The sequence below is a fragment of the Trichosurus vulpecula genome, chromosome 4, assembly GCF_011100635.1.
Source record: "Trichosurus vulpecula isolate mTriVul1 chromosome 4, mTriVul1.pri, whole genome shotgun sequence".
NCBI lineage: Eukaryota > Metazoa > Chordata > Mammalia > Diprotodontia > Phalangeridae > Trichosurus > Trichosurus vulpecula.
In genome coordinates this window covers 117679412-117801307 of record NC_050576.1, presented here as the reverse complement: position 1 = coordinate 117801307, position 121896 = coordinate 117679412, and the positions used below count along the sequence as shown (strand labels likewise).

Genomic DNA, 121896 nt, shown 5'->3' with positions numbered 1-121896 from the left:
CAAAAAGCGATATAGTCATTTGGACAAATCACCTCCCCTGTCCAGGCTCAGTTTACTCATTTGTTAATTAAGAGAATTGGCCTAGAATGATTTCTAAGATCTCTTCCAGCTCTAAATTCTATAATTTAGGCTATCCCTCTAGAAGGCAGAGGAGAGAGACTTACAAATTAGGTTACAAATCCCTCACAGGATCCTCCATACCCCATAATCTCACAAACCAACCGTACAAGTTTCCCTAGAAAATAAATAAAAAACAGACGAAAAGGGTTTTAATTATTCCTTTTATTACCTTACATCACTCAGATTTATTCTGAACATTAAAACAGGCAAAGAGGAAGGAAAAAAAATATGGAATTTTTTTTTCTCTTCCAACTTGATCTGTCAAAAGTATATTGTACGAAACCATGGCATTATCTCTTAGAAAAAGCATTCAAAAATTAATTTCATAGGAAGGATTAAGAAGTTTAAAATAAACCTCTGAGTAAGCAGTAGGTAGGTAAGGTTTTAAGTGCATCAAATGTTTCTCATTCCAGTTCTATTAGAGAAATGCCAGAGGGCCATGCTTCCAAAGGACCCTCATGCACTCAGTTCTCTGAGGTTTCCACAAAGAATCTAAATAAAAGCTGAAGGGATCGCATAGGTTCAGTGGTCTTCGATTTCCTTTTTAATCTCAGAAATGTAGGGATGATCTTTGCCATGAGCCACTTCCATAATAGCAATAGCCTAGAGGAGGAAAAAATGGTAAATGAGAAAACTGACCGTTCTCCTTCCAGCCCTCCTGAAGATCCCTTTGCACGCCCTCCCTTACAGCGTAAATGAAAAGACAGTAGGGGGAGGTTTCTTCATGCCTACCCTGTGGCCCAGGTTGAGAAATGGGATTCTTTTTTTTTTTTATTGAAAGCAGGTAAAATAATCAAATGATTCAGGCTCATGGCTATCATGGGTTAGGGTTAAGGAACCTCAGGGGTCACCCAGACCCACTCCCTCATTTACTGATCAGAAAAATGAGGGCCAGACAGTCACCGCTGCAAGGCCACACAGATTTTTTAAAATAGGAAACTGAACAAAAGACTCTGAAACAAACCTTAACCATTTGTGTGTATGTCATGAACCATTCTGGCTGTCTGGCAAAGCCTAACGACATTTCAGAATGTTTTTTAAATGAATAAAATGTGAAGATTGCAAAGGAAATCAATTATATTGACATATAATTATGAAAATGTTCAAGTTTTTAATCCTAGGTAAAAGCCCCTGTTCTAAAGCTAGTCTACACAGGTCAAATAAAGTAAAACAATCAGGAAAACATTATCTGGATTGTTAAGCTTTAAAAAACAAACATCCCCACATCTCCTGGAGTGTTTCTCAAGGGAGTTTCTGTGGTGAAGACTCTTTGGCCTCACTCTTCTGGATATTTTAGGAGAAAGAGGTTCTCCACATGGTCTGGCCACAGGTTTTCCACTCCGTTGGTTGTGCTCAGCCAGGACTAGATGCACTGACCCGAGGGATCTCCAATGTGTTAAATAAGTGTTTCCCCAGGAAAGGGGAAACTTAACAGTAGGGAATAGGAACTGAAGGGTGGATCTGATTTAAATCTAATCAACTGAAATTACAATTTAAATAATTAGACAGGAAGAGCTGATTTAATCTTCTTTTCCACCAAGTTCGTCCTTCCCTAGCAAAACCGTATGAGAATTCTACTCTGATGCCTCACTATGGCAGTGTTAAATGAGCTCTGGCAGTCCCTACTGAAGTGTAAAGGCTTCCGGTATGTGTTGTTTTTCAGTTGTGTTCAACTCTTTGTGACCTCAGTTGGGGTTTTCTTGACAAAGATACTGGAGTGGTTTGCCATTCCCTTCTTCAGTTCATTCAAATGAGGACTGAGGCAAGAAGGGTTGATTTGCCCAGGGTCACACAGCTAATAAGTGTCTGAGGCTGGATTTGAACTCAAGAAGATGAGTTTTCCTGACTCTAGCCCCAGCAGTCTAACCACCGCACCACCTAGCTGCCCTAATGCATGTGCTGTCTAAATTCATAGAGTCACATCTGGCTATTCCACAACCATGGAAATTACAGTTCTGTGAGTCTCAGGGAGCAGAAAAAAATTTATGTATATAAATTTTGGTAGTCCACAGGGAAAAGCAGAGTAAGAGTTTGAATATATCTAAAGGTATGTATGTGGGGGCAGCCAGGTGGCACAGTGGATAGAGTGCTAGGCCTGGAATTTGGAAGACTCACCTTCATGACCTTAAATCTGGCTCTGTGTGACTCTGGGCAAGTTACTCAACTCCTCAGCAAGTCAAGTTCATTGTTTAGGAACTTCTTAATTAAAAACAAATTATCTTCCCCAGGGCTGATGACCTTGCCCACACAGATGGTTTCCAGGGGCCTGTCTACCTCAGTTCTTCGTTTATAAAATGAGCTGGGGAAGGAAATGGCAAACCAGTACCTTTGCCAAGAAAATCCCAAATGGGGTCATGAAGAGTCAGACATGACTGAAAAATGACCAAATAAAGGTATTCAATGCAATTCCACAAACATTTCCTAAGTGACCATTATGTGCTAGGCTCTAGCATATAAAGATAAGACAAAGGGCTTGCCTTCAAGGAGCTTCCATTCTACTAGGGGATATAATATGTCCACAGATACTAAATATGAGATAATTTGAGGAAAGAAAACACCAACCACTAGAGGAATCAGGAAAGACTTCCTATAGGAGGTGGCATATAAGCTGAAATTTGAAGAAAAGTAGGGGGTCAAGATGGAGATGTGAGGAAAGGGTACATTTAAGGCATGGGACCCAGCCCAGTCAAAGGTGTAGAGGTGGGATACATAGAATGTCACATGCAAGGAACAAAAACTAGGTCAGTTATACTGGAATAATGTAAATAGTCACAAGGAATGTCTGGAAGGTCTGCCGGGAGCCAGAGCCAGATTACAAAGGGCCATAAGTGCCAGGAAGAAGAGTTTTCACTTTACCCTGGGGGCAATAGGAAGACACTGGAGATCTGTGTAGTAAAGCTTCATGGTCAGACCTTTTTTAGGAATATTAATCTGGCTGTTTTGTGGAGGATGGGCTGGAGAAGAGGGATATTTGAAGCAGGAAGCTCTTAAAGTATTCTGGGTGGGAGGTGATGAAGGCCTGCCAGAACTAGAGTCGTTGGTGATCATGTGAAAAGTGTGGATGTGAAAGATATAGTGCCCGTAGAATTCTATGACTTGGTGGCTGATTAAACAGGAGAAGGGGGTAAGAGACAAAAGAATCAAGAATGACTCAGTGGTTACAAACCTGGGGAGCTGGAATGATTGGTGATATTCTCCATAGAAATAAGGAGGTTTTGAAGAAGGGTAGGAGGGAAGGTAAAACATTTTATTTTCGATGTCAAATTTGAGATGCCCATGGGACATATTGGGTAGAGATATCCTATAGGTAGTTGGTGATGTAGGACAGGAGTTCAGGAAAGAAATGAGAGCTGGATATATCGATAGGAGGACCATTTGCACAGAGATAATAGAACCCAAGAAAGCTGATGAGATCACCAATGGATAGCATAGAGAGAAGAGTAGAAGGCCCAATAAAGAACTTTGGGGGACACTCATGATTGGTCGGCAGGAGATGGATGATGTGCTAGGAAAAGATTGAGGAGTAGTCACAGATGTTGAAAGAGAACCAAGAAAAAACAGTGTCACAAAAGCCAAAGGGGGAGAGAGTGTAGGAGTGTGCTAAGCTTCAAAAGCTTTAGAGACAAATTAAACAGAATGAGAACAAAAGATTAATCACTGGCAACCTTGGAGCAAATAGTTTCAGTGCAATGATAGAAATTAGAAGCCAGATTGAAAGGAACTAAGAAATTAATGGGGAATAAGGAAATGAAGGTAACAAAGATAAGACTGCTCTTCCTAGTAGTCAGGCTGTCAGAAGGAAAAGAGACTGAAGAAAATAGATTTAAGGCTAGTTACAGCCAAATGAAGGTTTTGTGAATCGGGAGACCCGGTCATCCTTGTAGGAGTCACAGAAGAAACCAGCGAGTGAGAAGCTGAAGGTGAGAAAAAGTTAGAATGACTAATGAAGCAAGTCAGCATGAGACAGGATAGGGTGGGATCCTCAGTAGAGGGGTGGATCTTGGCGAGGAGATTAGAACAAAGGAAGAGAGGAGAAGAGATGACATAGAGAGGTGACATGCAGAGTAAGGGAGAATCAACCTATCTACAATCAACAAGCATTTATCTGAATGAGTGAGAGTACACAGGGGATGGCCTCTACTTTCTTAGCAAAGCAAGGTGAGGTCCTCTCTTCAAAGGGCTCAGGGAGGGAGTTGTGTAAAATGCCAAGAAGAGAAAGGTTGGGATTAGCTATTGTGGGGCTACAAAGATCTAATATGAGGATAGCCGTGCCGAAGTGGGTCCCCCAATACTCTTCACTGCATTGTAGGAGACAATGTGGAGGGCCCGTCTCCATGCCCTCCAAATGACAGTATAGAAGACTTAGCTGTGATTATGGCATGAGACCAATGTGGCTAATGTTATGGGCTGGATCACAGTGCGGGCCTGTTACTTTCACATAGAGAAAAACTCTGGCCAGATGTGTGCCAGTGTTCATCGCTAAGTCTCTGTGAGAAGAGTGAAAACTCATCTCCACAAATGTCCAGCTGGTGGCTCAAGAGGGTCATTTTTATATAAGAAGTGAATTACCCAAGTGGTCATATTAGGAAAAAACTTTATATAACATTATTCCACTTTATACTGTCTGAGGTCCAGACAAAACTAGCCTTCTCAGATACAACACTCCATCTGTTGTCCCACATTCTCCTCACCTTCACCTCCTAATGGCCAGCATTTATATGGGGCATCAAGGTTTGCAAGTGCATTACATGTGCTATCTCCTTTGGTCCTTCCAACAACCCTTGTAAGGTCAGTGTTATTCATATCTCTATTTTATGGAAGAGGAAACTGAGACTAAGAGATCAAGTGACTTGCTGAGGACTACACAGTGAGTAAGTATCAGAGGAAAAATTTCAACTCTGGTCTTCAGGACTCCAAATCTACACTCTCTCCACTGTGCCAAAGCTCAGCTCAAGCATTTCCTTCTATATGAGGCCTTTCCTGGTGCCTCCCGGCCCATCCCCCAGCTGCTAGTGCCTCTTCTCCTCCCCTAGATTACCTTCTATTTGTTTTTTATATACATGCTCTTCTGCCCAATATAAACTCCTTAAGGACAGGTACTGCTATACTTTTATCTTTGTTCCCCCAACTTTGGGCACAGTGGTCCTCATATTGAAGATACATTAAATAAAATGGCTTTTAATCAATTATATTAGCGAAGCACTCCAAGAAAAAATAACTTAAATATTTTTTTTAAAAACCACTTTGGGGCAGCCAGGTGGCGCAGTGAGTAGAGCACCAGCCCTGGAGTCAGGAGGACCTGAGTTCAAATCCGGCCTTAGACACTCGACAGACTAGCTGTGTGACCTTGGGCAAGTCACTTAACCGCAATTGCTCCGCCTTCCCCCTTACCAAAAAAACAACATTTCAAGATTTGCCAAGTACTACAGCCCCATATGACCCTGCGAGAGAGGCGGCAATGCCAGCAGTTTATTTTTACAGGCTGGGAGATGGTCCCATCCCCAACTTCCACAAGAGTCAGCAGAGAAGTCAGTTACTGGGGAAGAGTCCAATTACCTTTTTCAGGGCTTTTACTCCTGAAGCTTTGTGTTCTAGTCCCATATACAGCCTTCCCAGCTTGAGCCACATGGAAGCCACGTTGAGGGAATACAGTGGATAATGTTTGCTAAAGGACAACAAAGAAAGAAGATAAGCCATCTTATTATTAGATCTTCCGCACTGGCATCTGTGTGTCCTACCTGGAGAAACAAGAAGCTTGAACATGCACCTTTTAATTCAATGCATCTGCAGTGGGTTGAAATCTGTAAGAAACAAATGGCTTTCCTCTATTCTGTGGCCACAGTCTTCCAGCCCCATCTCAGAAATGTTTACCAATAGACAACAGGGAATCCAGTTGGGAGTCTTGGTGGATCGGCATGACCCAGCCCAACAAGTACTTACCACTTCAAGCAAACAAATGTGCTTCAAGGGTTGTGTGCAAAATGATTTAAAGTACACCTCGAGAGGATGCTCTCTGGGAAAATCCTACGGCAAACTATTTTTAAAATAATGGCCCCCTTACTTGTTATGGAAATTTACATTGATATTTTGAGTTTCCTTAAGGCCAGGCATATCTGTATTAGAGAAACGACCCAAAGAAAATGGCCTACTGACAGTGGCTTAAGGATGCCATTTTTACATATGAAGGACAGCACATTATCACAGTGAACCTGGGCTAACAGTCCTCTGGAACTCAGTCCTTCTATCTGTGTGCCAAAATGGAAGAAGCATTTATACTTAAGCTCCATGAAGCCAAAGACTACACTCCCCATTTCTTTTCTCTCCCCAGTGCAGAGCAGAGAAATATACTGTATCTATTATATATAGTGTAGTAGATGCTCAGTGGAATTTATCGAGCAATGTATGAACTAGTGGGGCATTCCCACATATTGGGCAGTTGTGTTATACAGGGTTGGGGAACCTGCAGCCTCCAGGCCACATGTGGCCTTCTAGGTCCTCAGGTGCAGCCTTTTGACTGAGTCCAAGTTTTACAGAACAAATCCTTTTATTAAGGGGATTTGCTCCGTGAAGTGTGGATTCAAAGGGCTACACTTGAGGACCTGGAGGGCCACATGTGACCTTGAGGCCACAGGCTCCCCATCCCTGTGGGAATCCATGTCTCCCATGGTAGCATTAACCAAAGGGGGAGATTCTACCTTGCTCTTCGGAGAGGTAGAAACGAGTGAGGTGTGGGGGGTTGGGACTCTGGAGAAGGGTTAGGGCGATGATGTGAGGGAGGTCTCTATAGGAATAGACCCAACTCCATAGGATTTGGGGGCTAAAGAGGACACTGAGTGACCCTGGAAGCCAACTGGGAACTAGGCCAAGAGCTGGGTCTTCCTTTCCAAGAAGAGTGGCTGGGTATTTCTGAGCAAAGTGTGGGGAGGATCAGAGAAAGCTCCAAGCTTGCACATTCCTGGCCTCACCCACTGCAGGGTGCTGGGAGGTGGGGGTGAGGCATTTATCTAGAATTTGAACTACAAACTCCATCTCTGGGCAGTTTTCGAGAGCTTACTTCCCCTCTCGCTCCCTCTGCTGGCCAGTTGAAGCAGTGCTACCTAAGGACTGAACCTTCAGGGTAAAGCCACTTCACTAAGAGTGGGTGAAATCAGGCTCTAAGTCTCAGGGCTGGAAGAGTCACTGAGGACTTTATCTTATCCATCCTCTATATGGTTAACTTTCTGTTCCAACCAGTGAAGCCCTTTCCTGCTTCCAGAAATATTTCGGGGAAAAAAGCCTTGGTCTATCCTTCCTGGAGCTTTTCTGCATCTGACCTTCAGATGGCATCCAGCAGATTAAATTCCAACTCCTACTCTGTTCTTGGCAGAGATGGAGGGCAGGTATGGATGAGTAACTGCTCTCTGAAAGAGGGTTCTTTGGGAATGACCACATGGTGAGTCGCTTCTCAGGAGAACTGACAAAAATGCCCAAAAGGGGACAAAAGATTTTTAATGGCAAGAGAACAGATGGGAGAAAATATGCAGGAAAGCATAACTCTGTGCCTCTTTGTGATTTACAATGGGCTTTCCTGTTGAGGAGAGGCAGTCATGTCATAGTGGATAGAAAACTAGCTTTGAAGCCAGGAAGACCTGGATTCAAGTCCCACCCCTGACACATACTGACTGTATGATCCTAGTCAAGTGACTTCACTTTTTAAATGAAAGCAATTCTTTAAGACTATAAATTGCAGAGAAGGTACTTGAATTGGGAGAAAAAGTTTTCTCCCCTGGGAGTTGCCTATACCAATGAAATCACTTGTCCAGCCCTTAACTCTGTCTTTCCTCAAGATAATCCAGTGAGGTAGAATACTAGAGGGTAGTTATCTATCCTGCCTGTAGGTCACATGACTTGCCTAAGGTCTCTCACACACAGAAAGTTAAGTACTGGAGGTGGGGTGGGCCTTGGGCCTGAGACCTTTCCCTCTATACCTCTCTAAAAGGGATCTGAAATCTTTAGCCAGAGTCTACTGTTATTCCCACTGGGCATGTGTGTGTCAAATTCAAATTCTCTTTGCCTAGCTTTGAGATAATGGGAGGGGTGAAGAGTCATTAGACCTCCATGGATATGGGCTTACACAAAAAAAAAAAAAAACAAGGCTATCCAAGCCTCACTGAAGGGTAGCAGCTCAATCCCTACTAACATAGGGGTCACCATGGCTGGTGGAGGACTTTCCCCAATACCCAACTGCATTAGTGATAGCTACTTTCCTATGGGATGCCCAGCTGCCCCTGAAAGCAGAGCCCTAAAGAGACAGAACAGCTCTTAAAGAATGAACATAGACCTTGTAATTCTGTCCTAAGATGTGCAGAGAATCAAAAGGCTGCCCTGCTAGGCACATTCCAGGAAGAAAAATCAATCAGCTTGGATTGTGATTACAGCAAAAATTCTAAAACAATAATTACATTTCGGCACTTTGTGACCTGAATAACCACCCCAAGTTACCTGTAGGGCTTAATGATTTTCTGTCCATAGCGCAAGGCACCTTCCCAGTCCTGCATGTATAGGCAGACGCCCATGGCCTGGTACATCATATGTAACATATACACGTTGCTATCTTCAAACAAGGAGCCCATCTTCTCCTGGCTGAGCTCACATATCTCCAGCAGCTCGCTGGGGGTTGCATGGGAGTCAAGAAAAATGAGCAATATGGCTGGCTACCTAAAATTAGGGGGCACAGACAACACTATCTATGATCATAAGGTTTGGTAAAGTGTTTGAAGAGCACATGCCTTACCTCCCCAAATTCTACATTCAAACCATCCCAGAAAGAGAATGATCTTAAATATTTCCTAAACACAAAATAATTCTAATTAAATTGCTTATTTTCTTTAATTAAAAAAAATACTGAAGGCACCAAATTACAATAGAAAATAAAGATTTTAGCCACATAGAAACTGACTTTTTAAATTAAAGGATAATCTGAATCACGTCTTAGAGCTGCAAGGGAAATCAGAAGTTGCTAGGCTCCGAGGTACACAGCTAGAAGGGACTAGAAAGTCATTGAAGCATCTCATTTACAGATGCGGACACTAAAGGACAGAGGGGATGGGTGATTTCCCCAAAGTCACAAAGGCAGTAAAGAGCAAAGTCAAAATTGGAAATCAGATACTGGGACTCCACGTTCAGTATTTTTTTTCTTCTTTTTAAAATAAAAAAAAAAATCCTTATTCTGAACTGAAACATCAAATAAAACAAGCATTTCCACTAACAAAGTAGAACAGAAAAAAAGATTGTCTATGAAACTGAACAGCTATTAGGTACAGCTTGTTTTTCCTCTAAGTATATAAGAAATTCAACATACAACTTTCAAAGCTGTCCTCTTCTGTGCTTCCTTTTGGCCTTTTTTCTGTTCATTAAAACAAAACAAAACCTTAATGACCTTTTCAGGGCTATTTTCAATGTACCATTCTCTAACTTCCAACTCAATGAAGGAATAGCCTTTAAAATGCCTCTGTCAGGTGATCATTCAACCTCCCTTTAAGTAATCCCAGTAATGGTGGTGGCCCAGCCTCAAAAGGCAGCGCATTCCATCTTGAAATAAATCTAACTGCTAGGAAATATTACCTTAAATTGAACCCAAATTTGCCTTCCCTCAATTTCTACCCATGGATCTTGGGTTCTGTCCCTTGAAGCTACATAAAGTAAATTAAATCCTTTCCCACAAAGTAACTCCTAGGAGAGACTGCTATTATATGAAATTATATTATTATTCAAGGCACGTAGCTGAGAAAACATTCTCGGCAGGGTTTTGGTAAAAGGGGAAATTTTAGAGACTTTTGGGCAGGTTTTCAAGTTCTGAGCATTAGCCACAGGAAAAGCTGGCTCACTTAAATGCAACAACTAAAGGAAGCAAGGGGGCAGATAACGCAAAAACCACGGATAACACCCTCCTTCCTATTTCCTTTCCCACCTCAAGCCCTTGAACACTTCGATCTGCCTCTAAAAAACAGCCAAGGACACATGTGGACATACATTCAACCACACGAGTCCCGTGGTGCCCAGTCCTGACTTTTCCCATTGCTCATCCCCTTTATCTATATATTGCTTTGCACACAGTAAGTGTATAATGCATGCTTTTTCATTATCTAATTAATTACTTGACTCATGCGGATAACTCCAGACTGGCTGCCCAATTACTGAATGTCTACTATGATATAGGAGTATGATATAGGGCTCTCTAAAGGTGCCTTCAAGGAACTAAGGTGAACTTGCAAAGAACTCCTTCAGACCCTCTGAAAGGAAGCAAATGATCCTACCTGAAAGCCAAGTTCTGTCCAAACTAGTCAAATAAGAAATGGGGGAAGTTGCTTTCTATAAAATCTACCAATTGAAGAGGATCTCTTTGTACAAGATTCAGACCCTATGCCCCCCACCTCTCCCTCCTCATCTCCTGTAGGGAGAGTGAGAAAAGGATATATTTATAATGCTTGGCCCTCCTAAATTCCTCGATGACATTCCGTGCATATTTCACCATGTCTCGGATGCTTTCGGACTTTGGGGGCTCGCTCAGTTTTCGGATTTCCACCTTGGCTTTATCCTGAAAGAAACATTTATGAAAGCTATGAAGGGAATTATATTGGTAGAGAAATCTTACAAACACGAAGAACTCACATATCTTTGTATCTGGATTTGTAAGACGCTCACAGACACTAATGGAAAAAAGGAGCAGGGGACAGTGGAAAGGATGCTGAATGAGAAGCTGGAAGGCCTGGATTTGAATCTCAGCTCTGCTGCGTGTTACGTTGGCTGAATCTCTTTATTTCTCTGGGCCTAAGTTTTCTTACCTGTAACGTGGGGGTCGATCTTATAAGTTGTGGATTTTTTTAAGAATAAAATGGGTTGCTGCCGGCTGGAAGAATGGATGAACAAATTGTGTTATATGAATGCAATGGAGTGTTATCACCTCATAAGAAAAGACTAACACGAAAAATTAACAGAAACCTGGGAATACTCATGTGAACCAATGCATAATAAAATAAGGAGAACCAGGAGAATGATTTGCACGATGACCACAACAACATAAGGGAGAACAATACTGAAGACATCAGAACTCTGATGCGGCAGGATCGAATGTAACTTGGCAAAGAGATGAAGTAGGTACTCTAGGAATGGAATGACCTTTAGATGTGGCTGATGTGTTGATTTTGCTTAATTCTATTTTGTTTGTTATGGGAGAGGAGATTATTGCAGGGAGCAGGGTAGGAAACTGGGTAGTATTGGGCAATGCAAAAGAAAAAAAGGCATCAATAAAACATTTATAAAATTTCTAAATTTTATAAATTTAAGTATAGAAAGGTGCTTTCTAGTTCGAATATTGTGTTTCAATGATTCTGAATCAAGTTGGGATGAACAGAAATTAGGCAGCAGACCTGAAAGAAACTTAATACTTTCTACAATATCTGTTTAAAAAATTGGATTTCATGGGAACCTTTGCCTAGGGCAGGGTGCTCAGTAGGCATCTGTGGCCACACAGGGAAGAAAACAGGGCAGGGTTGGCATTAGTCAACATCAGGTTTGATGTGGGTGGTGCTATGGTAAACTCAATCTTTCTGGTCTCATGGCCTAAAAACTTCTCTAAACTGGTTTGTGAAGTTGCTGGAATTCTTCATTTGTGGTTTTGCTCCCCTCCCCTTCTCCCATTTTTTCTCTCCCACTTCCAAAGGTACATTCCATTTTGAGAGATGGTAACTTGGTAATTCCTTCCCATGCCCAAATTCTTGTAGAAACCTCCCCCTACACCCAGTACTGAGCTGTCAGAAATAGGTCTGAGTAGAAGGAAAGCAGACTAGCAACTGAGGTTCCTAGGAATGTCTTGGCAAAGTTGGGGCCGTCTGTAAACTGAGGAGGTTCAACCTGATGCCTGTTAAGGCCTTGCCTAAGCCCTCAGATTGGCTGAAATATCAGACAAATCAGAAAGGCCACTCTGGATCAGCTCACTGGTCTCTCTTCAAATTTTAGAGTATTTAGCATATACAAAAGAAACAAAATAAAGGGGTTAGTTTTTCATAAAGAAAAATTACCCCCTTGACAAACTTCTCATACTTTCGTGGGGCATATGTGTGTGTCACACACATACACACGCCCCCTGAATACATATGTACCAAATACACATGTGTACACACACACATGCCCACTGAATACATACGTACCAAATACACATATGTATACGCACACACACACACACACACACACACGACTCTGTGCCCCAGCTCTTAAAACTCATAACTCTCTTATCTTGGAGATGAATAAACAGGCCTAGGGATATTTTCAGGGACTTGTCCAAGATCACAAAGTTGTCTGGAGGCAGAAGGAAAAGAAGAGAACCTGCCCCTCCTAAGAGTATGTGCTTTCCCCTCCACAGTGCTGCCATGGTAACAGACCTCTAAGAAGTCATCATCTGAAAAGGGAGAAGGGAATAAGCATTTCTATGGCACCTGGTATGTGCCAGGCACTGTGCTCTGTGCTGTTTACAAGTATTATCTCACTGGATCCTCACGACCACCCTGGGAGGTACTGACTTTTCTATTATTACCATTTTACAGATGAGGAAACTGAGGCAGACAGGTTCTGTATAAGTGTCTTGACTCCAGGTCCAGTACTCTATGCATTGTGACAACACCTGCCTCTCAAAGCTTTTTCCTGAAAAGGGATGGAAAGGAGCACCTTCCCCTGAGATGAACATTACTGGGGATCTGGGGAGTCAAATGTCAGTTTGGAAGGAGAGAGAAGAAGCTGATCCTGGAAATGGATCTTGGGAAGTCCAGAGATGTCAGGGTGACCAGACTGTCCATGTTACAGAGGCATTACCTTTGCTTTCGTAGTACATTCTCTGCATTCACATGTAAAGAAATAGGAGTCTTTTAATCGGTCATTCCGATCCTCTGTAGGATACAACAGGTCAATATAGCTAGTAAAAACCTAAGGAGCAAAAAAAAAAAAAAGAAAAAAAAAGAAAAAAAAAAGGATGATTATAATGTTCAGATTTAGTGTGGTATAGTGGATCAAGCACTGGATTTGGTGCCCACAAGATCTGGGTTCAAATCCTCCCACAGATACCAACTCTGGGAACCTGGGCAAGTACCTTTACTTTTCTGGACCTCGGTTTTCTCATCTGTAAAATGAGGGGGTTGAATTCAATTACAGCCCAACTCCCTTCTTACTCTAAATCTACGATCCTGTCCCCTAAGATTTTAATGATGGTCTAGGAATTTCTTCATAAACAGGCCCTAAGTCAATGACTTCTAGAATGAACTGAGTTGTAGTAGGCTACAGTGGGTGGCCCAAGGAATGCACAAAAGTTGAATAATTTGGGTTCATCATTCCCTTATATTCTCTGCTTCTTGTGTTGGGAAAATCCCCTGCTACCAAGTAAAGTGTCCCAATTCTGAAGGGGTTATTGGTTCTCTTCTCGGGTCTCCTTAAAAAAGGCTCCCCAAAGGGTCTTTGCCTCTCTCTCCTCACTCTAGAGAACCAACTGTGGATTTCCCCCAGCAGGAGTCCACCTCTGACTCCCATAGAGAAGAAAGGACCCTTTGGTTTGGCAACTGCATGCTATCCTTGCCCACACTTTCTAGCTTTTTGCACTTTTGTTGCATCAAATTGGATTTTTTGCATGTTTTTATCGTAGCCACTCTGGCATGGTGAAGAAACTGGTGGTGAGACATTTCCCCTTCACTCCTAAGTCACAGTGCAGTGGAGAAAGAACCTCAAAGTTGCAACTTTTACTGCCAACAGTTCTGTGTCCAAGCCTTAGGGAAGCACCAAGAATGGGAGGCATGGGAGATACAGAACTGTCGTCCCATACAGCTGGCTGCTTTCAATTTTGCCAGCTGTGCCCAGGAACTTTGGAAACTCTTACCTTTGGTGGCCATCAGGTCTGCTCTTGAGTTTTCTAGCATGTTCCTGTCACTAAGCCTCTGAGCATATGGAAGAGGCCAACATTTAAATATCCATTATCTATTCACTGGGACCAACATTTGCTGATCATCCCACATAATCAGGCAAATGTCTGACTGAACAGATGGATCTCAAATAGCCTTTTAAGTGCCAATAACCAGATAACCAACACACAGATATGGGAAACAAACTTGGAGGGAGCACCCCTGGTCTTAATTCTAAACCCCAAACTCAAGGACCTAAAAAAAGCAAAACACCAGCTATTTATGACACACTACTCAATGGACCCCTTCCCTTTCCAGAACTGGAATTAGGGGAAAAAAATGCCTTTCTACTTTACTGGGATCACTACATAATTTTTCAAAAACTGGAGGAGTAAGGGAAAAGAAAGCAGAAAGAGGCACAGAACAAGTCTCGCAAACATTCTTCCTCTGTACCCGCGCCCCCACCCCAAACATCTTTTTCTCTGCAAGGGTTAATGGACAAGCCTGTGCAATACTCACACTAACCCAGAAGATGGCGACAAAGTCCAGCAGACTGTCCCTGCTCATGTCAGCTGGTCACTGCAATGAACTGCTCATCTTTTCAGTTCGTCCCCAAATGAGCATTCCTGTCTTAAATGACTTAATTATTCTGACTAATTGGGATTTTTTTTTTAAACAAAGAGGCACTAGGGTGGATTTTACGAGACAGATATTCAGGAACCTAGACAGTTCTGCCAAGGATAGGGCACATTTCTCGTACAGTAAGAAGCTACAAAGCCCTATCTAGGTAATAGCTGCGTTTTTCAGAGAAATCTGTGTATTTCAAGGCCCTGATAGCTATGTCTAAAATACTTAAATTGAAATTTACATTAGCAATTATCAAACTGATATTTGATTTAAACTACAGAATTATATCAACTGATGTTCCCCCTGGTAACTCCAGTGTAGCTATAATTTATTTTTAACCCACATCGTACCAGTAAATTTAAACTACTCCACAATGAAGCCACTTGCAGGTGACCAGAATCTAATAGTACAGGACCATCCATGTAACTAATCAATACTGTACGGTGATAGAAGGTATGTAAGTATAGCCATACAGGTACAACTGAAGGTATAAGTATAGAAGGAGAATGATGGGAGGAAAATAGCACGTCTAGATCATGACAACTCTAAGAGAATGTAAGCCCCTTCGGGGCAGCAATTGTTTCATTTTTGCCTGCTATCCTCATCTAGCTATGTCTGGCACACAGTAAGTGCTCAATAGATGCTTGCTGATTCAGTGACTAACTGACCCATGCAATCCTTTGAGTGAAGCCAGATTTTTTTCTGTCTAAAATGCTCATTCTGTTCATTCCTTAAAAGAGCCAAAAATTTGACTGTCCATCTTAGTCAGATGTGTTAAAAAACAAAAAAGCAACCACAATCTTTGAAGTATCAAAATAATTTCTATTGACCACCAAGGGCAAGTTAGTGGAGAGTATGAGCCACAGCACATTACCAATGAAAATTTCCACATAAAAAGTAAATAAGGAATCTCAGCCAGGACATGTGTGATTTGAAAAGGGGGCAGGCTGGTCACTTACGCATGCTCTTGTAAGTAAGGAATGACAAATGAATGGTCTGAGTGCTGCCACCTAACATCAAGAGACCTATGGGGAGGCACACAAGGAAGCTCTAAAACAGGAATTACAAAAAGACATGGGAAAGAATCACATGATGAAAAGGCAGGAGGGTTTGAGGGTCTGTACTGAACGAACATGGATGCACTGAAGTAGGATACCAAAAAAAAAAAGACAAACAACAAAAACCACCCTTAAGTACAGAGGGATACGGAAGAGAGATGGCATAAATACTGATGTGGCTATTTCATGCAAGAAACAAATAGGAGACAGTATGAAGATATAAGCCTGGATAACCCACAAACCAGATAAATGGTCCCATGAAGAAACTGAGAAATGACTGTAACATTTAATGGGTGGAATTGATGGCCTAATATTTCCAGTTCTATTCACTTTACTCTTCCTGCTGACCCTGCACTGATTTTCCCCCATGGGTTAACCGATAAGAAAGGCTGGCTGACATTCCTACCACGGTCCACACTGGCCCACGCTCACACTTACCTCATCTCCAGGGTTTATTTCCTGCACAGCTCTCACTTCGGCCAGGGTCCCCTTATAGGTGACGATCACATTGGGACAACAACTGTGGTTCATCAGCGCAACGCTATCGTCAATGGAGGAAAAACAAACCATTTATCTCAAGGTAATTGGCAGGAAGTTAAGCACCGCTCAGCTGGACAGAAACTTTTAAAGAAAGACTGTCACTTCACTACACTAATCTTTTAAACTAATAATTAACAATTTCACTCCCTCTAAAGGAAGTATAATCCTATCCAGGGATTACAACCTTTAACGGCCCTGGAAACAGAATTGTTTTGTAGTAAATATGAAAATAAAGTGAAAAATGCCAAGCCAGAAGAAAGGCGTAGACACTAACAAAATAACATGAGGAGAAGTGGACGAGTATAAATGTACCAAGGATCCCAACTGGGGGCTTCAAAAGAGGGACTAAAAAAGTTTTATGATACTTTATGTCCTGAAATTATTTTAAATAACATTGTTCCTAAGCAAGTTTAGTTATTTCTATTGGTGCTTAATATTGATTTCTAATAAAATTAATTTTAAATGTGGGTCCCCCCAAAATGTAAATTTCCTCCCCACTAAGATGCGTGATTTAAATCATATATCTAAGCATGTACTCCATAATAAACTGTTATAAATAAGCAAAGGCCACTTATTGATAATTTTCCAAACCACTTTTTATATTAATGGATCAATTCCAAAGCCTGCCGTCTTCAGGCTCTGAAAAATCCTCATTCTCTGCAATGCCTGGTTTCCTACGTCGCTCCACTTAGGACTTCTTGGCTGATCTTGACTGAGCAAATTCATTTGAGCCTCTCTGCACCTCAATTTCCTCATCTGGAAAATTGGGACAGGGCTGCCCCTGCTGTTCTCATTCTACTTCTCAGGACTGGTGGGAAGGATAGACAGGTTCATGTATGTGAGGGGCTTTGAGCTTCTTCTGATTGTATCAAGGTCAAAGTTCTAAGAACAAAAATTTCTAAACTACAGGGGAAAAAATGCTTGATCTCTGAAAATGCTACCTTTGAAATCCCAAGGCCGACAGGAATTTCAACCCAGTAGACTTTTCCCCCCAATTAAAACTGTCTGAAAACTGGGGCTTATCCTCAGACAAGCTCTCACATCTAGAAATGTTATTGTTACAGTGCCTGATATTATAAATTCCTTACCTTTTGATTACTAAAAGAAAAAAAAAAACCTTTCTTCCGTTTGCACCAAGAATATCGAATGACAGCACTGACTCAGTAGGTCAGTTTGCTCCTTGAGGTCTAGGGGAGAGCCCACAATGTCCACTCCTGGGCACAGAGGAGAGACCAACTATTTTCCTCTTGCTTTCCTAAGCTCACTGCTACCAGAGACTTGGGGAAAGGGTGAAACTAGCTCTGTGGCATCCTGCTGAGCTCAGCTTCACTGGAATGGGGTGAGGAAGGGTTCAGAGCCCCCCATTCCAAACTCAAGACCAAGAGACCAGTGGCTTGACTTATTATACATGAAACAAAATCAAACTCTTAAATATAAGGAACTTCCAAGGGTTAACAGATTTTTCATGACATCAACAATGTCAAAATACATTACTGTAGCTCTCTTACAGGAATATAGTACCTTTTAGTTTTCTTTTGGGGGGGGTTTACAACTGTGATTTTATTAATTTAGGGAGTTCCTCTGAGGCACCTCCTCTAATAATGCTGAATGGTACTTGCAATATTAGATACCTGACAGGGGCCCCAAGAAATTAAGTGATTTTCCCAGGGTCACACAGCCTGTATGTATCAAAGGTGGGACTCAGGACTCTGATGCCAAGTATTTCTCTATACCATCTACCCCACTACAGTGCCTCATACCTAGTTCATTCGAAAATAAAAAAAAAAAATTTAGGCATCTACAACTTCAGAAACATAAACCTTTTAAAATTAAAAACAAAAACAAAAAACTAAACCTTAAAAGTAATAAAAAGAACCTGAAATTGTTTGTTTTTGTGATGCCACAATTATTTTTGAGCTATTAAAAAGTACTGAAAAAACTCCCTTGCTCAAAATGGTTCCCTATTGTCTTTCAGGTCAAATACTCCATTTAACATTCAAGGTCCTTTCCAGTCTGGCCTCAGCTTTCCTTTCTAGGACTCTCACACCTAACTCAAGAGGCAGTGTGACACAGAAGACAGGGCACTGGACCTGAAATCGGAAAAACCTGGGTTCAAATCCTACCTCAAATACTAGCTGTGTGACCCTGACCAACTCATCTGATCTTTCTGCACCTCAGTGTCCTACCAGTAACATGAAGGAGCTGGTCTTCATTGGTCTCTAAGGTCCCCTGCCGGCTCTCAATTTATAATTATAGCTCCGTTCCTTCCAGGACTCTACTAAGTAATCCACCTAACTTGCATTTCTAGCCCAACTGACCCACTTGCTGTTCCTAGTACATTAACATTTAACCTCTCCTCTCATTTCTTTGTACAGGATGGGCACGGACTTCTCACTCACCTCTGCCTCTCAGAATCCTTGCTCACTTCAAAGCTCAGATCGAATGTTACCTTTCAGGAGATAACATTAGGTACCTACACGAGACTTTCTGTGATCCTTCCAGCTGTTGGTCCCCCCTCCCTCCCAAATTAACTTTGGATCAACCAATCAATCACCAAATATTTATTAAGCTCCTATAATGTTCCAGGCATTGTGCTAAGGGCTAGGGATACAAAGACAGAAACAAATCAGCTCTTGTAACCAAGGTGCTTACATTCAATATTGGAAGATCATACTCACAAATATAAGTATATACAAAATAAATATTTTGTAGATATGTATATATATAATACGGATATATATGTGTGTATATGTATGCATATATATGTATATACAACACACACACACACACACACACAGATATTCTATTTCTTTATGTCTGCATGTGTGTCCTCCACCCATCCCACCCCCAATGTAAGATGGTTGAGGGCAAGGCCTTTTTCAGTTTTGTCTCTGAGTTGCCAGTAACTAGGCACAATGACTAGGTATTTAATATATGAATGCTGATTGATAAATGTCTACTTTGGTCCCTAAGATACTGGCCTCAAAAGAATTCCCTTCAGAGCTAGATTTGTCTTCAATGAGACCTCTAGAGGGAAACTCTCCAATGTCCTCCCTCTCCCCTAGGGAAAAGGTCATGAAGTCACTTCCGCGTGGCTATCAGAATTCAGACCGTGGCTAAGGATTCCATGTGATCCTCCAGTGCTATTATTAATGAATAAACCTTCTAGTTATTCTAGAGGAAGCACAGTGACTGCTGTTCTCCCAGCTCAAAGCAACATATTAATTTGTTGGTGACTTCTTGTCACGTTATCATGAGTGGGTTAAGCAGCAAATTGGCAAAGTCACAAAAACACAAGAAACAAACAAACATAGGAGATGAGAGCCTGAACTGTGTGACCAAAGAAAGGAGCACATGCATGCATGCATCCATTCAAATATGGAGCACTTTGTTTCTTTTGTAGGTAAATCTTATTAAATTCATATGACACTAACTTGTATTTTGAGATAATTTGGATATGGGCTATGTTACAGATTGTTTCTTTGTACTATCTCTGAAAAAGGGGTCATTAAAGAGGCACTTAATGTTTGTCCAAACACAAATACTGGGAAGAACATATAAACTATTTATGAAAACAAACTGTTTCAACATTTTTAAAGCATCCATTTTCACCAAATAAGCTTGCTAGTAACAAACCATTATAACGTCTAGTAATTTCAAGCGATTAAATGAAATAACATACATGAAGCATTTTGTAAACCTCAACACACTCTATAAACACTAGCTATGTAGCTATATGTACGTTGTAGCAGGTTCTCTAAGGATGATATTTGTAAAGTGTTTAGTATAGTTGGGGGCACATAGTAGGTACTTAATAAAATACCTATTCTTCCCCCTTTCCTTTCCTACTCAGAAATATCTTGCTAACCTCACCTGAAACACTATCTCTTCAAAAGTGAGGGATGGGGGGGTGGGGTTTTCAGGAAACTATATTTCTTTAATAAGTTTCTCTAATTCACTACTTCAGCTGGGCCTCCCCCCCAATTCAGTCTGAATTAGTGAGGTTTTTCTGCATCTCATGCTGTGCTTTTCCCATATTCACAATGATCAAAAGTTGAGATGAGGCGAGAGCCAATATTTCTTCTAAGCAAAGCTATAGAAATATCTTGGGTGGCAATTAATCGTTAAAACTGAAGATAACTTGAACTGAAGATAATGCAGAAAGCAAATTTCTCAGCAGGGCATAGGACTATTCCTCCTATGAACACTATAAAGAGTTCTTTAATAACAGTTCTCTAACTGGCAAGACTTAACAAGCAACTGCTCTGATAACTACTACTTTCAAATCCTTAAGTACAGGGGAAATATTTTGAAACCTAGCAGAATTAAAAAGGTGCCTTAATTTACTTAGAGTTTTATGTCTGCCACATGCAGACACTAGGTATATTATTTAAAAATCAAAAAATTCAAATTCATGTTAAGCTAGAGAAAAGGAAAGAAATGAAGGAAAACCCAGCCTACTCTGGAAATATTGCTGATCCCAAATGTGAAAGTTCTTCATCTTCAATTGTGAAGCCATTGCAATTAACCTACAAAAAGAAAAAGGGAGAAAGAAACAAATGAACCAAATAAGAGGCAAAAGTTCCTTGGGGTACAAACCATTTTTTCTTTTTCACCCCTGTCTGCCACTAGAACGTCTAATGAGAATCTTTCCAGTCCTGTCCAATGCTCCTTCCATAACATGAATGCACAACCTTTCTTTAAATATGACAGTTTTGCTGCTGACCCTCATCAACTGGACATGTGCTTAGAGTTCTTTTACCAATGAAGAGGAGAAGAGGAGAAGCACTTTTCTACCTTTGTCTAAATTCTTTATTATCCTGGAACTTTGTTACGTTAAAAAAAAATTGTTTAAAAACAGTGGGCCACTAGCTAAGGCTTGGAAATATTTCGGTTCTACAGACATAGAGATCAGTGTTTTGATGGGACTTCTTGACCTTACAGCTCAACATAGGGTGGTATGGGCTATTAAAGAGATAAAGAGATTTGTCTGACTATTTTGACCTTGCCCCATTCCCCAATGACTGTGGTCTACCGGACTGGAACATCTGTAGGCTGAAATTTAAAAAAAATTTAAAAGAAACATGAAATTTACAATAGGATGACTTGCTTCTGAAATCCCATACTACAATTCGTGATGCCCACGGCTTAGCACCACCACTGTTAACTTCCAAAGCAGCAAGAACTTGAAGAGGTTCATTCGTTCACCCACTCGAGTCCTCTCCCCAGCACTTTACATCCCTTCACAATCTGACTCTGACATATCTTTGCAAGCTGATTAGACACTACTCCCCTTCTTGTGCTCCACGCTCCAGTCAAACTGGCTGTTTGCTGTTTCCCGTACCTGACGTCCTCTCCCTCATTTGGGACTTTGCACAGGTTACCCCCCAATTCTGAATGCCATCCTCACTTATCCTTGCCTCTTGGTATCCTCTAATCCTTCTTGGCTCAGTTCTGGTGCCATCTCTCTCAAGGGTCCTCTCCTAATTTCCACTAATGTTGCCACTGTCCCTCCCTTCTCCCTCTCCTGCCCTGCCTCCAAAATCACTTCCTCTTTGTTTTGTATACTGCACATCCTGTACTTATCTGTGAATATACTGCATGCGCAAGTAGAATGTGAGCTCTCTGAGAGCAGAGAAGGTCTCATATTTGTATGCATATACACAGAGCCTCAAACAGCTGTCTAATAAATGCTTGCAGATTAATTAAATCATCTCCTATATGCATAGTACATTTTTTCTTAGATAACTGTAAATATAAATTAGCTGTGGCTGTCTATGGATACCACACGTTTTGCCACCACTGTCAAGATAATTAGCTTTACTTAGTCTGGGCACAAGTAACTATTAGGTTTTACCTGGGTACAACTTGGGTAGCTATGTTGTGATGAAAAAAAATAAGCACTATGGTAAGCTATGAGGCCTGGATGTTAGTGCCCTTAAGGAATTCATTTGTTTATTCGATAAACATTTATTAACCGCCTACTCTTAAGGCAGCTGGGTAGTACAGTGGATAAAGCGTAGGCCTGGAGTCAGGAAGACATGAGTTCAAATCCAGTCTCAGTCACTTATTAGCTGTGTGACCCTAGGCAAGTCACTTACTCTGGTGGCCTCAGTTTCCTCATCGGTCAAATGAAAATAACAACAGAATCTACCTCCCCAGGCTGTTGTGAGGACCAAGTGAGATAATAATTGTAAAGTGATCAGCACAGTGCCTGGCACATAGAAGACACTACATAAACATTAGCTGTTATTTATTATTATTATTATTATTATTATTATTACTCTACCAGCATACTTTCTATCCTACAGCCTGTGCCTTGCCTGCGGTGGACATTCAATATCGGGACTACATTGAGGCAGCTAGGTGGTGCAGTACCAGGAGGACCTGTGTTCAAATACGACGTCAGACAGTAGCTATGTGACCCTGGGCAAGTCACTTGATCCCCATTGCTTAAAAAAAAAATCATAAAATCATAGCTTTGGGGCTGGGAAGGACCTCAAAGGCCATCTAGTTCAAACCCATCCCTTTTTGGATGAGCCCAGGCAGGTTAGATTACTTGCCCAATGTCATAAATCTAAGTAACCAAGCTAGGGTTTGAATTCAGGTGCTCTGATTCCAAATCTGGCACTCTTATAATACACCATACCGCCCTTTAGATAACTAAATGAGTAAACCAATGAAATAGCTATCTGACCTTAGGCCACTCATCTAACTTCTCTGCCTCCCAACTTCCCTATTTGTACAAGGAGGGATCAGACTTAAGATGACCTTGGAGATCATTCCCAGCTTTAACATTCTATGAACTTATCATTCTATAATTCTACCTCTAGTCCTTCTCTTTTCCCATTGTAGGGGATGCAGAAGGCCAGTATTTTTTCATGATGGCAAGAATATCTAGGTTGCTTTCTGGGAGGTCGTGATGGGTTTTCAAGCTCCAATTCTACAGCAATTTGCTTGGCAAGTTCCCCTCCCTTATTCAAATACCCAGGCAGAAGGAAAAGTAAATTTCACATATCAAATAAGAAGCATCGGCCACAGTTTCTTTTTTTCCCACCTAAGTCAAATCAGGCACGCACGCCTTTGCTAAAGTTATTCTCATAATTAGGATTTAGACTAGATGTAGGCTGTGTACCAAAAATGTATTTCCCAACGATGCGTATATTTGTGGTGATTAAAACACACCTCAATCCCAAGGAGGGAGTGTGGACATGTTCCACTGCAGTTCTGCTAGCAGCAAGTTCACTCACCAACACCCTCTTCACACACTTATAGAAAGGAAAGAATAGAGAAGTTGGGATAGAACAAAAATGGGTCACTCAGAGGCAGCAGCAGAGACAGATGGCATTTACCTTTCTTCTTTTTTTAAAGGATTTTCTTTTGAGATTTTTGAAGGTTCCCTCCTCTTTTTCTTTCCTTTAAATCACAGGCAGGAAGAGTATACTAAGCCCTATATTGGCAGTAGCAAAATTTGTTTTTATCAGTACACAATACAAATTTTGTATCATGAAAATGGTTTTTCTTTTTTCATTTAAAAATGGCCCTAAAATTGTACTTCACCTGCCTCCCCTGCTTGAGGGTAGGACTGCATTTTTCAACCACTTCTAAAAGAATCATGTAACTTGTTATTTAAACAAGAGATTGGAGACTTGGGTCCTGACCTGCCATTCACTCTGCCCTAACCTCTTCCCTGAGTTTGCACATCTACTACTACTTATTACCTATTAGACTCAGCCTTGGTGTCCTACCAGGATCTCCGTCTCCTAGTCTGTAAAACAAAGGGACTTAGAAGACTTTCGAGGTCCCTTCGTAGCTCTAAATCCATGATTCTATGCTCTTCGGTCCTAAAATTCAACACAGACCCATACGACTACAGATTCAGAGCTGGAAGGGACCCCAGAGGTCCTCTACTCCAATTTCACAGATTAGAGAATGAGCTCCAAAGAAATTAACTGACTCGCCCAAGGTCACACAGGATAATAAGGTGCAGAGGCAAGATTCAAACCCAAGTCCTGTCTAAGACTGAAATCCTTCTCCGCTCTACCCCCAACATCCTTCTGTTGAGGGCATCACCACCCTTAGACACTCGGGCTCAGAACCTTGGAGTCTCACTGTCCACATCCAATCAGCTGCCAACTCCCTTTGATTCTACTCTGCATCTCTCACACCCATCACTTTCTCTCCATTCAAAAAACTCTTATAACCATTTGCCTGGACTATGGTAGTAACCCCTTTTATTATTTTTTGATATTTTAAAGATAAATTTTATTGATCTCTTTTGTTTTCTTACATTGTCTAAATTTCCCCTAGTATCACTCTTCTTCTCCCTCCCAGAGAATCATTCCATATAATAAAGAATATTTTCAAAGGAAAAAGAGAGAAATAGAAAAAACTAATCAAGACAACTAAAAATTCTGAAGATATATGCAACGTTTCACCCCCAGGGACCTCTGACCTCTGCAAAGGAGCAGAGGGAGCTGTCTCCTCATCTCTCTTCTTTAGGGCCCAGCTTGGACTGGGGTTTTTCTTTTCTTTTCTTTTCTTTTTTTGGAATTCTGCAAAGTTCCCTTTCAAATGTTCTGAGCTAGTAGCTCTTCCTATCCACATGGCTGGAGCCACTGTGTATATTATTTTCTTGGCTTTGCCAGCTGGGGGCACAGTGGATACGCTGACAGAACTGTAGTCAGGAAGACCCAAGTTCAAACGTGGCCTTGGACACTCAGTAGCTGCACGACCCTAGGTAAGTCACCCAACCTCCCTGTGTCTCAGTTTCCTCACGTGTAAAATGTGAAAATAACAGCATCTACCTCTGAGGGCTACTGTGAGGATTAAATGAGATAATATTTATAAAGTAATTCATATAGCTTTAAGTGGACATAAATGCTATTAAGTCTTTCCATACTCCTCTGTATTTCATGGCCATCATCTCTCATAGAACTATAATATTCCATTATATTCATGTACCTCAATTTGTTCAGCTATTCCCCAATTGATGGACGTTTCCTTTGTTTCCAATTCTTTGTTACCACAGAAAGTGTTACTATAAGTATTCTGGTGTACAAGGCTCTTTCTTCTTATTAATTACCTCCTTAGGGTACATGCCTAGCAGCTGATTCCCGGGGTTAAAGGCTACGGTCATTTTAATCACTTTATTTGCATAATTCAAACTGCTTTCCAGAATGGTTATACCAATTTACAGCTGTACCAACAATGCACTAATGTTCCTCTCTTTCCATAACCCCTCAAACACTGCCTATCCCAATCTTTAGTCATCTTTGCCAATTTGCTGGGTGTGAGGTAAAACCTCAGGGTTGTTTTCATTTGCGTATTTCTTATTATCAGTTATTTGGAGCATTCTTTCATATGGTTAACAGTCTTGCAATTCTTCTTTTGAGAACTGCCTATTTCCTTTGACCATTTATCTACTGGGAAAAGTAATAGCTTCTTAACTGGTCTCTTTGCATCCACTCTTTTCCTGCGGTCAAAATAATCTTCCTAATGATTCTGACCATGTCACCCTCATGCTCAAAAACCTTCTATGACTCCCGGCTGCTCCTAGGCTCAGGCTTAGTCAGCCCAACAAGACCCTCCTCGATGTCCTTTTCCCGTCTTATTTCACTTTCCTCCCTTTCATACACTTTGTTTCCAGCCAAACCGGACCGTTTGCTGTTCCCCAAACTTGGCACATCATCTTCACCTTCATGCAGTCTCACTGGCCATTTGCCATGCTGGAATGCACTAACCTTCATCCATCGAAATTTTTCTCCTCCTTTGAGGTTTGGTCCAGGTGCTCCTTCTTCAAGAAGCCTTCCCCTGATCCCTTTAGATGAGAGTATTCTCATTCTCAAATTTTCCAAAATATTTTGTCTGTATCTCTCCTTTGTCTCTACGTGCATATAGTTTCCTGTCTAGTAGAATGTAAGTTACTTGAGGGGAGGGACTTTATACTTTTTTAACTGTATCCCAGCATCTAGCAAAGTGCCTTCATAGGGGAGCAAAAGTTTAGTTCCATAAACATTTATTTGTTATCTAGCTGCGTAGCCTTGGCCAAGTGACTTTCCCCTCCCTGGACTTCAGTTTTCTTCTCTGTAAAACTGAAGAAATGGACTAGAGGATCTAGTCCCTTTCAGCTCTAACAGGCTATAATTCCACAAATTCCTATTGTAACTCAACCACTCTCTCATGAGCCTCAGAAAGATCTGATATATGAATTCAAAGTGTAATACCACAAGGGCTTTTTGTTATGGGCGCTCTAACACTATTTTATCATACCTTGGGCCTATCTTCTCCCTATTCTCTGGAAACCCAAACTTGACCCTCATTAGCATTTGTACCATCTCCCTTTATAGAACTGAAGACCGAGGATGAATTCCCTTCACTTTCCTTCCCTTGTCTAGAAGGGCTCAATTCTTTAGTCTTCCTTCCACATACTTATTTTCCAACCCTCTTTTAATTCTAGTCTTTGTTCCTTTTATTTTTAATTTTGATGGTCTAGGACCCTTTCCCCCCCAACCCAAGAGAAGTAGGAAATCATTCCCACAGCTCATCATCCTCATCTCCTTGACATGTATTTTCTATGATAAATAAAGCAACTTTTAGGTAATCAGGGTAGGCTTCACTCTTTAATCCTAGCTCTTCTTTTAAAATATCTGGACAATTATCAAGTGTTTATTAGGCACCTACTATATACCAGGTGCTGGGCAAGGCACTGGAGAGACAGAAATAAATGAACCATTCCTATACTCAGTATCAATAGGAAGAAAGGGGAGAAATGTTTCCACAAAATAAAAGTTTAAAATAGGAATTTTAAATTGTCTTTGAATTGCATTCACCACTCCCATACCCCCCAAGCCCACAAGAAACGGGCTGTCACTATTTAGTTTTTTGTGTAAAATGTCTCCTCTTTCCTATTAGATAAGGCCTTTGAGGGCAGGGGTCATGTCTTACTTTATAGCACAGATCACAGAGTCTGTGCACCTGGCTGGTGCTTAATGCTTGTTGAGGTGAATGACAAAAAAGAATTTTATACAAAATGTTTTAGAATTTATACAAGTTGGTCAAAGCATGCCCAGATGATATATCTCCATATTTCTCTTCACTGGATTCACTGGAGGCAGAACCTGCCCAGTGTCACACGAAGAGGTAGTGACAAAATGAAGATAAGCTTCCAGGCTACTGTCTAAGAGATTACATCCTGTCTACACTATCCTCATTTGCAAAAGAACTGTGCATGATAGTGGTGGAGGGACAGAGGAAGTAGGAGGAGAAAAAAGGCATGAATAAGACTATTTAAACCTTCTTACCTGTGCAAAAAGTGTAACCAGACTAGCATTGTCTGGGTATTCTATGTGCTTGGAATAGAAGTGATGAAGAGCAGCAATGTCACTCTGGATCAATTCTCTCTTCTCATTGTCCAACTTATCCAGATCTATGGGTAAAAAAATCCGTATGTCACCTGATTTGATAGGTTGAAGACCTTGAGCCTTCTCTTATTACTGTCAATGGCAAACAGAAGAGAACTCAAGAACGCGGATCTCAGGAAATATCCCTCCTGACCAGTCACTGTTCTCCCTTCTTGCTCACTTTCAGGTTCCCTTTAGGCCAAAAGGACAATTGTCTTTTAGAAAAAGAAAGAGGCTTACTTCGCCTCCTCTCCTAACTTGAAGCTACCTGTGTCCTATTTCAAAATGACCACAGCAACAAGGGATTTGGGTGTGAGTGGCAGGAAGGGCTATCATTCAATAAGCATTTATCAATCACCCACTATGTACCAGGTACTGCTGGGCCTGCAGAGCAAGGTGAAAGGCATCTCCTGCCCTGGAGGAGGAGTCTAATGGGGGAGACAACATGTGGACAACTATGTACAAACTCTCAGAGACATGATGAAACTGGAGATAATCATCACAGGGAAGGCACTAAGATTACGAGAACCCACACACATTAAGGAAGGTCTCCCCAAAGACTCCCAGTCATACAATCACAGGCTCTTAACAAGGCCATTAAATCCAACCTCCTCATTTTGTAGGTGAGGGAACTATGGCTGAGAGAGGTTAGGTGATTTGCCCAGGGTCACAGAGCTAATAAGTGTCTGGGGACATACTCAAACCTAGGCCTTCCTGACTGTCAGTCTAGCGTTTGATCCATTGTAACACCATGGCTATCGTCAATCTGGCCAACATTGAGAAACTACACAGTTACTCCCTGACGAAACCTTCTTTGCACATCTGCTAACAACTTAATTTTGCAGCACTAGTACTCCGGTGAAGTCCAAAAACTATTCTGCCTGCCGGGAAAGCTGAGATGTGACAGAATCAGTGCCGTATCATCAATTTTACGGGCTACCACTCCTCCTTTTCTACTTCTTAATATCCTGTTTACTATGGAGAACGGCTAGCTAGAAATTATTAAAAGCATGCAAGGAAAACCAGGTCCCTCTCCCATTTGTCTGCCATTACATTTATGGATACCGTGGTTTCTGAATTGGAAAAACTTTAAGGTGTTGGGACTTACGTGACTCAAACTCCTTTACAGCCAATAATTTCTCTGATGGTGTTCGTTCATGGTGTGTTTTCTAGTTAAATGGGAAAGAAAGTATACAGGTTTAGCTTTTGCCCTGGGCACAAGATCACTGTTTTAACTTTAAAATCAACACTCAAGACTTATGCTTCGATATCATCCCCCCTCCCCGCCTTGCATGCTTTCAAATGAGATGGCTGTACTGTTAATTTTGCATAACTGTTTCACATATTGTTGCAAGAGACTTCTCAAGCAGTGGGGGGTAACATGTGTTTGTAATGTTAAAAAACAAACACAAAACAAAAGTAAAAACCACATCAATAAAACTTTTCAAAAAGAGGTTTATATATAAAAAAAAGAGAGTTTTATCAAATGAGACCAACACTAACCTGGAACATACTATTTTAAAAAATGATCCGGTCTAGCCCAGAGGTAAGACTCTGCTTTCCCCCTCTTTTGTCCCATCCCCATGGTGCTCACTAGTGTGCTGACATCAAGGAAGCCTGACTGAAGGAGGGAATGATGAAATAGGAACACACATCACCTTACTTTCTGAGGGCCAGTGAGAAACCAGTGCTTAGCACAGCACCTGGATTGTTAAGTATTTAATAATACCTCCCCTGATGCTAACTGGATTGGACTTTTGGCCACCCAATCAACCATCAAAAGATCACAGATTTAGAAGGACCCTTAAAAGCCAAGGTCCAACTTTTTGGGGTCATACAGTTACTAACTGTGTGGGGCAGGATTTGAACCCAGGTTTTCCAGACTCCAAGTCTAATAACACTGTATCCACTCATACCTCTCTAGACACTTATTTTTTCCATTGCCCTGACGCAAACCTAGCCCAGTTCCATTGGTCCCCGATCATCTTAGAGCCCTGCCTAAAGTCAATTCAGATTTCATATTCAAACAGAAATTCTTCTTATATGCAAAATAAAGACAGCTAATAATGACTAGCATTTATGCAATGCTTTCAGGTTTGCAAAACTCTTTATAATCAGTATCTCATTTGATCTGCAGAACAACTTCAGAAAATAGGTGCTATTATTGAATGAGATAGTATTTATAAGTCTTTAGAGCAGGATTCAGTATACAGTAGGTGTAACATAAATGCTTATTCCCTTCTTTCCTTCTCCTGTTGTAACCCTCACTTTACAGCTGGGGTCATTGAAGCAAACAGAGGTTAAGTGACTTTGAGTGTCTGAGTCCGCATTTGAATTCACAACCTCTTAACTCCATGTTCTCTCCCCAGCACCACCCAGGTGCCTAATGCATCCATAAGCCCAGTCTGTGCCTTCTACCTCTTCTATCTCATGCCCAGGGTGCCTGCTACAGCGCCAGGTGAGGCTTCAAGTGTATCACTGACCTTCTAAACACTTGGAGAGGACTGACAATGCTAAGTGGGTTAGGAGGCGGGAACAAGAACAAACGTTTGCAAGAATTCAAAGGTAGAGTTCGACAGCTTCAGGCTGAAGCTGCTCCTTCTTGGCCATCCTGGCTATTTATCCAATTCGGGGCTGAAGGTGGTTCAACAGAAAGGTAAGCAGAGATGCAGCTTAAACATTTAGCTTCGACCTCACCTCACCTCCATCCCCCCATGTGCAACCGGAATACTGAAAGCCAGCACACAGTTTGTGATCCACAGGCTGAACACTTGGGTCAGATTTTTAAGCTGCGTCACTTTTATTTGAAATATGTGTTATTATTATTACCACTGCAAATACATCTGGCACAAACACCTCAGATGGCACGGTAACTACTGGCTAAGTACTACGCAGCAGTTTTTCATTGTAATGAATTGTTCGTTTGTGCAAACCTTCTAGAAGACTCTTCTTATCAGACGCACCTCAGTTTAAGAAGAATAATGACAATAAAATCAGCGGGCTGGCCCATTAAGAGAGCAAAGAGACTGATCCGCTTTCCCTGAAAGGACCCGACCACAACCGTCCCAGAAGGCAAAGTCTGATTTCCTTCTTTCTTTTATTATACAATACAATCTTATAATACAATATAATCTTAAATATCTGTATGGATTGTATTACATAGAATTATTATATTTAAGATATAATATATAAATACAGGTAATATGGATCATATAGATCTATGTATATATACACGTGTGTATACACACACACACACACACACACACACACACACACACACACACACACACAAACACTTTTTTTAAAGGACCTTCAGGGAATGCAATTCCATTACTTCCTTTTCCCTTGAAGTTCTCCAGCTGTCAGAAAGTTCTTCCTCTTAGCTAACTTCTTATTACTAGAGTGTAAGCTCATTTTCTCCTTCTCCTATCCTTGTGAAAAAATAAATTCTACCTTTCAACAGGATCTCTGCACATTCTTAAACACTGTTATTAAGCCTTCCTCCCTAGCGCCCATTAGTCTCCTCTTTTCCCAGCATAAAAAAAACCCCCAAAACAAAACTAATTCCATTTTTCAAACCTAACCCTGTTATTTCCCATAAGCTGGTGGAGCCTAGAAGAGGATAGGGCGCTCCGGTGAGTCTCTGGCCATACTGAACAGAGGAGAACTCACAGAAAGATAATCTCAGAGTTCCAAAATGCTATACTCCTATTTACACCCTTCGTATCATATTTGAGCTGCGGACATGTGCTAATCCTTGTGAAAAATTTGGCTTGGTTGAAAAATAGAAAAATGAGGTGGGGAAAGGGGGAGAAGAGGGGCTGGCAAAAGGGCGGATGAAATTTCACCTTTAAAAAGATTTACAGTAGAGTGTCCTGGCCAACAACCTCACCCTAACTAGAAGAGCCTTGAAAGTATTTGTGGCATGCTCCACCCATCCCACTCCATTGCAATATAAGGACAAGTCATTTGGCCCTTTCCTAACCAGGACTTCTTTTGTCCTTCTGAGATCAGATGCTCATAACTGACCTAACAAAGGGGGATGGGGGTGGGGGTGGGCACAGCAATGGGAGCTGCTTCAGTCACCATGCAGGGGGGTCAACTTCAGGTACACTGGGAATCCTGAAACGACTGGCAGCCTTCCACTGTACCCCACCAGAAGCACACACTGCCTTTACCTCCTCACTCTATTTTCTTCTCTTTCCTCCCTCGTGGAGCACCAGGACTGAAGTCAGGAGGACCCAAGTTCAAATGTGACCCTGGGCAAGCCTCTTTGCCTCTGCTTGCCTACGTTTCCTCAACTGTAAAATGGGGATAACAACAGCACATACCCCAGGGCTGGTGTGAGTATCAAATAATATTTGTAAAGCTCTTAGTCCAGTGCCTGGCACCCTGCAGGAGTTCTGTAAATGTTTATTCCCTTCTTCTTCACCAACTCTTACTTCTTCCTAACACTTGCACTGTATTTCCTAGCTATACCTCGGGCTTGCCAACATAGACACAGTTTGGAACCACTGGGAGTGGGGACACGCAAGGTTAGACAAGTGCAGAGTATATCTCTTAAAACTGTAATATTCATGCTGTCAGGAACAAGAATACTGAAATGATTTAGGAAAAAATACTCCCCAGCCTCCTGCATCCTCTAAATCACTAATAATAAGACAAATGCAAATCAAAATAATCCCTGGGAACCTGTGGCCTCAAGGCCACATATGGTCCTCTGGGTCCTCAAGTACGGCCCTGGGTGCAGTCAAAGGGCCACACCTGAGGACTTAGAGGGCCACATGTGGCCTCGAGGCTGCAGGTTCCACACCCCTGCCTTACATCCAACAAAGTGGCAAAGATATCAAAAGACAGGAATCATCAGTGACAGATTAGTTGCAGAAAGACAGATAAACTAGTGCAGCTGTGAACTGGTACAATCATTCTGGGAAGCAAAGTGAAACTGTGCAAATAAAGTGCCTAGAAGAATGTCCACACCATTTGGTCCAGAGATTTCAGTGCCAGGCAAACAAACTAAGGAGATTACTGACAAAAAGAAAGTCTTCATGCATACCAAAATATTTATAGTTGTACTTTCTTTAGTAGGAAAGAACTGGAAATAAAGTAGATTCCCATTGATTAGAAAATAGCTAAACAAAGTGTGACACAAAGATATAACGAAATGTTAATATGATTAAAAAAAATGAACATCATGAATACAGAGAAGCATGGAAAAACTTTCATGAACTGATGCAAAGAAAAGTAAGCAGAGCCAAGAAGACAATTATATAATGACTACAATATATGAATACATGTATATATATATGCACAGACAACATATGTATATAACACATATGTACATTCAGTCAATATTATTTATGTTATATATGTGTTGTGTATATATGTCTACGTATACAAATATACCTACATGTTATATGTGTGGATAGATGGATAGATTGATAGAAGATTGATGTTACACATACAGTCACCACAAAATAATGGAAATGAATGTTGGGTAAATTATAAAGATGAAACTTGGCTACAATGAAGACAGATGAGAAGAATATCATGCTTTGCTCCTTTGCAGTGACTGGGATCCACAGATGTGGAGCACTGCTTATAACATCAGATATTATGTTGATAGGTTTTACTGACTTTTTTCCCCTCTTTTTCATCTTTTTAAAAAGAAATTCTTTGTAATAAGAGATGGCTTTCTGGGAGGGAGGGGGAAGAAAGATATGAGGGAAATCTAAGTAATGTAAAAACAAAAGATTATCAATAAAAATTTATTTTAAAGCCTAGTGCAGGCTTCAAGAATGGCCAGGTGAGCTCTCTTTTTTGAAGTCCCAGGTCCACTCCATTTGCTTCTACCATTTTCTTTGTCTGACTACATACACTATAAGAAGGAAGTGGCAAGACCCTGGGGGAGGTGGAGGGAAGAGATAGAAGCTTTTCTTCCAAGAGATTCTACATTAGGAAAGGGAAACTTGGGATGTCTCAAGATTACCAGAAAACTCTGGCACCCCAGGATTATTACATAATGAGCCAGGTTCTTTAATGTACTTGGAGGGTCACTAGATTCCACTGAAGTCTTTCAAATGGTGCTCAGAACAGGGCACTGTCGCTGTAATCTTGGTCAGGTTTTAGCCGTGCACTGATACCCACAGAGATGCTCCCACAGGACAAACAAAATTCCATACTTAAGCTTTAGTTGTTTTTCGCCGTCAACGGCCTACTACAGATATGAATAGGAAACTGAGTCAAACAAGTTTTTACAAGAGCTGGCCACAACAGGTCAGCCCCCCTTCTTCCTGACTTGTAACAAAGAAAGATAGAACAAAATGGCTCCAGAATGTGGTCCTTCCCCTCACCTGTTTGGCCAGGATCCTTGCAGTCAGCCTCACAGTCTCAGAGGGATTCCAGTTTTCCCCAAACACACACATAGCAGAACACTCCAGCTTGTGCATGGGCCAGTCTTCTTTCTGAAAGGTTAAAGATAGCAATAATCATCAAAAAACAAAGACCACAAAACACTGAAATAAAGTGAAGAAAGAGAGGATGCAGTCAGTTCCCCCAGTTAAGGTCAAGTGAAATGTGTTTCCTTTTGGAAACCATGAGGACACTCACCAATGCCGAAGATAAAAACATCTTTTTAAGATAGAAAGAACTCTAACCTTGAGCTGGTCCTGACAGATGTTTCTGAAATGAGGAAATTTACTTTGTGCTGTTTACATTCACATCTTGTATATTTCTATGGCAACTTCCCTTAGGAATCCAGTTTACTGCTCTGAACAATATACAATCCACTCTCACTTATTCATTTGTTCAGTCATTTCAGTCACGTCCTACTCTTCATGACCCCATTTGGGGTTATCTTGGCAAAGATACTGCAGTGGTTTGCCATTTCTTTCTCTAGCTCATTTTACAGATGAGGAAACTGAGGCAAACAGGGTTAAGTGACTTGTCCAGGGCCACACAGCTAGTAAGCATCTGAGGTCAAATTTGAACTCAGGTCTTTCTGACTCTAGGCCTGGTGTTCATCCACTGTGCCCCAAGCCACACCAATTATTCATGCCTGTGGATTATTCAATTTACTAAGATTATCCATGAAAAATGTATAGTCCCAAAATATCTTTTCTTTGCTAGCCAGGCAACCTCTTAGATCAGCTTCCCTTACGGTCAATATTCAGATTGTGGCAACTAATTTTAAATCCCCATGGAGGCAAAATGTAATTAGGAAAGACCCAGCTGAAAAGAAAACAATTCCCTAACTTATACTTAAGTCCATACACTAGAATTCCTTTGTGGTTTGGAAACAGCCCTGGATTGTAGAATGCTATGCCAGCACAGCACAAACTCGAGAAGCCCTTTCCAAAATGGACAGTGACAGACAGAATGTCTGTCATCCGAGCAGCAGCCTAGCTAAGCCTGGACAGGCTTCTCGCCAGCTGGCCCCAGGAAGATGAATTTTTGAGCCACTGAGTTCTCAAAGATACCCATTAAGGTAAACAGAGGTAGCAATCTGTATTGACAGAAGTATCTGCACTATAAAACCACCAACCTGAAGTACTGGAGTACGCATTCTTAAGTCTGAGGGAAATGATTTTTGTATCATTTTTAAAATATTTAATATCACCGGACCACTGCTCTGGGTCAGCTACGTCCCTGTTCTTATCACAATTAGAAATCAATTGGAAAAGACTTCCTAGAGATTTCTACCATTCTGTAAGGGAATAAAGGGGAAAGGAACAAGTATTTATTAAGCGCCTACTATGTACCAGGCACAGTGCTAAGTGCTTAACAAATATCATCTCATTGAATAAATAATGCATGAAAGAACTTCCTCAAGATTCCATAGAGAGTCAGAGACAAATAGGAGGGGGAGGAGGGAAGGGGATCAGAACGCATGTTAAGACAGCTCCCCTGATTTTCTGTGAAGTTATGCTTCATTTGCGCTATCATATGCATATATCATAACCAGTGTCTTGGGGAAGCCAAATTCAGGAGCTATGTTCTTTTTGTATTTCTTTCCCCCACTATTATTTAAATGAGAAAAATTCATGGCCTGATTCCTGCTATGAATAAGTAAGTTCATCAGGTTTCTCCTCCTCCTCCTATTCCTTTTTTAAAAGCCATGTTCCAGAACCCTAGTGCACAGTAGGTGCTTGATAAATGTTTACTGCTTGACTGAAAGATCACTCTGGAATTCACACGATGGAAGTACCTTCTACACTCAGGTTGGATGGCTCCTCCCAGAACTTTGATCGAAGGAGAGCACCCAAACCTGCCTATCTTCATCTGCGCTCTGGACTGCTCTACCATGTCCCACGCATTAGGTATCTTCATCCCTCCCACTGTCTTTCAGCTCTCTTTCAGGGGTTGTGTTCCCCCATTAGAATGTAAGCTCCCTGGGGGCAGGGACTTTCTATTTATTTTTGTATTGCCAGTTCGCAAGAGAGTGTCTGGCACATAGTAAGAGCTTAGTAAATGCTTGTTGACTGACTGAGTGTGCTAACGCTTGTAATCAAGGCAGAGGAACTTCAAGCAAGTATTAATCTTGGGGGGAAATTTGTGCAGGGATGTGTGTGTGTGTGTGTGTGTGTGTGTGTGTTTAAAGCACGGTCAGTGGATTTGCTAATTGTTTTTCTCTGCTATGAACTTTATCCATCTAGCTATAGCACACACAAATACAAAGACCAGCTCTAAATGTCAGCGGGCAGAGACAATTCCTGTGGTTATGCTTAGAAATGCCATCTAATCACTGATGAGGCAATACGGTGTTATGGGGGAAAAGAAAATCTCTAGACAAGGTCAAAAGACCGTACTTTCCTGGGTGTGTGACCTAGGGCTTCTGATCCTCAGTGTTCTCATCTGTAAAATACAGATAATAAATTGCACTACAGTAAGTAGTGTTGTGAGCAGCAGGGAGAGGAGAGAGGGAGAAAGGGAATAAGTATTTCAGTGCCAGGCACTGTCCATACAGAGCTTTAAAAGCTTTTAAGAGTTTTATAAATTTAAAAGCTTTATAAATATCATCTTATTCAATCCTCACAACAATCCTGGGAGGCAGGTGCTAATATGATACCCATTTTACAGTTGAAGAAACTGACACACACAGAAGTTAAGTGATTTGTCCAGGGTCACACAGCTAGTAAGTGTTTGGGGCTGAATCTGAACTCAGGTCTTCCTGACTCTAGGCCCAGAACTTTATTCACTGTGGCACCTAGCAGCAGGGAAAAAAAAAAAAAAACTTAGGTAAAGCACTAAATCACTATGAGTTATAATTCATTTTTATCACTCATATAAATATAGTTGGTTCTAAGACCTCTGAACACCCTGGTCATGAAAGAAGGCAGCTACAATCCATTTCTGTCCCATTATCAAGGGATTAAGGAATACTCAGTTATCCAGGATGTATCTAAAATGACAGTCACTTTTAGGATACTTGGATGGGAAAGGGGATAGGCAAGAACACAGGGAACCTCAGGCTTGGATCATGGATATGAGTGGAATGGGACGGCACGATTTTAAATGTGAAAGCTTGGGATCCAATCCAGGCTCTGCCATTTTCTACCAGTGTGATGTCAGGGAAGTTATTCAGTATTTTTGGGTTTCCCTTTTCTCATCTGTAAAACAAAAGGGATGTATCCAACAACCTTTTTAAGTCTCTTCCAACTCTAAATCTACATTCCTATGGATGGATCCAGACTTTTGCCTTTTAAAGTGCGTATTAGGATACGGCAACTTGGGTGTCTGCCACAGGTATTTTATTTAGTCTATACTGTCTTCATTGTCTGCTCTTTGGGAATCACGATTACCTCTTTATGACTTAAAATCAGAGGGACTATTAGTGGTAGCAACAGCTAAATGGAAATTGGGTTCCCACAAAAGAAAACCTAAATTATGGAATCAGTTCCAGATTTCCAAAAAAATCATATTGACTATATGTAGAAACTTCAAGCTCTCCAAAGAAACCCAGACACTGTCAAGTTCTCCCTGGTATTCAAGTTATTAATAGGGTAATATTTATGTACAAGATTCATAACTGGAAGAACCTTAAGGATATTCTAGCTGAATTAACAGATAACAGAACAGAAGCCCAGGGAGAAAAAAATATCTTCTGACTCTAAGAGCAGTATTTTTCCCCATGGATCACCGCTGCTTCCTAGTCCCATTTGGTGCCAGTCAATTTTTTTTTGGCCCAGAACTTGTGATTTCACTAATATGGGGAACCTCCAACATGGAAACTCCCTCTACCAGTACATAGTCTCTTATCTTCATATGCCTATTGGATATCTCAGGTTGGATGTTTCACAAACATCTGAAACTCAACATGTCCAACACTGAACTCATTTCCTTTCCTTCTATGCCCTCTCCTCTTCCTAATTTTCCTATTACTACCATCCTTTTAGTTACTCAGGCTTGTATCAGCCTTAACTCCTCAGTGTCTCATCCCTCACATCCAATCTGTTACCCAGTTCTGTTGATTCTATCTTCATAACATCTCCCATATTCAGACATTGCTGCCAACCTGGTGGAGGTCCTCATCACCTCAAATCTAAATTACTGCAATAGCCTGTTGGCCGGTCTCCCTCAATCACTCTAGGTGAGCCTTCACTCAGCTGTCAAATCGGTCTTCCCATGTCAACCCTGCTCCCCAGCCCCTTCAATAAGCCCCACTAGCTCTCCATCACCTTCAGGATCCAATATAAAATTCTCTATTGGGCAAAGTCCTTCATAACCCAGCCCCCTCCTCCCTTTCTCGTCTTCTTACACCTTCTTTGTATCCACAGCACTTAGCACAGGGCCCAGCTTAATCATTACCTGGCCAGCTAGGTAGTACGATGGATACAGAACCAGGCCCAAAGTCAAGAAGACTCATCTTCAAATAAAGCCTCAGCTTTGCTAGCTGTGTGACCCAGGGCAAGTCACTTCACCCTGTTTGCCTCAGTTTCCTCATCTGTCAAATGAGCTGAAGAAGGAAAGGCAAACCCTTTCAGTATCTTTGCCAAGAAAACGCCAAATGGGGTCACGAGGAGTTGGATATGTCTAAATGACAATACAACTGAACAATTGTTACTTGTTGACCGACAATGAAGATCAATAATTTGTCTGTAATTTCTATTATAAGAGAGCTGCCTGGGACACTGAGGATTGAAGTAAGTTGCCCCTAAACCCACAGTCACAAAACCACAGAATTTGGGAGTTGGAAGGGACCTCAATGGTCAGCTACTCCTGACCCATTTACTGAAGGAAGAGTCACTATGATATGCCTGACAAGTGGTCATCTAGCCTCTGCTTGAAGACATTCAGTGAGGGGAAACTCACCACCTCTAGAAGCAGGCCATTCCACTTTAGAACAGCTTTATTTGTGGGAAAGTTTTTGTTGACATCTAACTTAAACCTGCCTCTTTGAAACTTTTACCTGCTGCTCTTGGTTCTGCCCTTTAGGGCCAAATGAACAAGTCTAGTCCATTCTTCATTTGTGGCTCTTTAAACATTTGAAGACAGCCATAACCTTCCCCATTCCCCAAGTCGCCTTTTCCTCAGGCTAAAGATGCCCAGTAACTTCAACCAATCCTCATAAGACAAGCATTCAAGATCTTTCACTGTTCTGGTTGCCCTCCTCCAGACACTCCTATCTATTGATGTCCTTCTTAAACCATGGTGCCCAGAACTGAATGAGAAAATCCAAATGAAATCTGACAAGGACAGACAAAACCGGACCATTAACAACTACTCTTTGAGTCTGACCATTCGACCAATATTGAGTTCATCTGTTTGTATCACTGTCTAATTCTATCTTTCTTTCCATCTTCTCCACTAAAAAAGAACGAGATAATTTTATCAAAAGATTTCCTATAACCTAGATATCCACAGCATTCCCTTCATCTACTACTTTAATAATCCTGTCAACAAAGGAAATGAAGTTAGTCTGGTACAATCTGCCCTTGATGAAGCCAGGCTGGCTCTATGTGATTATGTTTCCCTTCTTAGATGTTCACCAATGATCTCTTTAGTGCGCTAGTCTAGAAATTTCCCTAAGAATCAGTCAATCTGACTGGCCTAGAGTTTGTTCTTTCTTTTTTTGGCGGGGGGTGGGGGAACAGAACAATATTTGCTCTTTTCCAAACCTGTTGTATATTTCTCATTTTTCTATGACCCTTCAATAAAACAATTCCTCAACATTTACATCTCCTAGGACATAGTTCATCTGGACAAGGCGACCTGAATTCATCAAGGGCAGCAAAGTGCTCTCTTGATCTCTCTTTACTTATTGTGGATATCAAGTCCCTATTAGTGATTTTTGTGTTCTATCATGTCTGGGATAAATGTCCCTCTCCTTTGCGGAGAAAACAGACCCCAAAATATGTACAGAAAAGCTCTGCTTTCTCTCTGTTGTCATCCCTAAGCAAAGATGCTATCACTTCTTTGATCTACAGTGCTAAACAAACAAAATCCACACCCTTTTGGTTGTTTTGGTTTCCCTCATCAGCCTCAGCTCATTCTAAGCTCTAGAATTTCTGACATCATTTTTACAGGATTATGCCACAGTCTTATACATCTTCATCTAGCCTCTTCTTGTTCACATCTTCAGTTTCATTTTAAAAAGATCTAAGTTGTTTGATGAGTTCCCTATGAATCCACACCAGCCTCTTTAGACAAATTCCTCTTTTCTTCCCCAATGAAGTTACTTCCCTTTATGTCTTTAGAATTTCATTCTTGAGTATGTCCCATCCATGCCTCCTGGACTAACTTCCCCTGCAGCATTTTACTCCATAGGTTCCCAGGTATCTCTCCTCTGAACTCTTTGAAATCTGCTTCACCCAGATTCCAGGCGCATGCCAGCCTCTACCCAGAATTTCTCTCCTCTATTACAAAGTCTAGGATGGATATGTCTGAGGTGAGACTTGAACCTATGTCAATATGAGACCAAGGCCACCTCTCCTTCCATTATACCACATCGCCTATGTCAATCATGTGGTATTTAAAAAAAAAAAAGAATAGCAAATGATTTTCACAGAGCTTAATTTGTCTATTTGGTTATTAAGTTAGGGTGATTCTTTGAAAGGCAAACCCCAATTCTGAGGCATGTCCTAAAATAAATATTCTTATGCAGAGACTATTCTAGCTTAGCCATCCATATGCTATCTATGGGTAAATTTGGTTACCTTCAAATAGTGACTGGATGGTCACTTATCGGGATGTTATAGAGAGGTTCCTTTTCAAATAAGGGTTACATTAGATGGTCTCTGAGATCTCTTGCAACACCAAGATTCTGTGATGCTATTATGCAAAGACAGATGAGCTCTAACAGTTACATTTTAAAATAAACATCCAATCAGAGCTAAAAATCAGAACTACAATCTTGTTCAGTTAGCAACTGTGTGCTATTCATCTGAAAGATTCAAATGGTCTTCAAAAGACCCTTTTACCCACTACTCTGTTCCTGACCCTCTCAGACATTCAGATGCAAGATCCCAATGTTGAAATCTGATGATGGATGATCCTAACAGATAGTTTCCAACCCCCCCCCCTCCCCACATCTCCTCAAATAGGAAGGACTCAGTATTATTTAATACAGAATGCAGCACAGGTCCTTGGCTTAAGTTTTGTGCCAAGACACTCTGCAGAGTTAAATAACTCTGTGACAAATATAACCAAGAGCAGAGGGAGAGAGAAATGACAAGATATGCACAAGGGAGATGAAGATCTGTTTTTAGCTGAAGCCTGAAATGAGAGTGTTATGATAAAGCACAGAGGTAGAGAACAGGTGGTTGGTTCCAGCTCGCTGAGGAGAAACAAGCTCTTTTGGCAACTTCAGGGGTCCAGGGAAAGAGTGAAAGAGAGAGTAAGATCAAGTAAAGGAGAGGAGAGGAAGTTAGGGGAGTATCTGAGGCAGGAGCCAAATAATCTATAAATATTTATTTAATGCCTATTGCATAATGCATGTGGCAGGCTTGCGGTGTGGGAGGTGGAAAAGAAGAAGGGTGGAAGGCAGAGAAGGAGCCACAAAAGAAGTATTAGCCATAGCCCCTGACTCTGGATAGCTCAAAGTTTTCCTTAATGACAAGAGTATTCCCTAATGATTGTAGGTGGCATGGAATAGAGCACTGGACATAAGAGTCAGGTCAACTTGAGTTCAAATCCTGCCTCTGACATATGTGATTAGATAAATGACCCTAAGCAAGTCACTTAATCTTTTAAGCCTCAGTTTCTCCATCTGAGAAATGGAGATAACAGCTGCTACCTTAGGATTATTGTGCATGTACATGTGTATGTATGCATATATATGTATGTGTGTATACATGTGTATGTGTTCAAGTACTAGCACATACCTTAGTGCTTTTCTCATAATAGGTGTCTGTCAAATTGACAGATACACACATACATATATGGTGATCTCATCAGCTCACATGGATTAAAATTTCATTTCGATGCTGATGATCCTATTCATTCAGCACTAACCTCTCTCTTGACTTCCAGGCTTCTACCTCCAACTGACCAATGGACATCTCAAAATGGATGTCTCATATACACTTGTCCAAAACTGGACTTTGGGGGATTTTTCCCCCCAAATATTCCCCTTCTAACTTCCCTATTACTGTAGAGGATGCTACCTGACACCCAGGCTCATACTCTCATTCTTTCTCACCTGCCATATCCAATCTGTTGTCAAGTGCTATCAATTCTAAATTTGCAACATCTCCTATATATGACCCCTTCTCTCCTCAGTCACTGAAGCATCCTGGTACAGACTCTCACCACTCCATGCCTAGATATTGCAAAAGCCTGCTAATTAGTATTCCTGAATCAAATCTTCCCCACTCCTGCCCATCCTTTGCTCCTCTTCCTAAAGCGAAGTTCTAACCATGTCACCTCCTATACAATAAACTCCAGTGGCTCCAATATAAAGTCCTCTGTTTTAGTGTTAAAAGCCCTTCATAACCTGGCTCCCTCCTCCCTCTCCAGTCTTCTTACACCTTACTGTCCCTCCACATCCTCTATATCCAGGGATACTCCTCTCATTGATGTTCTTCTTACAAGACATGCCATCTTCTGACTCTGACCATTTTGGTTTTTTCCCCCTCATACTTAATATTTTATCTGTTTTAATCAGTCAAGATCTTTATTCTCACTATCACTACCACCTTGCTGCTATAGCCCTCGAAAACACAAGAAAAACACCACCTATCTCCACAATGGCCATGTCCAAAAAAAAAAAATATTTGGTTCAATCTGCCCATCAGGAAGTGGGTAGTATGTTTCATCATTAATCCTCTGGAATCCTGGTTGATTATTACATTAATAGTTCAGCACAATAGTATTCTATCATAATAACATACCAAAACTTGCTCATCCATTCCCTCATTTATGGGCACTCCCCTTGGATCCCTATTCTTTGCCACCTCAAAAAGACCTATAAATATTTTTGTACATCCATAAGAGTTTTGGGTGTTTTTTTGGTTTGTTTGTTTTTGCTTAGGACTAATCCTTTCCTTAATCCACCTTATCTCTAATTTCCCTTCTGCCATTTTCCCTTTCCTTCTTATTTCCTTGTTGAGTGAAATGTGAATTTCTGTACCCAACTGTGTGCATGTGCATGTGCGTGTGGTTGTCCTTCTTTTGACCAATTCAGAGAGTGAGGTTCAGAAGTCAGCCACTCCACCCAACTGCCTCCTCCTTATTTGTACAGATGTCTATTTGTGCACCCTAATTATGTGAGATAATTTTCTCTAATCTTCCTTTCCCTTCCCCCAGGGTATTCCTCTTTTCTCTTTCTACTCTTTTTTTTAAAGATCATGTAGACATAACAAAACCACTCCCAGTCCTTGTCTAATTGTACTCCAGGAACCTTGATGATGATAGTGTTCAGAAGGGACTCATGTGTCAACTCCCCACATTTGAAAATAAGCAATTTATCCTTTTTTAGTCTTTTATCATTGTTCATTAATGTTTACCTTTTGGTTTCTTTTCACTCCTTTGAACTTCAAAGTTTCCCTATAGTTCTGATCTATCAATAGGAATGCTTGGAAATCCTCTAGTTTATTAAAGGTCCATTTTTCCTCCTGAATCATTATAGTTAGTTTTTCTGAGCAAGTTATTCTTAGTTGGAAGTTCATATCCCTTGCCTTCCAGAATATCATATTCCAGGCTCACCATTCTTTATAGTGGTGGCTGCTAAATCATGTGTGATCCTGACTGTAGCTCCACGACACTTGAATTTTTTCTTGCTGGCTGCCTACAGTATTTTTTCTTTAACCTGGAAATCCTGGACCCTAGCTATGATGTTACTGGGAGTTTTCATTTTGAGGTTTCTTTCAGGAGGTGACCAGTGGATAATTTCTGAGAGATCTAGGTAGTTTCCTTTTAAGATTTCTTGAAATATGAAGCCTAGGCTCTTTTTTTTGTTCATGCATTCAGACAGTCCAATGATTCTTAATTTTTTTCTCCTCAATCTGTTTTCCAGGTCAGTTGTTTTTGCTATGAGATGTCTTACATTTTCTTCTATTTTTTCTTTCAGCCTTTTGACTTTAATAGTCTTGTTGCCTCAAGTAGTCACTGCCTTCTACTTGGTTCATTCTAATATTCTGGGAATTTGCTGTGTGTGCAAAGCTTTATATATCTTGTGCCAAGCTATTATCTTTCCAATTGTTTCTTCTATGACTCTCATTTCTTTTCCATTTTCTCCTCAAATATTTTAATCCATTTATAAAAACATTTTAAAAATTGTTACACTCTTGCTTCTTATTTTCCAGGAATTCTATGTATGTTTGGTTCCGGCTGTGTTTTCCTCTGAGAGATTGTTTGTAGATATTTTGGGAGTGACTCTCTTCTTCTGTGTTTGTGTCTTGAGTGTCCCTGCCACTGTAACAGCTCATGCTGGTAGGATTCTTTTTGTGTTTGCCCATTCTTCTAACAATATCTTCTTCTTCTGGAGGGAAGGTCAGGCCCTGTTGCTGTTTTTTTAGGGGGTACTGATGGTTGTTATTTGAGGATCTCAGGGATAGGCTAGGGACCTCTAAGTTTTCAGTGTTCCCCAAGTGTTCTGGTCTGGGGAAAAGTCTGATTGTCACTCCCCCGGTTTGAGTTCTACAAGTTGCTGACTTGGTTTTAGGGCTGAGCAATAATAGACTTTTGCTGGACTCTGATCCTATCAGTCAGCTGGGAAGCTCTGTTAGTTCAGAGTGGTAGAGTTGTACGCTCCCCTTTAGTCTGGGATTCCTGCTTTGGTTATTCCTCTGCAGTCTGGGTGAGATGCTGGAAATGAGATCCTGCTGTGGGCCTGACATCTGAGCCATGCCACTGCTGCTGCTGGCTTCTGAACTACATCCTTTTTCAGTTCATTGCCCAGGGTGCCTTCTCAGTCTGCTCTGGATTTGTGACTCAGGACTGGGTAGTGGGTGACAAAGTTGTCCGCCTTGCAGTACTGCAGAATGGGCCTGAGGATGTCCCAGTAAGAGTTTGGGACCTTCTCTTGCCCTGGTGCAAGCCTTTCCCTGGACACCACAGTACTCAGAGTGAAGCCAGCTCCTGGCCAGGCTTAGTCTCCAGTGTCTGCAGACCTTTCTGTTTGTCTCCCAATGCTAAGCTGGGCTAGACAAAGGATTCACTGTGACTTTTTCTGAATTCTCCATCACAATTCAGTCTGATACATTTGCTATATCTATTTGAAGGAGTTTGTGGATGGGAGTTCACCAAACTGCTTCCTAGTAGCCTCCAATCTTGGCTTCCCCCTCCCATACTCCATTTTCAATGGTTGACCCCCATATTTAGAAATCTGTCCTTCTACCTCCTAGCTTCCTTCAAGTCTCAGTAAAAATTCCATCTTCTGTAAGCTCATTTTATTCTTCTGTTCTCTTTATAAATTGTACCAACCTGGTATTCCTGTTTTCATCCTCAGTTGTCTCCTTCTGCTTCCATTTTCTACACATATATTTTTAAAATTTGAATTTGTCACTGATTCCCCATGTGCCTGCACTGGGTTTTTTTTTTTTTTTTGGTTTGTTTCATCAGCTCCCTTTTTCCTTCTCATTGGAGTAATTTCTGTTTGTTCACAATTTCATTCCTGAGAACTTCCTATCCCTATTAGACATCCCCTGTACCATATTGTCATAAAATACTACCTGCCCATCCTTTCTGTTTGAAACCTACACTAGCAAAATCTAGGGAGCCAGGTTTTGCCTTGTTTTCTTCTCCTTTTCTATCCCTCGCTTGATGACTGAATGGGGTGGTTGTTGTTGTTTTGACGCGATCTATGATTTCCCTGAGAGAGGGAGCTCCTAGTGAGGGGCATATTAGCACCTTCTCTGAGATTTACAATCTTGGAGATGTGCCAGCAGCCTTCAGAGGTTAAGTATCTTCCTGACTCAATGCCAGCCAGAAGTTACCTCCTCTATGCTGTGATGCCTCTCTAGTTACTGGCTCCTAAAGTTCTTGTCACCTCTGAGGCAGTAATCAGTTCTTCGTCGCTGGTTATAGTCAAGTGCACGATAGCTGTTCTCTTTGTTGTTGCCTGTTCTACCTTTTCAAAGATGAAATTATCATTAAGGGGAGTCACAGGTTTATCAGGAGTACTTTTGGCAGAGAAAGAAAAAGAGTGTGTCAGACGTTCAGAGAGCTGGAATCCCCTATGGCTACAACATTGGGTCAAGTTCATCATCTAATTCACCCTTCCAGTCCAGGTGGGGTACAGCCTACTTCTGCTTCTACCTTGGTTGAGCCTCACTCCAATGTTCTCCATAATATTTCTGCCTTCATGTTTGTTCTCTTTTCTCTCCCATGGCCGCTCAAGGAGCAGATCAGAAGATGACTTCATTCTTTCACGATGAAGGCCTTGAAGCGAAGGCAAATTGACCACTTTTAAAGTGGATTGTAGAGGGGATTCTCACTCAGCTATGGGTTGGCTTACATTGCCTCTGTGGAGCCTCCAAACACTAATATTCTGTGTTCCCCTATGCCAGTGCCTGAGATATACAAATTGTCACAAATGACCAGTTGAGGAAGGAAACCAAAACTCAGTATAGGTGGAATTCCTAAGGGTCCATGGTCCTGCACAAAGATGCTAGATACAGTCAATAGCTTTCCATGGCTAGCTAGGTGAAGGGACTGAATGGAGAGAGGAATGGAAAGAGATAGGTAGAACAACTGATAAGAATCACAGAATTTCACAGGGCAGCTAGGTGGCACAGTGAGTAGAGCACTGGCCCAGGAGTCAGGAGGACCTGAGCTCAAATCTGACCTCAGACACTTGACACATATACTAGCTGTGTGACCTTGGGCAAGTCACTTAACCCCAATCACCCTGCCTTTCCCCCCCCCCCAAAAAAAGCAAAACAAAACAAAAAAAAGAATCACAGAATTTCAGATCTGGAAACTGCCTCTCAATCTGCAATCCAGTGACATTGGCCTTGCTTTTCCTTGAGCAAGACATTCCATCATCTCCCAATTCCATGTGTTTTTCCTGCTTGTCCCCAATCCCTGGAACTTTCTCTCTCTTCATTTCTGTCTGCAGGCATCCCAGTTTCCTTCAAGTCCCAGCTTCTCCCAATTCCCCTTAATGCTAGTTCCTGCCCTTAAGAGTATCTATTTTATCTTATTTGTACATAGATGTTTGCATATTGTCTCTCCCATCAGATCAGGAGCTCCTTGAGAGCAGGGAGCATCTTTTGCCTTTCTTTGAGCAGGCTGGCACATAGCAGGGCTTAATAAATACTTGTTAACTTAATCAGATCATAAGTGTCAGACCTTTAACTCAATCCCACCAAACAATTAAGTGCTTACTATGTGCTAGGCGCTAGGGATACAAGAAAGGCAAAAAGGCACTGTACTCAAGGAGTTTAAACTCTAATGGGCAAGACAATGTGCATATCAACTGGTAAATTAAGCTACATGCAAAGCAGATGGAAGGTAACTTTAGAGAGGAAGGCTCTAATAGCTAGGGGTCCCAGGACAGGCCTCCTGCAGAAGGTGGCATCTGAGCTGAATCTTAAAGGTACCAGAAATTCTTAGGCAAGGCAGTGAGAAAGAGACCACTCCAGGTAGAGATGAGAGATGGTTAACAGACTATCTCTGGACAGGGCAGTGGCTAACAACTCTAGCTTAGCTGCTCAACGTGCAAAGCTGCTTCGGCTAGTCTTGCTTCCTAGTATCAGGAAGTAGCTAGTATTAGCTGGGATGGCTACAGGCAACAAAAGTTGATGACTCACCAGTCATCGACTCCAGCCAAGGAGCTAGTGCTCTCTCAGGCCGGGTGATATTAATTTCCATCTCTGCTTCAGAGCTAAATTTTTTTCAGATGTGTAAAAACCCTGAACAACTGATGTATATGATGCCTTAATTACAGCAACAGCTGACGATTCTATAGCCCTTGAGGGTTTGTAAAGATCTTTTTCTGCATAGCAGTGATAGGGTGGGCTGGGAATTGGTTCTCCCTCTCCTGCTCTACCACATTACATAATGAATTATCTCATTCTATCCCTGGGTATTAACAAGCCAGTGGGGTAGATATCAGCAGGAATTACTGCTCCCACTTATAGACAATGAGACTGAGGCTCGAAGGGGTTAAATGATTTATCTGTGGCCACACAGTGAAGACACCTATCAGGTAGTTTCCAAAACTTCAGTCCAGCACCCTTTCCATTGGACTGTTTCCTCACTGTCTTACCCATGGGAAAATGACTGAGGCTACTCACCCACCATCAATAAACCAAACATTTATCCCACAAAATGGTGACACTACCTCCCTTGTGATGACGCATCTTTTGCCTTTGCATCCCCAGTGCATAGCACAGTAGCACAGAGTAGGTGCTTAATAAATGGTTATTGACTGAGCTCCTAGCTAGTAACCAGACCTATAACATTCACTGGCTAAGGGGAAGGGGATAAGCACTTGTACAGTACCCACCGTGTGTCAGGAACTGCACTAAGCGCTCTCCACAAACATCATCTCATTGGACCCCCACAACGATCCTGGGGGGGAAGGAGGTGTTCTTGTTATACCTATTTTACAGTTGAGGAAACTGAGACAAATAGGGTTAAATGAGCTGCCTGAGGTCACACAGCCACTAAATATCTGAGGCCACATTTGAACTCAGGTTTTCCTGACTCCAGGCCCAGAGCTCTATCCAGTGGGCATTAATCAATCATCTTCCTCATTAACACCATGTTCTTACCAACTATAATAATCAACGAAAAGGGTAATTATTCCAACATCTCCCAGTTTCCTTGTGGGTTTTTAATTGCCTAAACCACGTCAACTGGCAGCTAGGCAGCCTAATGCACAGCATGGTAAACAGGAAGACCTGAATTCAAATTCTGCTTTTGACACTTACTAGCTACGGGACCCTGGGCAAGTCACTTAACCTGTTTGCCTCAGTTTTCCCATTTGTAAAATGAAAGAAATAATACTTGTGACATTCATGAAAATGCCTTGTCAAACTTAGGGTCTTCGATTTAGAACTGGAAGGGATCTCAGAGGCCATCCAGTTCAAGCCCTTCCTTTAAAGATGAGGAAACGGAGGTCCAGAAATGTTAGAGGGCTTGCTCAAGATCGCATAGGTGGTCAATAGTAGAGTCCTCTGAATCCAAATTCATTATTGTCTCAACTGTACTGTGCTCCCTCTCACTAAAAGACCTCTATGAACATCGGCCGCCATGATAATGATCAACCAACCTCTAGAACCCTATCCCTGGCTTTCAGCCTTTGCCTAGGCTGTGTGTCTTCACTCCTCTTGATCAGGGCAACTTCCAAAATCCAACTTACAACTCTATCACCTCCACTTGATTGTGAAAAACTGATTTCCTCTCCTTTGCTATCCAGTTAAGAAACACATTCTGGGATGCTCCAGTTCCCACTGATTATCCTGCAAACTAACTCCCCCAAATATCCTCTTGGTAAGGGTATGGCAAATTGGAGGCAATCTCTGCCAAGAAATGGTCTAACTGAATGAATAATATATGAATTTCTCCAGGCCTGTTTGTAAAAATAAATGTACTTCATTAAAATACCCACGACGCGCCAACCTACCAGCAATTCTTCCCTCCCTCTTTTTTTTTTTTTTAAAGTTTTCATTCCCTTTATTCTTTAAGCACTATTCATTAAAATTCTTCCTCTGGCAGGATCATACTGAGTTATGTAAACTAAGAAACAGAAGAGCCATAGCCAATTTGTGCAAAATGAGATTAAAAATCAGAAACATTGCAGACTAGGAGTGGGGCTGCTGGAACAATGATTATCCTGTGATTTCAGGACCTCTCTGAGGAAGCAAAAGGACTTCACCAAGTTGTTTCTCCTTCTACTGTTCCAGAAGAGGCTTTAACCAGCATGGTTCTATTGGTCTTCCTGGTGCTCTACCAGGGGATTTTTCACACTCCTCAATTTCATGTATTTTGTAATTATTCCACTTTATTTGTTTGCACACTGCTGGGGGTAGCTTTCAGAAAGGACACTTGCTTGCTCAGTGAATGTTAAAGAAGACAGAGAAACATACCCTCCCACCCATGACCAGCTACAGCACTCCAAATGTCATGTCAGATTGTTGTTTTTCAGTCGTGTCCAACTCTTCATGACCCCATTTAGAATTTTCTTGGCAAAGACACTGGAGTACTTTGCCATTTCCTTCTCCAGCTCATTTTACAGATGAGGAAACTGAAGCAAAAAAGGGTTAAGTGACTTGTCCAGGGCCACACAGCTAGTAAGTATCTGAGGCCAAATTTGAATTCAGGTCTTCCTTACTCCAGGCCTGGTGCTCTATTCACCACACCACCTAGCCATCCTCTCACATTAGGGTACTTGACAGCAATCTGGGCAGTGTCTTGGAAGTCCCAAGATAACTTGGTTTCATAATCAAGAAAGATTCCCATTTCTTATGGTATCCTCCTAGGACTCTACTATAAAACACAGGGGTGCCCTTGCCCATACCCACTGCAGACAATGTCTTATCTGTGCCTGGTGCCTTCTCTGGGTGCCAGAAACCAGCAATTAAGGAGTGGCATTGAGGGACCACCACAAGGAGTCTAGCCCTGAAGAAAGCCCTGTTACCAGATCTTAGAGGACACTGCTTTGAAAGTATGATGCTTTTTCTACTAGGACACCAGCACTTTTACAAGGTTTTCTCTCAGTGGGATGTATGAATAGTGGTAGTCTTCACTATAGTCTACACTGATTTCATCCAAGATTTCTCTTAAACCAGGCCCTACAGAGAAAACATAATAGCTTACAGTACTGAAACAGTACAACTTCCCTAGCATCTGGCACCTAAATCAGAAAATGTCACCCTCTAAAACTGAGTCTAACAAACATTTCACTATACTAGAATTAAATCAAGTAGAAATTCTCAAAGGTCCTCGTAAAATTCACAAGGCCAGAAGGAATGTTAGAAGTAATCTAATCAAACTTCCTCATTTGACAGGAAAGGAAACTGAGGCCTATGGAAGCAAGTTACCCAAGGTCATGCAGCTCACAAGAGATTTAAGGCAACATTCTCTAGACTGGACTTTGGAGTCTAGAACCCAGGGCCCACACTTCTGTTTGTTAAGCTGTGTGACCATAAACAAGTCACAACCTCTCTGAGTTTGTTTCCTTACCCATAAAATGAGGAAAATAATACTGTGTCAATCACCTAAGAGTTCTTTGCAAACCTTACAACAGTACCTAAAGGTGAATTAGCAGTAGTAGTAGTAGCAGCAGTCGCAGCAGTGCTAAGAGTTGGAACTAGAATGAAGTGTTCTGAAAACTCCCCGATCCAGGAGTGTCTCTACTACATCATGCCACCGCTGCACTATCAGCACTGTAGCTGCTCCTCATTTCTCCCTGACAAGATTTATCAGCGCACTTTGTTTTAGGACAATGTTCAATATAAAACAGCAATAATTCCTCCATTCTTTTTTATTTTTTAACTTTTACATGGTTTAGCTCATTTTAGTTTAACTGAGTGGCAGATCTGAGAAATCTGGGCAGACAGGTATGACCTGATTTCTAGGCACCTTGTATTGGGTGTCCTTAAAATCTCGATGAAGGCAGCTTCCTTGTTAGTATAGCGGTCAGTAACCCCACCTGTCACGCAGGAGGCCAGGGTTCGATTCCCAGACGGGAAGCATCTGCAAATTCCTTTGGGGCAGCTAGGTGGCACAGTGAGTACAGCACCGCCCCTGGAATCAGGAGGACCTGAGTTCAAATGTGGCCTCAGACACCTGACACACTAACTAGCTGTGTGACCTTGGACAAGTCACTTAACCCCAATTACCCTGCATTGCCCCCTCAAATAACAAAAGATTCAAAAAAATCTTGGTGAAGTTTTAAGTTTTAATAGCTCAAATTCATACCCTAAAGCTCCATTAGCTTAAAACTTCACTAAGACTTTGAAGATACACTGCATACAATGCCTAGAATAAGGTTAACAAAAATACCACTAAAATATAGCAGAATTCACACTATTCACAAAATCTGATCTCAGTTCTAGAGAACAAATGTTAAACACTCTTCCCTACTCTCTTGGTGGAAAGGGAATAGAACATAAAAAGGAAGTGTCTGCTTATGCTGTCAACTCCCAGATGCTGGGTCAGTTCATTTTGTTGTTATTCCTTTGTTCTAAGAAGAGAGTTGGTTTGGAAAGTGATCACCTGTAAGTATCACCTTCTATTTTTTGATTCCTGAATAGCCAATGGGAGGTTAGATGAAGTCCTGAGCAGCTAACGAGGTGCAGGGGATAGAGAGCTCGGCCTGGAGTCCAGAAGACTCATTTTCCTGAGTTCAAATCTAGCCTCAGACATTTACTAGCTGTGTGACCCTGGGTAAGTCACTCAACTGTTTGCTTCAGTTTCCTCATCTGTAAAATGAGCTGGATTTAAAAATGGCAAACCACTCCAGTATCTCTGCTAAGAAAGCCCCAAATGGGGTAATGCAGAGTCAGACTTGACTGAAAAATGTCTCAACAAGAAGGAAGTATGGCCCACATCTTGGTATTTAGAGTCCAGTAGAAAAGCAAAAGAGTGAAGCAGATGTGTTGTGAATCTCCTAATATATAAGATCTGGAGACAGAAAGAATCTTATGTGCCATCTAGTCCAACTCCTTCATTTTACGCAAGAGGAGCAAGGGCCTAGACAGGGTTTAAGTGACTTTTTCAAGGTCATGCTGGAGTGCAGGGACAGGATTCAAACCCTAGCCCTCCTACCTTATATCACACCAGTATGCTTTATAATGCACCACGCTGCATCATTTATAGATGATAAAGCCAGGGCCCAATAAAGTGACTTGCCCAAGGCCACACAGGTAGCAGAGCTGGGTTTGATCCTGAATCTTTTGGTGACAAATCCAGTGTTTTTCCCATGGAAAGATGCTGCCTCTTATCTCAAGCCTCTGCTTTATTTCCACTATGCAGTCAGCCCGAGGGAAACCATATGGCTTATGAAGTCATGATTCCAAGGCTTATTAGCAACCTCCTCAATCCTCAGGAGAGCTAAACAATGTCATGTGGTGCAACTGGCAGGCACACACTAGGGGCGAGAGAGAGAGAAAATAAAACAAGAAACAAGACAAGCAGTGGGGATGTACCTGAGGTAGGAGTTGTCTCCAGGGATGAGACAGGGATTGAGTGAGGGGAGGGAACAAGCATTGATTAAGCACCTACTGTGTGCCAGGCATGGTGTTAAGCACTTTACAAATACCTCATTTGATGCTCACAATAACATTGTAATGTGGGTGCTATGGTTATAGGGACTGGAACACTTGGTTACTGCTACTTCCATGCATTAAACTAACCTATTCATTTAATAAATACTGATTAAGTATTTCTAAGAGAAGTGCACTATTACTGGGGCCTCTGTGAGTTTTACACCAGCTTATTTTATCTCTCCCCAAAGCTCCTCATTGCCTACTGTGTGATGCAGCCAAAACTGCCATCCAGCCTTCCCATACCAAAATGCTCTAATAACATGCATATGGGCAAAGAGTTCAGAGTCACTGACTCACAGGGCTTGAAAGGGCTTTATAACATCTTGTCCAAACTGTATCTGAAAGACCTCTTCTCTATAATATTACTGATTAGACATAGCTTAGCCTTCTGCTCAAACACCCCCAGTGACAAGGAACCCACATCCTCACCAAGTGGTCGATTCCCTTTTTGGACACATCTAATTGCTAGAAGTTCTTCCTTGTCTTAAGCAGAAGTCCACTTCCCCTCCCCTGTAATTTCTATCCATTGGTCTTCATTTAAGCCAATACTTCTCAGAAGCCCTGTTTGGGAGATATTTAGTGCAAGGTCCAGGGCTGGCCTACACTTAAGATTTCTATGAATTAAGACCTTCGTTTCAGGTTTTAAAATAGCACTTTGAGTGCATGTAATTTGTCAGCTTTACTTTTTTTGAAGTCACTGATAGATGCATAGGGGGAAGAATAATGTTTTCACTGGGGACACAACTAATTTTTTAATCTTGTACTTGACTTTGAATTGTAATTTTGTTGTATGTCCTGAAATCAGCTTTTCTTCTTAAGGGATGGGCCAGAAAAAAAACAAACAAATTGTTATCACCCCCATCAGAACTGACTAAATTAAGTCTGTCATAGACTTATAATCTAGCCCAATTCCCTCACTCTGCAAATGAGGAAACTGAAACTGAAATCCCTGATTTTGGCTGTACTGGTATTGGTACATTGTATTCCAAAATCAGGAAACAAACCAAGGAAAACCAGACCCTCTTCCCTCTTGCTTATTCAGGCACGTACCTGACACTCCACATTGCAGTAAAATGCTTGTCTACATCTTCCACATTTCGACAATCCTTCTTTCCTTAAAAAGAAAAAGGGTACTGTAATATCCACCCTATAGAGGAGAGAGGCATAGACACATAATGGTACCCAGTTTGTCATGCAGTAATTAATTGGATAAGAGAGTCAAGATTTTATTAACCTTAGATTCCCCAGTGGCAAATGACATTTTTTCAGAAAAAAGATTTTTGACCAGAACCCCAGCAATCCAAACCCCAGTGGAAATGGCTATTAGTCAGTCTGAATGTCTACAAGCATTGTTGCTAATGTTCAGTCATTTCAGTCTTGTCTGATTCTCTGTGATCCCATTTGAGGGTTTCTTGACAAAGATACTGAAGCGGTTCCATCTCCTTCTCCAGATCATTTTTACAGATGAGGAAACTGAGGCCAACAGGATTAAATGACTTGTCCAGGCTCACATAGTAAGTGTCTGAGGCTAGATTTGTACTCATGAAGATGACTCTTCTATTGCAGAATATTTAATACATGAAGAATATTACATCAGTTAATATAATGGGATAGAAAACATTAATTAACAGAGTAGGTCAAAAGTCAGAGAGCAGTTGTAAGCCGAAAATTTAAAGACTTAAGAATTAAAAGCTTAAGCCACCATACAGGAGATCTAGCCCATGGTTCTCTGACCCAGAGGAACATACAAACTAAGATGATAATATCTTCTAATTATCACGCTTGGTTTATTTACAGCTTTGTGGCAAGAAGCCAACTTCTTGCGTATCAGTTTTCTCATCTGCAAAATGCAGATGATAATAACAGAACTATCTTGCAGGTCTGATACTTTAAACACTCCAAATCAAGGACACTAACAAAACCTTTCCAAACAGCAAAAAGTGAACAAATGCCAACTTGATCCTCATAGATGGCTTCACAGAAAAGTTGGCAATAAAGACAGCTGCAAACACTAGCCAAGTAAAATACCTAAATTCAAAACCTTGTCATTTGCTGGTAGGGACATTCTCAAATGAAACCTCTGAAACATAGGTTGACAGCCACATCTGCACATCTCTATCCATGGACTAATCAGAAACAACCTTGGATCCTAAAGGTGAGTTTTCTGCAGGTTCCTGCTGCGTTGTTTTTGTGTAGCCCTTACATAACAAGAATTCTACTGCTCCTTTATGACATTTTATATGTTGCTGTGTGCCCTGCTAGATAGAGACCAGTTACAACTTTTTCAAAGAAAATAAACCCACAAACTAAAACATATTAAGTAAACAGATTTCTTTTTTTCAGGTTTTACTTTTTCCCTCCCAAAAAACCCTTCTATGTAATTCTTGGCTCTGGTAAAGCCATCCTCTCTTTATTTGTACAATCATTTGACCGCAGGGGAAAGGACAGAAGGAAAATCAGGAAAGTCAGTCACTGTTCCAACACCACTGCAAAGTATGCAGCTGCATTGCAGCAAATCGGAGGCATAGCCTGGTGCCTGCAGGATGGCAGACCTGACCTATCCCAGCAAGAAATCAGGGCTAGCCAACTCTGATGGAGCCCTCTCCACGAGCTTGCAAAAAAAGAAAAAAAAAAAAAGAGAAAAAAAAATCACGCAGCTGAATTCTTTGCTCCTTCTTGTCAGCAAGCGGTAGTCACTACATTACTCCCACAGAATCCTGCAAGTTTTCCAAAAATGCTTCTGTTGGAACTAAACAGACTGTCTTACAGTTTTCATGACAGCGCTTGAATCCCGAGAATCAGACTTCATGATGTGTGGGAGGGGAACACATTTCAAAGCTGAAGCATAACAAACATCCCAAATTTGCAGGTCTAAAAAAAATTGCCAAGAACACACTAATCCAGTCAAAGGTGGCCCTTGTTTCTAGGCACTTCTGGATACAAGGACATGAGTCCTTTGGATGTACCCAGGGGTTCTCTAAACTCTTATCTTCTTGGGGGGTGGGTGGGGAGAGAAGTCACAGGTTGATTAAGCATTCATTCCGTGACTACTGTAAGTGGAGTATCCAGGTAGTGGTGGTGGTAATAGTAGTAGTAGTATTGTAGTTTGTGTTGTGCCTTGCTCCTGTGAGAGTGCTGTGGGGGAGGAGGGAGAAGAGGAGTGCAAAACACACACACAAAAGAAAGATAATTTTCTTACTATTCCAAATCTTATATCATATTTGGGAGAGACAGACTCATAAATAACTGATGGGTAATTAACAAGTCATTGGCCAACAAGTACAAAGACCTACATAGTTCAGGACAGCCAGATGGACTGAGTGTTGAACTTGCGAGTAAGGAAATTTATCTGTGTGAGCCTGAGCAAGTCACTTAAAACTCTCCAAGCCTCAGTTTCTTCATCTGTAAAATGGATATAATAAAAGCTCTCCCCAGGGTTGTGAGAATAAAATAGGAGAATATTTGTAAAGCCCTTTGCAAACCATAAAGTGTTACATAAATGCTTATCATTATCATCATCATTATCATATGTAGAAGTACCAAACTCAGAGGCTGAAAACCTGAGTTTGAATCCTAGTTTTGACATGTTCTGTGACCTAAGCCCCTTGGTCATCATTTGAAAAGTGGTTTGCTATGAGGACTAAACATTATATAAAACTTTTCAGCCACAAAGAGCTGTATAAATTAGGGTTATTAAGCTACAGTTTGAATACATAACAATCATGTGATTAGAGTACAATGGGGATATCTGAGAAGGCTTCTTGGAAAAAGTAAGTTTGTAGGTGCTTAATATGTGTGCGGTTGTGTCTCCCTCCTTCCTCCATTAAAAAAAGATCAACTTTTAATTAAGATGAAGCTTTGACTCATTTCCAGGCTCAATGGCAACATCTCAAGAAGAAAGCAGGCAATTTTAGCTGTAATGACTCATCAAGCATGCTGAGATCTTAAGGGGGATTTAATCAGAACAATGTGGCCACTCTCTCAATGGCCAAGGCTTCTTTGTGCGATCTAGTCACTTCAACGGCCAAGGCTTCTTTTGGATCCAGTCACTTCAGTCGCCAAAGCTCCTTTGTGGGATCCAGTCTTATAGTCCACAGGCCTTGAGGACAAGGCAAAGGACAGTTACTCTCTCAAATGCTTTTTCCTTTGAGGTCTGGGACAATTATTCTGAAGGTGGGGAAGATGTCCCAAGAAACAGATTCAGAAGATCATAAAGTCAGAGCTTGAATGAATCTGAGAGGTCATCTGGCCCAACTCCCTTCTGTACAGATGTAGAAATGGAAGCCCATGTACAAGTGACTTGTCTAATGTAACATAAGCAGTAAGGGGCAGAACACTGGCTCTGTATGACCTTTAAATCCAGGTCCTTCAATGCTAAATCTAGTCTTTTCACTATACCTCCCTACTATAGCAATCACTGTGTCTGATGGAGCCAACTCTGATGAGGACATAGTGATAGAATGGGCATCTGGCTACTTACTGTGTGAAAGCATTCTTCCATGTGGTCTGGGAGGAGGCCTTTATTCCCTAGAAGCAGGCAAAATGGAGTACAATAATAGCTAACATTTATATATAACTCATTAAATGCCATACACTGTGCTAAGTGTTTTATGATTATCTAACTTGATCCTAACAACAACCCTGGGAGGTAGGTATTATTATGTTTTTTTACAGATGAGGAAAGTGAGGCAAACAGTTAGTGAGCAAGGGAGGATTCAGACCCCTGGTCTTCTGTCTCCAAAGTCAGCACTCATTTTACTGATCCATGCTGCCTTCACTGTTTTCTGTTCTCTAGGATAAGACGCAGAGAAGCTCATCTCTCCTATTCAATACAATCAATCTCATTCTACAGGACCTCATTATTTCACAGGTTTTGGTTATCTTGCTTGTCAAGTAATGGCCTCTATGCACACAATGATGTAATACTGCAGATCTCTCATTGTAGCACAAAATGCTGACTCTGGCCAGATTGTTTGGATCCCTAAATACCAGTATTTTAGCAGCATCTTACCACAGAGTTCGTGAGCTGGCACTCACTACCAACTGGTTGTCTGATTTTTTATCACTTAAAGGATCTCACAGGCTAGTTCTCTTCTGTCAAGTATAGGAGAAACCCAAGGCAATTACTGTCACTAATTCAGGCAAAAGTCTGCTTTTGTGTGGAAAAACTTCGGGGGAAAAATATGACCCAAAACCTTTTGCCCTGAATTACCCGGCTAATTGTCTCAAGTCTTTTTTTTAACTAGGAGAGGTGTGAACTTTCATAGTTCTAACATCTCAGCTCTGAAATAAAGCCTCACTGAGCTGGTAAGTGAGTGGAGAAAATGTATGATATTGCTGACAGGGAAGTTTTAGCTGGAAAAGTTTATTCATACTGTTTTCCAGGAGAATGAGTTTTTTGAATGCCAAATCCCTGAAAACTTCATGGGGGAATAAAACTTTCACTGCAGTAATTATCAATATAAGGCTTGTGAAACATATTCACAGGACCACAGGGCTTGCAAACATCTGATCTATTTTACAGATTAAGAAACTGAGGCCTAGAGACATTAAGCTTATATAGAATCTTCAAGTAACCACTGGAATCTAGGTTTTAATTTTTAATTCAATCATGTCCTAGTCTAGTGCTACATGTTATGTTCAATAAATCCTTAATAAATTTGATTGCATAAATGAATAAGCAGCCTAATTTGAGACTCTCCTAATTAAAAGGATGGTTAGGGAGAGTCACTGATGTGATATGACTGATGTAAGAGTCTTAAGACATTTCAATCAGTCAACAAGCACCTATTAAGTGCCTTCTATGTGCCAGGTGGGCCCTATGCTGTGTGTAGCAGGAGATTACATTCTCCTGGGAGAGACAACAAGTACATAAGTAAGTAGGTGTCTACAGAATACATAGAAGGTAATTTTGGGAGAGAGGCCACTAGGAGGGGGGGAGGGTATTAAGAAAGGGTTCACATTTGAGTTGGTGCTTGAGCTGAATCTTAAACGAAACAAAGGATTCTAAGAGGCAGAACTGAGGAAAGAGTATAGGGCATATTCCAGGAATGGGGACAAACAATAACAAAAGCATAGAGACAAGAGAAAGAGTGTCATGTGTAAACAACCGGAAGAAGGCCAGTCCAGCCGGCCTGCAGGGAGGGAAGGAAAGGCAGGTTGGAGCCAGGTTGTGAAGGAGCTTTAAATGCCAAACTGGAAAATTTGTATTTTACGCTGGAGGCAATGGGGAGTCACTGAAATTTATTTTCTGCAAAGCAGATTATAACTATTCTCAAAGGCTGGGCTGCATACATTTGATTTATTAAGTTGCTTAGATACAGTAGCTAAATTTTGGGAAATAAACACAGATGCTTACAGTATCTTTTTAGTTCATAAGGAAAGTATCCTGGCAACCAGTTTTTAAAGAGGAAGCCATGGGTTCCTTTCATTCTTCTGCTCCTGGCTCCTAGCTCAGGACTTATGACTGAATATTATGGATTCTCGTCCCATTGCATCCACCTGCTACCTCCTCGGCCTCTTCTCTCCATCTGGGAGAATGAAGCGACATTGACCTTTTATAGTCAGCGTGTTTGTTTGTGTTTAAAGTTGGATCTAGTTTGAAATATTTCAGGTTACCCTTATGTTAAAAAAAAGACAAAGGTGGAGATGGGGCACAAACTACTAAAGCACAGCCTTATTCCTTTTTTACAGGATTTTATCCTGTCTTTCCAAAGCCCTGGTCTTACTGGCACATTTCCTTTCCCCCTCTGGGGCATCAAGGTGTCTTTGAACTCTTAAGGTATGTTCACATAAACAATGTAGGGGGAGGAAGGAGAGGGAATGACGCCATGGGAAAATACAGACTTGCTACTATTAGAATGAGAACTTGGAATATGCCACTACTGTCCAAGGAAATCAATTTGAACTGAAAGAAAAAAAAGATGTACAGGGTGATTAATGCCTTTGCTTTTAAAATTCCAAAGCCATGAAGGCCCAAAAGTCTGCGATGTAATTAACAAATCCTGCTAGTTAAGGCAGTGATTGTCACAGGTGCTGTTGGTCTAGATAAAAAGAAATCTGATCATACGAGCACCAAACACTTTCTGAGATGAAGCTTAGCAGGTTTTTCCATGAAAGAAAATGATACTGGCATGGAAGGGGGTTTGCAATAACAATGATTTTTCACCAAAGGTGGTAGGAGATGAGAACTGACAGGCAGGGTCTGTAGACCCAGGCAAATGAAAAGAGAAAAGAGCTTAGGTCCACAAGGTAACCTAAGAAATAAGAAAAAATAGGAAACAAAATTAAGCTCTCACATTTCTTGTGGGATTGTATAAATTGGCTGTCCAACCTCATTTCTGGGTGAAATGAAAGTTGAGGAATATTAGAATCTTATTTATTATGAATGATATTGGGGACAAGGACAATACTTGTGCTACAGACCATCTGTGTCATATAGTGACAGAGATGCACAATTTAATCCACGGTATAACTGAATTGGTGTGTGCAGCAGGGTGCTTTATAACAGGGCCTTACTATACGTTTATATTAATGCGGACCTTTGTTCTTGAGCTCGTTAAAATTTAGAGTCCAGTTCCTCTATAGGAGGCAGGTACCTTTTAGGACATTAAGGTAGAAACTAATAGGTTTTCCCAACTATTGGAACTGGTGCCATGATTTATGGGGAGGAAGCAGGGCTTGGTGGTCAGCTCAGCACCTGAATGATAAGGGGTGAAGTTTCATTCATTCTGACTTCACTGATCAGGAGTATGTGATAATTCAGACCCCAGCTCTGCTGACTTTTATCTTTGTGTCACTAAACAAGAGTGTAAATTGGTTCTCATCCATTTCTTAAAGCACCTGCAGCATTTTCTAAATCTTATAGCTTCCTCCCCTGCTCCCTTCTCTAGGGTTACAGTATATCCTTTCAAATAACAAAATTATCATTCTTTAAAAACACCGTATAACCCCAATACAGAAGTTCTTCAAATAGGTTTTTCTACCATTTAGAAAAAAAAAAAGCTATTTTGTCTTGCCTTAAAAAATAATTATTATTTTCTTCCTCTAGCTTTCCCTGAATTCTATAGGAATGAAGAGAATTGCTATCCTCACTTTCTTCTGTAGAAACACAAATAGCATTTTTTGGAGGGGAGGATAAATAACAATATCTCTAGTTCTTCCTACTTATGTGCTGCTGTCTTACCAAGAAAAGAATTCAATTAATGTCATTTGGAATATCCCTTCCAGTGCTCCTCTCAAACATTCTGGCTGCAGAGTAATAAGAAAACACACAGGTGACTCCAGAGCCAAACTCCAGGCGAGCTGGTAATTGGCCAGCTGTTTTGCAGGCATCCCTGATGTGGTCTCACTTCTTCCTTTCCCAAGTTGCACATGCTCCCATCAAATGTTAGAGACAAGAGGCAAAGAATGCTTTCTTAATTCGAATTCATAGATACTGCACCCTCTCTCTCTCCTTTCACCAGAATAGCAGACTAGATCTCCTTGGTTATTTTCCACTATGAAAAGTCAGGTTATGGATTTTTCCAAAGCACTTGTTAGCAATTTCCTTAAACAAATAGTTGTATTTTTCAACTAAAAAACCTGACTCTATATATTTCAGTGATTTTTCCAGATTTCTTTTGATACTTGGGGATTTTATTAACTACTCGGAAGCAAAGAATATATCTGTTTTAAAAAAGCGGGGTGGCTGCATTTGTTGATTGACAACAGCCAGGGACATTCAGATTTACTTGCTGAACTAAACTTTATTCTGCAAAGCATTAAGCCAGGCTTTTTGTTTGGTCCACATCTGTATGTAAACACCTTCTTAAGCAGATGTAACTTAGAGTCTTAGAGAGAGTGATGCCCAGTGGTCTGAGCCCCAGACAGAACATCAGGAAGGCAAACATTGGATCTGAGTCTCAACCTTACAGATCGCTAGGTGTTAGACCTTGGGAAAGTCTCAAACACTCTGTATCTCAGCGTTCTCATCTGTAAAATGAGAGTGTTGGACTAATAGGTCTAAGATCCTTTTCATCTCCAGGAGTCTGTGACTTCTAAAATACTTTTCACTGTGTCATTCCTTTCTTTAAAAACTTTTAGTGAGGGGGGCAGAGCCAAGATGGTGGCAGGTAAGCAGGGACTAGAGTGAGCTCCGTACTGAGTCCCTCCAAAAACCTATAAAAATGGCTCTGAACCAATTCTAGAACGGCAGAACCCACAGAACAGCAGAGGGAAGCAGGGCTCCAGCCCAGGACAGTCTGGATGGTCTCTGGGTGAGGTCTATTCCACACGGAGCTGGGAGCTGGGAACGGAGTGGAGCAGAGCCCAGCCTGAGCAGCGTGGAACAACCAAACTTGGAGTCGGGCGGATGGGGCCCCTAGCACCCTGAATATGTGAGCTGCGGCAGTTACCAGATCCCTCGACTCACAAACACCAAACACTGCGGAGAAGGTTAGTGGGAAAAGCTGCGGGAGTGGAAGGAGTTCACTGTTCGGCTTCCAGCCCCCAGGGCAGTGGAGGTGGGGCAGCTACAGCTGTTGTTACTTCCGGCTCCAGGCCCACCTGGTGAGAGGAATTAAGTGGCGGATCAGAGCAGGAGTGCGCAGCCTGCCAAAGATCTAAGCCCAGTTCGGGTTGGGGAAGGAGCAGTACTGGTGTGGCAGAGCTGGCACCTACCCCCCAAACGTGGAACATAGAACTCGTTAGTCTACAAGCAGTCATACCCCACTGAAAAACTCAAGGGTCAAGTTAGTTGGTTGGGAATATGGCCAGGCAGCGAAAACGCACCGAGATTCAGTCTCAGACTTTGCATTCTTTCTTTGCTGACAAAGAAGACCAAAACATACAGCCTAAAGAAGACAACAAAGTCATAGAGCCTACAACAAAAGCCTCCAAGAAAAACATGAACTGGCCCCAGGCCATAGAAGAACTCAAAAAGGATTTGGAAAAGCAAGTTAGAGAAGTAGAGGAAAAATTGGGAAGAGAAATGAGAAGGATGCGAGAAAACCATGAAAAACAAGTCAATGACTTGCTAAAGGAGACCCAAAAAAATACCGAAAAATACACTGAGGAAAACAACACCTTAAAAAACAGACTAACTCAAATGGCAAAAGAGCTCCAAAAAGCCAATGAGGAGAAGAATGCCTTGAAAGGCACAATTAGCCAAATGGAAAAGGAGGTCCAAAAGACCACTGAAGAAAATACTACTTTAAAAATTAGACTGGAGCAAGTGGAAGCTAGTGACTTTATGAGAAATCAGGATATTATAAAACAGAACCAAAGGAATGAAAAAATGGAAGACAATGTGAAATATCTCCTTGGAAAAACCACTGACCTGGAAAATAGATCCAGGAGAGATAATTTAAAAATTATTGGACTACCTGAAAGCCATGATCAAAAAAAGAGCCTAGATACCATCTTTCAAGAAATTATCAACGAGAACTGCCCTGATGTTCTAGAGCCACAGGGCAAAATAGAAATTGAAAGAATCCATCGATCGCCTCCTCAAATAGATCCCAAAAAGAAATCTCCTAGGAATATTGTCGCCAAATTCCAGAGCTCCCAGATCAAGGAGAAAATACTGCAAGCAGCCAGAAAGAAACAATTTGAGTATTGTGGAAACACAATCAGAATAACCCAAGATCTGGCAGCTTCTACATTAAGAGATCGAAGGGCTTGGAATGCGATATTCCGGAGGTCAATGGAGCTAGGATTAAAACTAGAATCACCTACCCAGCAAAACTGAGTATCATGTTCCAAGGCAAAATATGGACTTTCAATAAAATAGAGGACTTTCAAGCTTTCTCAGTGAAAAGACCAGAACTCAATAGAAAATTTGACTTTCAGACACAAGAATTAAGAGAAGCATGAAAAGGTAATCAAGAAACGGAAATTGCAAGGGACTTACTAAAGTTGAACTGTTTTGTTTACATTCCTACATGGAAAGATGATGTGTATGATTCATGAGACCTCAGTATTAGGGTAGTTGAAGGGAATATGCATATATATATGTTTATGTATATATATAAGTGAATGTGTATGTATGTATATCTATGTGTATATGTATGTATGTGTATATATATATGTGTTTTTATATATATATGTGTGTGTGCTTTTATACATATATATATATATATATATATATATGTAAAAGAGAGAGAGCAGACACAGGGTGAGTTGAAGATGAAGGGAAGATATCTAAAAGAAATAAAATGAAATTAAGGGATGAGAGAGCAACATACTGAGAGAGGGAGATAGGGAGAGATAGAATGGGGTGGATTATCTCGTATAAAGGTGGCAAGAGGAAGCAGTTCTGTGGGAGGAGGGGAGAGGGCAGATGAGGGGGGAATGAGTGAACCTTACTCTCATCGGATTTGGCCTGAGGAGGGAATACCATACATACTCAGTTCGGTGTCTTACCCCACAGGAAAGAAGAGGGAGGAAGATAAAAAAAAATAAAAGGGGGGGGATGATGGAGGGGAGGGCAGATGGGGGTGGAGGTAATCAAAACAAACACTTTGGAAGGGGGACAGGGTCAAGGGAGAAAATTCAATAAAGCGGGATGGGTTGGGAGGGAGCAAAATGTAGTTAGCCTTTCACAGCATGAGTATTGTGGAAGGGTTATACATAATGATACATGTGTGGCCTAGGTTGAATTGCTCGACTTCTTGGGGAGGGTGGGTGGGAAGGGAAGAGGGGAGAGAATTTGGAACTTAAAGTTTTAAAAACAGATGTTCAAAAACAAAAAAAAAAGTTTTTGCATGCAACTAAAAAATAAGATACACAGGCAATGGGGCATAGAAATTTATCTTGCCCTACAAGAAAGGAAGGGAAAAGGGGATGAGAGGGGAGGGGGGTGATAGAGGGGAGGGCTGACTGGGGAACAGGGCAACCAGAATATATGCCATCTTGGAGTGGGGGGGAGGGTGGAAATGGGGAGAAAATTTGTAATTCAAACTGTTGTGAAAATCAATGCTGAAAACCAAATATGTTAAATAAATAAATAAATAAAATTAAATTAAATTAAATAAAACTATTAAAAAAAAAACAAAAAAAAACTTTCAGTGACTGTTTACTCTTTCGGGGATGAATATACTCCTACTGGTCTAGAGCTGCTACCCGCTCACTACTCCTGTAACTCAAACCCCTGCCCTTTAGGCAGAATGATTCTGCCCCTGAAAGAGGGGTCATACACATTCCTACCACTGTTCACTGAACCAAATACATGAAATAACCTCTCTTTTCAAGTTCCACCCATTCTTCAGATCCAATCTCAAGTTCCATTTCTTTCACTGAGACTTCTTTTTAACTATTCCAGCCCACACGATTCTCTGCCTTCTCCGAACATTTTGAGAAGCAGCATGAGAGCCCAAAGATGGCAAACTTGCAGCCTGCAGCCCAACCAGTTAAGATATAATTGGGAAATGTTTAAAAAAACAAATAAAATGACAATACAACACAGATAATGTTAATTTGAGGTTTCCTCAATCAACATGCAATTTGCAGGGATCCACTTATATTTGAGTTTAATACCAATGAGGTAGTGAATGGAATGCTGGACTTGGGAGTAAGGAAGACCTGAGTTCAAATTCTGCCTCTGATACTAACTATACAGCCCTGGCCAAGTAACTCAACCTATCAAACAAATGTCTCTTTCCACAGCACCATACTGCATTTCCTGTGCGCTGTAAAAGGGATTGGATGGTCTCTAAGATCCCTTCTGATCAGGTCCTTTCTATAGGCAGCTCGGTGGAGCAGTGGATAGAGTGCTGGAGTCAGGAAGACCTGAGTCCAAATCCGACTTCAGACACTCACTAGCTGTGTGACCCTGGGCAAGTCACTTAACCTTTTTTGCCTCAGTTTCCTCATCGATAAAATGAGGTGGAGAAGGAAATGGCAAACCACTCCAGTATCTTCACCAAGAAAACGCTACAAGGGGTCAAGAGAGTAAGATATGACTGAAAATGACCCAACAACAACAACAAAAAGGTACCTTCTAATTGTGAGATTCTGTGGTCACCATTTAGCCTCCTTTAGATTCTCCAAGAGAGTACTTGAGGATCCTCCAGCACCTTTGTTAGGTAGGTGCATCAACTACATTATCTGCAGATGTGTGAAAGTAACAAGCAATCAGATGCCCAGCTGATGGAATCCTGGATAAGAGAGTTTCCCTGCCTGGTTTTCCTATAAAGACTGTTAGGATAGTGTTAATGATGGTTAAAAGGAACCTAACTCCCATGGAAGAACTGCAAATATGTTAGTCAACACTCATGCTATTGGAGATTCTTCCACAGGAGCCAAAGATCAATAAAAAACAGAGAAGCTCCTATTCCCCAAGAATCCACTAAAAAAAAAAAAAAAGAAAAAGACAGCTTTATATACAATGACGACTTCAAGTGTCAGGCTACAGTAGCAGCCCGTATTTCCATCATTTAATTAATCAATCAGTAAGCTCTTCTTAGGGGGTAGCTAGGTGGTGTAGTGGATAGAGGGCCAGACCTGAGTCAGGAAGACTCATCTTCCAGAGTTCAAATCTGACCTCAGACACTCACAGGTTCTGTGACCCTGGGCAATCACTTCATAACCCTGTTTGCCTCAGTTTCCTCACCCGTAAAATGAGCCACAGAAGGAAATGGCAAATTGCTTCAGTATCCATGCCAAGAAAACCCCAAGTGGGGTCATGAAGAATCAGGCACAACTCCACAACAACCAGTTTTTGTTAAGTGCCTTCTATGTTCCAGAATTCTAACGCGCTGGGCACTGGAGATACAAAAAATGAGACAATCCCTACTCCTAAGTAGTTTACATTCTATAATTAATACTTTAAGGTGTACAAAGCACTTTTCTTCACAGAAAGCCTCTGATGCGGGCAAGGCAAGTGCTATTTTATCCCCATTTTATTGATGAACTGTCTAAGAGTGGAATAGGCTATGCCTTGGGGAGTTGTGAGTTGCTTATTACTGAAGGTCTTAAAGTAATTGTAGGATGCATGAATATTTGCTGAATATTCCTTTTCTGGGTAAGAATTAGATTAGATCAGGGGTGGGGAACCTGCAGCCTTCAGGCCACATGTGGCCTTGTAGGTCCTTAAGTGTTCTATAAAATTTGGATTCAGTCAAAAGACTGAACTTAAGGACCTACAAGACCACATGTGTCCTGAAGGCTGCAGGTTCCCCACCCCTGGATTGGATCAATGTTTTGCTCCCTAAGTAATTTAATTCTCTGGACCTCAGGTTCTTCACCTGTAAAATGATGGAGTTAAGACTACAGCATAGCTTTTCAACCTTGGGGGCTTGTGAACTTGATTTCTAAAAATATTTTAATAACTAAATATATGTATATTTAATAACTAAAAATAGCTTAATAAAATATTATTCTTTTCCTTTGCAATCCTGTGTATTTTATTTTCTGAATCTGTGGTAGGAATAATATTCTAAGCCCTGCACTCAGAAGAGTGAAGATAATTTTTCCCCTTAAAAGGTACTAAATTTGGTTGGTTCAAGTCGCTGGCCTTACTTCCTGGTGGTCCAAGTACAGAGCAGCAATGGGGAGCTCTCTTGGCTGGAGGATCGTGATAGATAACCCAGATAATGATCAACTCGAAACGTCCTCAAAGTCTCTCCTTGCTGACTATCCTGTTATGATTCGGTAAATTTTCGAAACGTCCTCAAAGTCTCTCCTTGCTGACTATCCTGTTATGATTCGGTAAATTTCCTTTTCTTAATTATTGAATGATCTTCATGTGAATCACTCTGTTTTCAGTATTGAAGCTAAACTACCAGGAAGGCAGGCCCATCTCAGAACAGTATTTTAGCATACTATTCAGAGAAGGGGACCACAGGCTTAATGAGACTGCCAAAGGGGACTACAACACAAAAAGGGGCTACTAGAAGCAAAGATTCGTTATAGTTCTAAAGATATAATTCTATGAAGCCAGCAACTGATTCAGCACCAAGGGGCAATTAATTTTTACCAATCTGTAAAACTTCTACTGCCGAAGGCCCTTACTTTAAAACATCTATAAACAAACAAGCAAACAAAAAATTTGACTTTTGACAGATAAGGCAAGACTTATCCCTTAATTCTGTGTGAATAGGCACAAACTCTTGTCCAGGGTGGGAAAGTCATGTTGACCACATGTCTGGGAAAGCACAGACCCTCCTGTGTCTTTAGGCATGACATAGCACCAGGGTTTGCAATCAGCCACGAACTCCCAGGCAGTAGGGGATAATCATTTGGTTCTGTTTTTCTTTTTTGTTTTGTTTTTTTGCAGTGGTGTCAGGTAGTTGTTACAATAATTACAGCCTTGTGTTTTAAGGATCTACTTAGTGTATCTTTTTGAGAAACATAATTACTAACAAAATATAAGAGTTTTAAAAATGAGTGGGGGCAATGCAAAGGACACTTTTGTTTTGTTCATAAACAGAAGGGGATCAAATTCTTCAAATTTTCCTATGTCCGACAACAAAAATGAAGCACATCTGGACTGGCTCCCCAAAAAGTAAAAGAAAAATTCACATCTGTCCAGAAGTAGAACACCGATCAATTAAAAACTAGGTTTATTGACTGGCTCGGATCAGAGAAGGGTTTGCCAAAACTGCAGTGCGATATTTGTGGAATGTTTTGTCAGATGAGAGCCTGAAGCCAGCAAAGCTTTCTCAACATCTGAAGACAAAGCAATCAGATTTTCTTTCTAACAAAAATTTCTTGAAATGAAATGCCAAAGTAATTACTCTTAACAGTATTTATTAGTAAAAAAAAATCACTAGCAGAGACTTTGCATTCTAATTGCTTTTCAGATCATTGCTGGCAAGAATAATAGTTGGCATTTTTATTTTATTTTCAGAATTGCTAAGTGCTTTATATAGATGATCTCATTTGGTGAGGCAGCAGGTGTGATTTTCCCCATTTTGCAGATAAAGAAAGTGAGGCTTAGGTCAAGGACTGGCCAAGAGCAACATAGCTCACATCTAAGGCAGATTTCAAATCTCATTTAACTCCAAGTCCAACACTCTTTCCACTACATTAATTACATTATTAATTACAACTAGGGGGTATAGTGGATAGAGTGTCAGGACCTGGAGTCAGGAAGACTCATCTTCCTGAGTTCAAATTTGGCCTCAGACACTTCTTAGCTGTGTGACCTGGACAAGTCACCTAACCCTGTGTGCCTTAGTTCCCTCATCTATCAAATGAGCTTGAAATGGAAATGGAAATGGCAAACCACTCTAGTATCTTTGCCAAGAAAACCCCAAAGGGGGTCACGAAGTTAGACACAACTGAACAACAAATTTAGTCGATAAAGTCAAAGCACAGTAATTGGTTGATTCATAGCCTTTCTCTACATCTTATAATCACATGTATGATTCTTAAGAAAACAAAAACTAGTAAGAAAGTTCAATAACCACAACGATTATCTTCTCTTTCTACAAGTTTATTATATTTTCTTGCATAACATTTAAGTATCTTTAAATATATTTCTTAATATGAATTTTTTCCTTTAATAAGTGAAAAGTTAAATAAAATGCTTTTATTCTCTTTATTGAAGAATTTAATAAATACATGTATTATGTACCTAGTCACAATGTATATAGTGCTGAACCTACAGTCAGAAAGACCTAGTTTCAAATCCCCTAGCTGACACTTCCTAGGTATGTGACAAAGGGCAAATACCTTAGCTCCTATATGCTTCAGGCAATTGCCTCACACTGACCATAGGCTGCCATGCGCCTTGAAGGTCTCTAGCCTAACAAAATTACAGATTTTAATAATAATAGCAGTAGTAGCTTTATGGGTTATAAATAACTTTACATGCATTATCTCAATTAACTTTCACAACAACCCTGAGATACCATTGTCCCCATTTTACCGATGAAATTTGAGAGTGAACTGGGAAGAGCCATAATACATGGCCTCTCCGGTCCCTTCCAGCTCTAGAAAGATTATCCTATGTATCATCTACCTATGGAATTTTAGCAACTGATGGCAGATAACTTGGATATTTATACTATTCTGCAAGTAGTTTGGGATAGATAACTTCTGAGGCCTCTTCTAATTTGGAGTTCTAGAAAAAGGATTTCAGTTTGGAGGAAATCCTTCACGTTGAGATGATAATGATGAGACAGGGCTTAAGGCTACAAAGGATTGTGGCCCAATTGCCATTCTGGGGTAATACGCAAAGTCCAACTTATTTTAAAGGCCAGACCATAAAGAACTGCTGAACTGACTATGCAAGGAAACTAAGGCTAGGGACTGGACCTGCAATACTAGTGATTACAGGGAGCTCCCGGATGAGAAAACTCCCTCTATGGATGAAGATCAAGTCTTCTCTGCACACTTCTTAAACTATTTTTCTTGGGGTTTGTGTGTGTGTGTGTGTTTTCTTTTGCAACATGGCTAATATGGAAATATGTTTTGCATGACTTTACATGTATAATTGATATCAAATTGCTTGCCTTCCCAAGGGGTGGGGGAGATGGGAGGGAGTGAATTTAGAACTCAAAAAAAATTTTTAAATGTTAAAATTTTTACAAGCAAATGGGAAATATTTAATGAAAAAATTATATAAGCATATATAGCGTATGTATGTGTATGTGTGTGTCTATCTATCCTTCTCTGAAACTTAAAAAGTTTCCTAGAGTCCTGAAAGGTTATTTATTGGCTTACTCAGGAATACAGTCTGTATGTGTCAGAGAAGTAAGTGGAACTCAGGTCCTCCTAATTCCAAGACCAGCTATGACATTATACTGAATTCTCTCCAAAGAAGCCAAGCAAGACAAGGAATAAGTCAGAAGTAAGTTACACTTAAAAGATTAAAGACAACAAAATCTCCGAGAGATTGAAGAAGATAAATTGTTGAGTCCTGAAGCCCTGAGGAAATCTTCAGAAGCCATATGGGGGGAAGGATTTTTCTCATAGTTGTGGGTCCACGCCCACTGAAACTTTCATTGAAGCTAAGGTTCTTGATCTGAAATCTATGCAAGGAATCTTTAGCCACTCCAAAAAAAAAAAAAAATTCTGCCACAAGTTAAGGCATTCCTCAATCTAAAGTTGGGAAATAGGTCTTGGAAGGGCTGAAATACTTGGGGACTTTGTCAAAACAAATCTAGTTTGGACAGAAATTCATGATTTGATCCAACATCTAATTCTAAAACCAGTTGGATCTTTTGTCATTTTGCATTTGGTGACATATATTGTTTGCTAGTTATTCTCAAAAAATTTCATGTGATGTGTTATTTCACAGTAGATGACACATTTACCGTTACAAAATTGACTGAAAAACACAAAGTACAAGTCTCACTGCACTTATTGCTCATTAACTATAAAAAGCACTTGATTCTGTAATAATAATAGCTAACATGTATATAGCACTATGTGCCAGACCTCAAAGGCTCTCTTTCAACAAGTTACTTCCTATGCATAGATCACAATTATTCAAGACTCCTTGAAAGCTATAACAACACAGATAACCTTGTCTGACAACTGTCGGTTCACTTCTGATCAGGTGATGTATAAAGAGGGAGAAGTAAGCTTACCAAAAGTGTTTGGCATGGTCATGCAAGAGATCTGAGCTGAAGGATTCCTCTACTTCACAAGGCCCTTAAGATCCTCCTATTTGCAGATGCCACTCCCATAACACTGCAGAGCCTCTTGGAGGAGATCCACAATCCCTCAAGAGTGTGGCCTAATCATCTACACAAGAAAATCCAAGCATTTAAAAATGTATACTCTAAACATTGGCACATATATTTAGATGGACAGCCTATAAAGCTCATCCCTGCCCTCAAGGAGATTACAATCAATTTTTTTAGAGGGGCTGTACATCTATAAATAGAAAAGAAATGTATACAAAATAAATTATAAAAGATAAATACAAAGATGATTTACAAGGAGGAAGGTACTAGAAGCCGGGATGATGGCTGGTAGCTAGAAGGCTGCCCAAGTTCCTGAGAGTCACAGCTGGTTTCTCTATGAATGAGCAAGTTCTAAAGGAAAGCTGTTTCCTGAAACCACAAGATATTTTGTTTTGTTTTTGGTGTTATTTTTCCCATTCAGTGGCACATTTTTGCCCTTTAAAGAAGTCTTGAAGAGCTCTGATTTCCTTCTGTTCTATTGTGTCTTTGTGAATGCCTTTGCAATTGAGAAGGAGTATGCTGAGAGCAATGGGAACCTGTCCACAGAGCTCACACAAAATGAAGTGCACGGCTCTGGCTGCCTCACTGGCTCACTGACTCAGTTAAAAAAACTCGGGGCTTATGAGGTCAAAGTCAAGGGTTCAAGCCTTGAATAACCAACCCAGTTATCCTAAAGCTCTTGTATAGCAAGAGACTATACCCCAAGACACCTCCCCACCCCCAAAAGGAGAAAGAACAAGAAGTCAACCTAGAGAAAACTCAGGTTCTGAAGGGAGGACATTTGCAATTCTTTTATGGCAGACAGCAGCAGACCTGGTTATATTCTGACTCCCTAGGCAAAACTCTTCTGGGTGTTTTTAGAAGAATTATTCATCATCACGGTAAAGGGAGAGGATTATGGGCTTTGGGATCAGAGGACCTACGCTGAAATTCCACTTCTCATGCTTATTACCAGTGTGACCTTGGGCAAATCACTTAACTTCCTCAGGCCTCAGTTTCCTCATCCTTAAAAATAAGAAGGGGATAGACTGGATAGTCTCTGAGGTCTCTTTCAGCTGTATAGTTATAATTGTCATCTTTTTCTAACATTGATGAGAATCCCCTTGTAAGTCACAGATCAAGGCAGCGCTGTGCTGGAGAAAGGGCACAGGATTTGGAGTCCAAGGAGCCGTACTCAGCTCCTGGCTTTGCTTTCTTAATACCTGTATAACCTTAGACAAGTCACTTACTCTCTCTGGGCCTCAGTTTCCCCATTTGCAAATTGAGGGGTTTGGTCTCCACATTTTATGGTCCTTTCAGTCAGTAGACTGGTGAATAAGCATTTATTAAGTGCTTACTACATGCCAGTGGAGAACGAAACGGCAAACCACTCCAGTATCTTTGCCAAGAAAACCCCAAATGGGATCACAAAGAGTCAGAAACACCTGAACAATAAAAAACATGCCAGCATCTGTGCTAAGCCACAGGAATACAGACACAAGCAGAAAGACAGACTTATGAGGAGCTTACATTCTCATGAGGAAGAGAGCACACAAAAGGAAGCTGAAAAGGGGGCAGGGAAGGGTGATTAAGAGAGGGCAAAGCAAAAGAAAGAAGACAAAGCTGGCCTGGGAACCCTCTCTTAATGGAAGTTCTGGCACAGCCATCCAATCAGAAAGGAGAAGATAAATACAGGCAAGTTTCCTGGCAAAATGTTAGAAGGTGCTATTAAAAAGAAAGATTTGGATTAGCCATCAACGCTGGAAAACAAAATCGATGAAAAATGAATGTTGCCCTGCCTTTGGCTGGGCAGCCCGCCAAGAAAGTCTATCAGTACATGTATCTTGGATAGGTACTGTAGATGGTCAATGAACAGGGTCCAGAACTAAACAAGAGAAATAAGAGTGAGCGGAGTACCATTTGAAGAACTGGGCAGAACTTTTGATTAGCACCACTGCTTTTGACACCAATATCTTTCCACTAGGGCTAAATGATTTTGAATCATAGAAGACCATGATTTCTGAAAAATCAAAATTAGAGGTGAACCAAAGAACAATGATAAGATGCAGCACGCTGGCTATAAGAAAGCTGCCTCATATTACCAACAAGAATTTACATGAACATGGAGAAATTTTTAAAAGACCTCAAGGATATGTATGACTAGAAAAAGATGGAGACTAATTATATATGAAGAGTGAGGGACGGCAGACAGACTACCTGAGGGACACACATCATCCACTAGGTAACACAAATATCAGAGAAAGGCTTCTTGTACACTACAAGTTATGGAAAGGCCTGGACAAAAATTACATGCAATGAGAAGGTGTGGATGCACTGTGACATGTGCCAACGTGAAGAGTATTCACAACCATAAGGGCATAAGTCCATCAAAGTATTGCTAACAGAAGAGTTAGTAAACATTTAGAAAAGGGAAAAAGATCAAAGATCGGTCAAGAAGAGGTCATGCCAAACTAACAATTTCCTTTTTCTGACATTGCTACCAGACTGGCATATCAGAGCAATGCCATAGACCCAATAAACTGGATTTGAGCAAGGTATTTGACATTCTCTCATATCCTTTCTAGGCAAGGGGAATAAGTTCTATACGACTATACAGTTAGGTGGATTCAAAACTGGTTAAATGACTGGACCCAGAATCAAATAGAGTTATGTTAAACAGGGTATTTATAGCAGGATGCCTCAAAGTTCTGTTCTTTGGTTGACTGTGTTAAAGATTTTTTTAATGACTCAGATGAAGGCATATGTGGCATGATGAGGGACAGCTACTAAAATATCTGAAAATCTAACAAGATCTTAACAGATTTAATGGTGGACAGAGGCTAATAAGATGAAACTGAATCATGATAAACTGTGAAGTCCTGAGCTTTAGCTCCAAAAGCAGAAAGATGGCAGGATGGCAGAAGCAAAGCTGGTTAACAATTCCTGTGAAAAGTAATCTGGGGGTTCAAGTGAACTGCAAACCCTGCATGAGTCAACAGTATGACCCGGCAGACAAAATAAAAAGGCTGATGCCATGTTAGGGTAACAGAAGTCTAGTATCCACAACAGGGACGATGACAATCCTGTTGTGTGCTGTTTTTCTAAGACCACATTTGGATTATCTCCATTCAGTCATGGGTACGCTTCTGAAAGGGCTTTGACAAGAGGCAGCATGGTTTCATGGAAAAGAGAGTAGATTAGGAACTCTGAGGGCCCAGGTGCAAATATCAGTTCTGCTATTTACCACCTAGGTGTGATCCTGGTACTTAGACTCAGTTTCTTAATCTGTAAATGAATGGGTTTAATGAGGGGATATCTAAGGTCTTTTTAAGCTCTAAACTCTATCCATTCAGGAGGGTGATTAGCCTGGCAAGGGGACTGATTACCATGTCCTAAGAGGATCAGTTGAGGGCAGCAGGGATGTTTAGCCTAGAAAAGCAAACACTTAACAGTCTCATGATAGCCTTCTTTAAGTAGTTAAAAGACTGACGAGTGGGAGAGGGATTATATTTGTTTTGCTTTACTACTGACAGCAAAACTAGGTGGAACAAATGAAAGCTTTGGAAAGGCAGATCTCAGAGAGGTGGGCTGGCACATGCCTATAATCTCTGCTGCTAGGGAGGCTGAGGCTGAAGCTGGTGGTTCACCAGAACTCGGAGTTCTGAGCTGTAGTGTGTGCTAAACTGACAGGGCATCCAAACTAAGTCTAGCATTAGCAGTGTGAGTCACTGAGAGCAGGGGCTGGCTATCAGGCTGCCTAAGGAGGAGCAAAGTGATGGACTATGTTGGAAAAGGAAAAGGTTAAAGCTTCTGTGTTAATCAGCAGTGGGATGGGGCTCATGAGGGGGCTGCTGCACTTCCAGCATGGGAATCCATGAACTTTTAAAAACTATATTTTGATAGCTGTATTTGGATAAAATTTATTTCTTTTGTAGTTCTATGCGTTTTATTTTATTTTATGGGTCGATAAAAGAGGCCTATATAGGCTTCGTCAAACTGCTGAAAGGAGTCCATGACACAAAAAAACGATTAACTCCTTTAAAGAGAGTCTGGCTAGCCACTTAAAAATGCTTTACAGAAGATTCTTTTTTTTGAGTGGTTAAAAAAAATAGTGCAATGAATTAAATACTTCATCATTTTTTTTTATGAATTTCTTTTTTAAATTAAATTTTATCTGCACCCCTCTCCAACCACTGTGAAGGCAAGATACAGGTTAAAAACATACTTAGTCAAGCAAAATTAATTCCTGAATTGGCCATGTCCAAAAATTAAAAAAAAAAGCCCCAATCTGCCCTCTGAGTCTATTATCACCTGTTAGGAGGTGGGTAGCATGTTTCATCTTGAGTCCTCTGGAACTGTGGTTGTTCACTGTGTTGATCAGAGTTCCTAAGTCTTTCAAAGTTGTCTTTATAATATTATTGTTACTGTAGACATTGTTCTCCTGGTACTGCTCACTTCACTTTGCATCAATTCATAGAAAATTTCCCAGCTTTTTCTGAAACCATCCTGCTTGTCACTTCTTATAGCACACTAGTATTCCGTGACAGTCACATACCACAACTTGTTCAGCCACCCCCCCCAATTCATGGGTTACCCCTTGGTTTCCAGTTCTTTGCCACCATAAAAAGACCTACTATGTATATTTTTGTACAAGAGTTCTTTTCTTCTTTCTTTGATTTTTGAAATGATTCACAATCAGGAAAGCATGAGACTCTATGGCCTCTGAGGTCCCTTCCAGCTCTGAAATTTAGTGACTCATTGCTATTTAGGTGCTCTTTCTCAATCCTACCATGCTAGTCCTATCATCAGTGATGCAGTTTGCAGATGTACTTCTGCTTGTGATCTCCACAAACTTCAACTATTTAGAGCAACATCATCTCAGTTCACTAAAAATTTGTATTTTTGTAAAGTCATGGATGGGAGATGATCATTTTACTTGCTACCCAGGAGTCATGCTTAGATCAGGTGGCTCAAACCTAAGGCTGCAAGAACAAAAGGGCTAGAGTCACATGCAATCCTTGGATGGCTTTTTTTTTTTTTAAAGAATTGGGATCTTTCCATCAAAGCTGCTGTGTGACCACAAGCAGAAGAGTTTCCACATTGGTAATACAGGGATAATAAAACTTAATCTCCATCTCAGAGTTTCTGAGAAAAATTAATCAAAATCAACCTCCTATTGCCTAGTACTGCACTATTAATAATTAAGGAAGTTACCTATAGAGTACTTGGGACACCAAAAGAAAGAACTGTGTCACCGGCAGTGTTATTAAGAAAAGCAACATGACGACGCAGTGCAAAGAATGCTAGACTTGGAGTCAGGAAAATGCAGTTCAAATCCTGCTTTACACACTTACTAGCCATGTGACCCTGAGTGAATCACTTAACTTCTCCTAGCCTTTCTCATCTGTAAAATGGGAATGATACCAGTACCTGCCTCATAGAGTTGTGGTGAAGAACAAACGAGATAATGGATGTAAACTGCTCTGCAACCTTAAGGTGTTGCCCATTAATTCTTCTTATTGCTTTTAGTGTTTAATAGGGGTTGATGAAGAGAGGAAATAACTCAATAATCACTGTTCCAAAATTAAATTAGGAAAACTTTTAAGGCATTTCCATTCCCTAGGCTCAGGTAACAATCAGCAAAGAAGTAAAAGTTTATCAAGATAAGAAGGGCCCTAAATTAGGATTTCTTTTTAACTTCAGCAATCCGTAAGAGTAAATTAAACTTCCGGAAACATTTTGGAAAAACTTTCATTTTTAAAACCAACTAGTGAAAAGTCTAGTAGATTTTCACTTGGAATTTTAGGACTTTTCCTCAGCAGGGGCATATTTTAGTAACATTGCTATGGTGCAAAAGGTAAAGCGGAAGTCAAGACGAGATGCTCACGTAAAACCGACCTTTTCTTTGAGTTTAGGCAGATGAACATAACAGTGTCATTAAAGGGAAATACAATAAACCTGAGTTAACAGACACAGTAATAATTTACTTTTATAAAATTATTTAAGAATCAGAATATTTGGAGCTGAAAGGGAGATTTGAAGGCTATTAAGTTAAAAGAAAAAACCTTTAGAAATTAATGGTATAGCAGGAAAAGCACTGGATATGGAATCTAGACACTGGGTTCATGTCCCAGTTCTTCCTGTTGGTCAAGCTATGTAATCTTGGTCATATATGACCTATCTGGGTCTCTATTTCCTTATAACTTCAACTAGATATTTTTAAGGGATGGCTCTGCTCTAAACCCTATAAGCCTATGCTAATAAAAATTATTCACCTCCTCCATATCCCAGCAAGATCAAGGTGGTATAAAAACTGTAAGGACATTATGCTGTCTTTGAGTGAATAAACAGAAAGGGGATATCACACCAAGTCAAAAAAGGGGAGTCTAAGGTACCAAGACAAACCAGCAGTACCAACTTCAGACATCAGATGTTGGTGCCTTAGTACTGTTAAGTCCCATTTTGTTTTAAAGGCAAAAACAGGGGGACAGTAACTTTGGAATCTCCAAAATATGACACAAAACAACTGTGAATTCACAACAAAGAAGAACTGGATTAAAATTAAAGAATGGGAGATTGGATGACAGTTGTGCAGTGACAATTTTATACAAAGTTTTCTTGGAAATTATCTTTAACTATCCCATGTTCTCAAATAGGTCTTTTGTGTTCCTTACCAGATTATGTACACCCTTTAAGACGACTAAAGTATTGATTGTTGCCAAACTATACCACTTAGTCCTCGACTTTTAAAAGGATTTACAAAGGATCTGAGAGTTTTGAAAGCTGTAAAAAGTAATGCTAATAATCGGGAAAGAATAACACCCAAGAGGATTTGAATGACTGTATCATAAATATTTTCAAAATTTAACTTTCTCACAGCTTGAGCCCAAAAAGATTGTGGGGGTCTGAAGATATGTAAGACAAAGGTTGAAAAATAGTTGTCTTTCTAGAGTTCTCCGAGTACAGGGGAGTGATAATATAGGGGATCTTTATAGAGTATTTTAAGATTTGCAAAGTGCTTTTAGATATATTATCTCTCTGATCCTCCACAATTTCCTGATTGCAAATCCAGCATTTTATCTAACAAATGACAGAAACTTTTACATTTCTTAGCACAGTAGTTCTGGTTCTAGTAAAATCTAAAACATGTAGCAAACCCAAGTTAAGACTGCCTCTTATCTGCTTTTTAATGTCTTAAAGCAATTTATTCTTTCCCTTAGTTTTGCTTAATTACTTTGAACTATATGACTTTTTCTTCCAAGGGGAAGAATTGATTTAAAAAAGCATGGTAAAATGGAAAGAACATTGGCTGTGAAATCAGAGGATCTCAGTTTGGATCCCTGCTCTGGGCAATGCTGGAAAAAAAAAATCACTGCTTCCATGGGCCTCAGTTTCCTTGCCTGTCAAATGAATAGGTTGGCTGTAGATGCGGTCAAAGGTCCCTTCAGGCTACAATCCTAATATCATCTTTATGAAGGAAAGCAGAGCTGAAATGCCCTGTCAACGATCACACAGAATATGATTAAAATCCCTGGCTGTACCAGAGACAGGGCCACACCATTCTTCTGCCGGAGGTCACTTTTTTTGTTGGAGAACAGATCTATCTCAACATTTCAAGAGGATAATTTTGGGGACCTGTGTTTCTGGGAGTTTTTTAAAAGAGGTGCTGGATGATGGTTTTAGTTCATTGGTGAATTTCAACTACAAATCTGCTGTTCCTTTTTATCTGCAATGCGTTCCAAATGTGCCGCCGGCCTCTGAGGCCCAGCAAATTCCAGCAGAAAAGCTTCCCCCTGCATATGAAAAATATGCATGACATGGTACCATAATATCTGAAGTCCTAAAAGACCACTACTTGCCCCAGCTGCAAGAATCCTGCTGAAGATTAAAGAACAGAGAAATCCAATCATTCTGCTTTAGTAGCAATATCCTTCTTGCCATGTGGCAAATACACCTTCCTGCCCCTTTTCCAATATCCTTTTATTTCACTTTAAAGTATTCTTATAGTCTGTGTTGGAGGATCAGGCAAAGCTCTAACCACATGTAGGTGTTTGGGAGTATTGCCCCATTTTCATGAAGAACTACATGTAAGACCTACCACAGCTGGAAATCACCCATCTCAGTGATACTGTTTATGTCAAACAATCACAAGATCTCAGAGTTGGAAGGGAGGTCTTCTAGTCCAATCTAATAATTCACATATGGCCTGACCAGAACAGAGTACAGTAATAGGTATCATTTATTTGCTCTATACAGAGCAAATTACTATTTTGGGGGTGCCACCAATAGAAAAAACTGGGAGAAGAGAGCTCTGGATTTGGAGTCAGGAAGACCTGAGTTCAGATCCTGCTTCAGAAACTTACTAGCCATGTGACTGGGCTCGTCATTCAACCTCTCTCAGCCTCAGCTTCTTCATCTATAAATTGGGGATAGCAATAATACCTACACCCCAGGATTGTTGTGAATATGAAATAACATATGTTAAGTGTGCTGCAAACTTTAAAGCGCTACATGAATGTTAGCTATTATTATCACATCTTTTATCAGAGGAAGTTGTGCTTACTTTCTTCCCCTAAAGATTCTCCACCAACTGCTGCTCTGAATCAACTTCATCCCCATAAGAAAGCTTTTTTTTTTTTGGTATGGTAGGGGCTATTTCCTGTAGATGAACAGACTGGAGTTTATTGAGGGGAGGAAATAGCTATGGTTCAATGGCTGATGAAACACGGATCGAAGCCCAGCCCAGGAGGATATAGGCATTTAATTGATTCCATTTGATTAAAAGGAGAGAGAGATTATTATACATTACGATAGAAAACAACAGGAAAGGTCCATGTTATTGAATCCAGAATAAATTTGGGGGACAGTCACAGAAAAAAATAATTTATAAAACCAGTAAGTCCAACATTAGTAGAACTCCTAGGTCCCAGTAGCTTTGAGACAGCTCAAGAAAGTAATTATGAGTATACTTTTTAAGACCAGGTAAATTTCAGTGAGTTGAGTATGATGCAAATTTTCCCAACTGGGTCTCTACTGGCACAAGGGATACATGAACTGGGGAGGGGGGCTATTTGCTGTGCCCAAACCCTGTGGAATGAGATCAGAAGTTAAAATATGGCCTGAAAAGACTTGCCCTATGGTACTGTACACAGAATGAATAGCCAATGGTAGCAATGCGGCTGTGGCTACTTTCTTCTTTACTGAGAACAAGAACATAATTCACATTCATATAAATGCGCTAAGATTTACAGGGTGCTTTCTTCACTATCTTTCACCAGATCCCTCTCCCCTCCCCCCCAATATCCTATCTCTTGCCAAGTCTTGTCCATTCTATCTTCTTAACATCTCTCATTCTCCCCTCTGATCCTGCCACCACCCTGGTGCAGACCCTCATCTCCACGTGTGTGGACCCTTATAACAGCCTGCTGGTGCATCTCCCCACTGCAGTCCATCTTTCCCTTGGCTGTCAAACTGATCTTCTAAAAGTTCAGGTCTGACCTTGTCACCCTCCCCAGCCATTTAAATAAACTTTGACTGTTCCTATTACTTCTGGTAGCAAACATAAAATCTTCTGTTTGGTTTTGAAAGCTCTTCCTAACTGGGCCCCTTTCTACCTTTACAGTTTCCTTACACCTTACTCTCCCAACTGTGTACTATTAGGTCCATGACACTGACCTCCTTGCACCAGAAACTCCCATCCCTGTGCATTTTTACTAGTTGTTCCCTATGCTAAAATCCCACTTTCTGCTAGAAGCCTTTCCTGACCCCTCTCCCTGCTTGATGCTAGTGCCTAAGAGGCATCCAATTTATCCTATCTGTATCTTCTTTGCTTGCATTCAACTGTGAGATCTTTCAGAGCAGGGATGTTTGCGGGAGGGGGGCGTCTTTCTTTGCATCTCCAGGCTAAGCACAACACCTGGACACATAGTAGGCGACAAAAAATGCTTACTGACTTTACAACCACTTGTCAGGCAGGAAATACAAGTATTATCAAGCCTGCTTTAAAGATGAGGCAATTGAGGATCTGGGAAATTTATTAGCTTAAGATCACAGATTCATTCTCATTTTTGTAATAGTGCCTGGCATGTCTTAGATGCTTAATAAATGCTGGTTGATAGCCCATCATGTACCCAACCTGCAAAATTTCATTAGCCTCCATACTCAAAGGCTCATCAACCCCTTCTTACTTTCCTCCTTGATTAGAGAGAGAAAAGCTTCTCTCAAATTCTTTGTTTAAGGAAGGCATCCATGCTCCCAAGCAGGCCTTTCCTCCAAGCCTCCCTCCTTTCCTTTAAGTCAGGTTCTTTATTTTATTTGTATCCCCAGCCCAGCACTTAGCACAGTGCCTGGTACAAAGGAGGTGCTCAATAAATGTTTATTTGATTGACTGTAAGAGACACTTCATGCCCAGGTTTTTTTTTACTCTAGGACCAAAGATTTTCATACTAGACTATACTATGAAGCTGGATAGGGCTAGGACCCAGCTACAAGACCTTTATATTTTCTGAAGCTGTTCTAATGCTGATGAAACATTAATAGTATCTTCTGGACAAATAGCTATCTATCAAAATCTAAAAAATCTAGTCCAAGGTTAAAGCACCTTGGGAAACACATTTTACACTGAACCACCCTCAAAAGAGGAATTTAATTTTGTCACTCACTGAAGAAGTTCCTATCACCCTGAGACTGCAGAATGTCTCATTTCTGAAGAGCTTAATGTTTTCTTTAATACAGGTCTAAGCTGGTTTGCTAAAACAGTATTACAAGGAAAATGGGGAGGGGGGAACTTATCTTAAGCCATATTCATTACAACAAAATTCCTGTACAAGAAGAATTAGATTAGCCTTTGGCTTTCTTAACCCCAGGGTCCATGAACATATTTAAAAAAATTTTTTGATAACTATTTCAATAAAATGTTTCCTTTGTCTAACACTATATATTTTATGCTTTTAAAAACATTCTGACAGGGGGTCCATAGGTTTCACCAGACTATCCAAGGGGTCCATGACATAAAAGAGGTTAAGAATGTCTCTGCTGTAGAGGTTTGTTGTAGGAGGATCTGACTTGTACACTTTCTCATTTGCAGTGTTCTCCCCACATTCCTCTGAGGTAGTATGAAGACAAGGATGCATTATCCTTACCATGGAGATGGAAAGGCACAGAAAGTGACTTTCTCTGGGTGACATACTCAGCAGAGGGGCTGTTTCTCAAAACAAATCTAATAAAATCTTTAAAAAAAAAAAAGCTGATGGGCTTGAAAGAACTTTGGTCTGTCATTCTCCTGCTCTGAATGACTTTGGTTTGGCTTTCTAGAGATGGAGTGTGTGTGTGTGTGTGTGTGTGTGTGTGTGTGTGTGTGAGAGAGAGATTTGGGGTGGGCATGACACTTCAAACAGAAGTGTCAGTATCAGACAGATGTCTGTAGTTTCTGAATGAAAATGGGGACTGCAGAAAGACATGGGCAGGAAGCGAAGGCGGACAGAGACACTGTGAATACAGACTGAATCAATACAAACTTGATCAGGACTGGTAGAACTGATGTCTAAGGACATTTGTACTGAAACCATACTGAGCAAGTGGCTTTTGTTGTTGTTGTTCAGTCCTTTTGGTTGCGCCACATTCTTTGTGACCCCATTTGGGGTTTTCTTGGCAAAGATATTGGAGTGGTTTGCCATTTCCTTCTCCAGCTCATTTTCCGGATGAGGAAACTGAGGCAAGCACGGTTAATTGACTTGCTCAGGGTCACATAGCTACTAAGTGTCTGAGGCCAGATTTGAACTCAAGAAGGTGAGTTTTCCAGGCTCCAGGCCTGGTATTCTATCCCCTCTTAAAAACCCCTAAGAAATATGTATTAGATACCTGGTCTGGGCAGAGTCTAGAGTATGTGAACAGCAAAATTAAGTCACAGAACTCCAGAGAGTTGGGTTCTAGTTCTGACTCCACAACTTATTAGCAAAATTACAGTTTCCACTTCTCCATCTACCAAATTAGATACCACCAGGTGCCCAGCCAGGCAGAGAGTTTCATACCAATGAAATCATAAATGAGAAAGTGCAGGCACATTGTTTACAAAGCACCGTGCAAACATAGTATTATTAATCTTCTTATCCCTCTTAAACAAGAGATGCAACTCATGATTATAGGAAGGCTCTCTCTACACCTCAGCAATATTTATAGTCATACTCTGATAATAATCTGGGATAGAAAAAGTGACTTTGCCCACAGAATGTGTCAGTCAAGGCTTGAACTCCAGCCTTCCTGACCGACAAGACGACTCCATCCACTCACCCACACTGCCTCTGTTTGGAACTGAAGTCTCCCCAAACACCGCCTTGTCCAAAGCTTCACCTGCACTCATGGGATTCAGGGAAGAAGCCTCTGCTAAGGAAGCGGGCCAAGAAGGGGAACAGATGGGGAAGGTGTGTGGCCCTCCCCAATTTAAAGCGTGTCAAGTGTGGCAGGTGCTTTGAGCCTACACATTTAAAAGTTCTGATTTGGGTAAATACGTGGAGAAAAGCCCAGGGGTCCCCGCGATTGGGGAAGTGACAGATGGGCTGCTCGCTGTTCCCCAAACTTGGGACGCAGGTTCGGAACGAAACCAGGGGCAGTGTTTGCATCGCCTCCCTCTCTCCTATACCATTTTCTGGCCCCAGAAGAAAGATCTAGGGGGGAGGCTTGTTTGGGTCATTGGGTCCAATCTGCCCAAAGAAACTTGCTCCAGGGCAGAGACCTCGGCTCCAGCCGGTGTCGGCCCCAGGGGCTGGCGTCGTTATTAAGTGATTGAATTTGCGAAGGGGTGGGGCTGGAAAACTACCCAGAGCCCAGCGGAAGCCCCCGGGACCTATAGATCGGACCCTTCCTTCCCCCAGGGCCTCCCCCGCCAACTCCTCCCCCGCCAGCCCCAGAGGGCTCTAGGACCACGCGGAGCCCGCGGGCTCTGTCCCGCTCACTTCCTCCCTTCTTGCAGCCAGCTGCTGCTGCTACTGCTGCTGCTGCCACCACTGCCACGGGGGTAAAAAGGGAAAGGGGAGCCCCGGTTCGGGGGGTAGGGGCATCTCCCCCACCCCGGGGCCGGGGCGCGCGCCCTACCTGGCGAAGCAGTATTCGCAGTGGTTGCCCCGCTCGTTGACGGTGAGCACGTAGGTGTAGGCCGGGCAGGAGAAGAGCAGGTCCCCGACGCCGTAGCGCCGGCGGGCCCGCAGCCCCCGGCCTTTGCCCGGGCTGAAGAACCTCTCGATGCCCACGTCCTCCCCGTCGCCTGGCGCGCCTTCGGCTCTCATGCTGGGAGCGAGCCCGGGGCCCCCGCCACAGCGTGCACCGACTGCCCCGCCCTGCCCCGCCGCGCACGGCTCGGTCCCGGGTCCGCCGCCGCTGCTCCCCGCGGCGCACTGAGAACGGAGGGCGGCCGGGGGGATGCCAGCCTGGGAGGTGGGTGCCGCCCGCGGTCAGCTCCCCGCCTGCTGTTACTGGAGAAGCGTCACCTGGAGCCGAGCCCGCGGCGGCGGGGGGGGGGGGGGGGGTTCACACCCGCGTGGGGAGCTGGAAAATCAATCCGGCGAGGCGCGCTGGAAAGGCCCACTAGCTCCCCGGGGAAGTACTGCAAGCCACCCGCCTGGTCCTAGAGCCCACCCACCGAGGTGCGGGCGAGCGGGCGGCCCCGGCTCGCCTCCTGCCCCCCCCCCCCCACGCCCCCGGCCCTTGGCTTCCGGCCCGTGCTTTCCCCACGTTACCTGCCCCCACCCCCTTTCTTAGCTGGGGGACACAACACACTCACCTGAAAAGTGGGTGTGGCTAGCTGGAGAGGGGATTCCGGCTGGTGAGTCTGATGTGGAAGTGGGGGGAGGTGGGGCGGGGTGGTCTTCTGAGGCCATCCGCTCTTATATCTAAATATCGTGAGATTGAGAAGTGCGGAGGTCTTCAACCCCCCAATAAGTCCACAAGCACTTGTTAGGCGGTTACTATAGGTGTGTTAAGGAATACAACACAGAATAAAAGTCATTAACCTCCGCCTCCCCTCCCCCCCAGCCTGCCCTCAAGGAGCTCACAGTTGAATGGGGGCGGGGCGGGGGCAGATAACACGCAAACCCCAGTGGACGCACAAGAGCTGTACAGGATGAATTGGAGGTAACCCTGGAGAGGAAATGGATATTAAGGGAGATTGAAGCTGAGACATAGGAAGCCTGCGGGCACAAATGAGGAGGGAGAGAAACTGAGGCCAGCAAAGGTCACGGACCGCCCACATTCCCCTAGGTAATAGAGCTCCTGAGACCTTGGACCCAGAGCCAGAAGTGCAGCTTGCTTGTTTTACAAAGGAGTAAAGCCGGACGCGAAAAGGACCTCCGATTTCAAGTCCAGGGCTCATTGCAGTATGACTTACTGTCTGTCGTTAGGTTTTCATGTAAAGCAACATACACAGTTAAGTTGCCTTTAAAATCCTCAAAGAAAGGTGAGTTATCCGCGCCTGGAGAAAACCTAAACCCTCTCCTTGTCAGTAGGGGTAGAGAAAGATAAATGGCACCTAGGGATTTTATAAGGAAGACGTTGGAAGAAGTTGCAAAGAAATTAAGAGGATTAGGAGGCAAAGGCCTAGTCTTGAGACTAGAGGTTTTTCAAATTTGCACAGTATTTTCCTGAGTTTCTAGTTTACATTAGTTTAAAATCCTTCCTGGTCCCAGAGTGCTAGCTAAATACCAAATCTAAGAGATTAGTCTAGACCTGGGGTGGGGAACCTGAGGCCTCTAGGTCCTCAAGTTCAGACTTCACAGATCAAATCCCCTTTAATAGGAGGATTTGTTCTGTAAAACTTGAATTCCATTAAAAGGCCTCACTCAAGGACCTAGAAGGCCTCGAGGCTGCCAGTTCCCCACCCCTGGCTTTGGATTATCAGTAAAATCAATAAAGTTAGTTACCTCTCTGTCTGGTGGATGGTCACTTAGAGGAGAGATTCAAAAATCTCCCCTGGGGTTTAATAGTTGGGAGGCTGTATGAAGTAGCTGATAAAGCAAGACCTAGGAATCTGGGGGTCCAGCTAGTCACTCTGTCCTTTGCAGTTGTGTGAGGTCAACTTACTTGAGGTTTACCAAACTGTAAAACAGGGACAATAGTAATTGCTGTCATGCTTTCCTCAAGGGTTTGAATGAAAAAATGATTTTCAGTAGAAAATACAAAAATTATACTGACTATTGTATGAGGTGGCTATATAGTGTCTTGGAATTCAAAGATGGGAGGGATTCATGTGAGCTGATGTAGTCAGATGAGGCTTCATAGACTCAGGAATCATAAATAAGAGGAGGAAAGGGATCCAGACAAGAGACAGCCTGTATGATGATAATTGCCATTTATTCAGCACATTTGAGAATCACAGATCTAGTCTAGTACTTTAAAGATTGCATATCATGTTATGTTCATTATCTTATTTGAGCTTCACAGCAGTCCCGTGAGGTAGATAGTATTATCACCGTTTTACAGGTGAGGAAACTGAGGTTCAGAGAAATTAAATGACCTGCCCATAGGCACACAGCTAATAAGCCTCAGAGACAAGAGTCAAATTTAGGTTTTCCTGACTCTTAACTGAGCGTGCCTTCACAGAATATTATATAAACCTCTGCCATTTATGTGATGTGGCCAATGGTGTAACTGGAATTTTGCTCCTCTAGGCAAAAAATTACCTTTTACTAATTGCAAAGAGCAGCAGCCTGTCTTAGTGGATACAGTCCTGGCCTTGTACTGACTGACCATAGACTGGCAAGTCACTTAATCTCTCCACATCTCAGGCAGGACTATATGTGTTGCAAAATAGCATTGGTAGAGTTAACTTCCTCATCCAGACCAAAAGTTAAGATTGCAAAATAGGCCCAGCCTCCATTTGGTTGATAAGTGGTGTCCAACTCTTCATGACCCCATTTGGGGTTTTCTGGGCAAGCGTGTAATTTTGCCGCTTCCTTCTCCAGCTCATTTTGCAGATGAGGCAAACAGGGTTAAGTGACTTGACCAGGGTCACACAGTAAGGTTCTGAGGCCAGATTTGAACTCAGAAAGATGCGTCTTTCAGACTTCGCGTCTTTCAGACTTCAAACCAGCCGTTGTTTTCTACTACGCTGCCTAGTTGCCCAGCTTCACACCTAGCCTCCAAGGCAGGAGCTATTTGGATGGTATTCCAGATAATGGAGAAAGAAAGGGAAAGCTGTTTGAAGGTGCTGTCACCCTTTGTCTTAATGTATTGTGATCTCCATTGCCATTTCCACTTCTCAGTGGTGCACTGGTCCAGATCAGCATAGTTGTCAGCTTTTAGCAGCGCAAATGACCTCATTTTTTATGGATAAACAAACTAATACGACTTAACCAAAGTCACACATCTGTCTAGTCAATGGCAGGGCCTGAATTAGAACTTATCCCACAATTTAGCTAGTCAGCCTGAATAACATCTTATACAAGTAGTTACCTCCTGTATTCATAGTGAAGACAGCACTTTCCCAAAAGACTGGAAGACCAGAGTTTTGCCTCTGGCACATGCTGACTCTATATGGGCAAGTAATTAATTTCTTCCTTCCTTCGTTCCTTCCTTCCTGCCTGCCTGCCTTCCTGCCTTTCATTCTTTCCTTCCTTCTTTCTCTCTTTCTGTCTTTCTTTCCTTCCTTCCTTCCTTCTTTCCGTCTTTCTTTTCTTCCTTCCTTTCTTTTCTTTTCTTTCTTTCTTTCTGCAATTGGGATTAAGTAACTTGGCCAGGATCACACAACTAGGCAGAGGGAGAATTTGAACCCTGGTCCTATTAATTCCAGGGCCAGTGCTCTGTTGCTCCTTTGGACAAGTAATTTCACAACCCAATGATCTAGGCAACTCTCTGAGACCATAAGTTGCAGAGAAGGTACTAACGTGCATGATTAGAGGGAGTTTCCTCATCTGGGTGTTCCTTATTCCAATGAAATCACAAGTCTGGTTCCTATCCCAGTCCCTATCCTGTTCTTGATGAAGGGGGAATTAGATTTAAGTACAACTTTGTAGATCTTTAGACAATTCTTGTAACATCTTGTAAAAGTGTGTCTTAGCCTGAATGCCTCTGTTTGCCTCTTGTCAGTCATTTCACCGTCATCTACAACCAGGCAAGGGCACAACTTGCCTGAAATTCTACTACTGCTATCATACTGTTACTACAAGAAATGAAAGAGAGGGGAAAGGGAGAGGTTGACTTAGTCTTCTCAGTAAAGTAGGGAGTCAACTTGAGTTGTAGGGACTTGAACAAAGAAAAAGTTTAGGTTAAGCACCATGGGAAATGGAATCCACCCTTTATTTCTGTGTAACCTTGGACAAATTACTTAACTTTTTTTTTACCTGTGTTAAGGGCAGACTGGCTAATGGAAGACTGGGCCTGGTTCATACTTTCCCAGCTTCCAGGCATGTATCATGGGGGGAGAGGCCCATTTTCCTCTTATAACCAATGTAGAAACTTGTTCTTTCCCTTCTGGTTGGCCACATTGTATAAGGACTCTCTGAGGACCAGTGTAGGGGTGGGGTGAGGGAATATGCTTTCTTTCATTGGGCCAGCTAATGAGCCCATCCATGGCCTCATAAACAGGCTTGTGTCAGGGAAAGGGCTGCCTCCAATTTGTGACTTCTTTCACTTGGTACGTAGCCTTATCTTTCAAGGTTCAGTAACTGGAGTCCATACCAAAGTTTGTCAGTATTTGAGCCCAATGAGAAGTGAACTATGGAATTCAGGCTGGTATGGGTCAACACTAGCCAGGACACTATGTTCTGCAAGTGAGGGAGCGATTCCATCCATTGGCCATACCATATTTGGAAGTGAACTTGAAGGAAATGCTTGGTTAGCAACCATTTTAAGTTTGAACCTACTCTCACTAAGGACTGAGGCATAGAGGGGTAAGTGTGTCCCTGGACTGAGAGGATGTGCTTATACTTCTTTTCTTGTCGTATCTTCTCAGTAAATATCCTTTTGATGTTAACTGGTTAAATTGATAGAAGTCAGTTGATATGGGGGAGAGGGGGAGATATCTGGGTGTTGATATTGGGAGAAACACACTGGCTTAAGCCAGTATTATTAGAGTTACCACACAGGGGGTTTCATCTCTGTTTTCCTTCATCAAGATGGGGATGCTATCAACGTCCTGTCAGTGATCACACAGTTACCATTCAATGGATACACTATTACTGGATGGCCCCCTTTGGCACTCCATGACACCCTAGGGTTACCCCTAGAATTCTGAAGGTGAAATAGTGCTTGCTGTAGCTCCTGCCCTGCCAGTGGAGTTATGGTTGGGATAAAAATTCTCCAATGTCTACATGGACTATATGCAAAATGAAGAAATTGGAATAGATAGCTTTCCTATGTCCCTGTGATCTGTTAGGGTTCCATCCACCAATTCTTGAGGCAGACTGATTGAAGGATAGCAGTGAAGCTATGGGAAATGTAGACTTTTTGCCTTCTGGTGTAATTATACTGACGACACCTGGGAGTGGGCCAAAACGGGGCAGTGGCTGAAAGCTAGCCACTTAACAATCACTCCAGATGGTCGAGGCTCTACATCTCTTTCTTCAGAGACTTGGGGTAGGATACCTAAGCAGCTCTGTGCCTTATTTTGTTAGCTGTCTCTTAGGGATGCTAATTAAGGGATAAGATGGCATAGTAGAAATAATGCTGGACACCTGGTTTTTTTTTTTTTAACTATTTTGATTTTGTTACAAGGGAAAAGATCAAGTAGGTAGTGTTAGAGCATGGGTGGGAGGTCTATATCTGGAAATGACTGTGATGTAAAAACAAAAGACATCGATAAAGTGTGAAAACAACTTAAATCGATAAAGTGTGAAAAAAAGTTAAATATATTAAAATTCATTAGCAGTATATTTAGTAACAGGTTATGAAGAAAGCTATGTTATAAAACAACCACCAAGGAATGGCAACACACCAATCCAAAGAATACTGATGACAGCACACTCTTAAAAGAGCTCATACTTGTCAGTCTGTCACTTCACATTCTCACAGACTACAAAAATAGCCTCCTCCCAGCCTGCCAAGCCATACCCCTCTCTTTGAGGACCTTGTAATGCATGCCATGGAGGAAGAGGACCCGGTGATATTTTATTAAGTTACCCTGAAATTCCAAAAACAGCAATGAAAAGAGGACAAGGTTTTCTGCTTGATTTCTTCCCCCAAAGCAGATGTCAGAGAAATACAGTGTCTTCCTGGCAAATTGTCCATGGAAAAATAAACCTTACCTTAAGGAAATAAAGCTGCAGAAAAGTGTGTTTTAATAAAAAAAATAAATAAATAAAATATGTCTCTTTAGGATTCTGATGTTGGTTATTTTTAGATTCCTTCAGTGCTACCATAATTTTATCTTGGGGGGGTGGCGGCTTCTGTTTATATTGTGAAGTGGTGGGTGGGGAGGGACTGGGGCCCTGGGGGAGAGAGGTTGCTTATTTTTCTCTTTGTATCTCCAGCAGTTAACATTAGTGCTTTGCACTTAGCAAGCACCGACTAAATGATTCATTCATTCCCAGGTTCCTCAGTTTGGGGCTGTCCTTGATTTTTCCTTTTCCTTCATTTCTTTTATCCAGAAAATTACCAGTTCCTTCACTATATCTCCTATAGTTGTCCCTTCCTTTCTATTCCCATTGCCATGAGGCCCTAACCATCTTGTCACTTTATTACTACAATAGCAACTGGTTGCTCATTTTTGCCTTCTTCAATCTGTTTTAGGGAGGCAGTTGCTGAGTCTAGGCTAACTGGACTTAGAGTCAGGAAGACCTGAGTTCAAATGTGCCCTCAGATTCTTACTAGTTGTGTGACTTTGGGGAAGTCATTTAACTTTCACTTGCCTCAGTTTCCTCATCTGTAAAATAGAGATAATAATAGCACCCACCTCTCAGGATTATCATGATGATCAAATGAGATAATATTTGTCAAGTGTTTTGCAAACCTTAAAACACTATATAAACAGTAGCTATTAATATTTTTGTTCTACATACTATTGCCAAAATAATCTTTAAAAAAAATTTTTTTTTCAAAATAATCTTAAGGAAGATGGAAAGATTTATGCCATCTGATACAGAATGAATTAAGCAAAGTCTAGAAAATAAAACAATGTATACAATGTAAATGGAAAGCACCACAAAACAGCCAAAAGTGAATTTTGCAAGATTACAAAACACAAACATGGCCCCAAAGAAGAGAAATAGGAAGACACCCACCCACTCCGCTTTAGTGTGGTTCACTGCATATATTGTCAGACTCATTCAGTGTATTGATGAGTTTCGTTGCTCCCCCCCTTCCACTTTTTCTTTTATTTAAAAGTATTATTTGTTATATGGAATAAAGTTGAAAGTTGATTTAAGTTCTATTTCGCTAAGACTTAAGCTAGACTTAATATTCTTTCCCCTGGTAAACTTCACCCACCACCTAAATCCTGAAGAAACTTTCCTAAAGGTCAAGCTTTTGTCTTCTAATTACCTCTGCCTCCACTTTTGTAACCCTACCCATCACCCACTTTCCAGAGAAACTAGGTTAATGTAAAGGTCAAATCTCATCAATTTAAACTATTGTAGCAGCCCTCCCTGGTTTGAAGCCTAATCCCATTGTCTGGGAACCCCTGTCTTCTAGCTCAAATCACATGTCTTGGCTATGGTGAAGGAGGTTTCAGAAGGGGAAGCCCAAATGATACAATCTCAATTCTGACTATGTCATTGATAGCCACTCATAAGAATAAACACCTAGGTTGTTTGGGATTTTGTTCTGTCCTGTTAGCTCCAACTCAAGGTCTTTGGTCATTGAGGGAGGCCGTTGACCCTATTTATTGGTTACTGCTTTCTTGTCATTCAGTCATATCCAGTTCTTGGTGACCCCATGGACTACATAGCATGCTAATGTTGTCCATGGGGTTTTCTTGGCAAAGATACTGGAACGGTTTACCATTTCCTTGTCCGGTTGATTAAGGCAAACAGAGATTAAATGATTTGCTCAGGGTCACACAGCTAATAAGCAACTGAGGCCGGATTTGAATAGAGGTCTTTCTGCCCAATGCTCTTATCCATTGAGTCACCTATCATTACTGTTAGCCTAACTAATAAATTGATCATGCTTGGATTATTGTCTTTGGTACATTCCTACTTCCTTATTTGGCAAATCAGAGATGGAGATACCAGAATTCAAATGCAGTACATCCACTGACATTGATAAAGAAAATTATATTGTTACAAAAATGTTAACAGATCTTTGCCATTGGAGGGGGGGGGGGTCAGTTGTCCTCCCAGTATCACCTGTAAGTAAGTCCTCTTGCAATGATTTGGCTCACTTGTTCTCAAATCAAATTTTCTGCAATTTTCTTCACTAGTTCTTGCTATTTTAGGTGCTTGTTCCGCTTATAACCTTCTATAAGGGTTTTGTATATTTTGTAATTCATCTCCATAAGGTTTGTATATAAGCTTATGTTTCAAAATAGCATTGCCCGTGGCTGCATGTCAGTTCAGTTAGTAAGTGTTTTCTGGCTACAGTTGTTTCTAGGCCCTGTCAGCTTCTTTGGGTCAATTGCTTTACACTAGTTAAACTTCTATAGGAAATAGTTATCTTAATGGCTGTTTCTTTAGCAAATGCCCATTAAAATTAGTAGCTTGTTTGAATAGGTTCTATTGGAACTGTTGTAATTTCATACAAAGTCGTTGTATCTTCTTCCAACTCTTTTTGATTTTGATACTGAGTTTTATCTGTATGATAACAAGTCAGTAACACAGTTGATATCAAAGTGATTCCCATATTGCTAACCAGTTGTTTCTTGACTGTTAAGATATAGTCAGTCTTAATTTTTTGTGTGATGGATGCTTACCAGGTCAAATTGCCAAAAGACAATGTTTTAGTAAGGTAAGAATGGATTGTAAATTAAGAAAAATGTGGGTTCATGACCCTCATATGACACCAAATATTTATATTGACCACCGGCAAATAACCTCTCCCAGCCTCAATTTCTTCATTTGTAAAATGCAGATAATACCTGTAGTATATATTGTTGAGCTCAAATGAGATAATATATATAAAATACCTTGTAAACCCTAAAACTCCATTTTATTTTTATGTTTGGCTCTCTTAAAGAAATAATTCATGTCATATTATAAGCATATGGCTTCTGTATAGTCTATAAGCCTTTAGTCTCTTTTGTTTCTTGAACCTGAGCCATATTTTCCAATGTATTTTTCATAAATATCCCCTGTGCTCATCTTTGTATAGGAGTCACTTACTATTGAAGTGTACGTTGATTTAATTCTTTTGTGTGCTTTGTGTGTTTCATCAGCTTGTTTTTGTTTCTTAGGTTACATTTTATTTTTTAAAAACCAGTAAAAATCTAGCTTTTCTTCCTTTCATCTTTCCATTCCCCTTATTGAGAAAGAAAAACAAAACCCCCAAAAGAAACGTGTAGTCAAGTAAAACTAGCTCCTGAATTGTTTTTTTTTAAAGTCTCATTCTGCACTTTAAGTCATCACCTCTCTGTCAAGAGGTAGCTAGCATGTTTCCTCATAGATCCTTTGAAATCATAGTCATTATGTTAATCAGAGTTCCTAAGTCTTTCAGAGTTGTTTGTCTTTACAGTATGGTTGTCATGGTACAAATTGCATCAGTCCATACAAGTCTTCCCAGTTTACTCAGAAATCGTCCCTTTCGTCATGTCTTACAGCGCAATGGTATTACATCACATTTATATATCACAACTTGTTCAGGCATTCCCCAATTTAATTTTCAATTCTTTGCCATCTCACGAAGAGCTATCAATATTTTTGTACATCCTTAGAGTTTGTTTGCTTAGGGTGAATCCCTCTTTAAATCTGTCTTTCCTCTTATTTTCCCCTCTCCGATATCCCCTTTCTCTCCTGTTTCCCTGTTTAATGAAATGTGTTTCTGTGCCATATTTCCTATTCTTTCCTTCTTCGACCAGTTCAAATAAAAATGAGGTTCAAGTGTCACCCATATCCCCCACCCCTTCCTCCTTGTTTTTATAGGCTTCTACCTGTACACCTTGATTATGTGAGATAATTTTCCCTATCCTTCTCTCTGTTGCCTTTGGTATATTCCTCTTTTTCTTCTTTTATGTTCTTCTTTTAAGAGCATCAAAACATGACAAAACCACCCCAGGCTTCTGTCTAGTTAGACTCCCTCTACAACCCTGGACAATGATAGGGCTATACGAGGATACACGTACCATCTCCCCATATTAGAATGTGACCAATTTATTCTTGTTTAGTCTCCTTTTGTGTTTACCATTTTAGTTACTCTTGATTCCTGTGTTTGTAATTCTGAGTTTTTATGCAGCTCTGATCTTTTCAACAGGAATGCTTGGAAGTTTTTTATTTCATTAAAGGTCAATTTTTCTCCCCCTGTATGATTGTACTGCTTTGCTAAATAAAGTCATTCTTGGCTATATCTTTTGCCTTCTGGAATCTTCTGTTCCAAACTCTGATCCTTTTTAGTGGTGAATGCTAAATTATGTTTGATCCTGACTGTGGATCTTTGGTACTTTAATTCTTTCTTTCTGCCTGATTGTAGTATTTTTTCTTTGACTTGGAAACTATGTTTTGACTACAGTGTTTCTGGGAGTTTTTGTTTTGAAATTTCTTTCAGGAGATTACCAGTGGACTCTTTCTACTTCTATGTTGCCTTCTCATTCTCAGGGATTAGAACAATTTTTTTTTATGATTACTTTTAAAAAATTATATTTATTTATTTTTAACACCCTTTAAAAATTTAAATTCAAAATTCTCTTTTCCCCTCCAATTATGCTTGTAAAATCATGCAAAACATATTTCCTTATTGGCCATGTTGCCAAAAAAAGCAAGAAAAATAAAGTGAAAAAATTATACTTCAGCTTGTACTCAGAGTTCATCAGTTATCTCTCAAGATGGAGAGCATTTTTCATCATGAGTCCTTCTGAATTGTCTTGGATCATTGTACTGATCACAGTAGCTGCCTCACAGTTAGTCATTGTTACAATATTACTCTTATTATGTACAATGTTCTCCTGGCTCTGCTTACTTTCCTTTGTATCAATTCCTATCGGTCTTCCCCGATCTTTCTGAAATGATCTCGTTTGTCATTTCTTGTAGTACAGTAGTATTCCATCATATACAACAACTTGTTGAGCCATTCCCCAACTGAAAGGCATCCCCTCGATTTCCAATTCTTTGCCACCACAAAAAGAACTTCTATAAATATTTTTGCACATACAGGCCTTTTTCCTTTTCTTTTGATCTCTTTGGGATACAGATCTAGTAGTGATACTATTGGGTCAAAAGTTTTATAGCCCTTTGGGCATAGTTCCAAATTGTTTTCCAGAATGGTTGGATCAGTTCAGAATTCCACCAATAGCATTAGTGTCCCAATTTTTCCACATCCATTCCAGAATTTGTCATTTTCCTTTTCTGTCTTGTTAACTAATCTGATAAGTATGAGATAGTACCTCAGAGTTGTTTTAATTTGCATTTTTCTAATCAATAGTGATATAGAGTATTTTTATATGACTACAGATAGTTTTGATTTCTTCTGAAAACTGCCTGTTCATATATCCTTTGACCATTTATCAATTGGGGAATGGCCCTTATTTTTATAAATTTGACTTAGTTCCTCATATATTTGAGAAATTAGGCCTTCATCAGAGAACTTTGTAAAAAAATTAATATTGTACTTTCATATTGTATAACCTATGGTACCTTTTAGCAAAATGTAATTTCTCTGATTATCTCTTTTAATGAGGTCTAGTTTTGCTTTTGCTTTGTCCTCCCCCCCTCCCCACTTCTTTAACCTCAGCTGAAGCATAATAGATTCTGCTGCAGCTTCTTTTTTTGTTTTAATTTCGTATATGCCTTTCTTTTTCAAGTGTGTTTCTTACAAACATCATATTTTTGGATTTTGGTTTCTTATCCAGTCTGCTATCCACTTCTGTTTTATGAGTGAGTTCATCCCATTCACATTCACAGTTATAATTGCTGTGTATTTTCCTCCATCTTGTATCCTTCTGTTTATCCCTCTCTCTCTTGCTCTCTCTCTCTTTACCCTTTCTTTCCACAGAAGTCTATTTTGCTTCTGACCACTGCCTCCTTTAATCTGCTCTTCTTTTTGTCACCACTCCCCCCTTTATCTTCTCCTCTTTCTTTTCCCACTTCTCTGTTAGATAAGATAGATTTCTATGTCCAGTTGTATGTATGTGTGTTCATTCCCTCTTTGAACCAATTTTGATGACTATGAGTTCAGGTGTTGCCTGCTACCCTCTCATTTCCCCTCCCCTTTAACAGCTCTTTTATGTGAGACAATTTCCCCCATTCTTCCTCTCCCTTCTCCCAGTGAATTCCTCTTTCTCACCCCTTCATTTTTTTTTTGAGATCATCCCAACAAAGTTGACTCACACCCTTGCGTTCTGTTTATGTAGACTCCTTCTAACTGCCCTAATAATGTTAATGTTCTTAGAAGTTATATATATCATCTTCCCATATAGAAATGTAAATAGCTTAACCTTATTAAGTCCCTTATGATTTCTTTTTCATGTTTACCTTTTTATGCTTCTCTTGAGTCTTGTGTTTGAATGTCAGATTTTCTATTCAGCTCTGGTCTTTTCATCAGAAATGCATGAAAGTCCTCTATTTTATTAAATATCCATATTTTCCCCTTAAGGATTATACTCAGTTTTGCAGGGTAGGTCATTCTTGGTTGTTATCTTAGCTCCTTTGCATTCTGGAATATCATATTCTAAGCTCTATGCTCCTTTAAAATGGAAGCTGCTAAATCTCGTGTGATCCTAACTGTGTCTCCGTGATATTTGAATAGCTTCTTTCATTCTGTTTGCAGTATTCTCTCCTTGACCTGGGAGCTCTGGAATTGGGCTGTAATATTCCTGGGAGTTTTCATTTTGGAATCTCTTTCAGGAGGTGATCAGTGGATTCTTTAAATTTCTGTTTTACCCTCTGGATCTAAGATATTGGGGATTTTTCACTTATAATTTCTTGAAATATGATGTCTAGACTCCTTTTTTGATTATGGATTTCAGGTAGTCCATCAGTTCTTAAATTATCTCTCCTTGATCTATTATTTTCTAGGTCAATTGTTTTTCCTATGAGATATTTCACATTTTTTTCTATTTCTTTTCATTCTTTTTGCTTTGTTTTATTGTTTCTTGATGTCTCATGGAGTTGTGAGCTTCTGTTCACCAAATTTTAATTTTTAAGGCATTATTTTCTTCAGTGAGCTTTTGTAACTCATTTTCCATTTGTCTGATTCCACTTTTGAAGGAGTTATTTTCTTCAGTGAATTTTTGTGCTTCTTTTACCATTTGTCCAATTCTGTTTTTAAGGTGTTGTTTTCTTTAGTATTTGTGTGTGTGTGTGTGTGTGTGTGTGTGTGTGTGTATACCTCTTTTACCAAGTTAATTCTTTTTTCATAGTTTTCTTACATCATTCTCATTTCTCCCCCCTCCCCATTTTTCCTTTTTCACTTTTATCTCTTTTTTTAATACTTCCAGGGACACTTGTTAAGGATGTATCCAATTTGCATTTTTTTTTTGAGGCTTTGATTATAGCTGTTTTCACATTGTTGTTTTCTTCTAAGTTTGTGTCTTGAGCTTCCCTCCTATCATAGTAGCTTTTCATAATTAGGTTCTTTTTTGTTATTTGCTCATTTTTCTAGCCTATTTCTTGACTTTGAACTTTATGTTAAAATTGGGCTCTGCTCATCTCAGGGTGGTGATTCACCATCCCAAGCTTAGACTTTTTCATGCTGCTATTTTCAGAACTAGTTATGGGGGTCTGTAAGTTTTTGGTGTCTCCAAGGTGGTATAATCCATGGAGAGGTGTGGTCACTGTTCACCTGGTCTGTGAACTGGTCTTTACCCAAGAAGGGCCCCTGTTCCCGTGGAGCTGCAAGTGCTAGTGCTCCTTTTGGCCCTTGAACTGTGACCAGAGTTTCTGTTCCCTTGTGGTCACAAGTGCTAATGCTTCTCTCTGCTTGGGAACTGTGAGCAGGGGCCCTGCTCGCTTCTGATCGACTACAAATGCTCTTTTTTGCCCTAGAACTGTGCCTCAAAACTGCATATGGACAATGGAGTTTCCAAACAGTGCCTTATCCTGTGCCCAGTGTCAGCTCAGGGTCCCCTGTCTTTCTGCCCAGTTGTCTAATCCCTTTACTGTCTCTGGGCTGAGAGCTCCCAAAGCTGCTGCTGTGCTGTCTCAGCCCCCTCCAAGGCCTGCTTCTGGGTGTGCTCTGGGTCATTCTGTACCCCAGTGTCATAGACCTCTCCTTCTTCCCTCCTAAATTGGCTTGGGTTGGAAAAATGTCTCACCTCAACCTTTCGTTGTCTATACTGCTTCATAATTTGATTTGACATGTTATTTTTTAAAAGTTTTTGTAAGACAATGTTGGGAGAGTTTGACTAGGCTGCTGCCTTTACCATTTGGCTCTGCTCTATCTCTTTTATGAGTTCTTGAATTATGATGTCTAGGCTCTTTTTGATGTGGTGGTGGAGCTGGCTTTCAAGTGGTGGAATGATTCTTAAATTATTTCTCCAGTCTGTTTTTTTTTATTAGTTCTTTTTGCTATGAGGTACCTTACACTTCTATTTTTTCAGTCTTTTGATTTTGTTTTAATATTTTTTGTTGTCCCATGGAGTCAAATTCCGTTTGGTTTATTTTCAGGGATTCTGTTGCTTGGTTACCTCTTGTGTCAAGTTGTAAATTCCCTATCCAATTCTTCCATAACCCATATCTTTGTCAGTATTTTCACTTAGTGTGCTCATTTCATATATTTTTTTAAAAACCACATTTTAAACTTAAAAAAACCCAACCCTATTGTTTCATCTTTTTCAGGAATTCTAATTGAATTTGTGTTCGAATGTTTTTCTTTGAGGCTTTTCATATAGCTGTTTTAGAGCCATTCTCTTCTGGATTTGTATCTTTGGTATCCTAGTCATCTAAATAGCTTTTCATGTTGGGATTGTTTTTTTGTTTCCTTATTCTTCTAGAATACTTTCTGAATTCAGAAGTTCTGTTAGGGCCAGGGCACTGTTTATCAGAGCTAATCCTATTTCTCCTTTCTTGGGGTGTTTAGTATTTTTTTTTTATTTCAGGATATGAAGGATAGCTCAGGCTGGGAGCCTACAAGCTTTCAGTGTTTCCAAAGTGGTCTGATCCGTGGCAAAAACTGATCACTGCCTGCCCTGGTCTGAGCTATATAAGTTTCTGACCTGGATTTGTATCTGAGCAACATACCTATGAGCTTCTGTTGCTTGGAGTTCCTGTATACTGCTGTTGCACTCAGCCAACTAGAAAGTTCTTCTGGTCCAGATTGATGGAACTATAGGTGCCCCCTTGGTCTATGATTTTTGCCCCTGTTTATTCATCTGGAGGCTTTAAGGTAGAGTCAAGACTCCACTCTATCCCTGGAACTCGATCCACACAACTGTTACTTATTAATGAACTTGCCCTTTGCTCGGTATCTAGCTTAGGACCCACAACCTGGGTTGTCATGTTAGCCACAGGCCTTTTCCTCAGTGAGCCCTGGATCTGTAAAACTGGGCAGCAAGCAGAGCTGCCAGTTTGCACCTTATTCCACCATGCACAAGTTTAGGCTCCTCTGTGCTGGACCTGGGACCTTTTCTTGTTCTGGTACATGGTCTCTCCTTAGGATGGAGTGCTCTGTACTTCCTGTTCCTTCCTGTCCTTAGTGTCTAGAAACCTCTGTCTTCCAACTCACTATACTGCCTTCCATTCTACCCTCTTGGCCCTGCTACTCTATTGATTTCATTCTTAAGATCATAATATAATTTTTTTATTTTTTTCAATTCTAATAAGATGAAATTTAGTATTTTTTGATGTAACTTCTAGTTTTAATTGTCATTTCTTTTTTAGAGTTAGAAGTTTTATTGTTTTTTTAAAAAATATTAGATTTTGAATTAAAAATTCTCTCTCCTTAGTTCCTCCCTTCCCCATTAAAGTCAGAATATAATACTCATTACACATGTAAAGTCATGTGAAATATATTTCCATATTAGCCATGTTGCAAAAAAAAGGGGGAGGAGGAAAAATAGAGAAAGTAGAAAAAATATGCTTCAGTCTGTCCTCAGAGTTTATCAGTTTTCTCTCTGTAGGTAGATAGCGTTTTTCATCATGAATCCTTTGGAATTGGCGGAGAGCATGAACACTGAGGTTTGGAATCAGAAGCACAGAGCCAGACATAGACATTGACGTGAATAGAATTGGTTCCATCCTTTCATTGTTAAAATTACACACTCTTATTGAAGATCATAGCATCATTTCTCTACCTCCTCATCCTTTGTAGTGAATATTGGCATATAAGTTGTAGTTATCCTGTCGGTGGGCTTCATGCTTTTGCTTTGTCATGTGTATTGCAAGGTGAAATGACCAAATATCCTATGAAATGACATTTCTTGTGGCCTTGGGAAACATGATGAAACCAACTTCACTATCTCCTTTATATTTTCAATTGTGTGTGAGAATGTCGGTACTTATGCTACATTTCCTTCATGTAGTATGTCAACTCAGTAGTCATTGGACAAAGATCGCATACTTAGAATACCAGCAGTTAAATTGGTGACATGTTTAAATTTGTTTATAGGTGGTATAAAGACTACATCATTCATAACACCCTCTGTCTTTTTCACCTTTTTCTGCTATTGTCACTGCAGAAGTGGAACGTGACCTTATAGAATTGAGAATAATTTTTGTTTTTTATTCAATTCATGGATTACCATGGCCAAGGTGGCCAAATGAGTAGTGAAGAGCTACTGTGTTTTTAGCTGGTTCTCAGATAGCAGTCTGTTGCTGGTTCCATATTTGAAGCTTTTTTAGTCAGTCAACAAACATTTATCAAGCATTTTCTATGTTCTAGGGGCTGTGCTAAGCACTGGGGATAGCCCTGCCCTCAAGGAGATCCATTTTTGATCATAGAATCTGCTGGAATTTGTATCTCATTGTCATGGCATTTGAGAATCTAGGGTCACCTCTATATCATAATTATGCCCCAAAGTAGGATTTTATTGGAGGCAGCTATTATGGTAATTATTTAAAAATTCCTGTGACTGTCTTGCCTCACTTATTAGATTATAAACTCTTTGAGGGCAAGGATGGTGTTCTGTTTATTTTGCCTACAGGACTATGAACCTAGAAGGTGTCTAATAATGCCTCCCATGCCCCGCACTCTACCCTGTACATCCAGTTTATAAGATTACTGAGGGCAGGGATCTCGAGAGCATCATTCATTTTTTTGTATCTCTTCCATTGTGTAGCACAATTCATTGCACTTAATAATTGCTTAATAAATATTCGTTGAATGAATTAATGAAATGCAGAAAAAGTTAATGATATTTTAATGGTGGTTGGTGCTGATGACATTTTTAACCTAGCCAATAGATTGTTTAAACCATTTGTCTAGAAAAATCATGAGGATTCCAGAAAGTGAACCTATGGCAAGTTTATATAGACTGGTATTACCAGTTCAGTCTCTATCCTAAGGTGAGCTCATAAAGGTTATTAAAATGATGTGTGTTTTTGCTTGATCACTGATAAATGGTTATGGAGAACCCCTACGATTCCATGTGGCAAGAGGTACCCTTGTAGTCTCAGCAACATTAAGCAAAGGTGCCCCAAGGTCATGGACTTAAACAGAGGAAACCCTTCCCCTCCAGGATTAAGGGCAGAGAGAGGATCTCTAAAGTATATTATAAAAGCAAAATCCCTGTGTCTCATCTGCATCCCAGCATCTTCACTCCATATGCAGAGTTACATAGGGAGGAGATACTATTTAAATCACCAGAGAGCATTTTGGAGACAAAAGAAAAATGAGAACTTTCCCCAGCCATTGTTAAGAAGACATAGGAGCCATTTTGAAGTGCAGATGTTAAACCTCTAACTACTGTATGTTCCCCTTGACATTGAGGTTTGTCCCCATGATTAAGGGAATTAGAGCATATTAACCAAGTGACTGGAAACTCAATGAAGTGGCAAGGAGGTCAAAGAGAAAGGACTAATTGTGTTCGTTCTTGTCTAGACTTGTAAACCTTCATGCTTCCTCTCTCTTGTCTCTGAAAAGTCCCCCTGCTTCTTCAACATCAGGATCTATGGCTCAGTCAAAGAGTGTTTCAGTACATTCTTTTTGAGAACAACATTTCTACACTTATTTTTGGGGAGGCAGTGTCATCTAGTGGCTGAAACAAGGGGGGCTGGGTACAGTTTCTCACTTTGCTACCAACTGTCTGGGTGACCTTGGGCCGCTCCTGTAGGGTCAGATTTTCAGTTCTCTGCACCTCCTGCAGAGTTCCCACTGATTTTAAAAGGAGCTGTGAGCACAGAGGAGTTTCTCCAAAAAAGCAAAGAGAAGCAAGAACTTGACTTTCAATCCCCCTCTGCCTTAGTCTATTCATTTCATACATTTACTAGTTCTATGTATAATATTTCTTGTTTCTTTAATGTTTACTTTTTTGTTTCACACAAGGAAAAACAATACAAGGAAGAAAATGACATAAGCCTTAATTGACATCGAGTCCATATAGAAGTCATACACAGTCAACATTATTCTCAACTGTCCTAAGAATAAAGATAACAGGACAGTTTTCTTCAAGATCTGTAATCTTCCAAAAGTCTGAAATGCATAGCTTAAGCCATCTGGGAATTATTTGAAATCTTTAACAAAATAGAAATTCTTCGTCTTAAGATGAAAAAAAAAGAACTTCCAGTTCTACTAGCTAAAACTACTTCTTCAACATCTTTCTTCACTGTCTCCTCTTCTCTCTTCCCACTACTAGCACCCCTAAAAAAGACTTTCATTGCTATGCATCTAGACAGTTCCAAAAGCTTCCAAAGTCTCTGTGCTTTTGCAGAAGCTATCCTTCTATGCCCAAAATTCACTCTTACCTCAGCTATGCCTTCTAGAGTCTTCAGCTTCGTTTAAGAGCTACCATCTTCTATGGGAAACCTTTCCTGATCTCTAGTTCTTTGTACTTTCCCTTTCCCCTCATTATCTTATATTTACTTATCTGTTTACAGGTTATATACTCCCTAGTAGAACATAAACTCCTTTAATGTAGGGACTGGTTTTTTTTTTTGTTTTTGCCTTCATATTGTTAGCCTGTAGAACAATATCTTGCACATAGTAGACATTTGATAAATATTTATTTGGTTGAATTTATTGAAAAGATATTACTCTAATGAGGGAGGCAGGATAAGGGACCTATGAGGGCAAAGAGGCAGCAGCTGCCACACTGATGAGGGTAGGAGTATCTCTGCTACTCTGAGGTTGCTTGCAAGGAGCATATCAAAACAGAGATTCCAAGGCTCTGGACTAATGTTCCCTAAACTGGCATGTATGGCATGGGTGTTGATGCAAGAAAACGTAGGGAGCTTCCGGTGAGACCTCATTGTGGCACAGTCATGTACTTTTGTGGGAGTCATTACTGGAATGACTTTCCCTTCTTGTCTGTGCTTGTATGTCTCTGAGGAAGTCTTGTGCAATTGGACTTTGTAGAAAGCTGTCCCATATTGTCCACATAGGGTATATATACCAAAGGGTTGGGCAACGATGCCATTATATCACAATGCCAGAGAAAGTTACATCCTTGGCACATTTCCTAGGCTTACTTCCCTATTCTCTTAGACAATCCTATGTTGGAGATTGTAGGATTATGACAGTCAGCTGTTGAGGAACCCTGAAAGTAGACTTTCCCTATTCTATCCTTTTACCTATCTAATCCATTCTTCACACTACTGGCAGACCTGGACATTGGTTGGAGTCAGAGGACTTGGTTTTGGATCCTGGCTCTGCTACTTATTAGCTCAGCTGTGTGACCTTGGGCATGTAATTTATTTTTTTACTTTTATTTTTTACATTTAGTTTTTATTTTATTTTTTTCAATTACATGTGAACAAAAATCATTAACTTTTTGAAAAAAATTTGAGTTCCAAATTCTCTCCTCCCCGCCCCCCACCACCTTGACAAGGCAAACAATTTGATGTAGATTATATGTGTACAGTCATGCAAAATATTTCCATATTATTTTGGCACGTAAGTTAATGTCTTTTGGCTTCAGTTTGCCTTTCTACAAAACAGGAAGATTATAGTAGAGCAAAGGTGTCAAACTCATGGCGTGGCCCTCAAGCTCCTACAAAAAGTGTACCAGATTAAGATTAAAATGTAATTGGGAAATGTTTAATAAAATAAATAAAAATACAATACACATTGATAATGTTAATTTGAGGTTTTTTAAGTCAGTAGGTAGAGCATAGGGATCTATTTCTATTCAAGTTTGGTACTGCTAGACTAGATAATCTCTAAGGTCTCAGGTCTTCAGGTTATAGAATTCTCCATGCATAAATCTGATCATGACTCCCCATCACACATTTCTAGTTGTTCTCTGTTGCTTACTCAGTAATGTTCTGTTTTCTTTGCCTAGTATTCAAAGCCTTCCATATTGTGCTGCCACTTTTCCTTCCCCTGATTTATGCCACTCCCTTCTAGCAAAATTGGACTGCCGCTTGTTTTCCTAGGCCCCAGTGCCTTTGCTCATTTTGCCCACTAAGCTCAAAATGCCCTCATTCTAGTTGAAATCCAAACCATCTTTTATAATACAACTTACATGCTTCCCTTGACCCTGCCTCACTCCTGTCTTTCTCCCTCAGACCTTGTGGAATGCTCTGTTTGTACCTGTTTAATGATGTTAATCCAAGTAACTCACATAGACTGCCCTTTAGGTTACTTCCTTTTTATGTTTGAGAAAACTTGAACCCGAAGAAGTTAAGTTGACCATCATCCTATCTAATGAACTCATCACCTATTTCCTTGTATGTTTTTTTTTTTGTATCATCTCCCCCTACAAGCCTGTAAGCTCTATGAGAGCATGACTATTTCTTATATAACCTTTGTGTCTCCCTAAGGGCTTGGGACACAAGAATATTTGTTATTTTAATTGAATTACCTTTTCTAAAATTTTCCTCAAAACATGAATAAATTTGAGTTCCAGAGGATTATTTTTATCAGTTTAGAAAATGTCATCAAACAAACCAAATATTTTTATTTTCTGATGGCCCAACCAGGCAGTTTTTAGTAACTGAAAACATTTTGCTGAGCTAGAAAATGTTTAAATAATTTTAAATATTATAGCTGAACTGATTCTTTTTAGCCTTCTGACCTAATAGTTTCTCCTAAATATGAGATACTTCCCCTTCTCTTTTAATTTTTCTATGTTTTGGAACTAAGTACAAATACACTAGGGGATAGACAAAAGGAATCAGATTAATTGATGTTAAATGGAAAACTCCCATGTTCAGTTGCATAAAAACCAGAACCATCGGCAAAGCTGAACCTAGCAGAGGTCCCTGTACAGTATGCAAATATGCTGTATTTAATTTCCAAATAGCTAAAGCTGAAAAATATGGCCATAGATACATAACTGACCTGACGATTAAAAAAAAAACGTTAGACTGCTTAAAGTTAAACTCATATGTGTATTCTACCTCCGTAATGTCCTCCATCTACACAGTGCCCCATCTCCTCTGTGCACTGCTGCTTGTCTCATTTAACTGCCTCGCCTAGGATCTTTCTTGGACCCCATCTGAGGAAGCTAGTTACCGGAAAAACTGGAAAAAATTACAGCATATTCTCATCCTTGCGAGCAAGATTTCTGAGACATAGTGAAGTCTCACTGTATACTCAGAATTACCTCCATAAACGCAGATTCCTATGAAAATCATATGAATGGAAAATTTAAAAAGGAACTCAGAAATGCAAGTATCTGATATCCTTCGGCATACTGCCTGATTTTTTTTCTAGGTCTATCCTTAGTTTATTTTAGCCTTAGAAAGTGAGTCAGTGCATAACCATAACATTTAATATACATTGGCACAGGAAATAAAGACAGCATGAAACTGAATAGAAAGCTAGAACTGGTTCTTAAAAGAATTTAATACACCTTCCCCTCAAGTCCTATTCTTATGTCTTAAAACAGTGTGGCAGTGACCCTGGGATCTTTCAAAGGTGATGCTGGTGAAGTGCAAACTCTGCTCAGTTCTACCTAACAGGAAAGGTTTTACACATAGGCCCAGAAATGGACTTTAATTTTCTTATTCAAGGAGCAGCTTTTATAAATTTAGAAAGGTTGGTCACTAGAAGATTGGCCTCCAGGTGATGGGTATTTTTTTCTGCCATTCCAACTCGTAAGGAACATCAACCATGGTACATATCAGAATATGTGTTATCTGCTAGTGAAGGGAGAATGTATAGTAATGAATACATGGATCCTTAAAATATTTGCGAGTGGCCTTTGCAAAGAGTTTTAAGTGTTCTTGAAAATGAAAATTCTTAATTTGTCATTGCTTTTGTCACCTAACCAAATTAATAAAGTAGTAGGACTAGTTTTTGATTTTTGTTTTGGATTATATCTTTCTTTAAGGAAAAAAAAAAAGAGAAAATGGGTAGAAGAAACAATTTACCAGGGCACTGACTTTAAAAAAATCATAATAATTTTCTTAATCCTTAGATTCTAAAGATGTTTATTTTAGTTTATGACTTGAAATTTCTCCATACCATAATATATTTCTATAAATTACATCAAAACTCATCTATGAGATACTTATCTCGAAGGTGTCTCAATAACAATAACAACAGCAATAATAATAATCTCTCTTTGGTTTGCTTTGCCCCACTTAGGGAACATGTGAATACACTTGACTCTTTCCTCGTTCTTTACCGGCACTCTTCAGTTACTTTACAAGTACCAAGTGAAGAAGGCTTAGAGCATAGAGGAAGCCTATTCCACACAACCAAAACTACAGAACAGACTTTTATCTAGGGCCACAGATGGTCAAGAAAACTTGCTCTCTGGTAGGTCCCATCTCCCCCAGGGACCTATCAAATTTCTCTGAGTTTAGAGTGTTATCCTAAGGTTGAAGGGCCCACAGCCAGAGGAAAACAAAACAAAACAAAACAACAAATGAGGTTTCTAGACAGTCAAATCCTTCTCTCTCACACAGTCCTACACAGTCTGCATGACTCACAGTGTAAATGAAAGGCACGATCCAGGTTTACTCCTTCATATAACCCTGAGCCTCATTGCTCCTTGATTCCAGTTCTTCCTCTGGTTCTTGGATCCAGGGTTTTTTGTTGCACTTCTTTCCCCCCTTCATCTTTTGTCAATCAGTCTCTCTCCCTCTCCCCCTCTCTCTCCCTCTCTCCTCCCCCCCCCTCTCCTATTCTTGTATTTCCTTTCCTCTTCTCCCCTTCCCTCTCCTCTTCTCCCGTTCCCTTTCCTCTCCTCTCCCGTCTTCTCCTCTGTCTGTTTCTGTCTTTCCGGTTTCTACATATCTTTGTCTCTTCTTTCTCCCCCTTTTCTCTTTCTGTTTCTGTCTCTCTATCTCCCCTTTCCTTTTCCTCTTTTTGTCTGTCTCTCTGTGTTTGTCTCTGTGGCTCTCCCCATACTTCCTCCTTCATATTTCTCCCCCTGCTTCCCCCCACCCCTGTCCCCCTTCTCTTGTACAGCTCAGCATTACTAGTCTCTTGACTTCATTGAGGCTTGGTGGGTCTGTCATGCTACTATTGTTTTTTTTGGTTTTTTTTTTCCACTACCACTGCTTCTTGCCCTTCAGCCTCCCTATCTTTAGGAAAGTCTCTCAGCACTTAAAATAAACTAGCCAGGGCTAACATGCAGTCAGTGTTTTTTTTTTTTTTTAAAAAAAACACATTTCCATCTCTTTTGCTTTAGCCAAATTCACAGCCCTGTGCCTGCACATAAAGGAGGTCCCTCAGGCAGCTGTGCAGGCTTCTCAACTTGCCTTTCTTAGCCAATGGTCTCCCTTTTTCTTAACCAAGTTAGGGCAACTGGATTCTATTCATTTCTTCCCTGTCTCAGGGTGCAAGCAGTGTTCTTATCACACAGCATCTCCTAATGAATCTTTTTTTGGGAGGACTAGAGAAAAATTTATACCTCTTTCATTTCCCCATCTGTCTCTTATTAGCACTTTTGTTCCCCAGGCATAGTCTTCAAGAATCCAAGTTTAGCTTCTTCTATCATAATAATGCATTGGGGCAGGACTTTAGTGGAAGGATGGCATTTACAATAATTGTTTAAATATTCCCGATAAAGACATCTTACTGAGGTGCATATGGTCCAACATCATCATTATTGGGAAAAAATCACTTATTAAGTTCCTACATACTGGGCATAATCCTAAGTAATAGATTAAATTAATTTATCAATTTGGAGAATTTTCTGAAGAGATGATAAGCTCTTAGGAGATTTTAGAAGGAAAAGATGAAAAATCTTTCCTCTCCATTGGCAGGTAAAATTTTCCAGAGCTAATGAGTTGTCATGAAGAAATGGACTATGTTAGAAGTAGGTACTGAAAGGAAAGAAATAAACTTGAGTTTTAGATGGCAGTGATATCAGTTGAACAAAAAAGAGATTTAAAAAATTAATAGAAAAAGAGGGCCCAAGGGTGTAGAAGTAAGGTTTGGATTCATCCATCAGCAGATTTGTGGGGAACAAAGGAAACCACCTAGGGAAAGAAAGTAGGTTGAGAAGAGAGAACCAGTGAGAGGAAGGAAGAAATTCTCAAAAGAAATGTTAGAAATTCTCAAAAGAAAAGGAACAGAGAGAATTAGGTAAAAAGAATTAGAAGACGAGAGGCTTATGGAAGAGGAGGAAGAGAGTGTTTGACTCTATCAAAGCTAACAGATGAGATAAAAGAAAAGATGGTTAGAGAAGAGACCATTAGACAGGGCCAGGAGGAGATCATTAATGGCTAAAGTGCCGTAAAGTGGGCAGAAACTGGTTGGTAGTGGGGTCAAATGAAAGACCTGGAGGAGATTCATATTTAAGGACATAGGATGATAAAAAATTCACTGGAAGGTTGTTTTTCATTGTTTTTGTTTTTGTTTTTGCTTAACACTGATTTTAGAAGGTTAGAAAACTTGCCTGTGTCAGGTTTTTTTTTTTTTCCCAAGGAGCTGAGAAAATGAAAACCTTATAAATAGTAAAGCTATAAGTAGGTTTCCCTGTCCTTGAATTTGTACTGAAAAACAAGGAAATGGTAATTTTCTCTGCACAATGCTATTTTCTGTGCTACAAATGCTACTATATAGAAATCTTAATATTAGAATGTGTGTATGCCATTTTAAATCACTTGGGCCAACGAGGTGCCCAGGGAGATTTCAGAGACCTTTCTCTCCCCACCCCCCCAATACAATTTGTATGTGTTTTAGCTATGAAAGACAAAAGATTATGAAAGGATATGAAGTGTGGGTTTAAGAAAGCCAAAGAACAAAGTGCATTTTTTGCTCTTTGAATTTCTTTAAATTAAGTTCTTAGGACTCCAGCTGCTCACCTTCACAGGCAACCTTGAAACTACTCTATGAAACTCAGTTACAGGATGAACTAAAGAGTTTTTCCAGAAGAAAAAAAATGTTCAAGTCTTTCAGTATCCAGAGTTATTAACTAAATTGAATGCCTGTGGTAGATCTCATGGTAACACACAGTAAGCAACCTTTTTAGAGTACTTCTCTGTCAAAAAGGCTTATGCATTTATAATTAAGGTGGGGGTCATAGTAGCCATGTGAAATAAGGTAAAAAATTCACACTTCCAGTTCCAAGAAAAATCGCTATCATCTCTGTCATCCCAAATATTTAGTCATTTAAAACCAGAGTGGAGCATTAGGACTTGAATTATCTGTATATTTGCAACAATATTTCATTTCACTTTGCTAGTGTAGACCTAATTTAAGGTCATGTCTGCATAACGTTTCATGTCATGCACAATACACTTTTCAACAGTCTTCCCTATTGTGTTGTAATTAACGATGACCAAACAGTGATCTCATGGGGTTGCTAAAAAGGCCGAGAACTGGATTGGCTGTTGTTGCAATTCAGTTAGGGTGTTACAGCTATACAATCATAGTCGAAACAATCATAGACCTTGCACCCACTATGGTCATTAAAGGAATTGATTACTTAACAATCATTTATTAATTGCTACTAAGTGTCAGTCGCTGCGGCAAGTGCTGGAGTTACAAAAAAAGGGGTGTATGGTAGGGCAAAACTAAATCCTCTTAAGTTAACCCACTGCTCTACACAAAAGAATGCGTGTAAAACTGAATCAGCTGGTAGAGAGCTGTCCAATTCTAACAGCATTATGCGGGAGAAGATTCCACAAGCGTTAATCAGAAAAAGGTAAAATTCATGGCAGTTATATATTTACCCAAAATGCCATCCAATATTAAAGTATACCCGGCTGTTTCCCTGGTAGTGCAGCTCTTCTACCTTTCTCCCCAACCATCAAGGAATTGATCAATAAACGTTTATAATGGCATCTTCCTATTGGATACTATATTAAGCACTAAGACAAAAGAAAAGCAAAAACACTTCCCTGGCCCCATGGAGCTTACATTCTAATGAGGAAGACCACAAATACAAGTCAGAACATACATGATGAATACAGAGTATATGGAAGGTACTGATTCCTGTACTTTTAAACAAAATGTTTGATTTTTCTAATGGAGGTAAGAGGAGGAGCTCGTCCTTTTGAAATTCTGTGTAATTCTGCATTTTTTGCTGCCCCAGAGAGGTCTTTTCATTAGTTCCCTGCCAGAAGGATAGAGATTGGACCTATAATTTCATTGTTATAGGGAACTCTTGGGTGAAGAAACACCCTCTATCAATGCATGTTCCTATCTGCTCTGCAACTTGTAGCATTAGTGACCTAGAGGTCAAGTGAATTGCCTAGGGCCACACAGCCACACTATGTGTCAGAAGTGGGACTTCTTGTTCCCAGGTCTTCCAGTTGTCTCTTTGTCTCTTAATTCCCTAACACATATAACAATAACTTATCTTTTCTTATGTTTTCAGATTTACAAAATTCCATTGTGATAGCTCTGTGATGGTGATATAGTTAATATGTTATACTCATTTTACAAACGAGGAAGCAGGCTAAGTGACTTGCCCATGGTCACATTTTAGTGTGTTTCAGAATTAAGAACCAAACCCAGATCTCCCGAATCTAAGACCAACATTCTATCACTGCACATATAGCTTTTGCACATAGAGCAATAAAGCTTTTCCAAAATAAAGATTATAAAAATTTTCTTGTTAAACATTTTCATCTTCTTTGCCTCTTCTTATTTTTCCCTTCTGTCATTTAAGAAGACTTTTTCTGTCTTCCCACAACTTTACAATCTTTCCTTTTGGGTGGTTCATCCAACTCTCTTCTTTTGCAATTTCAGTGCTGGTTAGTTAAGGGTGTCCTAAGAGCAGTGGAGGTGCAGGAGTATGGAGAGGAATACCATTAACACCTCTACAACCTACTGTAAAAATCTTGGCCGGGAAGATGGAGGTAGAGGATGGTGGGTGAGATGGATTGAATAGTTTTCTATGGCAGTAATAGAGCAGAGGGCTCTAGGCAAACTCTCAATCTAAATCCAGGTGAAGAAGCAGAAAAAGTGAGAAATGGACTTATAGGAGCTAAAGCATGGAAAGAGGTAGAATATAATGAAAATTGCATTAAATCTGGAATCAAAAGACTTGGTTTAGAATTCTGGCTCTATTACTTACTACCTTTGTGACCTTGGGAAAGTCACTTCCCTCTCTGGGCCTCAGTTTCCTCATCTGTAAAATGAGGGATTTGGATTAGACCATCTTTCTAGGTACCTTCTAGTTCTAAATGCTATGAATTGAGACTTATGACTGATTTGGTCTCAGAGCCAAAACCAGGTTAGTTCATTTGGGAATTGAGAGAAGGGGAAATCAGGGACCTTCTGAATAATTCTGTGCCTCTTTTTTTTTAATTGATATAGGGTCATTCTTTGTTTCTGTCTTTAGTGTAGTGGCCATTTTGCCTGAGACAGCAGGTCATGTAACTAGCTGAAGCCTTTTGAATTTAGCCGAGACATTTAACTTTAGATCTGGCTCTATCTGGTCAGTTCCTGCTATCTGTTTGCAAAATTATCAGCTTAACTCCATTAATTGCTGATCAGTTTATCTGATATAGATCTTCCCCTTCTGCTATCAGTTCTTGGTTGTATAAATCTTTTTTTTTTATTATAGCATTTTTTTTAATTTTTAGTTTACAACACTCTGTTCTACATAATTTTGAGTTCCAGATTTTCTTCCCTCCCTCCTCCCTCCCTCCCCAAGATGGCACGGAATCCCATATAGCTTCCACGTATAACTTCGCATTGAATTAATTTACACACTAGTCAAGTTATGGAGAAGAACTGTGATCAATGAAATGAATCATGCAAAAGAAGAAACAGGACCAAAAAAAAAAAACCAACCCAAAAACAAAAACAAAAGAGAGAAAAAGAAAAAAAAGGGGGGGGAAGAAAAAAGGGGGGGAAGGCTAGCATGAAGTGTGCCTCAATCTGCATTCATTGTATAAATCTTTTACCTCCCTCTTTGTCCTCTGTAAAAATTCCAACTGTATCCAGCCTGCTTTGTCCTATATTAGGTGGTTGAAAATGTGGCTCATGGCACATTGGTATTTATGAACCATGAGACTCTGTTCTGAGTGTATAACAAACTGGTTATTAAACTGTATCTACATATTTAATAAGATTAATAGCAATACCTATGAACAAATCCCTAAATATTTTTTTTTATAAACTCATGGAGGGCATCCCTATTCTTTACCATTCCATTAATGTAGGAGGTAGGTGGAAAGAGTGAAAACTGCTGAATTCTTGCAAAAGGTTAGAACTCTTGGAATAGGTGGAGAAAAGTAGTGACATTTTCATTTATAAATTAAAAATATTTTTGAAGACTGGTAATTTTTAAAAGAGATTCCACATTATCTGCCCCATGGACCAAGTTGGGCCATTAAATAAAATCTTATTTTCATATTAAAATGTTTTCACATATTCTTGAAGTTAATCTGAAGTGGAGAACATTATTTTTAGAGCAGAGCAAGCAAGCTTTCTGGTGTATATCAAAATGGGTCCTAGCATTAGTAGTTCTATCAGAAGTGAAATCTCAGAGCTCAGATGCCTGCTAATAATTCACTTGCTGGTACTAGATTTAGCAACTCTTGTTTCCATGGTTTATATGAGATATGCATGTTAGTGAGATATATTTAGTCATCAGCAACAGCTCTGTTTGCTCTGTTACCAATATGGTAATATGTTTGTTTGACAGGTAGTCATTAGAATCATCTTCTTATAGCAAAGATGGCATTTTCTCTTTTTGGGGGGGGAAGTAATAAGTAAGGAAGACCTACAGGGTCATGTTGAGTTTCCATACACAAACTCAAATAGGGGTCCTTTGCAGTGGTGGCCCTCTACAGAGCCATTGGTCCCTTCTTGCTACACCTTAGTCCAATGCGCATGGCAGGCACTTCAGCAATTTGACCTCCTCTCAGACTGAGTATTGTTAAGTTAATCTTGGTTCATAGACAAATAGTATATTAGATCAGAAAGAAACCTTAGAGATCCCTCATTTATTTTGCTTTTTGAACCTCCAGCATATAATTTTGGTTGCAAGGAGGACCAGGTGAGCGGCACAAATTCCATTAATAACACGAGAGAAGAATTTCAAAAATGAACCCCAAAATTACATTTAATTAACTTTTCAAGCATGGTCATTGACTATAGTACAAATTTCTGAAGAACAACTGAAGCTCTTCTGCTGTTTGCTTATTGTTAAAAATACTAGAGTCCATGTTATTGAAAAGTGCTCATGTAACAAGGTCAGTTACAGGTAATGTTATAGGCAGTGACCGTTAAATTAATGATATTATTGTCAGTGAGGTGTGGTAGAATCACAGAATCTCAGAGATCACCTTGTCCATGTCATATCTGAAATAGAATTCTCTCTACAACATACCAGACAAGAGGTCATCTAGATTCTGCCTGGGAACTTCCCTTGATGAGGAATCCACTACTTCAAATTATATACACACATATGTATATACACACATATATACACACAAATTATATACATGTATGTATATATACACACATATATTCACACATATATGAAAAGATATATTTATGAACAACATTTTGTAAACCTCAAAGCACTATATAAATGTTAGCTATCATCACCACCATTATCAAGGTCATCATCATTCCCAAGGTAGCCAATTCTACCGGGTCACTAAACCTGACATTAGAGTACTTGAATATGAATCCTTGCTCTGAAGATTACCGTGCTATTTGTAACCACATATAAGCCGTCTACGCTCCTTGAGTGTCAGTCTCCTCATTTGTGAAATGAGGATAACAAGGTCAACAAGCATTTATTAAGTACTTCCTTTGTGCCAGGTACACAAATACCATATACAAATACTATAATACTAAGGTTGTTGTGGGAAAAGAGTTTGTAAACCATTTCTACGTAAATGACTTATTATTGCTATGAAGGCATTGAATAAGAATTTATTTTTAATCTTCATTTTTCTTCTTTCTGCATTAATGTTGCTTAATGAGCCTGAGAAAATCACTTACATTCTCTGAGCTTCAGTTTCTCATCTATAAAATGAAGAGACTTAGATTCCTTGATCTCTAAGGGCTATTCCAGCTCTCTGATGCTATGATTTTTATGAATTTCAAATTTCTTTTTTTATCTAGATTGTGTACATCGTATTAAGTAAAGGGACATTATGTCAATTATTTAGGTAACTATAGATGACTTAGAAAATTCAATTCCCAAAGTTTATGTTTTCCCCCTGAATGATCTCATTTAACTTTCTACAGAAATCTAAATTCATAGAACAATTTTGCTTCAAAAATGGAGCATTTCTCTCTCTCTCTCTCTCTCTCTCTCTCTCTCTCTCTCTCTCTCTCTCCCTCTCCCTCTCCCTCTCTCTCTGTTCGTCTATACATATTTAATATGTCATTGAAATTACTCATCCAGAATGACTGGTGTGATATAACAGAAGTCATCTCAATCACATTCACTACTTCCAGTACTAGCATTGAGTGTTGGTGAACGCACAACCATATTTTTGGGATTAAATAGAATGAATGACAGTGCAGTCCCTGCCACAATGTAACATCATGTTTTAAAAGAAGGTATTTGTTCAAAGTAAGGGCTAAGAGTTGTATTTTCAAGTAACAATTACAATATAAATGTGACTTCTTCATAGATGTTCATGATTATTGGAATCTCTTTGTCTAATATCTTAGATACCAGTTTTTCTGTGTTCTATGGACTCTATGTCTCATTTAGTCCACTTTATCCCAATGGAATGAGGATAGATAGACCCATTGAACATAAGAGATAAATACACTAACAAAACTAGGGGAAGAACACATGTAAGATTGCTAAAAATTACAAAATCACATTAATGGTTTACTCTGTACTGCTAACAGGCATAGTATGATATCAGGGAGGAGGAGAATCCATCTCAAAGTATAGAAACACATTTAAAAGCAAATGTGGGTTTACATTTCCTAAATATTGCTTCTGAGAACATCGCATATTTTATATATTAATTCATCTCATTTTATACTGCCAGCAATTGCCACTTAGGTTCTTATGCCATCCAGAGAAGCTCACCTGCCAAAACAAGAGTTGGATTAGCTGAATTACACATGCCTAACTTGAGAACAGAAGTCATTTGTACTCAGCTAATTAAAAGTAAGAAAGCATACTCAAATCAACAGCAGAGCATAACATCAAACCTGCCCAGTAGGTAGGTATATATTAGCATCAACAATGCTAAGAGAAATGTTCTTAATCTAACTAATGCATTTAATGAAAACAATGATTTCAGAATAAGCACTGGCTCACATAATACTGCCTATATTAAGGCGAGAAAGCCTTAAAGATGTATTGTATATTTTTAACATATCCCATCTATTGCTGGTCAATTTGATCATGGTGCCACTGAGTCAGAGCTCCCAGGGAATCTATTGATTCAGGCCAATTAACTTAAACTCACTGTGTTTCACCCAGCCTACCTCCAGGAAATGCCATTGGCCACAAAGGAGACAAGCTGAACAGCACGGGTCCATCCCTGTTTCTAGAAAAACAGCTTGAAGAATATAGTTCAGTAGTACCCTCTCAGTAAGCAAAGTTATTTTTCAATCCTTTCAAGTAGACATAAACCATTTCTTGATGTGACACACTGGACTGCACATACAATGAGCTGCCATACAGCCAAGCCATTCAGTTCAGCCCACTTAACTCATCAGGATTCCTGGTTTCATCATCTTGATGGTAGCTCTTCTGTGTACATTGAGGATTAAACTGTGGTGAACCAAATTCATCAAGGCACTATGCTGTGACATTTCCTTATACATATTTACCAGTCTTTAATCACTTCATGCCGTTCCTTTTTGGTAGGTTTTAATGATTTGTATATTCTATAGATGTAATAAAATGGGACTGGGTAAGCCTAAAATCTCTCACAACATGGCATATCTAACTTTGAGATACTTACTACAAGAATCTGTGATATTTCACTGTTGTGAGTACCTCTTCCACTGATTCAGGTCACAATATTTCTTTATCACAGAACAAGATCTTCATGAATTGTAATGTTGGAAAAAAGAATCAATCACTTGATGGCCATTCCTCTAGGGGGACAAATAGTCTATTCCCAGGCCAATACTGAAAACCTTTCTAGCTTGCTTAGACCTGCTCAATCTTGCATAGTTTGGCATGGGTCACCTCTACACCACAATGAGGAACTGGAATAGAACTTAAATGAAGGTGTTGAAAGATATATATATATATATATATATATATATAAATAGAATTAGATAAAGATAAAGATATATATGGATATACATGTCTATCTATTATCTATCTATCTATATCTTTCAATACCTTCATTTAAGTGCTATTCCAGTTCATATATATATATATATATATACACACAATTTAAGTGCTATGTGGAAATATAAAATACACTTATATATTTTAAATGGGAGTTGTATTCTTAAAAACTCAGTCCCAACACTTCACATTTTCTTATTTCCTCTTTAGGTCTTTCACCAAAAGCGTTGAAGATCACTACGTTTGGTCCTTATCATGCTCATACAGTATCTGAATCCTTCATCTGCTAGCAATCACTTCTCTTTAGGTATTGGCCCTTATATTTCTTATGGAAGAAGGCCCTTGCAAAATTCCCAGATCACTCCAGCTCATTTTCTTTCTGATTCTTATCTAGTTCCAGGCAAAGAACTTCAACATACACATGCATTTGCTCTTCTTTTTGTTCCTTAGATAGCCAGTCTATGACAAAAGGCAATGATTCTGAGATGTAGATGGAAATTACATACCTGGGGCTGAAGACATTTTCTTATAGAAAACTCTTTCTTGGCATCTCTTGGTGAACTGGAAGATTTTGACATAAACAGAGTGACAAGATAACCACTGTTCAGCGCACAAACTGCAAAAAGACTGAAATATAGTTGGTCTGCTTTGGCATATCTTGTCTTCATGGAAGAGTTACTTGGTGGTGGCCTAGAAGATCAGCTCTCATGGCCTTAAGACAACCTATAGAAAACTTGGCTGAGTGAGGGTCCTCTATGATCCATTACTCATTGTGTATAGATAATTATGCTCCAAGACTCTCAGGTCTCCAACCCCATGGGGCTTTGGAAACTAGAATCTTTCCTGGCTAGATTTTATTCGGTCTTTTCCTAGATATACCCTTTAAATCACACATATGAACACACACATTACTTCCCAATGAACACGATGAAGGGAAGCGAGAAAGAAAGGTGAGGAAGCTAAAAGAACAGAAGGATCTTGTCTTTTATCTCAAGTTTTTTTGCTCCTGTGGTTCATGGAACTTTGGTTTTGGAGTCTTAGCCCAATTTGAATGTACAATCTGCCTATTACTGGTGGTAAAGGGTTGGGGGGGGGCGGGAATGGAAGAGCCACTTCTCTTTCTCTCTGCCTTAATCTGCTGTTCATGTGAAAGTGTGTGCGGCTGACCCAAACCTCGCTGACATGTCAGCGTGCAGCCGCAGGACGTGGGGTGTTTGATTTATAAATGGAATGTATAATAGGCACCGTGCCTTCTGAGCTGAACGTTGATGGAAAAATCACATGCCGCTCACATGAGGGACCAAGATCTTTTTTTATTATTTTAATGAATTGAGTTTTTTCAGTGCACCAGGGAGATTAGAAGGTACCTGCCAATAACCCTCTGATTGTGTCCTCTGCCGATTGGTGGGCTTGAATGCGGATACTCCTCTTGTCAATTGAGTTTATGTGTTAAGTCAAGGTTTAGCTTTGGATGTGAAAGCGCTCACTCAAACAAAGCCACAGATGCTCAGACGGTGGAAGCCATCACATAATTCTTCTCTTTGTTTCTTTAAAGAGCTCAGTGTTGGAATAAAAAAAAACATATGGGGAAGACTGGGGCTGAAGATAATGATAGTGAAGATGAGAAAAGACAGCAGGTTGTAAGTTCTGGCCTAAGTTTGGAAAGAGGGGAAAAAAAAGTTGAAACAGTAATAAACTACAGCAAGGCCAACAGATCAACCAACATGAGAAAAACCAACAGGTAACAAGGGGCCTCTGGAACTTCTGAAGAATAGAGATCAGTAGGAAGGCATTTTGAATGAGAAATAAAATGCTCCTTCCTGTCAGGGAGGAAGGGAGGTGCATGGTGCTTGAGAAATGGAAAAAAAAAGCAATTAAAAAACCAGACATGAATAAAGATCAGGTGAGAGAGGATGTCACCCTGTGGCCTTTGGAACTGTGTTTCTGCTGCCTCCTAAAATTATGTTTTCCTGGAACAAAGGAACAATGTTATGGAAAAGTGGGTGCCAGGTACTTTAGGAAAATGAGACATACTGAAGCGGATAGAAAAGACAAAGACAATAGCAGTCGTATGCAATAAACCAAAAGCAGCTGAGGCCTGAGACAAAGGGTGAAAATTTGGAGCCAGCAAGATGACTGAAGCATGGGAAGGAAGGAGGGGAAAGTGATTCACAATAACCTTTGAAAGACATTGACCTGAATATTTATTAGAGGATTGCACACTCTACTTGTCCTTGGGAGACTTGCTTTGTCCAGTTAGCCATTTCCCACTTTTAAGGCAATAAACAGGAAGGTGGCTTGAAAGATGGCCACTGATCCATGGGACATGATGTCTGAAAGGAGCAAATCAAAGATTAGGCTTTGGCTTGGAAAGAGTGATTAATTGGATGAAATGTCCCCAGGAAGGATGTGAGACTCATCAACCATCTCCACACTTAGGTCCAAAGATTCAACACATGCTTAAAATGAGATAAGTTAGAACAAATACCTCAGTCTTGAGTGATTACTTTCAATGAAACTAAAGTTCTCATTGCCTGTTCAGAAAGTTGTTTTTTTCATTCCAATTCACCTGGAGTGACGTAGACATGAAGGGACAACAGAAAAAAGGAAAACCAAATCTAGAGTTGTTGATCATTATGGACTGATAGATAATTCTTTTTTATTTGTCATTGGATCTATTTCTGTATTTTGTAAATAAATGTAAAAAAATATGAGCATATCAGAAATTCCATATTGAGGTCAGGCTCATGGTTCCTTCATCATCTGCCCACTGTCTCTGATGGTGAGCCCAAAGGATGATTTGAGGGAAAGTCTTCTATGGTATTAATCTCAAAATTTTAGTGATATGCCTTTAATATCCCTAACTTCTCCTTGAAGTGATTCCTTATGTGTTAGGTCAAGGTTTAGCATTTATGAATTTTTAGCATTTGTCAATTTATATCCTCTTCTGGTGATGAATGGTTGTAGTTAGAAATGCTACAAGTGTCTAAGGCTAAGAATACCTTTTCCCGGTTGTGTGCAATCAATTTGTATAATTATTTTGGTGACTTTTAATTCAAATTTTTAAAAAATGATGACACTGGTAGCTCCAAGTAGAAATATTTATTAGTGAAAGGCTGTCCCAAATGAAAGACTAGCAAATTCAAATATAAACAGAAAAAAAAATCCAGAAATCAGTTTCACCCAGAGTTGAGACATTGGGCCAAATGGCACTCTGAATTGCTGTTGAAAAAGGAGAGAAAGTGATACAAAACTGGAAACTGGAGCTGTGTTTATCTTTCAATGAGGATCCTGAGCTTACTTGCAGTGTTTTTGAGCAGTTAGTGGAAAATGAATATGCTCCCTATTCTGTGAAGGTACTTTTTTTTCCAGATAGTGAGTTGTATGCATACTCTCCATGAAAATGGAGAAGGGACTAAGTGCCATATAGTACCTTAAGTTTTCCAATGTGGGGCTTTGTAGAGCTACGGATTCACTGTCTAGAAGCCTCTTTGAGGCTGCTCTCAATGGCCTAGCTTGGATTCTGGCTGTCATTCCTTCCTCAAGGTCAATAGGAATAGACTGGCAGGTAAGATGGGCCCAGGCCAGCATGAACAGAGATAACTGGCTTTGTTGCCACGAAAAGAGTATGGGTTAAGAATGGTAGGGACAGACAAAGAATCAGTCATTGGTCTGCAGAACTTTTGCCTGGTGGCTGCCATGCACATCTGAGACAACTAAGGTCCAGAAATTTCTTTTTTGTGAGCCAAGGAAAAGTTGCAGTGTTTATATTTATGTGCAGATATTCAAGCAAAAGTGACCTGAGATAGAATCATAACAATGCAGCAATGTCTAGGTCTCGTTAGCTCATTTGATAAGTAGAGGATATTTTTGTTCCATTTCTCTGCATTTAGAATATGTAATCCTTATGTTTGGTATCTAAGCTGCTTCATGGTATCTAAGCAATGATCTGTAATTTCTGAAAAATAACGCTTCCTGTGAAGACGTGTCCTGCTTTAAGAAAAAAAACAAAACAACTATCAAAAGCCTGGAATGCAAGTGAACAAAATTACCAAACAAGCAGTGATTATTTGTATCATGGATTTTCAAAATACAAAAGGGATCAGCCAAGTCTCTTCACCAACCTGGACCTCATTTTCCTCTTCTCTAAAATTAAAGAGTAGCAAGGAGGTCAAATACAGAAAAAATACATTGTCAACCCAAATATTCATAGCAGCATTTTTTTTGT

General features: G+C 40.4%; 1 protein-coding gene across 1 annotated transcript; it reads right to left on the bottom strand.

Annotated features, from left to right (window-relative positions):
• Positions 1 to 264: 264 nt before the first annotated feature.
• SMYD2 (SET and MYND domain containing 2) lies at positions 265 to 85378 on the bottom strand. The gene is made up of 12 exons (XM_036757636.1): positions 85010 to 85378; positions 54375 to 54438; positions 34020 to 34130; positions 28775 to 28835; positions 27568 to 27692; positions 20726 to 20793; positions 16163 to 16265; positions 12967 to 13077; positions 10576 to 10696; positions 8602 to 8776; positions 5677 to 5785; positions 265 to 723 (listed from the first exon to the last, which is right to left on the bottom strand). The coding sequence occupies exons 1-12, from the start codon at positions 85198 to 85200 to the stop codon at positions 643 to 645; spliced, it is 1320 nt and encodes a 439-aa protein (XP_036613531.1). The 5' UTR covers positions 85201 to 85378; the 3' UTR covers positions 265 to 642.
• Between the last annotated feature and the right edge of the window lie 36518 nt (positions 85379 to 121896).

Bases quoted from the DNA above. Each gene is read 5' to 3' on its own strand.
- SMYD2 (XM_036757636.1), bottom strand. From the start codon at position 85,200: ATGAGAGCCGAAGGCGCGCCAGGCGACGGGGAGGACGTGGGCATCGAG. The intron at 13,078-16,162 runs GTAAGTGTGAGC...TTTGCTCCTTAG, and splicing joins AAATAAACCCTGGAGATGAG to GTTTTTACTAGCTATATTGA. The intron at 10,697-12,966 runs GTAATGCCTCTG...TGTTTCTTTCAG, and splicing joins AATGTACTACGAAAGCAAAG to GATAAAGCCAAGGTGGAAAT.